The following is a 112,590-nucleotide window of genomic DNA, read 5'->3' as shown; positions in this document are numbered from 1 at the left end:
TTATCTCAGCACCTCTATAATATATATACCAGAGTCAGCCTTATAAAACATCACAACTCATGTCATTAAATCAAACCCAAACTATTCATGACCTTTGTGCCGTCAGTGGCAGCTACAGCGCTCGGTAGAAGATCTACCAGCTCAGTCTTGTCTCATCAGAGAAAAAACGAGTGAAAACAGGAGAGAACATAAAGGACAGGAGAACTCTGTCGAATGCAGATAGAAGACATTTAATTTGACAGCATTCATACTGCAGGAAGTACATCACAGCTGACATCTTTTTAAAGTTTCCCTACACATGAAGAATCTTTGGGTTCTCAGCCTGCGACTCTCAGAACACTGCAAAAAAAAAAAAAAAACACATCCTGCAACTCAAAACTCCCAGCTCTCCATCAGGACATGAAGCATCTCCTACAGTGTTAAATAAAAACTCTAAAATGGCACGCCATCATCATCATCATCATCATCATCATCACCTCACACCGTTAAAAACTTCCAGGCAGAAATCCCCTCGGACCACCTGTAACGCCCGATCACACTGTTAGTAAAACACTGAGCTCTTGACAGATAATCACCGATTAGACGCTGCGTTCGCACGTTGGCGGGAAAAGTCGGACATCTGTGACTTCAAAAAAAAAAAAAAGAAAATCAAACCCTGAAAACATACGACGGACAAACGTGGACGTCCATCGCCTCGCAAAAGCAGGACGCAATGTCATCTGAACGTTTCTTACACCTGATTATTAGACACCAGAGTCGGCTGCAGAACCAGAATTCATTTTGTATCTACAACAAAGAGCTTAAATAAGGTGTTTTACAGAGTTTGAAGGTTTCTAGAGACATAAACATCCCCGCTGTTTACTGAGAGACACAATCTGCCTTTACGAAGCTCAGGCGTCCTGCAGCTTAACAAAAAATTACAAAACAGGAAATAAATATAGAAGTGTTTTCATACTGGGGACAGAAAAAAAACATACAAACAGGTTACAACAGTTTATGAGGTTAATGAAAACATTTTCTCAGTTTTTCCTGACTTTCCGTCTTTGAGTGACGTTTATGCGAGTGATAAAATCTGCAGCAGCAGCTCATCCTGCTCATTAATTCATCCTCTGTGGACGAGCTGCAGCAGCTTAAAAGCCCCCAAAAACAAACAGATCCAGATGTTTCCCCTCTGGATCTGTGTAAGTAGAGGTGAACCGATATGAACCGGAGCATCACAACAAGCTGTTTAAGACTTCAGCTAATGATTCTTTTCACTATTGTTTAATCTCTCGAGTCAATGTATAATGTATAAATGTATAAAATTAGTGGAGAAAAAAAAAAATCACAAGTTCCCAGAAGTCAACGTGACGTCTTCAACTTCTTGTTTTTGTTCAACCAACAGTCCAAAACTCAAAGAGAAAAGCAGCAAATCCTCTCGAACCATAAAAATGTGTCATTAATAAATTAGTTGACAGTAAATTACAATTCTGATAATCAATTCATTGTTCAACACTTCTGTCAGGCACAAAAAAAACTCAAAAGTGAAGATTTGCTGATTTTCTTTGTTCTCCGTCATTTAAAATTGAAGGTTTTTGGACTGTAGGTCGAACTAAACTACAGACATTTAACACTTCGGGCTGTTGGAACTTTTTAAGGACATTTTTCATCATTTTTCTGACATTCTGCAGACTAAATTACTGGCAGATTAATCACTAATTAAATGAAACGTTAGTTTCAATACAGAGAATGTTGTGTGTGAAATATCTGCTTGATTAATGAATTTAGAGCTGCAACAGTTAGTTGATAAATAGAGTAGTCGATCAATTAATCATTTTAATCAGTTTTCAAGCAAAAAGTCAAACATTTAAATTTGAGAATTTGCTTTTTTCATTGTCTTAAAATCTTAATAAACTTTATCTCTTTGTGTCTCAGACGGCTGGTTTGACTGATGATGTCACTTCGGGCTGTAGGAAACTGTAACCGGCGTGTTTCAGTTTTCCGAAAGTTTTATTGATGAATTTAAATAAATTGGCAGATTATCAAGAATGAAAAACAACAAACAAGTTGCAGCTCTTCTCAAATAAAACAATATATAAATAATTTAAATTCCTACAACCAGTTAAAATGATAGAAGACTGACGACGCTGAGCTCCAGATTTAAACACAAATAAAGAACAGCCGCTTCATTTCAGGACTCGGAAGTCAAATCTGTTGTGGAGAAATAATAAAAAAAGGTGTCGGTGCTTCTCTAGTGATGAGAACAGAAGCAGACGCTCGCTCTGCACGTACGGCTCTACAGCGACCTCAACAAACTGCGAACTCACTGAGAACGAAGAGGAAGTCCCGCCCATGCCGACTGACTGACATGTCTTTATATCTTTATATCTTTGAGTTCTGCAGAAAAGAAACCACAGGACAAAGACAGGAAGTTCAGGGCTGCGACTAACAATTATTTTCATTATTGATTAATCTGACGACTGTTTTCTCGATCGTCTGGTCTATAAAATGTCAGTAATGTCAGATGTTTTGTTCAAAACCCCAAAATATTCACTCTGCTACCAGGTATGACGAAGAAAAAACAGCTAATTTTCTGCATTTTTGCATAAAATGACTGAGACGATTATTCACTTCATCAAAATAGTTGTCAATTCATTTCCTGACGACTGACTAATTAATGAATGAATGGACTAATCGTTGCAGCTTTAAAAAATAAATAAATAAAAATAACAACAAGCAGATTCCCGCTGATCTGTTCAAAGCCTCCAGTTCTATGAAGGTGGTTCAAAGTCTCCAAAATCAGGTATCAGACAAACCAGAGACCTTCGGCCACACGACAGGACCATCATTTAACCTTCTTCTTTTTTTATTAATTAAAAAAAAGAAAAAAAATTAAATAAAAATTCAAAGGGGAATTTCCATGAGGGAGAAATTTTATAGTTCATGTACAGACAATCAATTAAAATGTTGGTTGGTACCATCGTCTGGGGCAATATGGTTCATATTTTTAACGAATAAAAAAAAATATACATGGCCAAAAGTATGTGGACAGCCGACCATTACACACAGATGTGTTTGACAGTGACACATTTCATTAAAGCCCTGGTTTTGAACGCCATCATGTTGAAACAGGAAGTTGTTGCCACACAGTAAGAAAACCAGTGTTGTCTAAAACAGATCACCTCCACCTGGAGATTAACGAGACAGACGAAAATTAAAACATTATTTCTTCTACACAGAAGGTTATGTTCATTTATCGGACCGTTCTCTAATAATTTCCTTTTTCTTATAAGAAATATTACCATGTTTTACATTTCAGGCTTCTAAATCTTAATGCTCAGAAAGAAAAAGTCACTTTTTTATGAACCAGTCTTAAATTAAGGGGTCACATGTAGACACAGAAGTACGTGGACAGGGCTGTCTGCATATTTTTGGCCATGTCGTGTCGTTTCAATGAATCAGGCAAAGAAAAAACCCTTTAAAATAAACTCATTTTTTTAAGTTATGAACTAAGTTTCTGTCCAGCAGTTAGATCCTATGTTGTTATCTCATCGTTGTTGTGAAGAGTAAAAACTAAACCCAGTGAAAAACTATTTTTCATCTCTTATAATCGTGTGTGTGTGACGGCTGATGTGTGGGATGAATGCATGGAAATCAGGTGTCTTCTCAACAGGTGTTCATTCATTCATTCATTCATTCATTCATTCATTCATTCATTCATTCAGTCTGTCTCTGGAGCTTTTTTCTGACCAGCTCTCTCCGCCACGTTCGCTCATTCACACAAACTGTTGAATCACAGTAACGTGGCCGCTCCTTGCGTGGAGGTAAGGCAAAAAACAAGAAGCGGTGCGGTGATGTCGTCTCTCTGCTGTCAGCTGCAAGCTTCCTCTGAACACGTCTGCAGCCGTCAGCCGCAGAAACACAGACAGACATGAAGGACTGCCGGCTGCTGGTTCTTAGCAATTAATATTTAAAACTTTTTTTTTCTTATAAAAATGCTCAAAAACTTTTAGTACTGAACACCTTTATCCTCAGCACCGTTTGGATTTGTTAGAAAATTATAAGAAATTCTTTAAAAAGAAATAGTCTGTCCTTGCTGAGTCCGTCTCAGTGAAACTCCACAAACTCCTCCAGCGTTTTGGGGATCTGGTTGCGATACGTGATCTGGTGCCGCCGGACGGCGCGCGCCGCCAGGCACTTGAGACTCATCTTCATCTGCGTCTTCAGCAGGATCTCCGACACGCCGGTGGTGCTCTTATCCAGCGGCGTCTTCTTCTGCTTGTTGGTCATGTCCGTGTGTGCGCCGGCCTCCACCAGGTTGATGATGATGGCGTGCAGCGTGAGGAAGTCGCTTATCGGCCGGTTGTACTGGACGATGACGTGCAGCGGGGTGTTGCCTTCGTGGTCGACGGCGTTGACTTGCGCGCCGCAGTCCAGCAGCAGCTTGGTGACGTGGGCGTTGGGGAAGCTGCAGACGTCGTTGGTGTGGAAGTCGTCGACCGGCGTGGTGGAGCTGATGGCCAGGTGGAGCAGCGAGGAGCCTTCGCGGGACCGCGGGTCCAGCTGGATCAGCTGGTAGATGTGCTTGTTGATGCGTGCGCGTTCCTCGTCGCAGCAGGTGGTCTTGGTGGAGATGCAGGCCAGGTACAGGAAGGTGAAGACGTTGGACTCGTAGTTGTCCATGGCCTGCGGCAGCTCGGATTCAGCCGCCGTCTCTACGCGAGTCATGCTGCGCTGGATCTCCAGCACGCTGCAGCTCAGCACCTGCTCCACGGCCGAGGCCGAGACCTGCTCCTTCAGGTGCACCATCTGGGAGAAGACCTGGGCGAAGCGCAGCAGGTCCTTGTGAGTGTTCCGGTTTCCTTTCTGCCGCAGGCGAAGCGCATGCAGCCACAGCTTGATGCACTGCTCAAACTCCATGTTGTCAGCGTAGACGGCGCCACGATAGATGATGGGGTGTGACACGTCGATATTGTCCGAGCCCAGAATGCGCTCCCGGATCATCAGCCCCTCCATGTGCAGAGCGTCCCGGTCCACCCGGATGGCCTCCAAATCCTGGGGAGCCTGGCACTCGCGGCGCCCCCCGTAGGCCTCGATGGGTGGCAGCAGCTCCTTGGTGATGAGGTTTTCCGGGTCGCGGTATCGCTCCATCATCGCCGTGTGCAGGTACTGATACGTCTTCTGGATGTCGTAGTTCTCCCGATCGTTGGCGAACGAAGCGCCCAGCAGCTCCAGGGCCTCGATGCGGCTGGGCCGGTCGCAGTCGGCGTGCGCCAGCAGCAGCTCCACCACGTCGGCTTTACAGCTCTCGGCAGCGACCTTCAGCGGTGTCATGCCATGTCCGTTCACCACCATGGCCGCCTGACAGCGCACCAGCTCCGTCACAATCTCCAGATGTCCCGCCTCCGCTGCGAAGTGCAGGGCGGTGGCGCCGCAGTGGGCCTTAGCGTTGGGGTCCGCCCCCTGCTCCAGCAGGAACTTCACTACGTCTGCGTGGCCCTTGTAGGCGGCGATCATCAGGCAGGTGTTGTTGTACTTGTTGGTGATGCGGATGTCGGCCTTGTGCTCCACCAGGTAGCGGACGATATCCAGGCGTCCATCGAAGCAGGCGGCCCGCAGCGGGGTGGAGTTGGTGATGGTGGTGTGGTTGACGTTGGCGTTGTGACTCACCAGCAGACGCACCACCTCAAAATGCCCCGCCCCCGCTGCACACCACAGCGCCGTGGCGCCGTCGATGACGTAGCTGCAGGACAGACAGAGACAGCAGGTCAGGACACGACCAGCAGGATCCTGATCTCACAACACATCCAGTCCAGGTCAGACTACTACAACTAAAACCTTCCATTCATAAAATTATTTTGATCCTTACGGTGCCTCCAACAGTTTGTGGCGGCTGAACTCTTTATTCTTTTAATATCTTAACTGCATTTCTGTTTTTTTTAAATCTGTTTGTTGATGTTTTATTATTAATTTCTCATTTATGCTGCAGGGTGAAACCAGTCTAATCTCCTCACTGTTGACAATTAAGTTCCTTAATAACTTAATACTGCAAAACATGAGTCAGCGCTTTGAAAACAAGGCTACACTGCCGAGCATTTTTCAACATGTTTGCACTTAATCGCACTATTACAGCTGACGTTTTAATTTTTTTTCCCAGCAGACACTTAAAAGAAAAACATAAATACAAATAAATATTTCTTTGTTAGGGACACATCTATTCAATAACTTTATAAAGAAAAAGCTGCATTATGACTTCACTAGTCAAAGCAGGATATTAGCTTCACAGACTGAGACAAAACATCTGACGTGACATCACTGAGTGGGCGTGGCCAGCTTGACAAACCAGCTGAGAGCTTCAGCTGGTTGAGCAGAGAGACGGCAGGTTTCTGTTGTCAGACTGAGTCATGTTTCATTATTTTCAATTGCAAGAGCCGAGACGAAATCTGAGTTTCAGTACCGACCAAAACAATACGTTTTTTTTTCGGTTTTCTACTGAACATGTTTTTACATAAAACCCTTTTTTCTTTTCTTTTTTGTAAAAACAGATCCTTCTCTTATTAAAATAAAGCCTAAAATACCAGTTTATTCAGGAACTTTCTGAGAAAAAGAGAAAACGTCAACAGATTTTTGTAGTTCCAGTGAAAACTGTTCTGTGGACGAGGATCTTTTCAATCTAAGCTAAGAAAACTTTCACGTATATTCAACCAACAAGCAATGAGTCTGAAAATGAATCAGCAACTATTTTAATACATAATTAATGATTTCATTCATTTTTTCCAGCAAACATGCCCAAAATTCACTGGTTCCAGCTTCTGAAATGTGAGGATTTTCAGTTTTTCTGTGTCTTATATCCTCATAAACTGAGTATTTTGGTGTTTTGGACTTTTGGTCGGACACAACAAGCAATGTGAAGAAATCAGATTCTGTTGCTTCTGCTGACAAGCAGTTTTCACTGTCTGAACATTTTCATCAGCAGTTTCCAAAAGAACCATTTCTTTAATTAGAAATTTAAGAGCGTTCGTAGAAAGGTTAACAGATTGGTTTCACAATTTTTCAAGTGTGTCTTAAAACATCAGTCAGGTGTCTATATGAACAGTGAAAGAGGTTTTCCTCGCTGTAATCATTCCTCCTGTTCATACTGGATATTAAAAGATCCTTCAAATGTGCTTTCAATGGAAGTGATGGAGGATAAAATCCACAGTGTGTCCACACAGTCATTTAAAAGTAGATGTGAAGCTTATATGAGTCTTCATCAGTCTGAGTTAGTCATATCAAGTGGATATCTGACACATTTACAGTCTTTTTAGCATCAAATTCCCTCTTTGTGTTTCCTCGGACAGTGTTTCCCTGTTGAGCTGCAGGTGGAAGAATAGTAACAAAAAGAGGGACTTTGGCACTAAAAAGACTGTAACGTTGAAAGATATCTACTTGATTTGACTCATTTTGGACGCTGAAGCTTCATATTAGCTTCAGATAAACTTTTCAATACATTTCTGCACAGAAGGAGGACTGTGGATTTTGTCTCCCATCACTTCCATTGCAAGTGTATTATGAAGGGATCTTCTAATGGTCAGTATGAACAGGAGGAATGATTACAGCAACAGGTTTGACTGTTCATTTGGGCTCCTGACTGTTGTTTTAAGACACACTTGAAAAATTATGAAACCGTCCTTTACTGGAATAATCGTTGCAGCTGGAGGTTGGGTACCCCTACAGGTGAGAGAGAAAATACATGTTTGTAACCTGAATGAAGCGACAATTTACACAAAAACGAAACTGCGGATGTGTCGGTTCTTACCCGTCAAACCGAACCGTGCCGGTCTGCTCGGTGTCCACTCTGTAGTGGTCCAGGAGCAGCCGAACCACCTTATCGTGTCCGTTCCGGGCTGCGATTATCAGAGGAGTAGACCTCTGCCCGGCGAGCTGGGTCACATAGTTGAGCAGGTAGCGGGTCTCTCCCTCGCAGTGGTTGAGCAGCAGCGCGGCCAGGGTCAGGACTCGGCCCTCGCTGGCTGCCTTGTACACGTACCCGGCCAGAGACTCCATCTGAGCCCGACAGGGAGCCAGGACCTCCGCTTTCTTCGCAGCTGACGCCCGCAGTGTCCACTCCGAAGCAACCCGCCTCCCATTAAAATGTCGAAACGAGCCCAAGTGCTCACATGAAAAAAATGCCTTCTCCGTTATGGCCACGAGAGAAACGTTACGGAGCACGGCTGGAGGAATGCCACAGGTCCGATACCGGGCGTCCAGCTTCTGGATGTCTGTCTCCGGCTGAGCTAGCCGGTTAGCTGCTCGGCTAGTTAACGTTAGCGCGCTGATCAACGAACCGACAGCTTCTAATTCCACTTTTAATACAAATTAAACGTGTTACTCCCTCGTTATTTACCATAACATTAATCGCCTGGTGGTATTTGTGTCTAAAATTTCAAAAAGCGTCAACATTTTCAAAAATAAACGAAAGCACTTTCACCTTTTGCTATCTAGTCACTTGCCGGAAGTGGTGGTTCAACTTAAAAATACCTCCGACTAGAACTTTCTTCAGCATATATATGTTCCACTTCTCTGACTTCCTCTTCTTGACTTCCGGGGCGCCATGCCTCTGATTGGCTAGTTGCCTTCGTTGGTTGAATTGGTTAGGTTAAGGCTTGCGAGAGGAGTGAGATTGGTCAGGGTTATGGTAAGAATATCAGAGTAAGCCAATCAAAAGCATAGCAGGGCGGGTCATGACTTCGCCATCCTAGAAAAAAAAATTCGCTTGTGGGGCAGGCTGAATGCCTCAAGTGGGTCTATTTGCGGACTTGTAGTATCCACAGGTCATACCCACTTTACTACATGACACAGTGTAGTGAGTCAGCGTGTGCATTATATCTGTATGTGTTTCTGAATGTTTTTGCTTTGTGTTTTTGTTTTTTTTTCCCTCCTATGCCAATGCTGACGCAAAGCACATTGGAACCTGTGTTAAAAAAGGTTATAAATAAAGGTTTACTTGCTCACTTACTTACACCCACTTGGTCAGGTTTAGGCATGAGCAGTAAGATGATTAGGGTTAGGGGTCAGGGGGCGCGTGTCATGTAGTCAAGTGGGTGTGTCGTGTAGATCTGCAAGACCGCAGATAGACCCAATAGACCCTTCTCGAATGTCTTGCTCATATGTTCCGCTTCAATTTATTTGCAACAACTTAATCGACATTTAAAGTGAATTAAAGTACATTTATTGCACGTTTTGTGTTTGAAAGGATGGATCAAATTCTGATAGTGAAAAGAGTCATTTTGCAGGGGTTGTGTGACCCTCAAAACAATTCATCCACCATTTTACAGCCACGACAGTAGTAACGGAGATGGCTACAGCGGAGCCTATGACATAAGCACGTGTCAACAATGTTTTTGAAATTACTCTCACTGCCAGAAGGGGAAGAAAAATGTCCTGCACTCCTGCTTTAATAAACATTGCTGTAAATGCGCCAGAGTTAGCCAAGAGTTTATTTTTCATCTGTATTCTCTGGACAGATATTACAGAGTCACCCTAAAAACAGAATTACAAAGTTATTGAGATCATTTATAAGCATGCAGAACAACAACAAAGAATATATTCTTAACAAAGAATATCAGAGAATAATAAACTTAAAAGTGAACAAAAACAATAAGACATAGTTTTTGGTTCCATCTGCAGGTTCTTAAAATGCTCTGAACCTCACTTGTTAATCATTTCTATCTTCTGTTACGATGCTCTTTAGCTTAAGAAGGTTTGTAAAATGGATTTATCATTATCTTAACCTTAAAATGCTTTTGGGAAACGGGTTACTTACTTCCATCCAGATTATTACAGATCTGTGTTTCCGACCACATTTCGTCTAAGACGGTTCGTTCATCTCTTTCTTTTGCCTCAGTTTTCTCTCGTCCAACGAAAACATGTTTCACAGGTATTACAGATTCTATGGTGAACCCAAAGTGGAGCATAAGCTTCTAACCGTGTTAATCTGAAACCCGTTTAATGCTGTCTAATAAAAAATGGGAGGAGGTTTATACAGATTAGAGGCTTATCTGCTGGCAGATAAACCTGATGGATCACAGTTTAACTCCTGAGCAGAGGCTGCTGCGGGTGTTTTATGATGAAATTATTGGCTTTTCATTCCGAGGAACCATTTTCAAGATACTATGAGGAAGGAAAAGTCAAGAAAACGTCATGAGACCAAAAACAATTCATGTGAGTTTGTTCAATCAACATCAACATCAAGATAATCAACATCAGTGACGAAGGTGTTTTGGAGGCGATAACATCAGGACTTCAGCTACCGTAAACTTAATTGGCTCTAGTGGGACCTTAAATGGGACACAAAATGGGACCGGGCCTGCGATGTTGCAGCTGTTTAAGCTTCATTTTAGTTCAATAGTCAGAACTTTAGTGTTACAAACTGACTGGAAAAGAGAGATGCAGCCATCCATCCGGAGGAGACAGACCTCAGCTCAGCACGCAGCAACTTTCATGTGCAGGTTTGTAAAATTAATTTTTCATAATTAGTCCCACCCTTAGTCTGATATTCCAGTCGCCTCTAATTAAACCCACAGTTCTGTAACGTTTAGAGATGCACTCCCCCAAAACAACATGGTTCCTCCTACAGAAGCTCTGTTGAAAACTCAGCTCACATCACAAACTGAATTTCTGTCCATTTCTTCACTCTGATGAGTTGAAGCTCCTGAGACGATGCTTTACAGATCAAAACCTGCAAAATGCTTTGATTAGATGGATTTCATTCTATTGTGATGGGTTTTATCAATACAATATGATGAGGATTAGCCAGTGTTGGGGGAAAAATTGGAGATTTTGAGAATAATGTTACAATATTTAAAGAAAGAAGCCCTAAAGTTATCAGACAAAAGTCTTATATTGCAAGAAAATCTTTTATTGCACTTTAAATTGAAGTTTTTGTGTTTTGTCTTAATGATTTTACCCAAAAGTTTCCCAGCCTTATGTTCTATAGCTAAACTGACAATAATAAAACTGTAATTTTACAAGAAAAGTTTATTTGAGCAAGAATTTATTTTCATAATATGACTTGTTCTTGAAATTACAACTTTAATCTTGAAATCTCTGATTCTTTAGTTCTTATTTACAAACCGTGTTCATATTATTCTGTCATACAAGTCTCACTGGGTGTGGATGTAACTGGAGTTAGTTAGTTAGAGTTTGAGCTGCATCCCTAAGTATGAAATTAAATTAACTTTTTTGTTGACATATGAATACAACAAATAGAAATCTGTATTTTGTTTTGTGCTGCTTGTCTCCAACTTTAAAGGATACAGCTGACAATTTTCTATATTTTACAAAGATAAACCAACGATGAACTGATCTACTGATGTATCTGACTCCTCTGTGCCGTAGACCTGTAAACACATCAGTGAGTCACACCGCTGCACTGTCAAATTAATGCGACCAAACTCTTCATAATGAAGGAAAATGTCACCCAGTGCAGCAGTGTGACTCACTGATATGTTTTTAATTGTATTTGGACAACAACAGAGGTCTACAGCACAGAGGAATAAGATATATCAGGCTTTGGATACACACACAATACTTGTTAGTATGATCAGCTCATTGTTGGTTTGGCTCCAAACATGAGAAAAATATAGAAAATTGCCAGACTTATCTTTTAAATTTTGTCCTGCTGCTGTATTATTGGCAGGGTCCTCTCTGAAAAGGAGATTCTGAATGACCTGATTACATAATGTATGCTGAATGAAAATGAAAGTGGCAGGACATTAGCCTATCCTTCTGCTGGATGTGTGACAGATGGACAGATGAGATTAGAGCTGGAGAGAATCCAGTTTTGCAGAGTTTGGGGTTTTGGAAGGAGAACATATGTCAGGTCATGAGCTTCACTGGCTTCAGCGCTGCTCTGCTGAGAGCCAGAATGAAGATGAGAGGGTTGTGGGAAGTATAGATAACATATAAAGTACAGACAAAATTATTGGTAGCTCTGCATTTTATTAAAATATTGCACCAGTCGCCCTGAACGGTGTTGAAATTAAAAGATATTTTATGATCATTGCATGTCTGTGTTTGGTTTGCAGTGGAAGAAAAACAAAAAAAGATGTGAAAATAACTGAATTCATGCTTTATTCTACAAAGACTTGCTAAAATAGTCTGGACTAAATTATTGGTGCCCTTTAGAAGTTGTAAGAAATAATTGATTTGTAGTGATACTTAAAGCAGACTATTGTGTTTTAATTAGCATCACAGGTGTTTTCAATCTTATAATCACTCATGCAGCCAGTTTAAAAGGGAGAAAATGACTCACTCTGCTGTTTTGTGCCGCTGTGTGCATCACATTGAACATGGAAAACAGAAGAAAAGCTAGAGAGTCTGAAGACATTAGAAAAAAAGGTAATTGACAAGTATGGTCAATGTAAAGGTTACAAGACCGTCTCCAAAGATCCTGTTCTTGTGACCACTGTTGCCAATATTATTAAGAAGTTTAAGGCTCATTGAACTGTAGCCAACATCTCTGGATGTGGTCGAAAGAGGAAAATTGGCCAGATTGAACAGAAGGATTTCACGGATGGTTGAGAAAGAATCAAGGAGAACTTCAATATCGATCCAAGCTCATTTTCAATTTCAAGGTACAATAGTTTCAGGTCGACCATCTGTCACTGTCTGAATGAAAATGGGCTCCGTGGTAGAAGACCCAGGAAGACCTCACTTCTTAGAGGGAGACTTTGCCAAAATGCATGTTGACAAGCCACAGTCCTGTTAAATTAGAGCTTTTTGTTAAATCACACCAACCCTATGTTTACAGAAGACAACATAAAGCCTTCAAAGAAAAGAACACCATCCCAAACATGGAGGAGGCTTAGTGATGTTTTGGGTTGCTTTGCTGCCTCAGGCACTGGGGGCCTTGAATCTGTGCAGGACACAATGAAATCCAATGACTATCAAGGCATTTTGGAGCAAAACATACAGCCCAGTGTCAGAAAGCTGTGTCTTAGTCGCAGGTCATGGGACTTCCAGCAGGATAATGACCCCAAACATACATCAAAGTTTGACTGTTCTGAAGTGGCCTGCTATGAGTCCTGATCTGAATCCCCTTGAACATCTGTGGAAAGAGCTGAAACTTGCAGTTGGGAGACGGCACCCATCAAACCTGAGAGAACTGGAGCAGTTTGCTCAAGAAGAGTCTGAACTACCAGTGGAGATGTGTAGAAACCTTAATCAGAGTTACAGAAAGAGCTTGACTGCAGTTATTGTCTCTAAAGGCTGAGCTACAAAATATTAAGTTAAGGGTACCAATATTTTTGGCCTTTTTCATATGTTTTATTGTATTAAATAATATGTTAAGTTGTAAATCAAAAGCAAAGTTTCAGTCATATTCAATGTGAAATAAAGAATGATGGATACCATCTACTTCTGTTAGTTTCAACTTAATACAGAGAAAATTTAGTTGAGGATGTTGAAGGTGAAAAGGTACCAGTATTTTTGGTCACATCTGTATATATATTTATTTTAAAGACCTCCTCTGTAAGCCTGTTATCTCTGCTGTGTAAAATAAAAGCCAAGTTAACATCCAAATGGAATTTTAACCAAATTTCAAGAAAATGATCAAAAGAAAATATTGTGAATGTTTGTTTCCGTCCACTGCCGTTGTGTGAATATTAGGCATTGGTTCATTGAGATAAACAGCTGGTGACGCTAATTCTCCAGTCGGTGCCATTAAAGCATTGCAGAAGAAGACTCAACGAGATGATATTATTAAACTCAACTCATTAAACTCAACTCAACTCAATGACTCAAATAATGGAAAATCATGTGGAAAACATGTTGAAAATATGACATTTCTGTTTGTTTCATGTATTAATTTGAGGAACATTACCGTCTCCTCATCGCTCCACACAGATCTGATGTTTTCAGCTCTTCAGTAACGTTTCAGTCACATGCTTCATGTATGTCACCTAAGTCTGTTTACATTTGCTTTTTATCCACACACCAACCTTGGCTGGAAATGTACTTTGTGTTTCCCAAAGTGTGAAGTATCTTGACATGAATAAGAGACGTCTACATTAAGCCGGCTACATTCTAAAACGCCGTTTTCAATTAAAAACGACATGAATCCACAGCAGGAGTTTCAGCTCGTTTCTGCAAATACCTCCATCTTAACTGTAACAAGCTTTGACTCCAGTGTTTTGAATGCATTTCATTCCTCATAAAACATTTACAAAACTGAGTTCCTAAAAGTATAACTTGCAGTCTTCTTCTTCTCTGTCTTTGTTGGCGCATTGCCTTTTTCTTGGCGCGCTACAGCCACCTGTAGATCAGTGGAATAATGTGAAACCATTGACAGGACTGTGTATCGCGTACCGCTCCACAGCTCTACAAGAGGTCAAAAACTCCAAAGGGAACCTTTAATAAAAAGTCAGAAACATTACCAGAATGAGCAAGACTACAGTTGTGTCCCAAATCCACACTACACAATGTAAAAGTGACAGAATAAAGTTTAGTCGAAAACAGCTGGTATTCAAACTAAAAAGCTGTTGGCGGACACTATTCTCCCACAATGCAATTCACAAAGGAATTGGAGGAGTGTCCTAAAGTAGTGAGTAGAGGTATAAAGTAGCATAAAATGGAAATACTCAAGTAGAGAAAAAGTACCTCAAAATACTACTTGTATAAATGTACCTAATTACTCTCCACCACTGTTTCAACCATAATTTAATGTTTACTGAGTTGCTGATGCTTCATGGTGATACAACTGTACATCAGTTAAGTCTGAAAGTGCACTTTTTTATTTGATTCATATTTTCATTTTTCTGATTTTGGTGCTTTAATAAATAATTTTGCTCCAGTTCAGCATCTCTACATTTTGACGTCTCTTCTGAGCCGCTGGTTTCAGACAAATCCTGTCACTGCATTACAGCATTTAAGCCCCGCTTCACCGCCCAATCAGCAGCACAGGCAGAAATCACAGTGTGGGTGGGCACAAGACCAATCATACTTAATAGGCTCTGAAACGCATATGTTAACCAAAATAGCCCATTACAACTATACTTGCCTGAATGCACCACAGTTTAATCATACACGCCTTATGTGTCATCAGAGGTAATGTAACAGGCACTGACCATGCATTAACAGCATCACAAAGCCTGGCATGGCGGCCGCATATTCAGCATCAGCATCATTAATAAAGCGTATGAGATTCTATGAGTATAGACGCCCTCTAAGAGCTGTCGCTATTTGGTTTATCCCTGCACAGTTGCCCCTCTCAGGTCCACATCCACGGTATATCAAGCCAGCATGACCAGAGATCTGCTCCCAAAGAAAACCAGCTTCTTCTTCAGCCGATGGTGATGGAGCAATGGGGCCCGGATCTTAGAGGGCTACACCTGCACTCATAGAATCTGGGGTTACAGTACATAACCAACGCTCTATTTCGTATAGGCTTTGCCCTCTGAGAGATGTAGCTATTGGGATAAGGGCAAAGCAGATGTGGTCAATGCCCCACTGTGCCCCCACAGTCCACAAGCCTTTATCACACACTTCACAAGCCCATAAGTGCAGAACACAATAAGATAACATGACGTAAGCTGTGCCATGGTCCTCCTCTGTTCATTACATGATAATTATGCACTGTAAAATTCAAAGATGCAGGCAGAGTAGGTGATGAAAGGGTGAAACAGCTCACTAATCCACGATGGTGTGGGTAGAAGAGGATACCCCGTGGTATCAGGGTCTCCTCCTCCTAGACGTCTCCTCAAGCAGGTGCAGGTGGTTCTGCCAACACAGGGATGTCCTTCAGGTCAGCTGCCATCAATAATGTTCGGAAGGTCCTGGAAGACAGCTTGTAGCCGGCAGGACGTGGCGAGGTGGTAGATTGCTGCTCCCCTCTGGTCATCAAGCTCCAAGTCTCCCAACAGGGAGAGGGCGAGCCAGGGGGAGTGCCAGCGATGGAGGGGCAGTCGAAAAAATCCAGAACTTCTTCCTTGAAGCTAGCGTGATCAGCCCATCTCCATCACCTTCTATCTGCAGTGCTGCGAAGGCATCCATCCACTCACCGCTGTAGCTCCTTAGTGAGCAGACAAGCACAGAAGGTGCATACGGCCCAGGGGTTGAGTGCAATCCTGGCGTACTCTGCACTGAGGCATGTCTCACAGCAAGGGCGGAGGTCAGAGGGCCAGTCTGACAGACGGGGCACAAACAGACCGCTCCGGCAAGGCGCTGAGTCTTGCTTGAAGACATGACTCATTGATTCTTCTTTACCACCTCAACAGGTGACTGTATATAAACACTGAAGAAAAAATGGGAGCAGATGTCTGATCACACCGGAATGTGGATATACTGTGGATGTGGACTTGAGAGGGTTAAGTGTGCAGGGCACAATGGCGCAAAAGTAAATCTTCACGACTGCACATGCACGCAGGGATAAACGCAATAGTGACAGCTCTTAGAGAGCGAAGCCTACACGAAATAGAGTGTTTAAAAATGACACCTGAGCATAGCCTGGCACAACGGACACATAAACCACTCACATGCACACATGCACACATGCACACACCCAACAAAAACTATAGCCAATAAACAATAATATTGAAATAGGCAAAGGGCTACTACAGTCCAAAATTATAAATTAGCTTACTCTTGATAATTATAGCAGGAGACGACGGGGTTTGGTGTTGAACACTGAAATTATTTAATTATTGTCCAACAAGAGCAGACAAAGAGTTCAGTCTGTATGTCATCATTGATGCTCTGATGCAAGCTTTTATCCGACCGATAGTTGAAAAGTTGATAGTTGTTGAGGAGAAACTAGCGCAGGAGTAGATGTCTGAGTTCAGAATGATGGCTGAACTTGAGCCGAATTCTCTTCCTCCTGCTCCTCACGACGTCTTTTTGTGACAAACTTAAGCAAACTGCTTTGTTTCGCCATGATTTTTTATGTAGCAGCAGCGCGGATTGTGAGGAGCTGCTCACAGTCTGGCTTTTGTGAAGGGCACTGCCACGCAAAAAATCTGACCTATCAACATCATCATGTTGTAAACAAGAAGCAAAATACAAGAATTACTTTATTGTTATTGGTCTCATAGTCAGATAATTGAAACAGTAGTCATTTACTGCTGTTCGCTGGATGTGCCAGCAAAAGAAGGAAGCCTTCTGATTCAGTCACAGCTTCGCACCTGTGCACAGTGTGTCTGGGAGGCAGTCGGTGTGGCTGATTGCACAATGCACTGCTGCTTTAGTAAATCAGATGCCAATTCAAGACAATAAAAAGCCTTTGTGATCGTTCATCCGCCTGCCTCCAGTAACCTGTTCTGGCATGCTTCTGTGTTCTGCAGCAGGTCGGACGGTTCTGCAGAGACGGACGAGGTTCGGTCGAAGCCTCGGTTCCACCTGGACCTCTGGCTGAGCTTCACCGTCCAGAGCTGGGTCCTGGATATGGGCCGTCCTGTTGTTATGGTAACAGGATGATAGTCCCACCAGGACAAATTTCATGTTTCACTCATTAATTGATTTATGGAGGATAAATTCAGCCAGAAAGGACATAAAAAAGAAAGAACATTTTTAGTTTTTATTAAATTCAAGCTAAATAACCTTTCATTTGAGCACTTCATGATTTTAAATTCAGATTTTACTCCTCTACATGTTTTAGATTTTTCATTAGGTTCTGCTTTATCCTTATAGCAGCACATTTATAAAGTCTCTTAAACTTTCTTTCTGGGTTAAAATGTCCTTCAAAGATTGATCTCTGACAATCCTGGACCTGTATTTATCAAACTGCTGAAGGTAAAATCTTGGACTTAAGTGAAAAATAAAGGTAAAAACTTTATTTAAATAAATATTTATTAGATAAACAAGAATAAATCTGCATTAGTTTTATTTTCAATTTAACAAACCTCTGCAGCTCTCTGACATTAACTGCATTTTACACTCAAAATTACCTTAATAAATAGTTTTTATTCTCAAGTTTATGAATAAAAGTGAAGCAATTTTACATTTATCTTTCTATCTTATTAAATTCTGTCCCTGTTGGGTAAATCTTTTTGCAGCTCATCCTCCCGGCAGACTGGTTTCCTCTGAACCGTCCTGATGCTGCAGAATACCTTCATCTCCTGTACAACATCAGCATGCCGCTCATACTGCTCAAGGTAACAGAGACGCAACACGTCGTTCATAAACTCATAAACTCTACAGTCCCTCAGAACAAACTCAAACATCTGTTGTCTCGCCATCAGCTGCTTGAACGCAGCCCCAGGACGCTGCCCTGCCCGGCCATCCACCTGGGCATCATTGCTGTCGTCATGGGAACCAGCCTCCACCTGGTGGCTGACTCCATCACACGACGCCTCCTGCTGATTGGCTACCAGCTACATCTCCCTGTCAGAGAGAATCCGGTCATGAGGAACCTGAAACCCTCCTCCGTGGTAGGAGCTGCGTCAGACATGAGATGTGTTTGCTGCTCTTTAGCGGACGCATTTCTAATGTAGCTCAAAGCTCGTATTTACCCAACGTCTCAGAGCAGGAAATCGCTCCTAAATGGCCAAAAATTCTCAGAGATGCATTTTTGATCCTACTTTTAGGACTAGGAGTAAAAGCATTTTATTACTCTCATCTCAGTAAATATTGAGGAGCCCCAGAGGAGTCCTAACCTGTTAGGAGCTGCAGGATATGGAGATCAAGCAGAGATATTCACTGGGAATAACTTTATTGAAAGACCAATAAATACATAAATAAATAAAGGAGGAGAACACGTGCTGTCCCTACAGACAGCGATGTCCTGTTACACATGTAGCTTTGCAATCAACAACTCTGGCAGACACAAATCAAACTTTGATCGCACTTCTGCGGGTCATAAAGATAAAGACCATGACAAGACTTATATGAATACAGTCATTTCCTCCTGGCTGCATGTCAGCTGCATAATAAAGATATCTGACCTAAATAGCAACACATAAAATATTTTTATAGGGTGTAATATCTTTTTTAGTTGAGATATTTCCTTGTTTTACAACATATTGAATCCATGTTTGCAGCTGGTTTAGATAACAGATGTTTTGTGGTTGTACTTATATGAATATAACAACCCTTTGTGCCTCTGACTCTCTGTGATCACTCATTTTAATGTTAATACAGTCGATCTCACAGCACAGCTGCTGTCATTAATCTGGATTTTTCTTCATTTTGTCAGATGATGTCCTGAGCATAAAATACTGATTTTATCTGCAGAACTGTGAACTGTGTTCACACTTCTGTTATCTGACAACGGAAGCAGAAAAGAACAACTGTATGGTGAATTCAGTTGCATTAAAACACAGTATAGGTGATCACAGAGAGCAGAATAGAGCTTCTTTCTCTTTCTAATCACAAACATAAATGTTTTTACTGTTTACAGCACCAGTCAAAAGTTTGGACATACTTTCTCATTCCAGTGAATGGGAGGGTGTAACAGATGAAGTACATCATTAAAAATGTAAAAGTCAACTGTCAGTAAATACAGACATTTATATACATACACCAGTGAATTTCAAGCACCAGAGATGTGAGTCGGTCCAGCAATAATCACATGATCCCCATCAGCACTTTGAGTATCTTTATATTTTTTTTATTTTAGAGCTGCAATGAAAGAAAATTAATCACCAAATAGTTTGATAATCAGTTAATTATTTAAGTGATTTTTCAAGATGAATCAATAATGATAATATTCATTTGTTGCAGCTTTGTTTCATTTCATTTTTATCTTTTAGCAGCTGTGAGTCTGACTGTTTAAAACTGTTTTCAGCACATTTCCTGCTGACTCACACTGAGACAAACGGAACAAATAAGTGAAAAAGTTAGAAGAAAAATGATGTATAGATACATATATACACGCAGCAGCAAACATATCTCTGAAAGTGAAAAGTAAAAGCGAAAAAGTAGACAGAATTCAGCAGAAAAATAGCAAAAAAAAATGTGTACAGAGAGCAGATGAATGTGAAAACAGCCTTCTAGTATCAAACTCTGCAGCTCAAAAAGCAAAACACATTTCTGAGTGGAGGAGACCTTTAAGTATTTCTAATATAATATGGAGTTTATTTTCTCCAAAATTTAGTTAGAAAAAGGATCTTAAACCATAATAATAAGGATTATTGAAAGCAGGTTTGCTTAATTTGTCTTGATATTATCCTTATTATTTTCCCTCTACATCCACAAGCACAATCACATTACAATTAATTCACAGTAATTTCAATAAGTGAACCTTCTGTGACGACATATGAACAAATAAGAACAATATACAACAAACCATTGATGCTGATGACAATACAGGAAGATAAAAGCTAAGTTGAATATACTTTGGAAACAAATCACCCTGTGAAGTCTTTAAAAGTGATGAATGTTATTTTATTTTGCAGGTCGACCTGTTTGAGCTTCTGTTTTACTTTGCCGACACTCTGGGTCATCTGATGTGGTAAGAAGACAGTGCAGAGTAATAATGTTTAGTACAGTCTCATCAACATATATAAATATATTTTTTAATTTAATTTGTTTATTTAGCAGGGACCATACAGATAAACATTGTTGTCTTCAGTCACTTTCCCAAAGTTTCAGATGAATCTAATGTCAGATGTACCGATGAATGTGGCGGCTGATTTATTTATCAGATTGGAAGTGAAGACATTTCCACTGTCAGGATTTCTGTCATTGTAATCAGAAGAAATGCATCATTTCATACAAATGTGAAACACATGATATTGTAAAAGTGGAATTTTAGCCAGGAAACGTAATGCTAGCACCAAGCTAACAGAGATCAGAGAGGGGGGCAGGTCACCATCGGCCTCATGTAGGCAGATCGCTCTGTCTTTAGCAGTTCCTGGTCGGTTCTTTGTAGGCACAGAATGAAACATGAGGATTTAATGGAGATTTATGGAAGTCAGATAGATTTCATGAAGCAGGGGCTTGTGGTTTTTACTTTGTTTTTTTCGAACTTTGTGTTAGATGTTGGAGCAGCTGATAACTGGAACACATTTAGGTGAAAACATTTAACTTTTGTAGATTATAACCAGTATTTTATTGGAATATGATAACTATATTTTTAACATGTAACCACTTTTATGGGATTGCCTGGAAAAAGTTCTCGGCAAAAGTATCCAAACAGTAAAATCTTTAACATACATTACAGTTTTATATACAGGCGCCACTGCAGTAATGTCTTGTTCACATTCACCTACAACATGGATTCATCTGTTGACAAGAACCACAGACTGTATACAATGATGGACGTGACAAGGTGTGATGACGTCACCTGTTGGTTTGCACTGGACCCGGTTTGAAGCCCAGAGTTGCAGCTTATGGTCATTGCCATCTTTTATGTTTGGAACCAGGAGCTTCCAAATAGTCCCGCTACCTCAGACCCAAGCTAACGTTAACTTACTGGGAGCGCTGCACACTTAATGAAATATTGTGACAATAGTCCGACTCAGTGTGAGTCCTGGAGCCGGGGAGAGTAGCAGGTGAGCCAACTGTCAATCACAGCTGTCAATCAACACCCACATGACAGACATCAAAGCTACTATAAGTCTTCAAATCTTATTAACAGAACAATAATTTCCAAAATGACCACCAGCACACTTACTAGAGGACCTGACTTTAGAGATTGAGACCATAATGACTTGTTGAAACATGAATGACTTATTATTTCTAGAGAGAAGTTGAGGCTTTTTGAATGAGAGTCAGTTGGAGCATCTAGCGGCCGTCGGTGGTACTTTAAGGTACTTCAGCCTCAAGACGTGGTAGTTGCTGCCTGACCAGAAAGAGAAAGGTAGAGCACAGTTTGAAGCATTTGTCTTTCTCAGGTATCAGCAGTGATCATTCCTTCTCTCCTCTCCTCTCCAGGTATGTTCCTCTCTTCCTCGTGCTCTTCCTCTTCTTCAGTGGTTGCTTCTGCCACAGGAAGCAGGAGGAGAAGATGCCGACGGCCGCGTGGATGCTACTTGTCCCCAATGCCGCCTACTACTGGTCAGTAGTAACTGAGCAGTAACTGGTTCGAAACCTGCAAGAGAAACCTTTCATATACATCTCACCAGGAGAAAACTCACCAAACAAACAGTCTTTCTAAACAAACAGACGGAGTCACTGAAGGAAATCTGTGTTTGTTTTGATGATTATGTTAAGATTAGCAGGCTGCAGGTGCATAAATCCTCATTAAGTTTGTCTTGAGAGCTTTTGGCAAACTGGGAGACGAGGAAACACGGGAGTCTCATTTTTCATTATCCACTTGACGTATGCATTCTCACACGCTCTCTTCCTCGGAGAGAGATTAGACCCCTTCATCAACAAATTAACACAATCTGACGAGCTCGGGGGGTCGACGGGCAGCAAAAACAGGAAAACAAACAAGGTCATCAAATAAAAGCACACAGGAGTTCTCATCCATAAGAAGTGAAGCTGGAGGTTAATAATCACATGTATTTTTTTCTCCATAACTGCACGGCTCAAAGCGGATTATCCATCTTATACTACTGACAGTAGCTTTCTTATTAACTTAAAATGCTTTAAAACTGACTGTAACTGTGATGAAGGGATTAAGATTCATTTAGTTTACTAAATTAGAGAAATGTAGTTCATATGCGAGTATGTAATGAGCTGTTTTCTGGCTCTGACTTTTGCTTTTGTGTTGTCAGAGTGGTGACAGCTGAACTGAAACTGTAACTAGTGTGTGATGAACAAACACACCAGCAGCACATTAGGCAGGCGTTAGTAATAATTGATCAGGTAGTTCTCAGGTGTTGCTGACTAATTACTTTACTCATTGAGGACGGCACTTAGGGATGAAAGCAGAATTCAAGAACCGTGCTGGTGGTTTTAAGTTTTTCAGCCCTTTAAATACAAACCATGTATCCCTCACATCACTGCTGACTGTAATTTCCATAAAAAACTCAATTTTTAAAGCTGACTTTTCTCCTTTCTGGCAGCTGCTGGCTCTCATTAACCTCAGTACACAGTGTCACAGTTTTTTGTGTTTCAAATTCTTATGGGATTAAAACCTCTTTCAAAATCCAATTTCAAAATTGGAAATGTTACAGGGTGCTGAGAGCTCAATGAACTGCAACTGAAGAAAACACATGCAAATAGACAAAACAAGCAAATGAAGAAAACTTCACTAAGTTGACAACACATGAGCAGCATTTAGAAAAAAAAAAACTTCATACAGAGAAAATAAACAAATATAGAAATGCAGTGCGACAGACCTTCTCTGTTTCCTCTGGCAGGTACCTGATCACTGAGGGTCAGACCTTCATCCTCTTCATCTTCACCTTCTTCGCCATGACCGCCACGGTAATGCACCAGAGGAGGCGATGCATGGTTCCCAACGGCAACGGCCTCTTCATGCTCTACAGGTACACATGAGGAGAGTGAAATGTTTAAATGCATCTAATTTTTTTTTAAATTTCATGTTAAAACTGTCCCTAAATAGCAATGAAAACTAACTTCATGAACTACATTACCCAGAAACCCTGTAGGGTGACATGTCAGGCTGGAGGAGGTGAAATCAAGCTTTTCCCCTTTTGGATTAAAGTTTGGATCCGTCACTTCCTGTGTTGATGGAATTCTCCGACAGTGAGAAAGAACAGAAACCAGCCTGGTTTCATCAGAGTAGACGTCTTAGTTTAGCATGCTAGCATTTAGCAGCAATTCCTGGAATTGTTAATAAAAACTGTCATCATAAATCTTTCAGTAGTACCTTTCCTAGCACTTCTCCCATTCCTGGAAGCATTTCCTGTATTCATCTTTTATTTCTTCCTTGGTGGTGAATCTTCTCCCTTTCAGTCTCAATTTGAGTTTCTCTAAACTGTAGGCAGACACCACTTAGCGGCAAATCTTATAACTAAACTCTAATCGTGTGCTATCGATGGCTTCCGGGAATGTTTGGGTTCCCTCTCGTATCTCACTCTGAAGTTAGTTGGATTCATCCTGAGGGGAATCATGACGATCTGTGTAAAATTTAACAGCAATCCCTTCAGTCTGGACCCAAACTAACAGACATTACCATCCATACAGCCGTGCATGTACTTCTATAAACATACCAGAAATATGACATTTTTTACAGTGTAAATGTAATTATGGTCAGATGACAGAAATACGATTAGAAGCAGATCAGTAAATTCAGAGCTCTGGTTTGTAGTTTCTCTGCAGCTCTGGTCCTGGTGGCGGTCTGGGTGGCCTGTCTGTGGAACGACGGCGTCCTGAGGAAGAAGCACCCCGGGCTAATCTACATCCCGCAGCCTCGAGCCGTCTACACGCTCCACCTCCACCAGAACGCACAGACATAACAGAGCCGCTCTCCTCCGACTCAGTGGATGTAGGTGGAACCAGAGATTCTGCAGCTATAAGGTTGTTAAGGGATAAACAATCAATTTCTGCAGCTCTGTTAGTGACTTTCAAATGTTATATTGGCAGAAAAGGGGACAATGGCGGCTCAGAATCATCCAGGGAGTGTAATTGAATCCAGGAAAATGTGAAGTGTCGTAGTCACTCTGTACCTCAGGAACACAGTGCTTTCTCAGGTATCATATTGTTAGAAATGTATCTCTGTATGATCTTCCTATTAATAAGGGGGGTTAAGTAAATCCACCCTATCTACCTGCACACAACCTCAGGTCTCACTACAAAACTTAGCTACAAATCCTCAGATCCAGACTTAAAACTAAAGGAGACCCAAAACTCTGGAACAGTCTTCCTGATGAAACTTGTCTTACAACCTCGCTGACTTACTTTAAATCGCTATTAATCGTTTTTATAAACTTGCTTTTCTGCATTAACTTTATCTTTTTTGTTGTGTGTATTTCTTCTGTTATGGTGTTGGTGGGGGGGGGGGGGTATTGTCTGTATTATTTGTGAAGTGTATTGTAACTGTTTTGAAAGGTGCTATATAAATAAAAGTAAAGGGAGGGAGCAGCAGTACTAACAGCATATTCAGTGTAATGTTAATGAACCCAAACAGCTCCTGAAACTAAATGACTTTAGATGAAACTGTTATGATTGACTGTTAACTGTTAACTGTTAACATGATTACATAGAAAGTAATAACTAGGTTATCATTAATCAAAAATAAACAAAATGAATAAAAACTTACAGTCACACCTGATGCAACTAGAACAGCAACAGAAAATTCATCAGTAACTATTTTGATAATCGAAAATCATTTTTTAAGCTAAAATACAAAATATTCTCTGTTTCCAGCTTCACTAATGTGAAGATTTGCTCCTTTGCTCTTTTTTATTTCATTATAAACTGAATATCTTTTAATGTTGGACTGCTGAGCGGACAAAACAAGACATTTGTAGACGTCCCCTGGTGCTCAGGGAAATCATGACACGCATTTTATTTAATTTCCTGACCTTTTATAGACCAAACAATTATCAATATAATCAAGAAAATGATCTCCTAAAACAAAGATTCATTTTTGGGGGATTTTAACCTTTTCTTCTCATGTTCTCGTTAATGTACTTTAAAGCTATAGTATGTAATTATTTCACATTAAAATGTCTAAAAACAACTAGACCTATGTTTATATATATATATATAACAATTTTCAAACCCAGAGAAATCTGTAATTTAATCAAAGTAACGGACCGTTTCATTAGGTCACATGTCAATGGCGTCATACCTCCTCTACCAAAGAGTAAACACGCACAAGATGCATACGGCGGCGCTGTGTTTGTCCGCTACAATGGCGTCTACCAAAGAGTAACTTACACACATACAAGATAATACATCGGTGTTGTGGTTGTTCCACACAAACTGTTATGGATTGACTTTTATTCAGTTTTAAGCCACATTTTCATGATAAATTCTGGTCGTTTTTAACTATATCTTTTAGCCAGAAGAAGGATTTTAGTCATTGGACGTCTGGATCTTAAGTTATCAGAGAAATAAACTAGGCAAACGTTAGCAGCAGCTCGGCTAACAGCCTGTACTGGACGTCCGGTGGTCGCTGAACATTGTCGGAGAAACACTGATTTTTTAGGTGAAACAGCTTTATTCAGTTTTTTTTACCTGTAATCTCCGGGTCCGTTTGTTCTGGAGAGGAGGAGACCTCTGCGGGTAAAAACATCCCGGTGAAGCTGGTTATTTAACAATGAAGACAACAACTCCCATGATCCCTTGCTACTTCACACCGTCATCACACTCCGTCTTTTGTTATTGTTTTGATTGAGACCCCTAGCGGCTGAAATTACATATTGTGCGTTTAAATATGTTTCATATGTTCTGTCACTGACTCTAGAGACTCTAGAGAGTCTGACTCTATATTCTTTAGTTGCAATCGTCGTCCAGATGCTCTCAGACTCCAGAGGCTCTCTGTTTTGTGAAGACTGGACCGAGTGAGAAAAGTGTTACTTCTGTAGTTATTTCATGTATATTTTGTTAAACTATGCCCGTCAGTGTGCAGTGTGTTCTGTTCATTTCAAGTAAATAGACAGAGATCTAATATCAGGATATGTGAACTTACGGATTAAGTTTATTTTTTCTCTTCTGGTTTTGTTGTGTCTTTAAAAGATTCTGGCATTATAATTATTTTAGTTGCCTTTACTAGTTAGTGTGTCTTTGTTTTTATTTCAGTCTGTATCAGAGCTTTCTAAGTTATTAATTCCTGGACTCCACCCCAGCTTGTTTTTCCCTCCACACCTGCCCTGCATCAGGCTCATTATCCTTGTCCTGCTCTCAGTGTTTCCTCTCAGCCTATCAGCTCCTTGCTTGTTCTCAGTTTGGTCCCCATTCCCTCATTAATTCAGACTGTATTTTAGTCCCAGTTTTCAGTTCAGTTGTGTTGTATCCTCTGGCTCTGGGTGTTCAGTCTCATTCTGTATTCAGCTCAGCTCAGCCAGCTTTTGTTTTTTGCCTTCACTACCTCAAATTAAAAAGTTTCTTCAGCCTCAATCAGTCTCTGCATTTGGGTCGACCTGCTCCATCGCTCATAACATGTTCACCCTCATCTCTGAAAATATACAACATAGTTGAAACAAGTTGAACAATACTGTAGATATAAAATATTGATAATGTTCTAACAACAAATCCTCTTGCAGACTTTTACTTGCATCACAACAAGCGTCATTAATACTGCATCAATACTGCAGGTTCAATTTACTTATTAATGTTTCTGGTTTTTATTCAACCTTCAGTAGTCCCACTGCATGCCCACAATGCATCAGTGTTCTGAATAAAATGCAACTAATTAAAATTAAATGAATCCCAGTGTAATGTTCGCTCGTATTTTATTTCCTCTGCGGTTCCTCTCAGCATCACATATTTGTGTTTGCTCTATTTGCCTGTTGAGCTCTTAATGGTTAATACTTCTTTTTTTTTGAGGAGGCGTGTGGCGAATTACAGCTGAGTCATTCACATTTTGGAAGGAAAAACATCCCCCAAGCAGAACATAAAGCTTTATCTAATTCAGCCGTGTGGTGTTTTTTGATTATTTTACTCCCGACACTTCAGCACACGTCAAGAAATCCATCAGAGAGGCGTTTCGACACCCACAGGAGCGGAAAATAGACCAGAATGTAGAAACGGGTAGAGGGTTTCAGGATCTTACTAAAAGGGAGGACTCGCTATTTGTCAGTTAGCCTTCCAAAGGTGCTCCAAAAAGACAGAATAAAGCACATAAATATATAATATATACAAACACACAAGCAGAATTAAGTTGACAGGAGAATGTGCATTCCTGTACACAAACTCTGGCCCAGGTGTGGGAATATTTTGCAGATGCAGATGGAGAGATAGTGACTTTTCACTTCAAACCTTAATTATTGATCCACTTTATCATAAACATTCAAGCCAGCTGTGTTACATGTATTTGTGCTTGTATTAATAGTCACTCTAGGGGGACATATTCTGAACTTTTACAGCTCTATACTTATATTCTGGGGCTCTTCTGAAATATCTTTGCATGAGTTATGTCAAAAATTCCTTATTTATCTTCTACTGGTCCTTTATGCAGCCCCTCAGTTCAGCCTTTGTCTGAAACAGGCCGTTTAGCTCCTGTCTCTGGTCACTGCTTAAAATGAAATGAAATTTGAAAACTCATCATTCAGCTATTAAATTAAAAATTCAGCCATCTTTATGATTATTCTCCAGCCGTCTTCTACAGACAGACTGATACCCTGAAAGAGACAAGTAAAATAAATGAAAACTCTTGTCTGTGTCTCCTGGTGTTTCATCCATTTTACTCATTAATATATAATTTTGGGAAACCACAAATATACACCTCAATCTTTTCACGTGAAATTATATATTTATCACATTAAAGCTGATGTAAGTCAGTTTAATCTACAGTAGTCTAATCTAAAACCATTACAGTAGTTTATTTTATACATTATCAGCTACAGTAGTTTATATTAATTACAGGGATTTAGTCTATATTAATTAGTTTATATTAACCAAGAAATAGACTTGGTTAAAGGGACACATATTCGGCACATTTTCAGGTCTATATTTATATTCTGGGGCTCTACTTTACAGTTAAAAACTGTTAAAAACAGGCAGTTTTAGCTCCTGTCTCTTTAAGACCCACCTCCTGATGAGCCCACTCTGTTCTGATTGGTCAGCCTGAGGAAACTTCCTTCCGCTCCACAGGCTACATAAAAAAACAAATGATAGCAGCAGGGTTTCACTACTTTTTCTTGATTTTTAGTTATTAGTGTAGTTACAAATGTTGATGCTAAAAAGACTGTAAATGTGTCAGATATCCACTTGATATGACTAACTCAGACTGATGAAGCTGAATATAAGCTTCACATCAACTTTTAAATGACTGTGTGGACACACTGTGGATTTTGGCCTCCATCACTTCCATTGAAAGCACATTTGAAGGATCTTTTAATATCCAGTATGAACAGGAGGAATGATTACAGCGAGGAAAACCTCTTTCACTGTTCATATGGACACCTGACTGCTGGTTTAAGACACACTTGAAAAATTGTAACTAACAGGAGAAACAATACCTCAACCTTAAGAAAACACAAAATGAAATGAATAAACATAAAAAACAACAAAATGCTGGCCCATACTAAAGGTCATTTACATCATTCTCTGGGGGTTTGCAACTGGCATTCTGGGAAATGTAGGAAATATAAAAGTAGAAGAATCAGTTGATGAGTTTGACGCATGGAGAATCTTAAATTTTAGATGGAGGGACGTGTCCTGCGCCTGTCCTGCCTCTCAAAAACAGACACCCAGCCAGGATCCTCCATCCACCTCCATTACGTTCCTCATCTTACAGCAGCCTGGATCAGTTTCCCTGAGCTGAGTAACAGCCAGCAGAGTTCAGACCGCAGCCACGATGGTGAGATAATTACAGAGTCCTCTTTGACGCTTCACGCTGATTTCACCTGCTACTGTACTTACTCTCTGCTTCGTCTCCCCCTCACTCGTGCTGTTTTTCTCTTTTCATCACAGGCGAAGTTCCTGACGCAGGATCAGATTAATGGTAAGACTCTTACACATTTTACGTTAGTGCTGGGCGGAGACAGGAGTTACAGGAGAGGGACCAAGCGTGTGCACATCCAGGCAAATTATTCAGGTGCAAGACAATGCAACGAATCGCAGCGGAGACAGGAATTAGTCATGACTGCTGTGTGTGGATGGAACAAAAACAGCCACTTTTCAGATGACTGATACATTTGTTTTTGTATAATAGAGTTTATGGCAACACAGGAAACAAATCTAGTAGTTTTTTTTTTTTATGACATTATTTTTCCAACCAGTGGCAGCAGTGTCGGTATTTAATCAGACAGCAGAGTTTTCCATGTGCCTGCCTCTGCACAAAGCAGCACTTGTTCCTGTTCAAGCTGAGCAGATTCACGCAGTGATCTGTTGGCTGGCTTCCACGACCCGCTAATGTGATTAAACACAATGGCTCGCTATCTGAACACAGTTTTTAGACTAATGAGGAGACACTAAATGGAAATGATTGTCTCTAGTTGAAAGGGGGTGGAAGAGATATTGTGTTCCTCGGCTTTGTGTTTACCTAACAGGACATCCTCGTTTCCCAGAAAACATTGAGACATTGTGTGATGTAACATCCCAGCAAGACGCCTTGTAATGGTTCAAAAATAGTTCCATGATGAGAGTTGTATAAAAAGTTCAATGAAAGTGTCTTCCTGGGTGTTTCTGCAGCGTCAACAGCTATTCTGCTAAAGTTTATATATACAGTGTTTATTCTACAGCTGTATACATCCCATATGTCTAGATTAACAACATACTTTACTATAATATACTTTCTAAAATGGTCCAACAGAACAGATGTCCTGGTCTGACCTGGTGGAAATTGAAATTAACATGCAATTCACAGAGGATGTTGCAAACATATAAAAGGAAAGACAACACAAGGCACCTGTATTATTGTCTAATAACACTGAGACAGAATCAGACTGTAAATGTACCACAAAACAAAAACTTGGAGCTAAAAGAGGCTAAAAATCTCTCATATCTGGTGTAAGTTGTGCTTAACTCATTTAACTTTAATTTAAAATATTTCATGAAGGATTATCTAGAAAGTGGATTAGAACTTCCTTGATGCTTTATTTTTGTTAATACTTTATTTAATGCGATGTCACATTTCACCCTTAAGACTCTCGTCAGGCCAAAACTACACTGTACAGTATGTAATGAAGTATTAAGAAAGAAGCTTTAATCCAGTGTGTGTGTGTGTGTGTGTGTGTGCGTGTGTGTGTGTGTGTTTAATCCTTTCTGAACCTTCATGACTCTTTCATCCAGCATCTCATGTTAATACAGGCTGGATGTGTAAATCTCTGCTGCTCTTTAGTCTAATTTTCTTTACAAAGGTTGGTTGGCCAAACAAATCAGCTGTGTGTGTGTGTGTGTGTGTGTGTGTGTGTGTGTGTGATCATCTCATGTTGTTACAGAGTTTAAGGAGTGTTTCTCTCTGTACGACCGTCAGCGGAAGGGAAAGATCGAAGCCCAGGAGCTGATCATAGTGATGCGATGCCTCGGGTCAAACCCGACCCCCTCCGAGGTCCAACGACACCTGCTGAGCCACGACATAGGTACACCTGTCACTAGTTGTGTGTCCTATCAACCTGTTTTTATGAACGTTTTCAACTAAAAAACAGAGTAGAAATGCAGGAAATTAGAAAAAGAGTCAAGTTCATTTAGGACTAAAAATACTCCAACCTCAGAGTCGGACCTAAGACTCATTTATGAAGCTCTGTTTACTTTCAGTAAGGTGACGTCTCTGTTTTAGGACACAAAGCAGAAACTATGATTCTATTACATAGATATATACACACCATTCAGCCTCCACACACTGTAAACAAAGCCACTCACATGGGTTAAAAAATGAATGTAGGCTATTAAGTAAATTGAAATTGTAGGGAGGCGTAATGTGACCCAGCTGTGTGAAATCAGCCTCATTCAACCACATTGTTTTACAATTCCCATGACATTGCAGCATCTTGCACATATTGCACAGCTACATGTTGCAAACTAAGCGATGTGGTCACAACTGTATCTTCTGATATCTTTTCCTCAACTGTCCAGTTCCTCTTCAACTGCAACTCCTGTTAACTTATGTTAAAATATTTCTTTTCTGTAGTATCACACAGTGTTAGGCTGTTCTCACAGTGCATTTCTCATCTCTAAAACAGCCAAAAAAAAATACGAGACCTTATAAAAAATATTTGACCTGCTGTAATGAAGTTGAGATTCATCAGCTGATTCAACCAGGGAGACATGATGGTGTTCATAAACGTTTTAGTCGCTTTCACATGCGTAATATCTGTATAAACACAGTTAAAGACAAGGAAAGTTTCTTTGTAAAGCACATTTCAACAACAAGGCAATTCAAAGTGCTTTACATAGAGCATAAAAGGCATCAAGACAGAATATAAAAGCAACACAAGGCAATATAAAAAGACATTTAAATACAATTAAAAACTGTTCAATTGGAAATTAAAAAATAAACTAGACTAGAATAAGACAGATAAAACAGGAGAATAAAAGCTACAGTGCAGTGTAAGATATTAACCCTCTAATATGGTTTTAATAAAAGGCAGCAACAAACAGAACAGCCTTCAGCCTCGATTTCAAAGAACTGAGAGTTGCAGCAGACATGCAGTTTTCTCAGAGTTTGTTCCAAATATGTAGAGCATAAAAACTGAACGCTGCCTCAAACACTGTTTGATCCATTACTGTTGTAAAGCTACGTGTTCCCTGTTACAACTATCTGTTCTTTTTTTGGCAAAGAAGTGATTTCCTAAGTTAAGAAAGTTGATAAAATGCTCCTGGTCCTAAAAGGAGGACCAAAAATAATCTCTCTGAGATTTTTTCACCAGTTAGGAATGATTTGATAAATACAGCCCCGGGAATGTGTTTGAATGAGCTGACTTGGCCTTCTCTGATTGGATAGAAGGGTGAGGCTCACTTAAAAACATGAGAAGGGAATATCTCTGTCACAGAAGCATATTCCACATAAAAATATAATGTTCATATTGTAGTTTTAATGTTTAATCAATTGTGAAAATTGTTGAGGTTATTTTCTGTCTATTGATCTGACTGATATGGACATATTGCATGTAATGAAATCTATTCACTCTATGCGTTGTCTCTGTGCACCACCTGTTGGCATCTACTTCCTATCAGACTCAAACTTAGCTTTATGGCACTTATCCGTGTCGTTCTCTCCTGACTAGATCCCTGCTTGTGTTGTATCAACTCTCAGATGTATGTGGCTTTCGATAAAAGCGCCTGCTAAATGAAATTGTAAATTTTGTAAATTGTAATGCAGCCTGTTAATTCAGGCATTCTGCATTTGAATGAATTGCAGCACATTTCATCACCTTGCATGGCATGACATAAACGGACACAAAGGATTCATGTGGGTCACTGCAGGGATGCTTAACGAGGCAGAATTACAAATAAAGCAAATGGTAATCAAACAAAACACAATGTGACCACGAGATAAGGGACACAGCTGGCGCTGTTTACTCCATTTTAATGATTTCCTCCTGCGAATCGAGATCACAGCTCCCCTCTGATCTTATTTCTGCTGTTTTCCATCATCATCAGTGTGTCTGAACACACACTTTCGTCATCCATCCTCATTGTAAGATCACAGGATAAGAATAATCAGTAGAAGCATCAGTCCATAATAATGAGAGCAGAAACGCAACAACAGAGCGTGTACGTCTGACAAAACTGCACAGTTCTCTAAATTTGTCATTAAAGGTGCAGTGTGTAGAATTTAGTGGCATCTAGTGGAAATGGCAGAAATGGATTATAATATTTATAAGTATGTTATAATGAGTATATAATCACCTGAAAATAAGAATTGTTGTGTTTTCGTTACCTTAGAATGAGCCTTTTATATCTACATAGGGAGCGGGTCCTCTTCCATGGAGGCCGCCATGTTGCATCGCCATGTTTCTACAGTAGCCCAGAACAGACAAACCAAACACTGGCTCTAGAGAGGGGCTTTTGCATTTTTCACGTGTTTTGTTGCCACCGTAGGTTCTCCTACATGCTTTGAAGGGGAGGGAGAGGGGAGGGGTATTCAGTTGGTTGCAATCTGCAACCTCACCACTAGATGCCACTAAATCCTCCACACTGGTCCTTGAAGTCATTAAGAATTAACATGTGTACAATTAGCATGTTACCATGCTATAAGAGCGAGTATTTTAGGATAGGATAAGGCTGGTGCTATTCTCTTTTTTGTTCTATTGTCAATAAATCCCATAAAAAGACCAAAACCAGCATTGTGTTAGTTCATCTCTCAATACTTTCCTCCTTCCGCACTCTGAGTATTGTGGGGGCTTTGTTTTTTTTTAGCTGTCATAAAATGACAGACAAAACATGATTTCTGAGGAACAAAAACTGTAGTTTTAAAGGCAGTTTTAAAGCAGTAAGAAACTCAAACATGTTAACATTAGCATGTTAGCATGCTATGTTAAAGGGGACCTATTATACTCATTTACAGCTCTATATTTTTATTTTTGGACTCCACTAGGGTAGCTTTGCATGATTCACAGTTCAAAAAACTCCTTATTTATCTTATACTGACCCTTTATGCAGCCCCTCAGTCCAGCCTCTGTCTCTAACAGGCAGTTTTAGTTCCTGTCTCTTTAAGGCCCCCCTCCCGATGAGCCCACTCTGTTCTGATTGGCCAGTTTTCTGGAAACCTGCCGAGGGGCACCTGAATCAGAGTTGTGTTAAGTTACTGCTGATGAAAACACAACATTTCCTGCTTTACAGCTTTATATTAAAAGCTTTTAAATGACTAAACAGGAGACTTTTATTGTGAAGAATTTACAGGAAATTAAACGTGTGTCTCACTGAATTAGCAGAGCTTGTTAGAAATAATGCAAACAGAAACAGCCACAGTGATGATGACGTTTAATGAAGAGCTGCAGACGACCAGCACACCTCCTAACAGGTAAACAACTAATTTTACTTTGCCCTGACGTGTAATGGAAAAACACTCACAGCGTGCCAGCTCGACTCAAGTCATGGCTCAGTCTGACTACCCACAGAACAATGGAAAAACACCATATAAAGCAGAGCAGATGACCATATAAAGAAATCGTTCATGAGCCAACATTTGGCTCAGGCTGAAAATAGAAAAAAACTGTTGGAAACTGAGCGATCAGTCTGAAGCCAGTGCTTTTCACTCACAGGGATTACTTTTACCTCATTATTTGACACGTTGGCCACGTTTAATATGAACATCCGACATTATAACATTATATATATATATGGCTCAAATAAGGAAAAGCATAATAGGTCCCATATAACAGAAATCTTGGGCCATTAATTTTAGAAGTATCTTGTGTTGGACAAGTGGAAATTCTGACCTTTTGGTGGCACTTGATGAAAAGTTGGAGGATCACCAGAGACTTTAAAGTACCCTCCACTCAAGTGTGTTTTTCTTCTTGTTGCTACCGTTGGATGTTTGAGTGTCATTGCAGAAAGATATATGTGCAGAGTTTGTTTTCACATTCAGCTACTGAAACTGGAAAATTTCTCTGTGCTCACTGAAAGTCTGAAAGTGGGAGACGTCTTGTTCAGGCACATTCATATATTCTGTCATTTTTAATGAGGGAGAAGGAGTAGATGCCATTTTAAGGATTTTAACATGGTAATTTCACTTTTTTTTGTGGAAAAACCATATCAGTATTTTTACGGTATCATTAAGATTCATCCTCCGGGAACCATGAATGTCTGTTAAAAATGTCAATAGCTGTTGAGATATTTCACTCTGGACCAAAGTGTCGAACCAAAGACTACCACTGCTCCTTTGAGCCACACTAACATGACAAAAATTGCATATATCTGACAATGTGTGTTGTTTTTTTTTAACATTACAATGCAGTTCAATGTGCTTAACATCAACATAAAAGCAATTGATCATCATGATAAAATCATTTTAAAGCAGTTTAAAAATACAGAAATACAACAATTAAAAAATGAACATCAGGACACACACATTCACAAAAGTAAAAATAAAAATCAGTAAAAGTAGATGTACAAATATAAATTATATAATAATTCACTTACTGTATCCTCTCTTTTAGATTTCACATATTTCATTTCATACATGTTGTCTCTCCTGTAAAATTTAACTGATGTTTTGGTGATTTCTACACTTTCACCTCAACTTACTGACAGATGTTTGTCTGATGGTTAAAAAAAAATAGATAACCTTTTTGGCTTTTAGAACTTATAAGATAAATCCAAAAAACATTTTTTCCTCTCCTTCCTGAAAAGTTCAAGCTTTCAGTTGACAGCAGCAATAGATACATTTTATTTTTATTACAGTTTTAATATTTCTGTATGTCCACATAAAGGTTACCGATATTTGACTTTCTCTTGTGATGTCTTTGTGTAATATATATATAAGTAAATGAGGGGAAATTCTGTATGAATCAGCTTTAATTAACTGCTCAAAGTTTCCACCTGCACAGTTTATTTAACATGTTTAAACTGCTACCAGCTTATCTAACAGCACAGGTCTTTACATTCTGTTTTATTGCTTTACTGTTTGAACGACTTATTTCACATTCACTGTGTGATGTTATATTTCTTTTTCCACACTGAATCTTCTAACTTCTCCAGCGAACTCATTTCTCCTGCAGCCATCAATAAAAGTCTGAGCTTATCTATTATTCTGGACAGATGAGGACCAGTCCAGTAAAAGTAAAGTTGTTGGTTTCTTCCTTCAGATCGGGCCGGAGAACTGGACTTCTCCACGTTCCTGAGCATCATGCACCGGCAGCTCCAGCAGGAGGCGCCGGAGGAGGAGATCCTGGAGGCCATGAGGATGGCCGACAAGGAGCAGAAAGGCTTCATCCTCGCCTCTGAGCTGCGAGCTAAGCTCACCGGGCTCGGAGAGAAACTGACTGATAAAGAGGGTAAGAGTATGAAGAACATCTGCACATAGATACATTTTAATCTGGCACTTAATTTACAGTAATGTCCTATAATGTTTTAATCCTCTGGATCCCTGTCAGTCTTTTATAACGCACTTTCATTGTGTTGTTTTGTATTGTTGCCACATATTTTACCTTTGTTCTGCTTTTCTCTGTTCCTTCATTTTATTCCTGTTATGTAGCTCTTAGACTCCACAACATTTATATTTTAAATCCAGACCTGATGAAAACTCATATATAGCTTCTATCCAATTTTAAAAAAATAGACAAAGGAAAGAATCATATTATTCCATCATCATCACTAGAGCTGCAATGATTAGTCGATTCACCAATTAGTTGTATTGAAACTATTTTGATAATGAATTAATTGTTTTAAGTCATTTTTTAAGAGAAAAATGTCCAAATTCTCTGATTCCAGCTTGTCAAATGTGAATATTTTCTGGTTTCTATCACAGTAAACTGAATATCTTTTGGGTTGGTGACAAAACAAGATATTTGTGGACGTCACCTTGAGCTTTGGGAAACAGCGATCAACATTTTCTGACTTTTTGTAGACCAAACAATTAATTGAGAACATAATCGACAAATGACTCATCATTAGTTGCAGCCATAATCATCATATTATGATTCTCATTTGTTGTTTTCTATCTCAGTCAGACTTGGAAACACTTCCATCCATGCTTTCGACTAGAACCAAAACATTTAACCATGTAGCTCCACTTCTCCAAAACAGCTCCGCTTTGACTCAAAGGTTTTGCTCCTGATGAAGCACCAGTTAAATCATCAGTAGAAAAGATGAACAACTGCATCAGAGCTGCAACAATCAATCAACTAATTAATCAACCAGCAACTATTTTGAAAATCAAATATTCATTTTAGCAATTTTTTAATCAAACATTTACTGTTTTCAACTCTTCAAATGTGATTTAATGCTTTTCTCCATCATACATGATAGTGAACTGAATATTTTGGGGTTTTGGACTGTTGGTCAATACAAGACATAAGAAGATATCGCCTTTGACTCTGGGAAATTGTAACGGCCATTTTTCACTATATATACACATTTTATAGATGAAACGAATTGTTAGTTGCAGCCCAAAACTGCATTAGAAAACATCTAAAAGTCAAAGGTACAAGACTGTGGACATAAAAACTCCACAGTAGAAGTTAACTAAGACTCCCAAGGTGCGTTTGTGCAAAAAACATTCAATCACTGATCTTAAAATTCGGTCATGTGACACTACAGATTACACTGTTGAGAAAACAATCTGCAATGTAAATTAAGTTCAGTTTCATACTTGAAATAAGCAACTATGTTTACAACCACATTTGTTACAACTTCAACAATGTTTGAAATTCTCTGGATCAATCCTCTGACTGGCTTCTTCTCCATAGAAACGGCAGCCGAGGCTCATGGGTATTGTAGTATTTATAGCGGTCCATGATGCTAAAACGGCAGACAAAACACAGTTTCTCATAAGCAAAGTCAAAATAATTAAAACTGGTGGTCATACCTTGACTGGGACAGTATCTGGGAGAGTCCTGTGTTTCTATGTTCACTAACATTGAGGAGATATTTTAAAGAAAATATTAAAATGGGAATACAGAATGGAGGAAAAACAGCTGATCATAATTACAGAAACTGTGATATTAGTGAATGCAGCATAAGTCTCTTTACATATGGCTTCAATATGAATACTTACATAATGTTCATTGAAACATTTAAATTTAAAGCAACCTTTGATTGACAGGCGTGTCACTCTGTTTCTAGTGGACGAGCTGCTGAAGGAGGCGGGTGTTGGAGCTGACGGGCGGGTCCACTGCGAGCAGTTTGCTAAAGCGGTGACACACTGCTCTATGAAACGCTGACGTCATAACCATCATACCAGCTGCTGCGGAGACAAAGGGACTCAAAACAGATACACTTCAATTTTTATGAACTGAAACGAGTCACTTATGTTTTGCTAGTTTACTAATAATGTAAATAGTTTGAATCTCCACATTGTTCAATCATAGCTTAGCAACAGTCGGTTTGTTGAATCAATACTCAAAACAAAAACAGAAAAATACTGAACATGAAGAGTTTGGAGGGTCTTGTCTCTTTTTAGGGCTTTATAATATCAAAAATGGAAGAGTGAAATAGTAAGGAATGGCTTAAACAGTGTGTCTGAAAATAAAAATCTCATTAATTTTTCCCATAGACAATGTTAGTGACTCACAGTTTGAGCTCTTCTGCGGTTTCAATTGGCATGAATCTCTTGATTAAACCATCAAAAGATACAAAAGATGAACAACTGCATCAGAAAATATCTGAGTCTTTAGTAAAAAGTTGAGTTTTGAATACTGTGCACATAAAAAAATCAGAGTAGACATTAACTACAACTTCCTAGGTGCATTTAAGCAAGAAACAGCCAATCACCAAACTTAACATTCAGTCACATGCACCCTATTAGTGAATTTAGAAAGTCTATTGTTTACAACTTCAGAGACAAAGTGTTTTGAATTCATTATGCTCTGATAGCAACAGCGGCCAAGGCTGATGATATTCTTAGCCGTTCGCCAAAATCACAGACAGAACGTGATTTCTCAGAAACAAAGTGGAAATAATTGATACTGGTGGTCATAATATAAACCTGTAGGATCGCTACATTATCCAGGAGAGTCCTGAGTTTTCATGTTCAGTAATACTGAGGAGATTGTTTATTGTGATCATGTCTGTCCAGGTCAAATTGATTACTATAAGCGGATAATTATTATAATTGATTTATACCCACACCCCGCACCTCCGCACAACCCTGCAGAGGTGCGCCACAACACCTGATAATGGTGCCGCAGCCGCTAAATACATATCATGTGTGTACAATGGTAATAAGGTAAAAAAAAAAAAAAAAAAGTATTACCATAGTTTAAACATTTTTTTCCATATGTTTTCATGTATGAAAAGACCCAAAATGAACACTGTAAGCAGACTATTTGATTACTATAAGCAAATTATTTAAACAGCATTTGGAATGATTCTGTCCCAAGATTTTTAATCCATATAAGCGGTTGATCACTGTACTGAGGAGATTGTTTGGAGAAAATTTGAAAGAATGGAGAAATACACCAATCAGCCACAACATTATAACCACCACCACCAGGTGAAGTACATAATGATTATCTCATTATAGTGGCACCTGTCAAGGGGGGGATATATTAGGCAGCAAATGAAGAGTCAGTTCTTGAAGTTAATGTGTTGAAAGCAGGAAAAATGGACACGCGTAAGGATCTGAGTGACTTTGATAGGGATAAAATTATGATGGCTAGATGACTGGGTCAGAGCATGTCTGAAACAGCAGGTCTTGCGTGGTGCTCCTGGTATGCAGTGGTCAGTACCTACCAAAAGTGGTTCAAGGAAGGACAACCAATGAACTGGCAACAGGGTCATGGGCACCCATGGCTCATTGATGTGCGTGGTGAGCGAAGGCTAACCCATCTGGTCCGATCCCACAGAAGAGCTACTGTAGCACAGACTTCTGAAAAAGTTAATGCTGGCTATGATAGACAGGTGTCAGAACACACTGACCACTGTCCACCGCCGAAAGTGCCTACAATGCATCAGAACTGGACCATGGAGCAACGGAGGAAGGTGGCCTGGTCTGATGAATCACGTTTTCTTTTACATCATGTGGACGACTGGGTGCGTGTGCATCATTTACCTGAGGAAGAGATGGCACCAGGATGCACTATGGGAAAAAGGCAAGCCGGCAGAGGTAGTGTGATGCTCTGGGCAAAATTCTGCTGGGAAACCTGCTGGCATTCATGTGGATGTTACTTTGACACATACCACCTACCTAAACATTGTTTCAGACCAAGTACCACCCTTTCATGGTGACAGTATTCCCTGATGGCAGTGGCCTCTTTCAGCAGGATAATGCGCTCTGCCACACTGCAAAAAATGTTCAGGAATGGTTTGAGGAACATGACAAAGAGTTCAAAGTGTTGCCTTGGCCTCCAAATTCCCCAGATCTCATTCCGATCGAGCATCTGTGGGGTGTGCTGGAAAAACAAGTCCGATCCATGGAGGCCCCATCTCACAACTTACGAGGGGGACCTACACAATGTTAGGCAGGTGATTTTAATGTTGTGGCTGATCGGTGGTTCATTTCCAGTATATATGCTGGTGGGTTTGGTTTGTTGTTGATTAATGGGTCTGAATAATTCCAGACATGATAAATTTCTTTTTAATCTGATATATGTGCCGTCAGGTCACATGACCTCCTCCAATATGTGGACATGTGTTTCCAACTTTGAGAAATGTATAGCAGGCTGTGTGAACCTATCAGGACCCTGACTTGTATTTACTATATCAGCAATAGCAATCAGAGACCAAACAGGAAATGGAACAAATGAAAAGTGCTCAATGGGAGATAATGATGTCACCATCCTCAGGCCTGCTAGTGTTTCCAAGACGCAACATCCCTCCAAAGTTTCAGATGAGTACCACTTTGCAGATGTCTTTTCTGTCTGTGTGATGACATATTTTCTCTGCAAACACAGTCTGGAACATTTTTTGAAGGGGAAGATTAAGCCGTCCTGTCATCAGCTGTTAGCAGAGCTTCGCACATGGAAAACTCATCAGCCGGGTTCTGACTCGGCTGTAGTGAGGAGACAAAACACAGGAACCTTCTTCCAGTACCCTCTTATGGTATATAATCGCTGAAGGAGAACATTGATTTATAAATATATTGCTCTGTCAGATATTTCTGTCCTCTGCAGCTGGGTTGAAGCTCTTCACTCTCCTCTCTACTCTCATGTCTTTTCTCCCTTTGAGCCCTGAGGAGCAGCTGGGTCTGCATCTAGCTGTGAAGAGTGTACTCTGCTGCTGCTTACATTATTATTCACTGTTACATACTTTCTAGGATCAGGCTGAATATCTCTCACTGCTAACAGTCACCTCAGGGCTGCATCAGACTGTTGTCTTTGCCTGCATTAATACTGATTATCAGGCTAAACAGAGTTCATCCAGATGTTACACTCAGCTAGACTGTACACTGCATTTGTCTTTAGGTCACTGGAGGGCACCCTTTTGTAACATTATGTGGATTTACTCACTGAGTCCCACAAATATTATTAGACTGCAGATTATAGAGTTAAAGTAATAATCCACAACTGTTTAATTGCAAACGCTCTGTTTTATATGAAGCCGCCAGGTGGTCACAAAGAAATACAGGTGTGGAAATTAGTACACACAAATTGCTATTTGTTCAATCTATATTTTAACAGAAATTGTTTTAAGAACAGGTGATGCAAGATGACTTCTCACTGCTCCTGTCCAAGAAAGTTCCAGCACATAAGTCTCTGCAAAACCAAAACTTGTTTTTTTCACATTTCTGTTTTGCTACACATAGAAAAATGACATATAACTTAATTAATGGCGATCTTTAGAGGTGTTGCTAGGTTTATTTGTCAGGAGACCAGTCTGAAGTTTGCAGATGACAAAACAGTCATCGGTCTCATCCGAGACGGCCCCCCTCCCACCATACTCATCCGGTCTGTGTCGATTGTGGAATCTTTCAGATTTCTGGGATCTACGATCTCCCAGGACCTGAACTGGGAGTCCAACATCAACACAGTCATCAAAAAGGTCCAGCAGAGGATGTACTTCCTGCACCAGCTCAGGAAATACAACCTTAACACTTATGAACAGTTAAATCAGGCACTGTGCAATAACCCTGGAACACTATAATACCCACTGTACCTACAAATTATACATATTTATTTAGTTTAACACACAAAATGTTCAATACATTTCAGTCGTTACTGTCTATCTGAACAGGCTGTTTATACTGTATATAACCACCCACTATATGTATATAAAGTTCTGATACACAAACCTGTTTTCAGTTTTTGGACTTCTTCTCTAATCTTTGATTTTTGCTGAAATATTGGATCATTTGAACATTTATTGAAATGAAAGCATGTGAGAAGTTTAGAGGGAAAAATCACTGTTTGGTGGAGCTGTTAACAACTAATAGACATGTGAAATGTGACCCCGACTACACACTGCTTTTTGTAAGACGTCAAAAGCCAAAAAGGTTGGAAACCACTGGTTTCATCTTTAACAATGTGTTGTATTTTAAAAGCTTGTTATATTATCCATTGTGTCAAATCTTCATCTGAAAAGTAACTAAAGCTGTCAAATGAATGTAGTGGAGTAGAAAGTACAATATTTATAAAGTAGCATATAATGGAAATACTCAAATAAAGTACAAGTACCTCAAAATTTTACTTGAGTAAATGTACTTTCCATGTCTATCTATACTGAAGATCTCTTGTTGACGTGCTGCTGTTTCTCAAGTACAAACACAATAGTGATGATTTATAAGGAACACTTGGGGCACACGCGCGCGCGCACACACACACACGCAGGGCTCAGCGACTCATCTCTTGAAGTTAAGTGATAAAATCTCACAGCCGTTTTAAACCCTGAGCCGCCTGCTGCTAGAAACACTTAAGAATGAGAGAATGAGCTCAAGTGTGACCAATTTATTTTAGTGATAAATGAGAGCTGCGGGCTTCATACGTCACGTCAGTGTGAGTGATCACTGGTGTTTGTGGATCAAAAAAAAACAGATGGAGGAGCCTCTCCGTGCCACAAGGGTGCGTGAGGTCTTTTTTTTTTTTTTTTTTTACATCATCTTATGAATGTAAAAAAATGCCTCCCGTTGGGTTTTGGATATGTTACAGTTGACGGAGAGTGTTAACAGGCTCGTTGTTCCACCCACAGCGTTTCATATCACATCATTACTTTCAGACGAAACGAGCGCTCATCCAGCCTGCCCACACAACACATTCAGTCATTCCTCTCGCTGTATGAAATCTTGTTAGACAGCTGATATTATGAAATGATGCCCTGGAGGCGTGACCCGATGCCGGCTGTGTTTTTCACTTCCACTTTGAGGCAGAAACAGCAAAGTACAGACATCAAGGGTGGGACGTCTGTTTGTCTTCTGCTCCCACAGGAAATAAACACTGACTGTTAAAAGTACAGGGAGAGAAAAACATGATGGCAAATTCATGATTCTGGCACAAATAGTGCGAATACTGAGGAAAAACATGCACCACCCTCTGGTTTCAGATGTCCATCTTGATTTCAGATGATATTTTTGAGGGTTTTTTTGTCTTTACATTTTGAGTTTTATGTATTTATCACAAGAAAACAAACAGCACTAGTTTTTAATGTCCATTATCCAAAGATAAAATGCAATTAGGAGGTTATATAATTTGTTAATTATCATGATTTAAGATATTAAACACTGCTGTTTCAAGATGGAAACTAATGTCTCATTATCTCGAGGTAACAAGCTTCATGGTCTCTCCAAGTCTGTTTCATCATCCCAGAAGAGAGCAGAAAAACAATAATGAGCTGATTTATATCATCACACGTAATGTTTGTTATGACCACCATTTGTTATCTGAAGATAATGAGATGAATAAATCATAATCACAAGTTTGATACGTTGAGATAACGAGATAACTGTTATCTCAATCGTTATCTTGGATATAAAAGTTAAAATCAGCACCGCACAAATTTGAAATTTAATTACTTTTCTTAGAATAATGAGGAAAATTAAATGATGATGATGATGATCACAATCATGATGATAATTAAGTCACGATTAATATATCTTGAGACAAGAGGATAATAAAGTCGTTACGTTGGGATAAGAGTTTGAAAAGAAGAGATATAAGTAAGACAAAACATAACAGAAATGAACACTTTGTAACTCAAAGTCATCATGAAAAGGTTTTGTTCACATGTGATGAGATAATCAAATTATGATTAATAAGTCTGGAGATAATTAGGTAAATGTATATAGTAAATACAAAAACATAACAGTTAAATTATTTTTAAAAGTGCTTTGTTAACGCAACAAAGTCAGAATTAATATATCTCATATCTCAGTTTGTTACCTTGTGATTTAATTAGAATAGGCACAAAAACACAACAAAATATCATGATTTTGCTGAATTTCATAATTAAATTGAGATGAGTTGCTGTGATGAGATTATCAAGTCAGGATTTATGTATAAAATAAGATTATTATCTTGGGGTAGCAAAATAACAAAAATTAATATATGTAACACAAAAACATAACAGAAAATGCACATTTTTTGGCCCTATAACCCCAAATATCTGTCACTGATTGACTGAGTGATAAAGTTACAAGCCTGCTATTATTATTATTATTAGTCATATTTCTATTGTTATTATTTTTGTTAGTGTTATTATTGTTGTTGTTGTTGTGCTTCTCTGTGTCTCTCTCTCCTCTTTCCCCCTCCCTCCTTCTTTCTCTCTCAACCAAACCAGTCAAGGCAGATGGACCTGGAGTGCACCTGGAGCACTGTTCTGCTTGAGGTTTCTTCCCATTAACGAAGAGTTTTTCCTCGCCGCTGTCGCTAAGTGCTGCTCATGGGGGAATGTTGGGTCTCTCTAAAATAAAGAGTCCGGTCTTGACCTGCTCTCTGTGAAAAGTGCCCTGAGATAACTTCTGTTATGATTTGGGGATATATTAATAAAACTGACTTGAATTGGTCGGCCGGTCCAGTGTTGGAGTTTCCCCATTGGCCGTTGCTCTTTCAAAATGAATCAGCACAAACAGTTTCTATGACGTCCTCGGGGGGGCGTTTACAGCGGAGCCCTGAGCGCAGCTCATTCTCAGCGGGACTAAGAGTGAGCTCAGTCCTCAAATAAGTTTTAAAAACACACATTTACCAACCAAAGTGTCTCACATGGAGGCTCCAAGACTGACAGACGCACCATACAAAGAGACATGACTGATCCATTTTATCAGCCTAGGGGTGGGCGGATCAATCCCAAAATATTGACACTAAAGATACTACGTCTGGTTTTTAAAGATCAATTCTAGCGTTAATAGGATCGATACCAGTTTCTCTCTTCTACGTTGTACCTGTTGTATCATCTGGCCCCAGTCCAACACATGCCTGCAGTGGTGGCTGAACGAAGGAGGAGCATCGTGTGGAGCTATTTTACAGCTGCCACTGAAAACGTTGCAGACTACGATATATCTGGGAAGGCTGTTCACTACTGTGGCAACAACACTGATTTGTTTAAACACATGAAAAACCACGAGAAGAGCTCTGAGCTGCAACAGAAAAGAAGGGAGGAGGGAAATGCCTCAGACAGAGTTCACTGGCAGAGTCTTTTCATAGAGGCAAGAAATATCCAGGTATATATAGCAGCAAAATTAATATTTTATTCAAATCGGATCTTCAGCATTGGTTAATGTTACATTTTCAAACTGTAATTGGTCATTATTAGCTGTTACTTTAGCAGACTGATTAAATATAGACTATATTCAGACATTCAAATGCTTCAGTTGGGAATCAAAGCTGCGTCTCACTGGTGGCAGAAATTCTACCAATCACCTTAAAATGACTGCTAACCTTTGGTTAATCATTTAGTGGTCATGAGACTGTATCCAGATTTAGCCTGTTGATGATGCATTCACCTCATAAATTATAACACACTGCTCTCCCCTACATTAAAGTACATAAGCCGCTTTTAATAATAAAAAGTATCAGTATTGATATCAGCGACTCTGGCTCTCTGTTAATTGGTATCAGATTGAAACCAAATTTAAAATATGAACATAAGGTGTAGCTGCAGTGTTTCTGGTTAAACAGCACCGTGCTGGGCAGTTGACAGTGTTTGTGTGCTCTGAAAGATGTCACAGCGTAGATATGAAGTCACACAGCTGATGGACTGTTAGCCTAGCATGCTAATCCTAAGTAAACATATGGATTAGACCATATGTTTACAGACATCCACAGATAGAAACAAATGAAAGAGCAGGTGGAGTTAACAGATAATTAGAATAGTTATAATTAAAATTTGTTCTCTTTCAAATCAAACATCCCAAGAATTGAGTGGAAAGTATTGTTCTTGCAACTGCATTTATACCCTTTTTTTTAAACTAAAATGCAGCTTAACCGTGTCATGTGATGCTACTTTAGCACATTTTAACAACAAGTATATATTATAGAAAATACAACTGACTGTCCCTGTAACACATAGGCCACAATTTCACACACTGACTATACACGATCCAGACATATACCAGGTTTTGACCTAATTTTATTATTATGAAAAAGTGCTTTATTATGGAGATCTGATGAGATAATCAAGTCAGGATTAATACATTTCAAGATAAAAAAGTAATTAAATTGTTACTTTGCAATAACATTTTCAAAAATTAACATACAGTATATGTAATGAATGTCAAAACTACGTTATTATAAGGAAAATGTGATTGTTATTGAAATGTGATAATTATAATCAAGTCAGGGTTAATAAATCCCCGAGTTAATGAGATCTTAAAAGATAGTGAGGGAATTAAATTGTCACCTCAGCAGAAGACTTTCAAAAATGATATATATTGTACAGTAAAGCAAAAACGGAACAGAAAACAATATTTTATCTGAATTAAATGATAATTAAATTATTTTTAAAAAACTGGATTATCAGGAGATAATCAAGTCAGGATTAATATATCATCTTCAAGTTTTAAATAGTTGATATAAGCACCATAGAAACAACAAAATATGGTTTTGCTAAATTAGATAATTAAATCAAATTATAGCAAAGAGAAGAAGCACTTTGTTATTGATAATACGGGATAATCATGTCAGGATTAATAAATCTCAAGGAAACAAGAAAATTACCTTGGTATAATATTGAATTTAATGAAATTATCACAAAAGAAGGTAATATTTTGTCATCTTGAATGAGTGAGATAGTCAAGTCATTATAATAAAAGTGTTTTGTTATCTAAATTACGTCTGGTGTCTAAAAAAAAAGTCAGTAACAACAAACCACAAAAACACAAACATATTGATTGACATTTTGTCGCAGTTCTCCGGTGTAACCAGAGTCTTCCTCAAGGACCCTTCAGAGGGTCTGAATCTGTTTTTCAGCCTTGATGCCTTTTCGTAAAAGTGTTTATTTTTCCACTGTGAGCTCTGAGGCCGCGATGTCTGAACGCTGCTGCTTTCATTATTATTCACAGTGAGTCACATACTCACATTTTGAGGGTGGGGATGAATAACTCTTACTGCTACTAGACTATACCAGCACTTCAGCAGCCTGTTGGTTTTTACCCTCATTAATGTTGATTATTGACTGAAGTCCACGAGACCACTTCACCCCCTAAAAACAGAGTTAATCCAAGCACTTAACTCTGCCCGAGACCGTGCGACACATTTGGCTTCACAGTCAAATCGGTCTGTTAAAATCTGTCCCTGGAGGGCCTTATCACATTATCTTTTCTGAGTGAGTGATTAATTATTAATCTGTGTTTCCCCGATAATTTAAGTGGCAATTCCCAAAGTGCTTCATAGAAATAAATGGTATTTTTCCTGCTCAGCTTCATAGTTTCATTCAATCCAGAAAAACATTTACTGACATTTACCCAATACCCATGGATCAAAATATACTGTACATGTGTTATTCAAACCTATATGTACACTTTTAAAAAAATCCAGTCATATTTTTATTCTGGGGTTTAACTGGAATACCTTTGCATGATTTACAGTAAAAAAAAACCTCCTTACTTATCTGATACTGGTCCTTCATGCAGCCCCTCAGTTCAGCCTCTGTCTGAAACAGGCTGTTTCATTTCCTGTCTCTTTAAGGCCCCGCCTCCTGATGAGCCCACTCTGTTCTGATTGGTCAGCTTCAGGAAACTGATGACTTCCAGCAGAAACAAACTATAGTCGTAGATTTTTTTTTTCTTGCTCTTCAACATGTTTGAGCTGAAATCTGATAAGAAATATGAGTGGAAACGTAAACAACACATGGAAAAACCATAGCAACAACCTTAGCAACCAAGGCTACGGAATGGACAGCGCAACGAGCTGACGTCAGCTCGTCGGCAGGGTAGACCAGGCTGTAAACATGTTTATTTCTGCTGCTTCTGGGCATTTTAACATGGAGGTCTATGGGGATTGACTCGCTTTTGAAGCTTCAAGTGGTCATTTGAAGGAACTGCAGTTTTTGGCTTCACGTTTCAGCCCTGGAGGTTGCTGCTTGGTTAAAGCCCTGCAAAAGCAAACCCTACATATGTGAAAAGCTACATATGTTCACGTCAAGTTTTGGAACTTTGGCATGTTTAGCATAGATATCCGACATCATAACAGGATGTAAATAAAAGAAAATCACAAAAAGCATAATATGGCCCCTTTCAATGACAACAGCAGTACTGTCACCTTACAGAGAGGCACGTCAGATCAGAAATCACATCTATGTGTTGTTCTCAAGGACGATTACATAGCCATGATGTATTTTGGTGCTTAATTTGAACTTGTTGGATTTTTAATGCGTACAAAAAGTTGTGGAATCCAACGACACCAGGGTGTTTTTAAAAAATAAAATCAGTGAAACCTTGACCAAAACTTACTCGAGACTTTACCCAAGACATGGAAACTTAAACAGACTCAGAGTCAGAACAGAATACGTGTGGTACAGTAGATATTTCATTACTTGACCAAAATAGAAAATGTCAGTCTTGTTGCAGTGTAGGATATAATGCAACCCTTTATGGTTGTTGTTAGATACTGTATATACAAACCAGAGTCAGCTGTTCTTGGGAAAATTCCCATTTATGCTGTTTGTTCTGTTCACTATTTTTATGAAGTACAATGAGCATTACAGCCTTGAGGGGTGATACTGGAGCTCTGAGACCTTCAGCCTTGTTTGAGGATTCATCAGTCTAGACAGCAACTTCAAAAGTGTAAAGTTTAGGATTTAAAATGTGAAGAAAAAGTGAAATATCTCCTTACACCTGGTTGGATTTTGTTGTGAGCTGTAATGTAGACACGACAGAAGTAAATGGACTTTAACTCCATCTAAGACTTCCTGTCTGCCTCTTTAAGGCTCCTGTTCAGACTCTGTGTGTTAAAGCTCAACAGATTTACGACGAAACCACCACAGGCTGCCAGAGAAGCTCTGTTGACCTCATTAAACCGACGGCACTTCACTCTGTGTGTGTGTTTGGGTGTGTGTGTGTGTGTGTGTGTGTGTGTGAGATAAAGGGCAGCTGTATTTTCACACACCACTAGTTTCTGGGCTGTTTGTGGCTTGCGGCGTGACATGTGATAAAAGATTCATCGAGCCACTTCTCCGGGTTCGTAAGTGAAGGAGCAAAGTCCACTTCAGTGCTTATAGGCTGAACTGTCTTTAAACAACCTGCAGTGTGCTGCTCTTTGCTTTATTCCTGTATTTCTGTTCTATGTGAAGCCCTTTGCAACACTGCATTTGATAAGTGATAATTAAATAAACAGTATGTATGTTTCTGCTGATATGATCCAAAAATGTTTCTCAGTTTTTAAAAATCTGATTAAAATTCAGTTATGGCAGAAGAGGTCATTCAGAGGTCATTCAGAGGTCAAGTCTCAGCCTGGAGTCAAACAGTCATATCAGTTACTTTCTCTTCATTTCCTGATTTTTTTGGGACATGAAGGCCAAGTCTTTTTATTGTACTGATCTTTGATTGGCTGACGGTAGCAGCTCCTCTGATTCAAATGAGCTAAACCTGCAGATTCAAACTGGCCAGACTGGGAAATAAACTGGGTTTGAAAAGAATCATACCAGCTACATAAAAAAGGAAGAAAATGACTCTCTGAAACCTATTATTGCATATATTCTACCATAAATTGAAGAAAACCACAGATTTCTGATTGGACTTTTTGGATATTATGAATCATGATAAGAAATTTTTTTTTTGCAAAGTGATGTAATTTAGTTAAAAGTGATTTTTTGGGACATGAAGACCAAGTTTATTTATCATACTGAACCCTGATTGGCTGACAGTAGCAGCTCCTGTCATTCAAATGAGGTGAACCTGCAGACTGGGAAAAAATAGGCCTGGAAAAATCATAACAGTATAAATAAATAAGAAATCAACTCACTATTTTATCTTCATTTGCTGCAAAAGATGTGAAGAAAATACTCTGCAGCCTATTACTCCTTATATTTTTACCATTCAGTTAGATCTCAAGAGAAACTTAACCTTCACCTCCCAAACATGAACTCAACTTAAAACAATGTGGCAGCAGTTTTTTTGCACTAAAACTACAAATCTGATGTAATTAAAACTAGAACCATAATCATACAACTTAAGAGAACCACAGTTGAGTTATTTTATGTTAATTTCCTTTCAAACATGTGGAGAAAATGACTCTGCAGCCTGTTGCTGCATTTCAACCTTTAAGCTTGGTCTCAAGAGGAAATTCGTACTTGTTTGTACAAATTGTACTTTGTTCAGTACAGAAAGTGAAATCATGACCTTTGCATAAGCTTCATCTCAACCAAACATGAACTAAAACTGCAAACAACACACTCACATTTTTGATAAATATAGAAATAGTCATTTTAAACAGGTACAATGGTTTTTGTAGTGTGTTTTAATAGAAAACCAGACATTTCTGATAGAAGATATAACTTTTCATTTGCTTGATAGCAACAATTCAAACAATCTGTTTTTTTAAAGTAATTTTTTAAGCAAAAACAGCAAACATTTCTTAGTTTCAGCTTCAGCATTGCGAAAATTTTCTGATTTTCTTCATCATCTGAGACAGTAAACTGAATACATTTGTGTTTTAGACAAACGGTCAAACATCAACTTAGCTTTAAGAATATCACCGTCGTCTTTAATCACTTTTAATCAACCAAAAGATTAACTGAGGAAATATATTAAAGCTCATGATATGAACAATAAACAACAACAATGTTTTCTTGTAACTTTATGACATGAATTCAAAGACTGAGTCTTTTTACAGCACTGAGCCCTGATTGGCTGACAGGTCCGCCTGCTGATTGGATGGTTTCCACTTCAAATGCTGACTGGATGAAGCTCAGCTGTGATGCATTTATAGAAACTAAGTGCATGAAAAAAAAGAGTATGTTTGTGTAAAAGTACTTTAAAATTCAAACAGAACAGAACATTAAAATGTCTCATTTAAACATCTTTGACCTGTAAAGAAACAGAGGATTTACATTTCCAAAAATAGGCCCCTTTAAGCGCTCTGCTGTGTGTTTCATAAGTGTCTTTAACCGTTTAAAAATAAACATTTACATTCATCTTCTCCAATAAAAGTCTTCTCTGTTAGTATTATCCTTACAGCAGGACTGCAGCCCTGAGACCGCTGGCATGTAAACACCTGACTTCACAACAACCCCTGAACAGCTTCACAGCTTGCTGACACGTTACAGAATCTGCACAAAAAACCTAAAACAGCACTAACACTTGATTTCATGTCAACACAGATGAAATAGTTTATTCTCCAAACAGTCTTTAAGGTTGATTTGGCTTTTTTTTTTACATTCATTTACTTAAGCTTGTACATTTTACACACCAGCCACAACAAACGTCAATAATACTCCACAGAATGATGTTTGAAGCAGCAGCAGCAGTAACAGCTGGCTCCTCTCCTGCAGCGCGATGACTGACTCCACACAAGTCTGCACAGAGAGCACTTTAGAGAACGAAGCAGCATTGGATGTGACGCTGAGCCTGCACTCAGTTGATATTCAAGAAAACAAAAAATCAAAGAGTCAGCTTTCCAAAAACATCAGCATGACTTATCATTTGAGATCCGAGCCGGACTCAGCGCAGTGAGGTGAAGCAGCTGGACGGTTTGTCTCACCGCGCGTCCTGCGAGGCGCGCAATTTACGCACAAGTGTTATGTCCTTTCCTTTCATGTTACACGCCTTTAAATTGTGATAAAGTGTTAAAAAATCCCTTTGATGCAAAGAAAAAACATATTATGGGCCACGTGTGAATGTTTTGTCCTCTCCTTTATTTTATACGCTGGTTGGATTTGGCACAGTCTTTATAGTGTTTCTATATGTTTTAAAAGCTGAAACAAATCACCAACATTCACGAGGAAATCATTTAAAATACCGATTATCAGTCAGAAAAAAGATTTTCTCTCCACATACAGAGACTTTCAGTCTTTTAGGTGACAGTCTGTTTATCTCTGAAGCGCCTCCGTGTCGCAGTGGTCCGTTAGAACAGACAGGCGGCAGTTTTCCGTCTCCACGGTATTCAGCGGGATGACAATCTGCGTGTCGTCCGGCTCCGCTCTCACCGTCCCGGAGAACGGCCTCAGGTGGCAGGTGTTCGTCCCGGTGGGTGAGGAAATCCTCCAGAACAGATCCTTCATCTTCTTCCTGAACTCCCGGCGCATCAGGCAGTACAGCACCGGGTTCAGGCAGCTGTTGGTGTGCGCCAGGCACACGGTCACCGGGTGGACGTAAGTGTGCACCATGTAGTACATTTTATCCCAGTTGACCAGGTTGAACTTCACCAGGACGCCCCAGAAGGTGATGGCGTGGTTGGGCATCCAGCAGATGAAGAAGGAGAGGACGACGATGGTGACCGACCGGGTCACTCTGGACCTCCGCTTTACCTGGTTGTTGTTCATGCTCCGCAGGCGCACGAAGCGCAGCAGCAGCAGGTAGCAGACGGTGACGATCAGCATGGGGAACACGAAAGCCACCATGATCTTCTGGAGGTGATACAGCGCCAACCAAGACTGACCGTCCGGGAAACCCAGCAGGCACAGCCTCTCACCGGCCACGCTCTTCACCGTGGAGAAGATCGCGGTGGGCAGAGAGGCCACCGTGGCGGAGACCCAGAGACCAGCGATCACCCAGCGCACCGGGCACATCCGCCGCCTGGTCCGGTCTTTCAGCGCCGAAGCCACAGACCAGTACCGGGTGACGCTCATAGCAGTGAGGAAAAACACGCTGGCGTACATGTTCATAACCGTCACGGAGAGTATGATCTTGCACATGGCGTTCCCAAACGGCCAGCTGAAGTCCAGAGCCGTGTCCACCGCCCAGAACGGCAGCGTCAGGACGAACTGGAAGTCCGTCACGGCAAGGTTGAGGATGAACAGGTTGATGCTGGAGCGTTTCTTCCTGCCCCGGCGCACTTTCATCAGGAAGAACACCAGCAGGTTCCCGACCAGCCCGGCAGCGCACACCACGGAGTACACGATGGAGATGAGGATGCGCAGGGTCGGGGAACCGTCCGCCGGTATGTCGATGTCATCCAGGCTGCTGAACCGGTCCTGACCCGTAGCGGACCGGTTCCAAGAGGACGTGGTGTTGTGGCTCCACTGCTCCGCCATCCTCTCCAGTAACAGACCCGACCCGAGTCCCGCAGGGCGCATCACCTCCTGCGCTCCCGGAGAAAAGAGACTTCCAGCGCGGGTAAGTGCGCACAGTTCCCGCAGATCATGTTACACCCGCTGCATGTTTTCTCTTCTCCCCCTCACCGGACGCTCACAACACACCTCTCACCAGCCGCTGGATGGTTCACTGCTGAGCCCGGTGCGCGCGCGGCTCACTTTATGTTCTGCTGGTGCCCGAGGAGGCGCGTGGCCGGCAGGGGACTGGCGTGTCATTTCAAGACAAACTACAGCAAGAGGACAAGAGTCTACTCACTGACAGACAGCAGGGCAACTACGGAGAGTGAAATTCCTGGAGGAGAGCTTCATGTCCTCCACCTGCCCCCCCCCCCCCCCACAAGCACCCTCCCTCCACCCTCCACCTGCCCCCCCACCCCTCCACCCGCCACCTGCCCCCATGTGTCCCAGAAAACTTATCTGAAAATCACCTTAATAGAGATGTAAAATAAACCTGTAAATCACAACTGTACAGAAGCAGAGAGCGACCGTGCCTGCAATTTTTTTAATGCAGTTATCTCCAGATTACCGGTTAATTATTTCGTTATCTTGAGAAAACAAATCGTTATTTCCTCTTATTACTTATAATGTTTATCAGAGGTCAGCAGAGTCACGCCAGCGTGCACAGGTGGCGTCTTGACAACTGCAGCAACTGATTTAACCTGAAAATGTCAGATCAAGCAGTATCCATTATTATTATTAACAACACCTCTATAAACGACATCTAGGTCACAGGCAAACGGCAGGTTGATTAAATCCTGGTCATAATATGATGGGATGTTTCATGTAGGAGAAATACAAAACAATACGGTAGAGAGAGGGACAGAGGGAGATTTGAACCTTAAGGGCCACCTGAGGGCTTCTTGGTATAAATAGTTGAGCTGTCCATGTGAGGGAGACATGGTGAGGAGAAGACAGGAATGAACCAATGAGAATGAGCTCCACCTGCGATAAATCTCATAATAAATTAACTTGTTATCTGGAGAAATGGACTTTTTGTTTTCTTGAGATAAATTAACTTGTGATCTCAAGATAACAGCATTAAAAAAAATAATTACAAGCAATGTTCTCTGCTTCCATACAGTGTTTGAATATCACAATAAATGACTGAACTTGCCTGGGAATATGTGTTAAATATGACTTAAAGTAGCATAAAATGCACTTAAGATAACAGCAACAACATTTACAGTCTTTTTAGCATCAAATTCCCTCTTTGTGTTTCCTCGGACAGTGTTTCCCTGTTGAGCTGCGGTGGAAGTATAGTAACAAAAAGAGGGACTTTGGCACTAAAAAGACTGTGGATTTTGTCCTCCATCACTTACATTGTAAGGTCATTATGAAGGGATCTTCTAATGGTCAGCATGAACAGGAGGAATCAATGTAGCAAGAAACACCTGTTGTTAAAAAGGTCTCACCTGGTATACCCGAGACACACTCCACCCAAACCTACCTCTAAAACAGTTTTCTGTAAAGACTCAATGAAAATTGACAATAAACTAAAACACATGATGGAAAAGATTACCAGTTGAGCTGCAAGTCCAAGTTAAGACTCCTTAGATCAGCAGGAAGCCGATGGTGTGCAAAGCGAGCTGTGGTTTCTGCACCTGACACAGACACTCTACATCCTTGTTAATTAATGTTAAAAAATATCTTACACTGTTAGAGTTCAAAGAGTTGTGTTGTGCAACGCAAACAAAAATGATGTTGTGGTTGGTGACCATATATGGGTTTTAAGATGTAGATGCCTCAAGACGAATGATATAAAAGTGGAGGCCAGAGAGGTCTCGGGGCTTTTTCTGCCTTTTTTGCTTTTTGGCCTTTTTTGTGCTTTTGGAGGCTTGCTGCTTTAAGGCCTTTTTGACTTTTTGCCTTGACTTCTTTAAATCCCAGAGAGGGTTTTCTGCTTTTTATCTTTTACACTCAAGTTCTTGTAGTTTACTTTTTATATTTTGTATTTTTATACACTCCAACCAAAGTTCCTGACGTGTGCTCATCCCTGAGGTCTTCTTGTAGCCCGAAGGTAAGCAAAGACGCCGAGTGCCCTTGACCTTCAGAGTGGTCCTCCTCCAGTGATGACCTGTTAGAAGGCCATCTTGGAGTACTGTCAAACCTCCAACACCTATTTGAACCCACACATTTTCGTTGTGACCTGGCTGTCAGGCATTCTAGACTAAATAGACCAATTAGAGCGGTTCAACGACAGCTGGTGATTACAGAAGCCAGGCTGAACTCTGGTTCCCTAGGCAGACTAAGGCAGTCTTGCGTGTAGATTTTGGGAACCTGTTCGATACCTCGGTCAGAGGTACAGGACAGCCGTCTGCCAGTGTTTTATCCACACTGGCAGGGGGTATCGGCTGTCTGTCAGGCAGAAATCATTACACTATTTAAATGTTCATTTGGGTTCCTGACTGTTGTTTTAAGACAGATTTGATAAAAAATTTGAACCCGTCCTTTAAGAGCGAGTGCTTGGCTGTCTGTCTTTACATCAAACGTCCATTATTAACATTAATGTTCATGAAAAGTATAGACCTGAAAACGTACAAAAACAATGAAAACTTAAATAAAACATTTAAGAAAGTGTTTGGTTCCTCCTGCAAGTAGCAAAGCTTCTTAAGATGCTTTCAGCCTCCTACAGTTATGATGCTTTTGGGACATCAGACATTACAGCATCTGCATTAAACCCCTACATATTAAAACATCTGGATACTCTTCTGCTTGCAGATGTGATTCACTCATGGATTTCTGATAATCCTCTGAGCCTGGTTTCAAAGTTTAGGATCCCAAAAGATCAGATTTTATTTGCACTTTTTCATCAGTTGTGTCTAATCTGTATTGTCTGCTGTACCTGCCGGCAGTTTATGTCCACTGACGTGTTTTGACATCAGTGTATTGCTGAAGAGTTTGTTGGGGACACGTTTGTTTTCTTCTCTGTGCCCGGAGGCATCACTACATCTTAGTCAGCTCCCAGAGCTGTGAGCTGCATTCTGGTCAGCTGAAATGACTTCTCAGTGGAGGCCGTCACTCGACACTTTCTGTCTTTGGTTCGGTTCCCAGATGGAGAAACTATTCTCTTTCCTGATAGAAGCCTCTGTCTACAGTTTTGACCTAGATGGATCCCCACGATGAAATAAATTTCGCCAGAGAAACATCACAGATGGCATGCTGTGCACCATCCTCCTCAGGTCCTCTCCTCTCTGCCAGCAGCGACCTTTAACTGGTGGAGTGTGTGACAAACAGACTTGAGCCTTTCTGGAGTCATTCATTCAAAACTGAAGACACTTGTAAAATTTAAACTTTAGACCTGAAACAGATATTAACAACAAAATCTGTTGCCTTTACAGATGTTTTTATTTCTAGCTGCTCTGTGAGGCTTTACTTTGGCACAGCGGTGCTTTGAGCTAAATGCTAACATCAGCATGCTAATATTGGCACATTGACGATGTTAGCATGCTAATGCTAAGCTGGTACAATGTTAGCAGGGTTTCTGCAGGTTCACCAGGTTAAATTCACAACTTTTAAAGACCTTTTTAGTATCACATTGAATGCAATTTAATACCTGTTTCATGATCACACTGACATGGCTGACAATTATTTATTGTTCAGTTCTTCCCGGCTGCATATACCAATAATTCTTAATGATATAATTAATTAAATGAACACAACCTGGACTAAGATAAGTGGCATAAAATGGTTGAATAGATGAACCTATTAAAAATAAATAACTCATGTAAGTTTTATCTAAAGTCTTGACTTGTCCATAGTGAGTGGATGAGCTCTGCAATATTTTAGTCTGAATGAAAATGGTGAACCATGACGCTAGCATGGCTAAAAATATCAGAATTAGCCTTAAAAATTCACACAAAAGATACTCTCGAATATGTGATGGTGCATCTCAAAGGGTTTATCCTCAAATTTAAAGATCCCCTCCAGACATGTACATAGACATACAAATACTCTGCTTGGAACAATAATGTGTGTGTGATACGGGTAATAACCACTTTAAAATTCTTAAAAGAGCATCTACTCCTTCACCGCCAATAAAAAGTCCAGATCTAGGAATATGCAAATTGTTATGGCCCTCAGCCATAGTGTGTGTGTGTGTGTTTGTGTGTGTGTGTGTGTGTGTGTGCGTTATACTGAACTGTGCAACGCTGTTCATAAAAGAGTGAGGGCTCTCTCTTTCCTGTGAGGGATCTGTGTTTTCTGTGATCTGTTAATGTTTTGGTGAGATAGTTGTTTATTGTTTTGGCCTTGATTCACCCTGAGGTCCTGTTTTGTTAATTGAAAATTATTTCATGTAATATAATTCATATAATTATTTCATTGCAGAAGTTTAACTGCAGGACACAAGATGTCTCCTACTTCCAACCCCAGTGTTTGTACACTAGTGGCTTCAGGTTTCAACATCACACTTCAATATACAAGTTGAATAATAAACCAGGATTAGCTCCAAACTAGTTGTTATGTCATAAATCATCCTCATAGTCCCACGAATGTGAAAACAAACTCTGCACAGAGAAGCTAAAACATGCAAACGTAGGAACAAGAAGAAAGGTGGACTATAATATAAGAGCATGACCTCAAAGTGCTCACCAACAACATGTCAGTCGTTGGGAAGCCAGTGAGGGATCACTGTCTGAAAGAAACTGACTTTCTATTACCAGACCACTAGTAGAATAAGGATCAGAGTTTTTGTTTTCCACCCTCACAAAAGTCTGGTTATGCTGCTGCTCCACGTCCACTTAATTAATAGTGAGATTGTCTTTTAATGAGGCCGACACCGCTTATTAACTTAGTTTGTCCTCTTTTTTCTGGGTCAAATATGATGCTGCACAATCTGTGAAATCTGGGTGAAAGATAACATTTTACTACGCTCGTTACTATAGATGCAACAAAACTGTTGTGAATAAAAAGCCAATTAGTAACATGTAGAATAGTTATGTTTTACACAACTACAGCGCGCTGGTTACGCTAATAACATGAAAGCTGTCTGTATGTAGCATAACTGTTTATCTGCCACATCTTACTTTGTGGCAAATTCTTGTAAACTCAGCTGCTGGCTGAGACAAACCAGCCTCTCCTCTCTACCAGCGGTACCTGCAGCAGTGAGTCACATCAGCAGCAGAGGACAGGAAGAGGAGGAAAGACTTCCTGCTGTGAGAGCAGCTGTGCACACGCTAACACAATCGAGTTGTGGTGACAGACGGGTTGAAATTGTGTGTCATGTGTAGATAGTGTTTCATAGATGATCTTGGTTGACGTCAGGCAAACATACAAAACTTATCGATCGACTTAAAAATAAAGGTCGAGGGCCGTGCAAATTACAGGAGCTGCTCGGGGAGAAACGGGAGCGTTGGCAGGTCTGGTGAAATCACTCAGGGGAAACCTTCCTGTTTATCTCTCAGGTCAGATCAGGAGTCTTTATCAGATGACTTTGATCAAATAATAAAGTGATAAAACAATAAAACGGCCGCCTGTGTCTGATGATTATACGAGCATAAAGAGGTGATTGGATTATAGGTCACGAACTGGCAACATGCGTTCATCCTTTTTTTGTTTTTTGTTTGTACGTGACCTGAGATATGAGACTTATGATTACAAACAGGAAGTAAGAAAGATAATACCGGCTCCAACATGAGCAGAGCGCCAGATGAGCGAGCAGCAGGTGCAGGGACAGAGTGAAACAGACGGCAGAAATGACATGTAATACTAAGAAAAAATCAAACATGTAACAACCAGGAACATGAAGTAGTGCACAGATGGGACTGCAGTCCGTCCAAAGAGAGTAAACAAGAAACCTCATCTACTGAGAGAAAGAGAGGAAAGACACACAGATGCTCGTTCCATCACTGAGAGAAAGAGAGGAAAGGTCATCATGAAGCTGAATTCACAAAAACATCTTATATCATCACCAGAAGTTCACCTACATGACACAACACACGCCGCTGTGAGTTACTTTTACTTGTTAGCTCGAGTTGGGCACCAACAGAGAGACATAATGAAAAATGATTTTGCAGCTTCTGTTCTAAAAGTAAATAAAACCTCATTTAAAATCCTTCTGACATTTACAAGAATGTAAATAATTAAAAATCCAACCTTTCTCAACTATGTGTCTGTTGTTGACTCCATATCTCAATCTCTTTTTTTGCTTTTCCTGCATCTACCACACCCAATGTGCAATATAATATGCATTTATATTTTTATTCTCTCTCTCTCTTATCTTTTTTTTACAATTGCAAATATTTATTTTGTACTGTAATTGGAACTAGAGCCAAATTTCACTGCCTTCAGCGATGCCAGCCGCTGTGTTGCCGTGCATGTGACAATAAAAAGCTCTTGAATCTTGAACTTAAGTACAATACTTGAGTAAATGTCCTCAAGCAGCAGATATATTTACTTGCCTCAAGACTGGATCATTGAAAGTCTTACTGTCATCTTGGCCCCTTTCAAAGGAAAACCTCACAAACTATGTGGTAACACATTTGTATTAAAGCTGCGTCATAACATCAGAAGCTGTTTGAACTTTTTCTTTCAGCTACAGGGAACACCGGAGAGCTCTCCAACTTCACCCTCCTGTCAAGTTTTCTACTTCCTCTGTCTTTGTATGCAGGTTTTAGTTTTCATGGATGCAGAGGTTTTTCTGGGGGGGATGAGGGGGGGGGTTCCAGGGTTCATATCTTGCTCTTTGCAGGGTGCCATAAATTTCTCACCTTCATGTGGCAGCTCATTTTCTCATCAAACACCAGAACACAGCGGAGGAAACCATCCAGAGAGGTGTTTGAATGATGAGTGAGCCTGAAAAAACACACCTGACCTCCCTGAAAGTAGAACAAGCTTCAAGCTCGGAGGTCATAAAAGTTAATTAATTATTCATTTGTATTAATAAGGACATTGGTTGGTATTTCTCTGAAAGCTTGTTCAAATCTCCTCATTAGTTTTGGTTCAACAAATACGTCCAGATATTCATTCATGTTAATTAAGTGATAACTGATCAGTTTTTTTTCCCCAAGTACCAAATATTCTCTAGTTCAAGTTTCAAGACAGTGTGTGTGTGTGTGTGTGTGTGTGTGTGTGTGTGTGTGTGTGTGTGTGACTGATGGACGAGATACACAAATGTGGGATTTACGTCCTGCTTTAATGGAAGTATTAAGTAATATTTCACTTTTACAACAGGAAAGGCTTCAAGGATGAGGACTCTCTTCTCCTTGGATTAATAATATCTCAGGAAAACTTATATTCGGGCTAATTGAAAAAATTAGTCAACAGATTTCTGTTAATCAATACTGATAATGATCTGTTTTAGCTCTAATTGTGCTTGTTCACAGGGCGTTCTGTGTTGTATCTTCACTAAGCTTTGTCCCCATGATCATATACTCAGCTATACAGACAGCTAAACACTCCTAATCAACCTCAGAGGAACAGACCGATGTGTCAAATTTGGCAGTTGAATCAGGTTTAAGTGTGCAAGTATGAAAATGTTGCATCACTACGCAATATCACTCAAAGCTTAGCTTAATGGCTATCTGACATCTTACACCACCACATATAATAAGGTATGTTATAGGCTGAGTTCAAGGTAAGTCTGTAAATCCAAAGCAAGACAAACTATCTGATTTAACTGTACTAAATAACAAAGAATATGTCAACATGTAGACAAGGCATGACTAGCTTAACACCATACATTTCAAACAAATAATGATGCACCTATGTGACCTTACAGATTATGCTTTGTATAAACAATGAAGCAGAGGATGGGATTGGACTGTAGCCAACAGTAACATGTGGCTGCATCTGGCAAGATCCTGAGAGGAAGTGAAGCACTTCCTGTTTCTGGAGTTAACAAGAGAAACTAACAAGGAAACAGATCTGGCTCCATCACATTCTGAGCAGACCTCAATAACAAGTGTAGTGGTGACAAACTGCGTAGAGAACTTTATCATTTAGACACCTTTGGGGGCAGCTGTGGCTCAGTAGGTACAACAGGTCGTTCACTAATCAGAAGGTCGGTGGTTCGAGCCCCGGCTCCTCCAATCTGCATGTCGAAGTGTCCTTGGGCAAGATGCTAAACCCCAAATTGTTCCCCAAATTATGAGCGCGTGTGTTTGAATGCATAGAAATGCACAGAAACAATGTGGGGCGCTTTGGATACAAAGCACTGTATCCTGATGAGCAGGTTGACACCATGCATGGCAGTGAATGTGTGTGTGAATGTTGGCATTTATTGAAAAGCACTTTAAGTGGTCGATAAGACTAGAGAGGCACTTTATAAATGCAGCCCGTTGACCTCTACGTTTCACTCAATAAGAAAAGGGGTTTGGAAGTTTAATTCCTTCACGGTGAAACCTTCTGACCTTCTCTGAGCTGCACGTGATTCTGCTTGTACATCGTTCTGTTCTGGATTATGACTTTTTAAAATGTCAGCTTCAGCTGGGAAATAAGTAGTGTGTTTACCAGCGATGCTCATCTGCAGGAAAAGGTGAAGTACTGGACGAACAGCAGAGGCAGATGCTTTATTACTATGAGATGCTCAGCTACATGTGCTGGTGTTTGGCTGCAGTGATATTACAACAAAACAGGAAGGTAATATAGTGTGACAAATAACAGGTTGCTGCATTCCTGCTCTGCTGTCTTGTGTTGTGTTGCTGGGCAGAGAAATCACTCTGCAGTCTGTCTTTTAAACCGTCCTAAGTGATGGTTATCCATCATGGCATGCTACGGTATCCTGAGAAAAGTGACTTATTGACTTTTCTAAACTCTTTTGGGGATAATTTAGTAAGGATTCACAGCCCCTTTTAAAGAGCAGCCGAACTGTGTTTCTCCTTATTTACTAAAAACCACACTGAGGTTTTGTGCCGCTAATACACAAGAAAAGCAAATGTAATAGCTTATTTTTTTTTCAGAATGAATTCTCAAGCTGATACTTAAAGTTTGTATAGTTTTATTTTTTTAGTACTTCTTTCATAACTTTCAGGGCCAAAAAATTACATCTTGAACATGAACCAAACTGTTTTATTAAAATAAACAATATAAAAACAACTACATAATCTAAGTAAACCAGTGTTTTATCAAATTAATGTCAAAGATGGAAGAAACAAAAGAAAGAGTTCAGACACATTCTATACATTACTGAATGACTACAGTTTTGCATTTTTCCAAATAATTTGAAACTGAACCAAACATGTTTATGTTATAACTCATATGCTGTGAAAAAAGTGCATAAAATCCTGTAGTGACAACATGTGGTTTGTCGGAGTGGTGTTTCTGTATCTAGCTATCCAACCACTCGTGCATGTGTGACTCACATCCCTGTGTGACTCAGATTGTGTAGTGACAGTGATGGCAGAGCCAGGCTCAATGCTTTTGAAATTTTAGCTGTAGGACTGTTAACATGTCACTTTATTAAGTTTTAATATTTTTTCAGGAAAGTAACCATGTAGACTCTCAATATGTGGTCAGTTTATCCAAATAATGCCTATTTGCTATGTGTAAGCGCCTCGATCTGCTCATTGTATCCTGTTGATGAACACTGAAGCATAAAGCCCTAACCACAGAGTTGTTTTCTGGCAGCTGTGTGGTTTAGCTACCTGAGACTCATGCTAATGCTAAACTAGCATCTTGAATGGCAGCAGCTGCTCGGTTAATGCAGGACTCCAATTACACACACTTCCAACAAAATCAACACAAAAGTGACTGTAATAACCATAATAGCGACACTCCTCTGCTTTGAGTGTAAATGCATTTTAGCGTCGGCAGTAAATTGATTGTTAAAGGTTTGAGTGACAGCAGCGTCTGTTGGAGCTGAGCAGCTGTTTCCAGCAGCTGGACTAACGTTAGCTACAGTGAACACACACATCACTCCATCATGTGGATCAGGTCTGCAGATTATTTTATATTAAACCAGCCAGACTGGAGTTTTACAGCAGTGCAGTGTGTGGCATGTTTGCAGCACTGTCTGTTCTCACAGAAATCTAAATGGAAAAGAGAAGGATGTCTAAGGAGCACTGAGGTCAACTGCTTGTGCCCACTCTACTCTAAATCAAAAAGAAATCTCTCAGGAGACCAGATATCGCACAGGAGCTGCCTCTGATTCCTCAGGGACGATAAAACACTCCAACGGTCAGTAATAACCAACAGGCGTGATTGTAAGGCACAGCTCTGCCTGGAGAAAACACATTAACCACCGCCGCCGTGACTTAATGGCGGCTTGCAGAAGTCAGACTTGAGTGGCTGTTGCGTTAAGTGCTTCACTCTGCAGTAAGCCGCGGCTCCATCGCTGACAACCGAGGATGGTGTTGTGTACGTCAGAGGGACACTTAACTCACAGCCGTCATCCAGCGACAGAGAAGACACGCTGGACAACAGACCAGCTCATAGGAGACCTATTTCTATACGTGTTATTTTCTTACATGCAACATATGATGGACGTTCAAAACAACAAGCATTAAGGAGCCATTAACCTATAAAACCTCCATCACACATGATAATATATATGATTCTGTACTGTCTTTTTATCTATTGATGTTTGATTACTGTATTTAACATATATATTTTATGATTCTTGCTATTAAGGTGTGTTTTAAAGGGGACAGAAGTTATGATATTATCAGTTAAAGCAGATTTAAGCTTAAGGAAAGACTGTGGTTACAGTTAGTATAAATGTAAACATTAACTGCAGGTCTGTGAGGTCTGGTTTCCTGCATAGAGCACACTCACCTCCCCCAGCCTCCACATCCATACTCTCTGCCTCATGACATAAAGAGCAAAACCTTTTCCTGTGTTCGCACTGGATGTAATTTGAGCGGCTGAACCGTCCAATAGGAATATAACTCCTGTGTTTGGCTTGATAAGAAGATGATGAGTCTCGCTGACTTGCAGCATGTTTGAGGACGGATCGTAATGTTTTTATTTCTTTATAGGGTCATTAAATCTTTGTTAAATAGAAGCGAAAGGACGACTCTTTCCCTTGTTGTGACGGTGACCTCGGCCTGTGCTGATGACTCAGATCATTCACTAAATGAAATGTGGTTTGAAAAACAATCACAGAGTCACACTATGGACCTGGACCTCGTGATCTCGCTCTCAAGTCATAATTACAGCAGGCTGTAAAGTAGTGTTTTTACTGTCCTCTGTACTTTTACTGTCTGTTTCACCTCTAACTGTATACTGGAGATCAACCAAAACATATTTTTCAGTTTCAGTTATAGTAAATTACTCCTTAGACAGATTTTATTGGTTGAATGTGCATTTTTGAGCTAAATTTTGGAAGAAACAACACAAATCTGAAAGTTTTATCATTGCACAAAATGATGACTTTGGTGTGCAGGAAGTATTAGAAACAAGGGTTTAACTACCTGCTTGGTTTGGTAAATTCAGACGTGTTGTGCCTTAATCCATAATGTGCATCCTTATCATTTCAATCAGGAGAGACTCAATTTCATGGAGTAAAAGATGTTTATTTGAACAGCATGAAAAGTGAAGTGGAAAAGTCTTTGGCGATTAGACCCCATCGTGATTTCACCGGATATGAAGGGGGGGAGAATGCGAGAGTAGAATAGGATAACCCCCCCCCAGTTGTGTTTGGAGCCAGTTGTGATCCATTATGCAACTTCTACAAGTGTGATGTGGAAACTTGAAGCCTCCAGAGCTCAAAACACTGAGCAGACTTTCCAATGAAGTAGGAGACGTCTTGTGTCCAGCAGGAAAACTTTAGAGATGAACGATATTTACATATTCAGAGATTTTTAAATGAAAGAGAAGGAGATGTGGTGATTTTTTTTTTCTTTTTTTTTTTAAAATCACATAATTGGACAGCAGTCTGTTTTTAAAAACTTTTCTTTTTGATGACTCAAAGCAGTTTGCAAAACTGATCTTACAAATATATCTGCAAAAATGAAACGAAAGAAGATTAAAAAGAAGTAAAAAAGAGAAAATTATTTATTAAAACAAATAAAAAGGTAAGTGAATAACACAACTGAATGTATTCTAATATTTCTTTTCAAATGTCTTCACTCTGAAGGTCATTTTTTTCCTTTTCATACACTTATCTTTACCTTTTTTCATAACCAACATAATATTTAACATTTTTTATATATTTGGTGTTTATTTACAATAGACACAAGGTATCAATTATGAAAAAAAGACTTTGGACACGACTGAAAAACAAGGAATTAGTTTTCAGATTGTTCACACGTCAGCGGCGTATTTTTTTTTACAGTGTAAATGTTAAAATGTGTCTGGAGGGGATCTTTAAAGTTGAGTCTTTTACTACCTTTAGACTCTGCACAGCACTTTGCATGTTTTCTGGAAAGTGCTGTGCACAGAAATCCTCTCCATGTTATCCTAATTATTATGTAGTCCACAAATTCTGAGTAATTCTGAATGTGCTGAAGGAGGCCTGGGGGGGAGATAAGAATATGTTTCAGGGATAAAAGGACATTTTGTGCATCAGAAATTGTAGCGAGAAGCATGTCCGAGGTTAATTCTGTGCTTCATAAGCAGCGGAGCAGCTCAGTGGACATAATGTGCCACATCAGAAATGGCAGGACGGCCCTTTAGTGTCTCCGAGTTCTGGAGTTTGATGGTTTGGAAGGAATAAGTAATAAGCAAAATATGTTTCTGTAGTCGGAAGATATTCTTACAGCTAAAAACCCAGAGGGAGCTGATATGAGTGCGAGCAACATGGCAGAGCAGCCGGTTCTGTTGTAAGATGAATGCATTTAATAAAATTCCAGAGATACAGAGAGACCCTCAGGAGGTAAACAAAGAGTGAGGAGGAGAAATAATTCAACAAATTACAGGCACAGAAAGTGTGAGAGCCTCGCGCTCATTTACAAACAGTTACTAAAGATCCAGGATGACTATCTGATCCAGTTTGTATCCATGCAAACACAACAGTGATGGTGAAGAGACGACAAAAAGGCATTGTTTGTTTATTTTAGCACCTGCACCCTCACTTGTTTCACCACATTTTGGTTGCGGAGGACGCCACAGAGGCGTCTCTCTCTACAGGAAACAGTCAAGTCAGCTGTTTGTAGTCCTTTGTCAGTGTTGTGTGTTTTTGCTCCTCATGCTGACGCTGCCTCACTCAGGCTCTTCGTGTCATTTTCCGTCTCACACAGCAGATCTACTGTACATACTGGTGATTCCACTGAGATTTAAATCTCCCCTCCAGACATATTTTAAGACACATAAAAATACTTTGAAGAATAAAATGTGTCTGATATAGTCTTTCCACAGAAAAAAAGGTTCAATTATGTCGTTAAAATCCTTAAAAAGGACATCTCCTCCTCCTACGTCATTGAAAAATCAAGAACCTATGAATATGTGAACACTTTTCATCATAAAAGTTGAACTGCTGGACACAAGACATCTCTTAAAAGTCTCTACTAAACTAGTTGTGATGTCACAAATCCCGCTTGTAGGCCTTTAAGTCCTCCTCCGCTCAGAAATGTTGGATGTTGTCTTCTTCTCTGTGCAGATTTTTTTTCAGATTCATCTGCTGCTTGTGGTCTGACCCGGACGCTTAAACAACGTGTCAGATGGTGACGTCATGTGTCTCCAGCCAAAAGTGGCCCGGGTCAGATGACAAAAACTACAACATGCACATGAATATCATAAAAATCAAGTCAAATTGCTTTTAAGTGAACATTTGCACATATTTGGAATACAGATATCCATGTGTAAGTGTTCATTTCTCTTTCTAATGAATATTAGATTTGGTTGTGAGCAGAAGTCCCGCCTAGACCTGACTTCAAAAACCCTGAAAATACTTCTCAAAGTTTCGCTGGGCAACAAATTTCGGCACGTTTTGTTTATTTTTCATATTTCACATTCATACAAAACATTTAATTTATTGTTTAACCGGATGAGAGCAGACGTCCTAAAGAGACGTTCTCTCCACACAGAACAAACATCTGAGCATTACAGGTTTAGCAATGATGTGAGCTTTATCTATGTGAATAGGAATTATGAAAGATTTATTGAGTCACGTCTTCATTCATGTTTAATACGAGTGAAGCATCGATCTGTCTCAAGAGAATACACGAGAGCTGAGAGCTGTAAATGTGTAGAGGTGCAGTAATAATACTGTTGTATACGTTGTTTTGTTAGTGTGTGTTCTTGTAATGCTGCTGTTGATGAAAAGTTCACTGATTTAAAGTCTCTGTTTACCTCACAGAGATCAGACGGGGCATGCGTTAGCATTAGCGTTAGCATTAGCCTGCAGCAGCAGCTCAATGGAAACTGGAGCAAAGTGCATCAGATGGAATTAAAAAAGAATTAAGAATTCAAATTGTTAGATAATCTACAAGAAGCTGTATTACTGATGATCATCTTTTTCTGCTTTGTTTAATAAAATATAATTACAGGTGAGTATTGACTGTGTTTTCTGTAAAATAGTTCAGAGTTTTGTATAAACTAAGATACTGTGCTACTTGCTGTGTCTTTGGACACTTCAGCATCAGCGTTTAAAGAAAATGAGGGCGTATATCAGGCTCTGTTGGCTCGACAAGCTCTGAAATCTTTTTTAGACAGATATTATTTTAAGACTGTGACTAATGATTCCAGTCTGACAGGTCCTGGTCCTGCAGTCACATGCGGTGCCCTCACACATCATTATACCATACAGACACCATACAGAGGTGTCTGACCAGTTCTGTAAGATGTGCTGTCATTTATTTGTTATAACACAAGAGGTGCTGGCTGCACAATGCTGTGAGTGAGGAGACGAAATGGTAAAAGATTTTAATGATGTCTTCTTGTGCAGCGGTGGTGGAAACATCTGTGTAGAGGTATGCTGGGGGGGCTGGAGGGACTGGAAACAAAATTCATACAGAAATGGGAGGATGGTGACAAGATCCAAAATAAACAAATCAAACAAACACCTAGTGATCATTAAACCAAACTTTATGGGAATTTACTTGCCGCTGCATTACCAAACATAAGGAGGCAACTGCCCCGGGACCCCAGACGTACAGGCGCCCCAGAGGCCCCCTGGGTCACTGTGCAGTAACTGAGTTAAGTGCACCTATGTTTGGTTACATGCAAACTGATAAAACAAGGCATATAAAATGACAAAACAACTGAACCCACAGCAGTTCTGAGCTAAAATATTAATAGCTAGTGTTACATGGACTGAGTGACTAACAACATGTAAGGGTCCCACATTGGCAGGATTGACAACTGTAGCCATGACAACAGGCAGTTAGTGAGTTACCCAACATGTGAACATGTCCCACTAACGTTACGATCCACATCATCTTCACACACGTGGAAAATGCAGTTTGATGGCTGTTAGTATTAAACTTTCCCTGTCAATAACGATGTAAGTTACATATTGGTGAGCTAACAAGCTAACGTTATTCATTGACGTGCTGATAAATACAGGAAAACAACTACTAACAGTAAATATGGTCACTATTAGTGGTAATGTTATGACAAAAATAAGCCTGGTTATAACAAACGCCAATGTTAGCTTACTTAGCAGTTGCACTGCTAATGATAGCGTTAGGCTATTGAATCACAGCAACAAACAGTGGTAACAGAAAATACTGGCTCATCTGCCACTTCAACATAGTAACCGTTAATGGTTTCATATTGATGGGAAAATTAATCTAAAAACACACAAAAAATATTTTCCCCTACCAGGAGTGCAACCTATATAGTTTTGATGTGATTCTGAGATCCTCACTGTAATGAATATATTTCAAATAACAAACATTTAAGTTAAATTCACTCAAGTTTTCATTACACATTACTAAGTATTTCAAGCAAAAGTTTTATTATCCTAAGACACTTATTTCTTCTTCTTTCAGAGTGTGTTATATATTAGTTTTGGACATTATTAGTTAATGTAATTTTTCAATGTGTTGCCAATTTTGGGTACTTTATACACTACTGTTAGTTCAATAGCCTAGTAAAGCACTGCATCATATTTTATAAGATCATCATACAGTATGTTTTGTCAATTTAATCTTAATTTGAGAAGTAATCAATAACTAAAACTGTCAGATAAACATGATGCTGTAAAAAGTATATTTCCCTGTGAAATATCAATGTTTTCACTGTGAAATGTAAAGTAGCAGAAAATGAAAATACTCCAGTAAAATAAATGTATCTCAAAATTATACTTAAGTACTGAGTAAATGTAGGCCTACATAGATACATTCCTTCACTACCGAGTAGCTTTAAAAGACAGAACAAATAGGCACTAAAATGAATCTCACCACTTGAAATTTGGGCCTGTTTTGTGGAACATAGAATATTTGATCTGATTTTCATTTCTCAGACAAGCATTAGGCTACGATGCTGTTTAGGCCTACTGCTGTATAAAACAATGGTTGAATGTGTTCAGTAAGTTTTCATTTTAACATCTTAACAGGATTTATTTGTTGGTTTTAACATGCAAAAAAAACTTTAATTCAAATGAAAATGTATTCAATTAAAGTCATGCAACTAAAATAATTATTAATATGTCATCAATTTAAAAATGAACCTATTCAACAAAGTGCTAATACATACAATTAATTACTTCTGGTTTATTATTTCTATTTAATTCAGACAAATTTGTAGATATCAATTTTCAAATGATGACAAGAAAGTTTTTTTGGCTCATCACTTCCAAATAACTTAATGAAAGAGAATATTTCTCAGACATAAAAAGGGAGGAGGATTGAATGTCCTTGTTCTAATCTATTTTTTAAAGACTGGAGAACAATCTGAGCAGCAAAACTGAGAACTGTAATAATAAAACTGACGAGACAGAAAAGTCTGACAACCACTGCTTTATTTCAAGCAATTTGATTATATAACCTCAGAATCTGTGTTTAACAGCAGACTTGCTTGATGTGTAGAAAAACACAGAAGACTAATTACTGTTAGATGATGAATGACACAAGCTGTGTCTTAATTCAGAGACCGCATCCCACGCAGGCTGCATTTGAAGACTGAATGCGTCACAGCGGCACGACCAAGGCTGTCTTATTTTGAAGGCTCCTTCAAATGCGGCCGACAAATGCAGCCTTCTTCTCCTGAATTTGGAGGATCCAATGGCTGGGTCCTTCATGGCCCAACATATCCCAGAATGCATTTTGGTCTGGTTGGATTGTTTTCCAGAGAAAATGGTGTTGACAACCGCAGATGACTACAGGTTTAAATGTTTAAATGATTTCAACTCACTTGAATAGCTAATGTGAATGTAAAAAATAAGGACTTAAAACCTTAAATTGTCCTTAAAATAGTGATGTTAACTGATGTTATCTACTTGGAGCTGCTGCTGCACTTACTGCAGCTCAGCTACCTGCATCTGACCCAAGTTACAAACTTTGAAAGTAAAGACTTCAAGGTTCAAGGATCACTTATATCTTACTGAGATTGTGGCGTTTTCATACATAATTTATGCTTCATATTACGTACATAAATGAACCAAAGTTAACACATTTAGACAGGTTTTGAACCCTGCTTGGTTTTCAGACAGTTGAATATCACTTTCAAAGTCCAGCACAAACGTAGGGATTGATTACATGGCTAACATTAACCCGAAGTTGGTTATTATTGCTACTTAAGCTGCTGTTTGGTGGTGTGAAGTAAAACATACTGTAACATTTCATTTAGTTTAGGTCATGAGGAGCAAGGAAGATACTGCTGAATTCATCAAACTGAGGGCAGGAAAAGACGACCTCTTTACTGGGGCCAAAAACTCGGCCAGTGTAGCTAGGAGGTAAGGCAACAATATCCATTTGTAATATCTCCATTTTATCTTGTACGGATGGTTATTGTTAAATTAGCCCTCGTCCCATACAAAGCCCATAATAATAAGACAACCAGTAGATGGGGCAACATCCTTTTCTTTATTATATTTTTTGTAGCGCCGTCACAGGGATGCAAGCTCTGACCTTTTTTTCTGTAACCCAGAACAGGGCTTCCGAGTAAATGATTTCTGGGGGATTTTATGTTTGTCCCGCTGTGTCACCTTTTCCAGTCTTCCTAAGCTTGCATCCCTGTGTTAATATGACTGATGTGTTTCCCTTTTCTCTTGTATTCTCTCTGTGATTAGGACAATTCTGGAGGAAATGGGCCTGCAGGACAAAGTCACTACCTTGCAAGCAAAAAAAAAAGAAAAAAAAAGGGATAATTTAATGATTTCCTCTGCCTTAGGACAAGCGTCCAGGGTCAGGAGAGGGTGTAAGTGGGAAACCCACTGCTGCAACTTGCCTGTGGTTTGTCCTCATGGATGAGGTGTTGGGACAGAGGTATTCCACCACACCTTCTGTCCTAACTGCCTCCATCCCTGAGAACAGACCAGGGCCAAGTTCAGCAGTGGATGCCCAGGAGGAAGAGGAGGACAAGGAAAGTCAACCAGAGCCAGTCAACAGAAAGAGAGAGAGAGAGAGAGATGAGCATGTTGAGCTCATTAAAGAAGACATGAAGTTGCAGAGAGAAGATGGACAGGCTGTTCTTTCTACTTGAGTTTAGTTAAAAAATAACATTGAATGACAGAATATATCATTTGAATGAAACAAAAGAAAGTAATTGTTGAATACATTGTACATTTAATCTTTACAACTATTTACAACATATAATTTTTCATCTTGCCAACTATTTATAACCTAACTCAAGTACATAAGTCAAAATCATAAAAAAGAGGAAGCACAGTATATTGAATAATTCAATTGCTGAAACAGGAAATTGAATTGAGCAGGAAGTCCCTGATGGTGCTGCTGGACCTGGATGGGCAGTCACAATAAAGACCCTGATGTCTTCTGTCAGTGGGACATCATCTGGTCTCCAGAGTGTGTTTAGGGATGCATCGTCCATCGGTTGGGTTTGCAGGGCTGGCTCAATCGACGGCTGCCATGTTACTAAGATGTTTTCAGAAAGAGACGAGAATAAACGACAGTGCATACAAAACACTACTTCACAAACTTATTTTGACAAAAGAAATCTCACCACAAAATATTTCAACATGTAGGGGAGCACCACTGACTGCCTCCAACCCATGATGTCACCAGCCTCAGGGCAGATGTTGCAGAGGATGGCACATGCTGTTATGACCTGAAATGTTAAAAAAAAAAAAAAGAAAAAGAAAAGAGTTATACCTCCGGAAAAAAAAAATCTTCAGGATTCTATCAGGGCTCTACGCTAATGTTTTACCCAATGAGTACATGTGCTCTTAAATGAAGAAATTCAGGAGCACAGTGAAAATATTATACTATAAACTCCTCCAATCTAGCGACCCCCAGTCGTACCAGTACAAAGCCCTTCAGTGCCACGAGTTGAACAAAGATCAGAGTCCCCTCCACCAGCTGCTGCTGAAGCTCTGCCCACACACACACCAAAAACAATCTGGCCCAACCAAATCATCTTAAAACAAAAAGAAAATTATATGAAATATTGGAACGAAACCACAAAATCACAAAGTAAATTAGAATTGTATTTGACCCTAAATAGAGAGTACATGGTGGCTGAGTACCTGACCACCGTGACTGAAAGAAAACTGAGAAAAACGGTGACAACGTACAGACTGAGTGGACACAGCCGGGCCATAGAAACAGGCCGTCACAGGCAGAGCAGGTTCCCCAGGGACGCCAGGCTGTGTTCACTTTGTCATAAAGGAGAAGTCGAGACAGAATCTCACTTCCTATTGTATTGTGACAAATGTAAAGATTTGAGAGAAGTTTTTTTTTTAAAAACTAAATCATATATATCCTGAATTTATGCTCCATCCTCCCTGATCTTCAGAAATTGTCTCTATCTATGTGGGGAGAAAAGTCAATGTGCAGTAAAAGCTGCAAAATATATGAAGTCTTGTCATAACCTGAGAGAAATAAGCTCTGTAGTGAATGTTTCTGTGTGATTACGCCTTTTATTATATTGTATTTAACATTATTGTTTATATTTACATGTTATTGTAAAATTATTAATGATCTGTCAATATTTATAATTTTCTGTACTGCTTTGGCAATGTAGATTTCTGATCTGCCATGCCAATAAAGCTCATTTGAATTTGAATTTGAACAGACGGTGAGACGGACTGCAACTGTAGGTGACAACGAAGAAGCCATGAGCTGCTGCTGTCAGTCTCTGGCTGCAGTCAAATAGTCTTTTTTGCTTACGAAGCTTCCTAATTGAGTGAAATCACCCAAAAATATCGAAGTGGCAGCCATGATCAAACAAGTTGGACACAGCTGTGGACGGAGGATACACGGACCCGTAACATAAGCTCAGTTTGCATCAGTCATTTCTTCATTTGAGCGTTGTTTTATTGCCAGTCTTTAGCAATATCATTAATTAATTTTACGACTTAGGTTAGCAAACTCTTTTAAATCAATCCTCAAAACTTACTTTTACAGAAAGGCGCCTCTACAGTGAATCTGTCGCTTATCTATATTACCTGTTACTTTTATACTCTGTTTTTTCAGGTTTCATATTTCTATTTATGTCTGTTTTTATTTATGTTATTGATTTTATTGTGACTGTGTATTTTATCTTATTCTGCAAAGCATTTTGTAACTATGTTTTGTTTTATATGCTATACAAATAAAGTTATTACTTCAGTCACAGCCTTAATAAAGGCAAGGATAAAGCTGGATCATCTCTTCAGTGGGAAGAGGAATGCAGCCGAATCAGGCTGGGAGTAAGTAGTCTATATATGTCGGTCAAAATGTTGATATTATAAATGGTGATGGCAAATAAAGCTAATTCTGACCTACAGGCAGGTGGTGAAGGAAATGGGGCTAGAGGGTCTGGAGGGCACTGTGGTGGGCTACACTGTCTACCCCAGCATTCTATATGGAACTGTAATGTGCCTATTAATTAGTTATCTACACAGTTGATGAACTTTTAAACATTTGAGGTGAAAGCAATTATCATTCAAAGGATGCAGCCTCAGAATTGGAGACACAGCTACCGTTTGCAAGTTGTGGGGTTCACATAATTAATGTAGTTAATGATGCTATCAGTCAGTCAGTGCAAATTTTCTCTCCAATGTGCTTTGAGCGACCAATAAAATCAAGTTGCATTTACCTGACCTGGTCGACTGAGGTCATACTGTATGAAAAAGAAGAAAAGAAAATAGGTCTATGATTTTTTAAGAGGAAGCGCTACTAAGATCTGACAACAATAGAGGGAAGAAATAAATAGAAAAAAAAATGTAGAAATGAAAAAAACATTTTAAACATTAAAAACAAGGATTTAAATAAACAAATGAACACAAATATTAAATGAAATCAATGAATGAATGATTCAAGGTTATGCTGAATTCATTTGTCTGAATTTGTAATGTTGGTTTAACAAAGCAGGGAAGGAATTAATTCCCTCTCTTGTGGACTTTATATTTGTAATACAAGTTTACCTTTTTAGATTAGTTTTTAATAGATTAATTTTTGATGTTTAAGATTGTTCAAATAAAATGTGATGTAAAAATCTCTGTTTAAACCCCAGACATGAGTTGTGGCTGCCCGACTCTTTACCAGATGGTGAATGTATTACACGAATCTGTGGCTTTATAGATCCTGTTTTAACTAATGTTAATTTCCTCTCTACAGGAGATAACCATGACGGAAATTATGAGCGCTCTGGGAGCAGTCGTAGATAACGGGAGGCCAGGAATAATGAGGCTACTTATCGAAGGAGATAAGGTCTACGTGATTGCACAGGTCCCTCGGCTTCCACTGGGAAAAAAGTTAACAAAACTGCTGTTATATATTAAAAACATGGTTTCAGCCCATAAGATCATCAAGGCACAGGTATTTGAGGGAGAGATGCCAGAAATTTAAAAATTAAAGAAAATAATAAAAAAAAATAACTTCACTGATCAACTAGGTTATATTTTTGTAAGTTTTATTTCCATATGTAGGCTAATTGATGTATATAATTCTGTTAATTTGTGTAAGAATATTTTATGTTCTGTCAATAGAGTTTTGCATAGTGATATTTGTACTTCGTTTGTACTAAGTTTATTTATTTATTTATTGACTTGTTTACTGTTCAAGAGTTTTACATAATTTTGTTCTTCAAATTATTATTTTTTTGAGCAAACATACACATACTTTTGCTTCATAGTATAGTTAAAGTTTTTCTATATTTTGATGTGTAAATCTTACTACTCAACAAGCCAGAGCGCCGCCATTTTGCTCTGAGGTCTTTAGTGGTTAAGTAGCAGAGTCCGTCTGTCCCAACTCATAACTTTTTCAACAGTACAAATACAGGTTTCGCTTGTTACAATGAAATTACAATTGGTTTCTAACTCAAACAGAATTCAAACTCAATAAGGGAAAAACATTTCCTCAGGTGCCTGATTGGCACTTGATTGGCAGCACCTGTGAGCATGGGCCCTGCTACAGTGGTCAGTAGGTGTCTGCTCCAAAAATTGGCATGCCACGTTTGACTGATCTGGATAGGGCCCGTGCAATGGGGCAACTTCAAGCTGGTGTTCCGCAAAACCAAGTTGCGGCATTATTTGGAGTGAGCCCTAGTACCATCTCCAAAGTGAAGGCCAAGTTCCATATGACAGGGGGTGTCAGACAGGCCGTGAAGTGAGCGTCCCAAGAAGATGACACCCCAAGAAGACCGTTTCCTTACCCTGTCAGCACTTCAGTACTGTAGGCTGTTTTCTACAGATTTGCAGTCAAGGTTTGCAGGACGATATGGCCAACGGCTCCCTGCCCAGCCAATCTTTGGTCTCATAGGGCTGCCAGGAGGCCTGCCATGACTGCCCTTCATCATCAGACCCGTTGCACTGGTGTTGGCAACACGTGCACTGGAACCTGAACATGTGGAGGAACATTATGTTCAGCGATGAGTCCAGATTCTGCCTACGGCAGTTGGATCGTAGAGTAAAAGTGTGGAGAAGACGCAGAGAACGCTATGCTTATTGCTGCACTGATAGAGTAACATCTTTTGGTGGAGGCAGTGTGATGGTGTGGGGCGGCATCTCCCTCACTGGAAAAATGAGGCTTGTCATGATTGGAGGCAATCTCAATGCAGAGATATCGAGATGAGATTCTGCAACCAGTGGCAATCATATATCTCCACGGTCTGGGACCAAACTCTACTGGTTGAGGAATAGGATGCCATCCCACAGCAGTGTGTGACCAGGCTGGTGACCAGCATGATGAGGAGGTGCCAGGCTGTTGTAGCTGTGTATGGTTCTTCCACACACTACTGAGGCTCCTGTTTGTTAAATGAATAAATTGTTAAATTGCCAATATGTCTTGTTTCTTCAAACTTCAAGCATCCAATCCACCAAACAAGAATCAATGGCAGAATAAGCTGTTTGGCATTGGCAGAGAAGATTTGGCATATTTTTCATGGGTGCAACCCACATACTCAGCTCTACTGCTCATCCCATAAATGCATGCTCCTTACAAATATGGCACCATTTAAAAAGGGAAATACACAGGCTTTCCAACAGTATAAGATTTATTGCCAAGAAGCATTGCTACAACAAGGAAATAATCTACCAAACACAAATTTCCTTACTTTTTGTGCTATGTTTAGATAGATACATATATGGTGAATGCCTACCTGTTGCTCATGGGAAGGAGAACGGGGGCAGGCATTATTGATGCCTACACCATGACTGCGGTCTGGCAGGGCTCACAGAAAGATTTTAGAGGGTGAGTAGGATGTTTTACCTTTCCAATATAATGGAATCTCATAAATTAGGATGTGTGTATTTTATTTATATATTTATGTAATTTTATTTTAATAAGTTGGACCTTTCTAAATATGTGGCAGCAGTTTATCACAGACAAGTGTTAACAGATATAGATGCAACAATGGGACCATCTGGTGTATGAGGGGTTGGCTATCATTTTTACAGCAGATAAAACAGCAGAGATAAAAAGAATTGTTACATACTCCTCCCCTCCCCCCCCCCCCCCCCCCCCCCCCCCCCCGGTGGATGGGATAAGTATAGCCTGCTATTCTATTGACCATTTGTTTGTGCTCTCTCCCAGGTGGCCCTGATCAGATGATTGAGGGGAGGGACTATAAAGAGGGAAGGAACGTGGCTTGCACTCTCTCTCTTCCATTTTCCAGCCTGAGCAGCAGCAGTTTTGTTCTTGTGTTTGTTCTGTTCTGTTTTAGCTTTGCCTTCGTTATTCCTTGGTTTGGGTTGGTGAGTCTGGTAGTCCTCTTTTCGCGGCTTTATTTCTGTTAGGTTTAGTTCTTATGTGGATTTAGGTTAGAGAGGAGAGCCCAGATCCTACGGTCCTTTGTGGGCTGGTCTGGGTGTCTCCTCTTTTTTTGTTCTTTTTGGCCAGTTCACCAGCTTTTGTTGTTTTTTGTGAATAAATTTGCTTAATCATTGTGAAATCCTGACTTTTTAATTATGTGCACTTCTGTGGGCAAGCTGTTTTTCAGAGGGTCATAACAACAACAGATAAAGAAAACCAAATAAAAACAATGTGGGGATCATAAAACATTGGGGGATAAAATACAGCGCAAGAGGAAACGATCTCCTCAGATCAAAAAACAGAGGGAGCTGCACGCCTCTTTTGAAGGGGCCGTAAAATATATCTGTCAAAATTCCCCATAAGTTAACCTATTAAACAATTAGAAATTATGAATCCCAAAATATTAAACTTAATATAAAATAATCTAATTAGCCAACAGTTGATTGTCATTCATTCTGTTATCGTTTCTGCGGCACCTTGCTCAAACACACTTTGCGTAAACATTCAGCACCTTGGCTGTGCATTTCCACACTTCATGCATTATTCTGTTTGCAGTGAGCCTTCACCATGCAGGTCATTCTCCTGCGCTCTTCTGAAGCTGTGAAGGGGACGGCCACATGAGGTAGCGATTTTGCTGCCATCCACTCGGGACGCCCACACAGTCCTGAGAAATGGTTTGAGCAGCCAAATAAGCTCTTTGATATCATACATGCATTTTTATGATTTAAAGCCATGTTTCCAGAGGCTTTAAGACCTGTCATGTGTGCAAAGTTTTGAGTTTTCAAGCATGTCTAGCCCCTTTTTAAAAACAGCTTTGTATTTTGTATTTATATTTGTATTTTATTTTTACATTAAAGCAGCTCAGTTAGATTCCAACAGCAATGCTGTGGCAGTGGTGGCTAAGAATAGCAGAGGAATTAGGCTAGTAAAGGTTGTTAGGGGGTCATTTCACCAGGGAGATGAGCGGTTTATATACAGAGGATCGCAGTGTGTTCTCGTGGGAGAGGCGTGATCTGGATTGCGCGTTAGTTGTAGGTGATAAGTTGTGTGACCGTGGCATCTTTACGCATCAGTCAGATCTGCTGTCTGTTCCAGATTTGCCACAGCAGTTAGTGATTTATGGACAGGTACGTGGGTTTAGTGTTGGCGATGTGGTGTTAGGTGAAGTAGGCATGACTGAAGGTGAACTAGTTGACTTTGGTGTGTTCATCAGTCTGCGTAATGGACTGGAGAGGATCTTCAGTCAGTACAGCACGTCTTTAGACACTGTGTGGTAACACTTCTGCCATCATCTGTGAGGATGGACAGTTTGCTGTGGTCGACAGCCACTCACGCAGCAACATTGGCTTGTTACACTGCAACGGTACAAGTGTGGTTCTGCATTTTGCATGTCTTGATGACCTGCACCATTACATCTGTCATTTAGCTGACAGTGTCAGTTCAAGGCAGAAGCTATACGAACTGTGTGGTGTAAGTCCAGTGCCTTCTGGTGTTTCTGTGGAGAGTTGTATCACTGAGATGAATACAGCTCCAGCACCGGAGTCTAGTGTTGTTACTGAGCGCAGGAGAAATGAGGTTTCTGCAGACGTGTCTGAGTGTGTAGTTAGTGTAGTTGCGAGTCCGGCACTGTTCAGATTTTAGCCAGTGAGGTGTTAGCGGTTCTCATCCTGGGCTGCTGCATGTACTCTAACACTTGGGCCACAGAGGTGGAAATACAGGTCACAGCAGAAGGTTAGGAGTTAGTGTGTTTTTTTTTTTTTTTTTGGTGGACATTGGCTGAAGCACAGCAGTGGCAGTGAGCGTTTGTCAGCAGAGTGCATTTACTTGGAGATCATCATGGACAGGCATTTTGAGAATGTTGTTTGTGTTTGTAAGCCTGGACTGCAGAGTTGTTACGGTTACTGTGAAGTGACAGCATTAGGTCTAGAATGAAGGATGTTGTAGACGGTGACAAGGCAGCAGTAGGATGTAACTTAGAATTTGTAGTTTCTGATAAAGGTGTTGACAGTGATGAGGTTGTGGAGGATGCTACTGAGATAAAATCAAGTAGTAAGTCTCTGAGGTCAAAGTATTTGAGGCAGAAGAAAAGGACACAGGAGAAATTGAATATGTTGATTGGGGAGAAATGTCAGTTGAGGATTAGAAAGATGTATTATGACAATGTGCTATTTAGGGAAAGGGCAAATTTATGGAGTGTAGAAAACTATCATGAAAATATACCACATAGAGAGAGCGTTAAAGCCAAGAGTAAAGTAAAGAGTATGGTGAAATATAGAGACAGCTTCCAGCATAGAGAGACAGTTAGAGAAAGGAGTAGGGAAGAGAGGAGAAGAAAGTATCATGATAGTTCAGAGTTTAAGCAGCAAGTTATTGTCAGTGTTGGGTTGAGCAGGAAGCAGATGACAGAGAAGTCAAAAGATTTTGGTTTTGTTATGGATCAGTTTTTGGAGAAGGACCAAATTTTGTGTGTTGTGTTTGTCATAGGTTGATGTTCAGATATCAGGTGCTCAGTTGTGATAGGGAAGTGTATAGTACAAGTTCAGCGACAGCTGGTATTGCAGACGTGCATTAGTGAGAAGTTTTTGCATAGATGTTCTGATGACTGTGTTGTGCCCTGTCAGCTTTGGATTTGTTATACGTGTCACAGTAAGATTAGTAAAAGGTGAGATACCAGCTGAATGTTGGGTTAATACCTTAATGCTCAATCCCATTCCACCTGAACTGGGATGTTTGAATAGTTTAGAGCAGCACTTGATAGCTCTGCACATTCCGTTCATGAAAATGTTGGCATTGCCTAAAGGACAGAATGGAGTACATGGTCCGGTAACGTGTTCCAGCCAATGTAGTGCAAATGACTAATGTGTTGCCACGTTCTAGCATGGAAGGGTCTTTGCTGCAGGTGAAGTTAAAGGATAAATTGACATATAAAAGGTCATTACAAGTATCAGTTTGTGGATACTTTACGTGTAAGACAGGCGCTAGAGTATTTAAAGAGGACTAATGTGTATTACAAGGATATTGAGTTTAATGAAGAGTGGGTAAATGAGTTTTGTAGGCAGGAAGATGGGGGGATAAGGAGGATTAGTCAGCCAGTGAGAATGAAGCTGTTGTACAACAGGTAGAATCATGTCATGATGAACAGGTTGTTAGAGAGGGTGAGGTGACATCTCAGGAAGGTGGTCAGGTTACAGAACAGGCTGTAGTTGATGGTGTGGAGGAATCATTAGAGATAAAACAAGATGAAGTGTTACATGACAGACAGCAGCACTGCATGTTTCAGGACATTTGTCTTATGCCTGTTATTGGTCAGGAAGCATTAGACCAGTATTTTGATGATATTGTAAACATTGCGCCTGCAGAGGGGAATAGTCCAGTTAGGTTGCTTTCTGACCACACAAATGAGGCTAAATGTTTCCCGTGTTATTTCCTCTTGGTAGTAAGACTTTCCATGACAGTCGGTCATATCGCTTAACATTGTCACGTTACTTTAACAATAGGATTATGCATGTGGATGGTCGTTTTGCACGTAATGTAGAGTACATTTTCTTTTCTCAGTACATGTCGGAGATAGATCGGGTGTCGTCGAGTGTTTCTGTGGTGTTGCGTAAGGGTAAAGGAGGTCAGAAGTCTCAAAGGATTAGTCAGAAAATGTTGATGGACGAGGAGTCTTTGAAGCAGCTGTTACAGTTCGATGAGGGGTCTAGGTTTCTCAGACCAATTAGAGGAGCTCTGGCTTTTTGGCAGTCGGTTCAGAAGGACATCTTGGCCTGCATACGTCAGTTAGGGATCCCGACGTGGTTTTGTTCGTTTTCGTCTGCAGATCTGTGCTGGCAGAATCTCCTGACCAGCATCCTGAAACAGGAAGGCAGAACACAGACGGTAGAGGATTTGGAGTGGGCAGACAGGTGTGAGTTGTTGCGTCGTAACCCGGTCACAGCTGCAAGGATGTTTGACTACAGATGGCATTGTTTCTTGAAAGAGGTTGTCATGTCTCCTTCTCTACCCTATAAAAGTGATCAATGATTTTGCCAATTGGTTGAGTTTCAGCAGTGCAGTTCTCCTCATGTTCACTGTCTGTTTTGGATTGAGGGTGCTCCCCAAATTGATAACACAGATGAGGAGGTGTGGTTGAATATATTGATAAATACATTACATCATGTGAGTAACCCTCAGATGATGAGACATTATTGGACATTGTGTCATCACTCCAAACGACATTCAAAATCATGCAGGAAAAACAAAACGTCATTTTAATTTCCCAAAACCTGTTTCTGCAAGGACGTTTATTTGTAAATTAGAAATGAAAGAATGCAAATGTGATCAGAAGGCGAAGGAGACTGAGAATGATCCTGGTTCCAAAAACAAGCCAGTCTGTAAGTGTTTCGATGATGATGATTTGATGCCAAAAGAGAAGGCACAGTATATTCTGAAAGATGTTAAGAGAGCAGAGGAAGATGAAGTGAGTTATGTGAATGTAGGGCATTTGTTTCAGACTCTGGGCATCAATCAGGAGATCTTTGAAGAGGCTTATAGGAGAATGGAAAGAAAGACCAAGGTGGTTTATAGGAGAGGGTTGACAAGGTTTGGGTGAATCAGTATAGTAAGCAGTTGTTAAAGTGCTGGACATGGACATACCCTTTGTCACTGACACCTATGCAGTAGTAATTTACATCACATCGTACATTACGAAAGCAGAGAGAGAAATTGGCCTATTATTGAGTAACACTGAAAAAGAAGCAACAAAACAAGGAAATCTCTCTGCTAAAGAAGCGTTAATGAAGATAGGCAGTGTATATTTACACAACAGGGACGTTTATGCCTAGGAGACGGTGTATAGGCTAACGAACATGCATCTGAGTGTTCCAGAAGAGTTGTGTTTGTGCCGACAGGGAACAACATAGTGAAGATGAGTTTACTTCTCAGTGTTTTGAAGCAGAGAGTGGCTTGTAGTGAGCTTAGGACAGAAGATATGTGGATGACTGGCATAGTGGACAGGTATAGGAACAGGCCTGACGATGATGTATTTGACATGTGCATGGCTACGTTTGCATCTGAGTATCGTGTTCTCTCCAAGAACGAAAAGTCTAATGACATGATTGAATTGAAAAATGGTTTGGGATTCATCTTGAGGAGAACATGTTCTCAGTTCACAGTCGTTCGTTATGTGTTGTGATTTAGAAAAACAAGAGGAGGCCCATTTTCAGAGTCTGCTGCAGTTGTTCCTTCCCTATAGAGCTGACTCAGACCTGAAGGCTTTGAGTTGTGTAGTCAGTTCTATAAAGATGGTGAGGTGATGTTTAGTGATGGCTCTGTGCATTCAGTTGAGAGCGTGGTCGACGAGAACAGGGCAGTTTGAAGTAGACTGTCCTAATTTGGCACGAGTTCAGGAGATTGCCGAGCAGAACAACGGGGTTGATGAAGATGTTTGGGGGGAGCTGTGTCCTGAACAGGAAGTGGAACGCCTTAAATGTGTAGAGGAAATAAGGCAACAACAGGAAGGTGAGGTAGGGGATGAGTAGTTTGTGGAAGTGATGGAGAATGTTCCAGATTTGGCTGTTGATAGCAGACAGGTTGCACATTTAGAGAGAAACAGGAACATCATGCCTAGAAGTGAGGGTTTAGCTTTGGTTGGGTCTCTGAATGAGACACAGATGGCTGTTTTTTTTATAAAGGTGAGACAGTGGTGTTTGCAGAAGGTGATGGGTAAAAACCCAGAGCCTCTGCATGTGTTTGTGACAGGGAAAAGTCATTTAATTAGAGCTATTCAGTACGAGACAGGGAGGCTGTTGTCAACTAGATGATATTTGTGTTTTGTTAACTGCATACACTTTAAACGCAGCAACAATTCATCACACTATGAGTATTGGCACATACTCTAGTTTACCTTACACCCCCTTGGGTGAAGATAAACTAAACTCTCTGTGAGCTAAATTTAGTTACCACCAAATTTTAATCATTGATATCAGTATGGTTGATCACAATCTGTTGGCCTATGTTCATGGCAGATTAAGCAGACGGGTGACTTTTCCCCATTTGGTAATGTTGGTGTGATAGCTGTTGACTTCTATCAGTTGCCTCCTGTTAAAGGCCTCTGCATAAGAGTCAGGTTGGTGTGGACCTGTGGTGCCACTTTATTGTAGTGGAGCTGAAAACAGTAGTTAGGCAGAAGAATAGCTCGTTTGCAGAGTTGTTGAACAGGTTACGAGTGCGTTCCAAGAACACCCCCATGTTAGAGAGCGACGTCGAGTTGTTAAAATCACGTGAGACAGGGGAAGAGAGCTCAGCCTTGCATATTTTCCCGACAAATATGCAAGTAAGTGACAACAATTTAAATAAGTTGTTTGACATGTGTCCTGATTATATCAAAATTGAAGCTAAAGATTTCACAATCAATAAGAAAACAGGGATATTGGAACAGGGGACTCATAGTAATGCACTGGTTGTGTGCGTCTTGAGTTTCCTCTAAGGTTAGCGTGGGCGTGTACTGTTCAAAGTTCAGGGCTTAACTGTAGATGAGGCTGTAGTGTCATTGAAGAAGGTGTTTGCACCTGGGCAGGCGTATGTAGCTCTGAGTCGTGTTAGGGCTTTGTCTGGACTGATCATCAGGGATTTTAAAGAGAAGGCCATTTACTTCAAGGACACCATAAAGGAGGCCATGGATAGTATGCCTCCATTTTTAATTGAGCAGCCAAAGCCTTCAATAAATGCACAAAGTTTCTCTGTGTATTTAATGAACGTCCAAAGTTTAAGTTGCCACCTGTTAGATATGGTGTCTTGCATACAGCATTTACAGCTTAACTGCACTGCTGTCACAGAAACATGGCTCACTGCACAATCCTCATTAAACAGTGTGCAAATTGATGATTACACTTTCCACAGTCATCCTCGAGGTTTGTGTTACAGCAGCAGTGACCCCAAATTGTCAGAACTACAGGATCTAGAACATGGTGGAGTTGGTTTGTACAGTGCAGACGATTTGGACTGTGACATTCTGCAAGTACCTGGTATGAATCTGGAGTGTTTGGTGTTCTTGTGTAACAGATTAAAGATATTGATGGGAGTAATTTATCATCCACCATGTTATCCAAATTCCTCATTCAAACATAATCTAGAGAAGTTACATGACTGGTTAAATCCAATCAGTAACACAATTGTAGTAATGGGAGATTTTAATGAAAACATTTTAAAAGGATCATCAATTTGTAAATTCATGGCCAAATTTAAACATTGTGTAACAAGAGACTACAGAGAAGAGGACATTGATTGATCACGTTTATGTTAAAACAACACAGTATGATGTGGAATGTGCAGTGATGCCTGCGTACTTTAGTGATCATGAAGGTATTCTGTGTAGTTTTAGTGTTAAAGATGATCAGGGGCAGTTAGACGACAAAGTTTGTATTTGACTGAGCATGTGGAGGCAGCTTTTGATGTGGAGTTCAATTTAGATCAGGATTAGGTTGGTTTGTCTTGCTCTTTTATTTAATAACTGAGCTGTAAATACATTTGAGACATTTGTATTTTTTTTTCATTAGCATGTACTACTTGAAGTTCACCTTCAGTAGTTTAAATAAGAATTGTTCATGTTTGTGTGCATGAAGTAAAAGCAAATCTGTTCTGGCACCACAAAGCACAGACTCTTCATTCTGCATGCCTGAGCTGCCAAACAGGACAGTAAAAAAAACTGCTGTTGTTGTTTTTCCATGCTCTCTGCTCCCCTTTGTGTCCCCCCAATCTTATGTTTTCTCTCTCTATCCATTTAAACCTCTACAGTTTCAAGTAAGATTGCAGCAGGGGACATAGATCTGACCCCTTGTTTGCATATGTGTTGCCATTTGGCCTGTAGCCACAGCCAATCTATCCCCACCCCACCTCTGGGTATCATAAAAAATGAACTGCAATTCATTTCGAAGTTCCTTTGGTACCATTTCTATCATTGCCTCAGAAGCAATCTGGAAGGAAACGAGACACACCAACTCATTGCTCATATTTTTACCTGCTTGATACAGGTTGGTGATCTGTAAATAAACCATAGCCATCTACTTTATAAGGCCAGGCTTTATTAACATGACTGCTAAAAGTTTAGAGTATTTGTAGTGATTTTGACATGCAATAAAAGACTGAAAAAGTAGGTATATCCTGTAAGTTTTCCTGAGGTAACACCATTTTGTGCTACTAACCTGGCCTGACGATTCAGTTAACAGTGGTAGAGTGTTTCAGAAGGCTCCTGTACACTGTGAATTGAGATGTTTGTTTACTGAGGTGTGTATAATTAATGTGCTTTGTTAAAATTAACGACTGAAGGTTGTGAACTGAATATTTGTTGTTAATGACACCGAAGTCTGTTTTCTGCTAAACATATGGTTAAAAAAAAAAAAAAAAAAAAAGCATTTTCTAGTTAATACATTTCTTAATTTTACTGGTTATATTTTAAGGCAAATCTGCTTTATTGAACCGTGAAGTATAGAGAATAACAGGAAACACGGAGGAGAGAGGAGCAGACATGCCACAAAGGTCCTGAGCTGGATTTGAACACAGGACTTTGTGATGACATGCACACATTTTCTCAACGAGCCACCAAGAAACTTACTTGCTTTTTAATTTCTCCACTATAATATTAGAATCGACAGATTTCACATTAATTCCATACTTTCCAGTTACCACATTATGCATTACATTTCCCTGCCATTGTGATAATGTTGCAGTGCTTATAACCCATATCACATAATGGTCTATTGTTTGTGTAGTGATTTGATTGCATTTCTGTCCATGTCTGGGTTGCCTTATTTTATGGTATCAAAATATTAAGTTCTCATTTTAAATTGTTTCATATCATTTTGTTTGTCACTTCACAGCTGGAGAATAGTCAAACCTAGGGGGATTGATGGCTTCAGTCAGAAGATTATGTACCTGTAGGCCAGCAGCATTAACAGCGCATCAACTGCCCTTGAATTCTTCCTTGGAGCTGTGCTTATTTATGGGCAAAAAAGGAGGAGAGAATGTTCATGTGGCAAGGTACCTGCTGGAACATCCAGAACATGGACCTGATAAGAATCCCTCCCCCCTCATTTTTATGTCTTTCACCTTCATATGCTGATAATCGCTACAAATATCATGGTTTCTTAATGAATATTCATTATAGAGAATGATCTTGAAAATTCAAAGCATCAATATCAAGACACTGACAGATTTGAAATGCCATATATCTCCACATTGGCTTCAATTTTCGTACGCAGAAGCTCAGTGCCTTTAGTATACACACTTTACATGACGTGAAAATATGAGAAGCACTAAGATCAGTGATGATTGAGCACCTGGCTCTAAGCCTTCTGCTTTTAATAACTTACAACTTCAGTGTATGTTGGAGTTAAGAAAAGAGGTTCATTTTGGCTCTTCTGAAGATGTCCTCTGCCTGTCCAGTAATTCTATCTTTAACTCGTCTTTTCATTGATGTCTATACAATGTCCGAAAAAAGGACATAAAAACCTTTCATTGTGGCTCCCCTGAGGACGTCTTCGGGATGTCCAGAAATCCTGTATTTATGACATCTTTTGGATGACTTGCTCACTGGGTTGTGTTTTAGTGTGTTTGCAAAGACCACCAAGCATTATAGTTTCTCTTGCTGCTTTGGATCCTATTAAAAAGAGATTTTTTTTTTCTCCCTCATTTAATTTAAAAAAAGCTTTAATGTCAGTGAGACAGTCAATGAGAGCATTTCCTATGGTACAGTGAGACACATTAGTAATAAATACATTTTTTGATAAGTTTCATAAATTATAAGCAGTTCAGTTAAGTTAGGTAAGGTGTGTGTAACGTAGTGTCCTTTCTTAGACATAGAGGAAAGTGATCAACATCTGCACTTTGGCTGTTAAGTATGGACATACTGTAACTGAAATTGGCAAAAGACCAGGCAACTTGACTGTTTATAACGGTTTAGTATCTTAAACCTTTTCATTTTATTAGAGTCGCACATGATTTTTATTTCATGTTTGTGATTTATCGTTCATATCTTAAGCAACTTTAAGACATTTAAGACTAACTTAATTTTGTGGAAAATTCAGAATCTTGAATGAGACTTTGATAATAAATAAGAAGACTGTCTAACGATGTAAGTTACATATTGGCAAACTAACGTGATTCACTGAAGGGCTGATAAATACAGGAAAACTACCACTACAAGTAAATGTGATTACTATTAGCGACAAAAATAAAAACTTGCTATAACTAATTCTAACGTTAGCTTACTTAGCAGTCACCCTGCTAGCGTCATGGTATTGAATCGCAGCAGCAAACTGAGAAAATGCAAGTTCATCTGCCACTTCATCATAGTAACCAAGAGCAGGAGCTAATGTTGGAAGTTCGTCAGTTACTGGTGGAGTAAAGCAGACGGCATCTCAGAGTCAGCTGTTGCTTTGCTTCATCCGTTTAGCTAACGCGGCTCTTCACTTCCCTCCCTCACATCTCATTAATGTAGTTCACGAAATGGGACATCCTTGCTTACGTCATTTTGAGGAGATGGCAATTACTCAAGCGCACCATATCGACTGACGAAATAAATAAAATAATCACACGACCATAACTGTTTAAAAGGAAAACCTCTTTGGTTAATACTGATAATTCATTTTATTTATATGCACAATGTCAAGAGAAACAAAAAACAAAACATTTACAATTCTTTAGTGAACATCTAGATTAAGATTTACACGATTGACTGCTGACATTAATCCTGGAACTGGCTCATTCCTTCTGATAACGTTACTTTCAGTTACTATCCATTTATTCATAATGTTACGTTAGCTTATCTTCATAAATATGGCTGTGCTGCCTGCATGTTTTCCGATTTTGACTAGTTGTTGTTGCTGCTTCTTGTTTAATTCAATGGAAATTAACTCTACCGTAGGTTATGCAAAACCTACCTTTGATTCTTGCAACATCAACATATGTAATTATAACATTTCAATATTTATCTCATGTAATCAGGGGCGGATTAATCTGCTTGGGGGCCCCAGAGCAAAAAAGTAGGTTTAGACCCCTTTTTGATTCCCCCTCCTCACACTAATTTGTGTTTGATCTTTTATCAAAAATCACAGATTTTACTTATTATGTTTCTGTTCACACTGTCAGTAAAAAGTGTTAACATATGCGGGGAAATATAAGTCCTGTTTTTTTTCCTGCAGTTTTAAAAAGGTAATTCATGCCTCATATTCCCAGTTGGTGTTGAAGAACTGCTTTGCATTCAGCTATTGCCCCTTGTCTTGACAGGCCAGGGCGGTGGTGAGTAATGATACTACCATAGGAAGCTAATAGGGTAAAACAGTACAGATAACAGAATATACTGGAGTGGGGACTTAACGGGCCAACACAGCAGAGATAACGGCAGTTCACCTGGTCCCAAAAGACAGAAATGCCTGAAAGACACAATTATAGTTTCTACTCTGTTCCGAAACTTTTCAATTAAAAACACACTTCAATTAAATCTGCTTTATACCACCAATCCTCCAGGATCTGTTCAATTTGTTTTATTGAAGTGAGGAAATATGAGCTACAAGAAAGCAGTGTTCAATCAACTCTTAGATTGTCTCCGTACGTTCATCTATTTGAGAAATAAAACCTTTAGAATAAACTGTTCACATTAAAACATCTTCAATTCTTCTCTTGCTGGGGTGAGTTAGGGGCTATTTACATGAATAAACACAGCTAAGCATGAACATGTAACATTTGAAAGTCAATTTCTAGTACATAAATATTTATTATTCATATGTATCATACATGAATGGTTTTCCTGTTTTCCAATTATTAAAATATTCAACACTTTGATGATAAGTAGTCTCTATGTTAACTAATTTTACTGAGCAGGAATGACTTGCTAGTTTATGATTTAAATCATTTTAATCAGAATAAAATAGTTTAAGATGATAAGATATTGGAAACACATGATACTGTGAATCTTCATTTATACTCCCTAGCGGATGGTTGCAGTTTATTGTGTCCGTGTGGACCCGTCCGCACAGAGCCTACGTGCACACACTCTGATGATGAAATTCACGTCACGCAGACCTTCACGGACTAGTAGACACGGAAACTATCATTTCAGTTTAAAAGTGGAATTTTGGCCAGGAAAAAAGTAATTAAAGTCAACAACCTAACAAGAGGTCAGTGGGGTATCAGCCCTGTGTAGGCATATCACTCCGTAATGGAGATTTATGAAAGAAAACTGATATAGTGTAGAGACTTGTGGCTTTTATTTTCCGTATCTTCCAAAGTGTCAGGACGGGATCTCTTGGACATATATTTTTGGCAAAAGTGTCCAAACACTGAGATACTTTTACATAAATTACAGTGTTTTACAATATGTAGGTTTATAAGTGCTGTGCTATAACAGTAATGGTGACTGGGCTTCAACACAGATATGTCTACAACCCCACCCTGGCACTGCCTATGGTCTTCACCTCACTTCATGTGGTCATTTACGAGTGAGTCACCCACACCTGCGATTTTCAGTTAACTTTATACGACACCTTCCAAACAAAGTTACAGAGTGCCTTACAGTAAAAACAAAATAAAAAGGAAATGAAAGCCAACACATAAAAGTCAAGATTAAGTTTAAAGTTGACTCTAACAGCACAGCCTCCAATATTTGCTTTTCATTCAGTCTGAACATATCTTTAAAGACCCCATTTTTGTCATGATATGCGGAGCAGGTGGACCCAAATGCAGAGTCTCAGCAGGCACAAGGAACTCAAGTATACATTTATTGACTAACACAGGAACAGCAAACAGGAGTGCATGCAACTAAACTGAACAAATGATGCAACAAGAATGAACTGAAAACCAGACCTTAAATTCAAACTCAACTAATCAGACAACAAGGAACAGGTGGTACAACACAAGGGCAGGCTGGGAGCTGATAGGCTGGGAAGACACCGGGAGCAGGGCAGGGCTGACGAGACTGACGTAGGGCAGGTGTGAGAGTGATAGCAGACTGGGGAAGAACACCGAAACAAGGGCAGGGCTAACGAAGATGAATGCAGGGCAGGTGTAAGGAGGAGTACATGAACACAGGAGGAGAAACACAGGGCAAACAGAAAACCAAAAAACACAATGAGCACAGTCCAACCAATAAAGGCAATCCAAATGACATAAAGCTGGAAGTCTTAGAGTCCCTCAAAAAGTCCAACTCAAAACAAACCCTCTCCCACACAGTCCAATCTTCACAAAACAGAGAAGTCAGAGGGCATCTGGTAGACAACTGCAACTAATGAATACAGAGCCTGACTCTCAAGAGTCTCAAGAGTCAGTGACAGAACCATGACAGTTTTGAGCTCAGCACTTTCGGAGACTGCCCATGGACCGGAAGGCCCGTTATTCCGAAACCCCAATAGTTCAAAAAATGTCCCATTGGACCAAAAGCCTGTTAGCCCGATGGCCCGTTATCCCGAAAACAAAATCCCACTGCTCCAAAAATATACAGTCTGGGGTTAGAGTTAAGTGACTGCTGGCCTTACTACTACTTTCTAAATAATAAAATAAATAAAATATAATATAGAGCAAAAAATCTGAAGATGAAGCTTCTTTGTGACTACTTTCTGCCAAACTTGACAAGAGCCACAGAGCTGTGTAGTTTGTAATTAGCCAAGTTAATGAAAATGCTCTTGTAACATGTATTAAATGTGGACTGAAGTACACTAAATATAATGTAGGTTCACCATGGAACATTTTCCTTTCTTCATCTAAAAAGTAAGAACTTTTATGACATGATATGAATTTTCATTATGTAAGTTAAATTCATTTTTATAAGGAAATAAATAATCAGCCGTATCGGATGTGTTTAAAGTTAGTTTGCACTCACAACATCATTAGGCTTTCATATACAAATTCTTTAAGGCTGCATTGTGAGACCCTTAGTTATAAAACAGTTAAATACTTATATTTCCACATCACTGCAGGATTTCAATGTCCACAAATGCAAAATCCGTGTATTTTCATGAAATACGTGAATGTCCCAGACATCTGAGAAATGAAAATAAATCAAAAGGATTTTAAAAACGATTTAATGTAGATAATGAATGCCATTGAACGTATAAGCTGTATATGTACACACAATAATGAAAGGGGACAGCTATGCTGACGTGGAGAGACCAGGTTGGGGTGTGAGGGGGCAAAAACTGCCAGCTCCAATTGGATCAAACAAAAAAATATTGATTACAACAACAAAGTTTTGAGCTTTACCACCCCTGATCGTGGCTTTCAAGGGTCTCAAATATACTATTTTAAAAAATGTCATTTCCCAAAGTGGTGAAATGAACTCCATCGCCCAAAAATAGACCAGAGCTGTCAAACTTTATGTGAGAATGACTTAAGATGCATCCACCTAAATCCCTTATAAATGTTCATCACACTGTTCACTTGATTCTTTTTAGCCATCCCAGCTTAGCAGCCCTTCACCGGCACCTGTGGGTGATAGAAGACAAGATGATCTTCATCCCTGGGAACCTGCGGTGGAGGTATTGCAGGTCCCGCTTTATCGCTGCGATGAGCTCCAAACCCTTGATCTTCCCCAGGTTGTTGCTGCCGCAGATGATGATGAAGACGTCCGGAACAGTTCTTCCCCTCAAGGACTGGTGGAAGAAGGGGAGCAGGTTGCCCCATCTGAGGCCTCCCCAGCTGGACCAGTGGATGACGGCATCCAGGCCAAAGTTGGAGCCCATGGTTTCCCATCTCTCTTCTCCTCACGTTGGACATAGCTGTTCCCTATTATCCAGATATTTTCCTGTCGGTAACAAAAGCTTGCAATCACTATAGAAGAAGATATTAAAGGCTTAGTGATAATTGGACAACGACTTGGTAAGTCTGCAGTTTCAGGTCACATTTACCATTGACATAGTTATTTTAGCCCTTTTTTAGGGACTCAGCACATCTCCAGTGCTGGACTGGATTGTGTCAGAGTTTTTTGGTTCATCATTTTACCTTATGATAAAGGTCATGCCATCTTTTTTGCTTAAGAGCAGGCCTGCTGCCTGCACTTGTTGGCCAGGCACCTGTGGAGGCAAACGACCTCAGCTGTGACAGCCACTCTGTCTCGTCCATGGCCTTGTGAGTCTTCTTAGATGCCACTTTCTGGAAAGTATGGAGATTTCTGCAAAATTAGTACTTTTCTTTTGTACTTTAAGTAAATTTTTAGCTGGTAAGACTTCTATACTTTTACTTACATGGGATTTTAAATGCAGGGTTTATACTTGTGAAGTATTTTTACATTGTGGTACTGATACTTTTATTTAAGTGAGCTGAGTACCCCTTCTGGCACTGCAGGTCACAGTATATGATGGGTCACCAAATACGATGTAACAGGTGTATTGTTTTGGCGTTTTTAAGTGTACGCATCAGCGGGCGTTACATATGTAATTGGCACCTATTTACATAATTTTTTTAATGATATGGACACCTGGACAAACTAGTAAAACCGGGATTGTCCTGATTTAAACACCAAATTAGGTAGCTACTTTTAGATGTTTTTTAAATGGCTAATGCCACAGATGCGACGTTGGCCATGCAAATTTAGCGATAGTATTGCATGGTGACATTTTCGTGAGTGGTAGCGATTAAAATGAACACAGACCATTTCATAAGAATCAAAATCTATTCAATTCAGTCAAGAGCATATTAGATTTAACTTACCTGCCGAAAACCACAACGAAAAATTGTGGCAGGGCAATGTTGTAGTGCGCTTGACGTCATTGGTCGTTCAAAGATGGAGCTCGCCATTTGATTGGCGTTTAAAAAGATGGACCACGCATGATGGACTTCGACCTTTGATATGCTCGCAAAAGATGGACCAGACCACATGATTAGTTCTCAAATGATGGAATTCGTGATGTGATTGGCCCTATCTGTACGGACTAGCGGCTGTCAGGTACCATTGGGAAAGTATTTTGGGTTCTCTTATGCTTAAAACTCAATTCAAATGATTGTTACTGACTTTCGTGGCTGTTGTCTGCTCTGGTTCTGGCACAATCCTTGCTCTTCTGTTGCCATTGTAACTTAGTTAATACTGAAAGGCCATGTTATGTGTCTGTGCTTTTCATTTTGTTGTATGAAACAGCAAGCTTATATCATTTTCACTTTTTGTCACTTAACATTAAGAGATCAGATGAAAATATTTTTCAATCATAATCCAAGTTATTGTCATTTTAAATTAATCTGATTTAAAATGAAAAACAAACCCTTCAAGAGATCCTCGTTTTTGTCTCGACTGCTCCGTACAGTAAGTTAATGTTATAGTGAGTACAGTTGGGTGGGGGATGGGCTTTTGATTGACAGCAGAGTGAAATTTTAAAAGATGCATAAACTTGACACGTTCCTTTTCCACTTTTGGCCTGCTTGCGACTGACCTACACAATGAGAAAATGACATCTTGTGCTGCCGTCAACGGCATCAACTGATCAGATGGACGACAATTTCAGTTGTTTTGGTAGGATAATATAAAATACCATAATACATACATGCATCCGACAGATTGACATTAGCTGGCATTGATTGGATGTTTGTATAACCGCTGTAACCGATCCAACAGAGTCGATTAATTGATTATGTATTTGATTGCTGTGTAATATCACACACACAGCTTGACTATTTCAAAATTGCCACAAGTTCACTAAGCACTCTGTGTTTTTTTTTTTTTTTTGCAATGGCAGAATTCAGATACAAAACTCCAAAGTAGAGGTCTTGCTGTCAAACGTTAAAGAATAGATAATAACTATAAACAATGATAGAAAAGTACAGAAGTTTTACAATTGTAATGAACTTATATAGAAAATATTAAGAATATTTATAATAATTCTCACCCTTTTATAGGCTTATTTTCAACTTGATGTTGCAGTGCATTAAAATATTGCTTTATATCCTTCATGATAACTTAAAAACTGTACTAAAGCTTTGCCACTCATTTTAAAAGCAGTTGTTACTGTTTCACACCAATAGATTATAATATACGTAAATACACAATGTACAATCATAAAAAAATAATAATTTAAAGATATAGTAATACAATACTGTATACTAGTGGTTCCCAACCTTTTTTCCATAAAGAACTCCTTTTCTATCACTGAGTAAGCTGACGACCTCTGACTAAGTGACATATTTTATGGATATTTCATATTATATTCAATGCATAACAACAACAACACAACCACATAATAACAGCAGGCTATAGAACGATTGAATAACTGTGCAATGAGCCCAAACAGCGAACACAATGACTGCAGGAAGTTTGTGTAAAACAAGCTTTTTGGATGAATTTTGAGCAGATTATTTCCTGTGAATATTGCATCATAGACGAGTTTTCCTGATATTTTTAGGATCTTTTATACAATCCTCTGTCTGAATTGGGGAAGAAGTCCAAAGTGTCAAGGGTTATGTTTATGTGCTCAAAAGTTTTGACCTTGCTTTGCCCCATCCAGATACTATCTGGACCTGGTACAGCAACATCGCTGCAGATCCAGGATTCACAAAACCATTATTTTCTGTAATACAGACTCATGCAGAGGATAGGAAAACACAACAAAACACAAACAACCAATCAATTAATAAAAGGCCAATCAAACTGTAAGTGATACACCTATGAACAAGATGAGGAATATGAAACAAACCCTCAAACTGAGTTGGAAAATACATCCAGTATCATGGAAAATGTGTAAATATTGTACCATTCATACTTTTCTCTGCTGTGGGCACAAAAGACCCATCATCAATCACTTGACTCTCTTTTTAAACGACTAAAAACACCAAACAAAGGATGACCTTCAAACTGTGGATCAAGTATAACCAATTGTAGAACCAGGCTTTTGTAAATAAACATTAATCCTGTTGCTATTATTTGCAGTCATATTGTTGCCTCAGCACACAATGGCATAGAAGTGCTTTATGTACTGTATTGGAATTGATGCGTTTGTACTGAATGCTGAGACACTGCAGATGTCCTTGGAAAAGTGTGGAGCTGTGTAGAGGATCAGTGTACTGCAAGTAAAGCATTTTGTTGGCCTTATAAAATACCTTTCTTTTCATCTTTAATATAAAAAAACAGTGGGATTAAGAAAATGCTTTGGGGGATGTAGCTGTGGGCTACAAGTTGAGCCCCATTTTTTTTTAACCTGTAATTATTTACATTTTGACAAATTGGCGCCATTAAAAGTACGCAATCACCAGTTCCTGTTTGCAGTGTACCAATGGATGTAAATGGTAAACGGACTGTACTTGTATAGTGCCTTTCTAGTCTTCCGACCACTTAAAGCGCTTTTACACTACAAATCACACTCATGCATTCACACACAGTCATACGCTGAATGGGTACAGGGGCTACCATGCAAGGTCCCAACCTGCCCATCAGAGGAAACTAACCATTCACACACATTCATACACTGATGGCACAGCCATCAGGAGCAATTTGGGGTTAAGTATCTTGCCCAAGGACACATTAGCATGTGGACTGGAGGAGCTGGGAATCGAACCGCCGATCTCCTGATTAGTTCCGAGCCACAGCCACCAACTATCACTGGATTACTTTGATACTGAAGAAAACTTTAAAATGTGACAATTCTTTGGTAAGTTCTGCAGCTTTAGGGAGTGTCTCTGTTTCTCTGACTTCTAAGCAGATTTATGGATGTTTGTTTGTGATGCACATCAGAGATGATGATTATCTTCAGGAAGTTTAAGTCACACTGAATCTGAAAATATGTGTATCATGTATGCGTGATCCTGGCTGAGTTTGTGCCTTTCATGGAGAAGCACAAACTGGGTCTAGACTGAGTTATGACTCACAGGAGGAGTATGAGTTTTGATGCAAATTGTGGCTCAAGTCATAACTCACAGTATAAGTCTTTTTTTGTAGATTGCAGCAGGTGTAGTTTAAAGGATGGAGGGTCTGACTGTTAATTAACCACTGATGTGACAGACCTGAAATGCCAACATGAAAAACTGTCATATTTTGGAAAAGGCGACCAGGAGAATTCAGTGTGAGGGCTGATAATGCACAACTTACCACCACAGAGCTGCTTTTCCAAGCTTCTGTGTCATTTTTGGGGATTAAGCTTTTCCGCTGCTGTTAAATCTGCAGCGACTCTCAGCAGCTGAGCATTTTCAATGACTGAGCATTATTGAATGTCTCTGACCTGCTGCCTGTGTGTTCCAGGCAATGTAAAAATAACAGAAAACATATTTGAACATTTAAAAAAAAACAAGTTTATGATTGTGATTACTAACTGAATTTCCTTTCTAAGCCATCCATTCATTAAGAAACTGCCCTTGTATCATTAAGACATAACTGTTTCATCATGATACTGTATTATTATTTGTTTCTGTTTTGCTATTGGTATTTTTTGTTTGTTGTTTTGCCTATAAAGTACCACAGAAGTTAAGAAATTAATGTTATCTGCAAAGATTTTAAGTAGAAATGTGGAGAAAATAATAAAGAAGTCAAAAAATCACAGTAAAGAAATAAATCCTCCAGAGTGTCAGATAAAGTCACATAAAAACTGACTTCTAAGAAAACAGAAGTGTCTTTACAGTCCCTGTACAGATGGCATCAGTTGTCCTCAACAGTGTGAATTAACTTCTTCACATATTTCTTCCACCACAGATGGTGGGATTTTTCATTTCCCTGGATTTTGACGTGCCAGCCTGAGCTCAAGGCTGCAGACAGTGCCAGATCGAGTGGTCTGGTACTTTTGATTTAATTGGGTGGGTAAAAATGGTTTTGGGCAAGTTGTAATAATTTTGGCTACTTTTTGTACCATTTTGAAGGTTTTCTCTGACAAAACGCTAAGCATACATACACACATTTGCACTACTTGTATCCTGTTTACAATAAAAAAAAGAACAGCTCTTTTTAGTCTTAGCTTTTCAGTTTTTCATGTATGTATCTATTTTTTTTACCTACTTGCTCGTACATAATAGTCAAATGTTATTGTTTACTTTGTTGTTTTGGCTATTTCTAATTAGGAGTCACAAGAAACTGTCAAATTCCTACTTTGCCAATAAAGTTGATTCTGATTCTGAACAACCTCAAATATAAATATATAAACCATCTACTCTCTAACCCACGTAAATATTTTCCTTGCACAGTAGAATAAAACAGACAGAGACAGATGGGATAAAACATGGTCAGGAGGAAAGGGAATAATAGACGCCAAGGCTTTTGAGTGAATCGGATCCTCTTGTGTTTTGAGTTCTGGCTCGTTCTGCTGCGCTGTGGGTGACAAACAGTGGCAGGTCTGTGGTTTATCACAGTCCCTCTGGAAATTACTTCTATTGGTCTGGATGACTCACTGAAATTACCAGTGTGCTGGAGGGAAATCATCTGGCTGTACTCTCCTGCTAATACTAATGCCATCCAGAGAGAGAGGTTAAAGAAATTTGGCCACTTGCACTTTAGCTGCCCAGGTAACGTTGCTGATGAGTTGCCATGGCAATTTGACGGTTTTATTTTTCTTGGCATTTCAGCAACTCACCTCGTCTTTGAGAACATCCTCTGATTGGTCGATATCCAAGTCCTCAGTTGAGGCGAAAGCCACCAGAGCTTGAAGTGAATGATGGCGAGATGTTCAGGACCAGATCACACCGGTGTCACCCTGGCAGTGAGGAGGAACCTGAAGACAGGACCTAATATTTCCTGATACCTTGAACACAACTTGTATTCATACTCTATTATACTTTTAGCTACAGTATTTTCATCCTGAGCAAATTAACATCCATTTGCTGCATGCTAAATATTTCCACACATCTTTTACTTAAATGAAAATCTGGGTTAATCTCCATAGTTTGGTTGTCACCGTCAAACCAGTGTACAGTGATAGAAGCAAAATTGCGGTTTGGCTAAAGCTTTGGTAAATTTTCTTGAGCTAGAGGCCACTTTACAGAATATTCATCTCCTTTTGAACAATCTGGAAATCATAAAATAACAACATATAAAATCCTGCAGATGGACGATCAAATTAAAAGAACTTGGAACAAAAGTAACATGAAGAATGGAAACATGTTTAATTAGGTTGATAAAACGAGAGAATTTGCCTGGAAAGTAAATATGAGATATGTCTTGACCCCAGAAGTTATTTCAGAATATAAAAGAAGACAAAACTCTCAGAGTTGCAGGAACTGTAGTGAAAGTAAGGCCAACAGTTTATATATTAAAAGAGCGGAGCATATTCTTCTGGGAAAGTCTCCAGTTGGAATGAGTGAAGGATTTATTAAAATCCTGGAATCACAGGAGGATGGAAAGAGACCACAGCTGTTTTTAGGTTCAGTGCAAGTATATTACTATCTTGGATGTCCAAAACAAATACATCCATAAATCTTATAAATCATAGAAAAAAATCCTTGTAACTGCAGAACTTGAATTTTAACATCTTTAACTTTTCTTACTATATTTCTGTATTTCTTTTAGTCTAAACCCAGTGGACCTGCGTTTGTTTTCTGACTTGTGAAAAACAGTAAAAATATTAACTCATGTCGCTGCATTATCCAAATAATTAACTAATATAAAACAAAGGAATTTGTAGTTCTGAGTTTATCATGTGAGTCAGATTTAAGATGAAAACAGATTAACAGAGAATTCATTTCCACTTCTGAGTTTCTTTGTTCAGGAAAGAGGAAAGTTAAATGCATCTAAATGGTGAATAAGAATAAAATATTAAGAATATAAAACACTGTTTTGTCTCTTTGCTTTACTGAGTGTAAGTTTTACTGAACTACCTTAAAAATAAAACTGTACAGATGCTAACTTTCATTTCTGCCCTGAACCTCACATATGTTTCTTTTATTAAAGTCTAAACTGTTTTAACTTTTCTTAAAAATAAAACCGTGCAGATGCTTCATAGTTTCAGATGTTATATTTTTATTTCAGAAGACAGCAGGAAAAGATTGATGTACATGTGTTGTAAACTTAACACCCATCCATCTATTATCTACACCTGTTTATTCAGTGTCTCATTAACCTGGATGCAGCTTCATGTTCAGTGTTGAGCTCTTCTTCTTCTGGTCGCTCCTCCTCTGAGACGACATGAAAAGCTGCTGCTGCTGCCTCAGGAAGTCTTAGTCGTTGCAGACGACCTCATTCTACGGCGATCTCTTTTGAGGAACCTCCAGAACCTTGATAGTCTTGAGTTCATAGTTTTCTGTCTGGACCCTCAAAACGGTTTCTGTATCAAGCACGTGAGTGAGCTTCACAATGTCTTGACCCTGAGCTTCTCTGTGAGCATTCAGGCCTCCTCTAGTTTCTGGAACAACATCTCCCCAATTTCAATGGCCTCCAGTTTGCAGCTCTTTGCCTCCTCTATCAGTTTCCTCTCTCTCCGGAGCTGATGGTCCAACTCTTCACAGACCGCCTCCACCAGCTCAAAGTCCTTGAGGGTGTCTGTGTCCACCTGGTTCCTCAGGGCCCTGTTCTACCTGGAGCATTTACTGCACCTCCAGGATTTCACAGTGAAGTTGGTCCTGTATAGTTATTGAGATCAGCTGACAGCAGCTGAACACTCCTCTGAGAAGTTCTGTAGCTCTTCCACTTTGTGGAAAGAGCCTCGGTGATCTCCACAGCCAAGACAACGGCCTGCATCTTCCACTTCACAGCTTTGCTCTCTGCTTCTTGCAGGGTGTTAAAGTCTGCAATGCTTAGAAAGTACTGTGAACTACTAAAAGAGGGTTTATGTTTCCAGAGGTTTGAGGTTTCATTTTTTTGTCCTCCTTCAGCCTACATGCTGTACCTGGTCTAAAATCAGTTAAAAGGCGCTCCATCTGCGCAGATACATCCGATAAGTTTATCACTAGATATATTAATTCTGCTAGGAGTACCTGGTCTGGTTTTAATTCTGATTTTACTTCTGTTTTTAATTTGTCCTCATTGTCCTTGTGTGACAGTTTAGTTCTTCCCGCCTCCCATCCTCCCTTCTTCCTATCCACTTCCTAACTTCCCTGGCAACCTGTAGTAGCTAATTGTAGTAGTGATGTTTGCATTTTCTTTTTTCCAGTTTTGCCTTTTTCTCTAACTCAGAAGTGTCAAACCTTTCTACTCTTTTGTTAAGGATAGTTGAGATCCACATTGAAAGTGAGAGGCTGAGATGACAAGCAAGGAAAGGACCAGGAAGTATAGGGAGAGGCTGAATGAAGATCATCAGAGGAGAGAGAACATCCTGAGAGAGAGATGCAGAATGTAAATTTAACAAGCACCAAAAGTTACTTAAGCCTAAGAATTGAAAGGTTTCATGACATGATGTATGTTTCTCTGTATCACAATAGTCATGGTTGGTTTCATCATTCCCCCCACAGATATCAGGAGAAGAAAGCATGTGGGAAAATTGTTCAGATCAGTGTCAAGTCTGTGTCGCCAGCAACAAGGAAGAAGCTACAAGAAAAATGGAAAGCATCAAAGAGGAGATGTAGGGCTAGGGCATGTTACTAGTCTGGCTATCGTCAGACCAATGGCATCATAGATTCCTCATTGGTCTGGGGATACCCAGACTAAAATGCTACAATAGCTCCCAAGTTTTTTATGGGAATGTTGGTTTCTTCTTCTGACTTAATTGTACAAAAAACATTTGAACTTGAAGTTATAACTTTATTTTAATGAATTGTAAATGATTTTGAAGGTAATACATTTTTAAATAAATTTGAACAAGAAATAATAAATGTGACTTTGTAACAAAACATGGGCATACGGTACTTTTTGTCCAATGGTGTGACGGAATGTCCTGTGGTGTGACAATCTGAATTATGAGTGGAAAAGGCATTTTAATGCACAAATTCATGTAAAAAGTGTTGAATAGCATAATAATGATATCATCACTATGCACATATAAGGATGAATTGAAGCTTAATTAGGTTTTGTACCAAAAATAATGATTATAACCCAACTGTTTGGGTGAAGTCCCTCTGTGTAATGACATGATTGTGAATTTTTATTGGTTACTTTTGATGTGGAAATATGATTAGTACAAATTGATAAGGATTATGCATATTTGTCTTATCTGGCAAACAATCTCTGAATTAAATATTAATATTAAAAATGTTGTCACACCGGTGGACAATTTTTAGGACTACCACACAAAAAAGTGTAAAAAATCTAAAATAAATGAGGAATTGGTAATGAAGACATTCAATTTTGAGTTACTTACATATAAAGCAATACAATTATGTGTCATTTGACACACATTTAAAAAAAAAAAAATTTTCCACTTTGGATTTGAGTTCACGTCAACCACCCATATGTAACATCTTCTGATTTTATGTTTTATATATGTAATTTTAATGTAATATATCCGTTATGTATGATCTTTACTCGTTTTTAAGCACATTGAGTTTACGTTTGCCGTATGAAATGTGCTATATAAATAAATTTGACTTGACTTTTTGACTTGTGTGCCTGACAGCACAGTCGTTTTCACTGCAGCGATTTTACACACAAAAACTACATGAAAACTAAAATCATACCTGGTGATATATGCTCAGTGTTAGAAGATATTAAAAATCTTTTTTTGATGTCATCTTGGATTTCTACAACCGACACATGAAGACGCCCACACAGTCCGTGCGCCTAAGACCTACCATCTTGCGCTTGTCGTTGCACCTGCGTGGTTAAAAGAGGGCCCCATGTGAGAATCTGTATAATGAGAATACATTTTGTGTAATATTTTAGAGATAGAGATTATATTTAAATCTTGGATAGAAATAAAGCTCTTTTGAGCTGATTTTCCGGCTCAGAGTATACTATAATATTATATATTAATTAATTAATTATTAATGTAACTGTCTGTCACTCAAAAGAAAGAATCGAAAGAGGCTCTTTCAGGTCAAAATTGGCACGATGGGGTTGAAACTAATCTAAGTTTTGGAAGCAGTGGCTGTTTATGAGATATTGGAGCTGTGATTCGGTCTGTTTGAACAGGCTGCTGGTCAATCCAACTCTGCCTCTTTTCATCCCCGGATTGCTCTGCTGTGACTTCCTGACAGCTTCTTTCGCCCCCACATGATCAACCTTTTTATCTGCCTCCAGGGATCTGCAGGCCAATCATTATCATTCTGAGGAAAATAGAGGAGATAATAAGGTAAACGATGGATATTGGAGTCTCTGTACTAATATTTGGCTATAAAACAGTTTGATTATGGAATTAAATTTGGCAGCCACACTAAATAGCAGCAGCTCCCTTCACTTTTCATCAACTACTGTCCAGACTTCCATTAAAAATTCTGTGGATTTTACTAAAGCACCATCAGAGCAAAATGTCCTTTTCTACACAAAATACACAATTTAAATGTAATAAGCACCCATGAGAATGAACCCTTTCTACTTTGGACGCCCTGTGACCTTTCCTCTAGCACCATCATCGGGACGAAATGTCAAACTTGGAGGTGGTCTGTGCTTGATTGACAGCAGTTGGAGGTGCATGTCGATATCTGTGTTTGATTGACGGTAGCTGAAGAGCAACGACCAACCAGCATCTAATGGGTCCACAGTGACATTTGCAGGTATTTTTAAATGCTGTTTAATGTGCTGCATTTGAGCAGCTAATTACTATTCTAACGGTGAATGTTTGTTTGGTGGCTTGTTCAACAAGCCGAGGTGCAGGACTTGACGTGTGTTCATGTTTGTAAGTTAGATAAGAAGGAGACTTTAGCAGGAGAGCTCATGTGAGTTGTTCAGCGTCTGTGGCTCTTGTAGCAGGATGCAATCAGGCTCAGTGTGACCATCTGCTCTGTCAATGATAGAATGCCAAGTTATTGTGTTAATGTTATCTTTTGCAAGATTTGACTGGCTGTAATAAGGACTCCAGCTATGTAAGCAGGTGAGGGAACGGTATTTCATTGAAATAATGTAAAACCAGAGGGTGCCATCATGAAACTAAAGAATATGAAATATAAATTCGTCCCTTTTGGTTTCTGATTTTTTTCCTCAAAAGGGAACACAGGACAAGTTATATACAGAGCAGCTATGTTGCTGTAGTAGACAAAAAAGTGCAGTTTAATTTCATATGGACTTAAACAGAAATATTTCTTTCTTTCTTATCTGTTTAGTGATGTTGTGACCCTTTAGCCCCCCAGGTTGCTTAGACTCTGGCTGGACTGCTCCTTCAACAGGAAACACAAGAAGCATCACTCTTCAGGTAATTCAAATCGACTTTTCATCTCTTACATGTCACCTAGTATATTGTTCCAAAGCCACTGTATTATGAATTTTTCTTATGATTGTTATGTTTCTATCTGGCACACCTGGGCCCTGCTCTGCATACATCCATCCAGGTTAAAATGATGTGTTCCAATTTAAATGGTCCTCATCCAGCTGTGTTCGCTGAACGCAGGTGGTGGACAATTCATCCAGCTGACAAGTGTAGTTATTTCAGATAACAGCACATTGAGTTTAATAGAACAAGAGGACAGAAACTGTCTAAAGACTCACAGACAGGTTAGTCATAATGAACTGAGAATGTTTTTTAAATTGAATTTCAAGGATAAGAGGTAAACAAACACAAATATTTAATTGAAACCACCCAACTTATTTATGTATTCAAGGCTTAATAGCCTTAATAATACAGTATATAAACAAAAGTATGTTTGTTTTTATTTGTATTTAACTCTTCTAGCTACACACAGAACTCACCTCTGTTTAGGCTACTTGGCTTCTTCCGGCTGAAAAGCTCTATGTAATATCAGGGGAGCCTGAGAGCTGCTCAGCTGCAGCTGGAAGTCGTAGCATCGTTGTTAACCGCAGTCTGAGGTATGAATAACAAATCTCAGCTCACAATAAAACAGTTTAACTTGAATGAATTTATAAATTACTTGGAGCTTCAGCAGCAGTGACTTCAGCATCAGTTGATTTAATTATAACCCACAAGTCAAACATTATGTGTTAGCTTGTTGTCCTGTTATTAGCAGCTAAATTATTGTTTCTGTCAAAACAAATTAGCAGCACTGAAATGTGTTCTACAAAACAGGATGTACACAGATTTTTTTTCACAGAGAGAGTCAAGAGCTAAATAGTGTCAGTAAAAACAGTAGTTACATATTTGTGAGCTTTCTTTGCTTCACCTTAAATACTCAACAGTGCTGCTAGCTAACAAGCTAACGTTAGCCCTGAGTTTAAAGCCTTTTCACTAACATTTTCTTGTTCAATATTGCTATTAAATGCAACATGGTGTTAAAAAAGTGTCAATTACTGTTGTAGATAGTAACTGATGCTGGGGGGGGGGGGGTGTAAACATAGAGGCCACTGAAGCAGCTCGCATCAAGTTCAAAACTTTAGTGCTTGCCTTTAAGACAACAAATGGAATGGCACCCTCCTACATTGAGTCTATTTATCAGGCCGTATGTCCACTCCCGTCTGCTTCGGTCTGCAAATGAACGACATCTGGTAATATCATCACTACCTAAAACTTAGCTGTTCAATTAACACCTCAACATTTGAGCCCTTTAACCTTTTTAGCACTTTGTTGATTGTTGCACTTCTTTCTTGTTGCTTATGCACTCTTGTACTTCCTGTTGTTTCTCACTTTATTGTACCTGGTCAGCTACCACGGCTCTTTGTACCACGGCTCTTTCAGAGTCACTGTCCTCTAACGCTCCATTGTCATGACTCACTTGTAAGTTGCTTTGGATAAAAACATCTGCCAAATGAAAAAATGTAAATGTAAAATCTAACAGGAGCAAACAATATAAACAAAAAGATATTCACCCTGCATCTCCCAGAGAAGCTGTAAAGTCGAGTGCAATGGTTCTTTTAAAGAGCGTGTTGCATAGACTGACTCCCAGCAGACTCACAGAAACTGTTTACACAATCATGCCCATTTGGTTCTTAAGGGGCATTAATTGGTATTTGGAACACTTCACTGCTCTGTTGATACTTCTGAGAGTGGTGCAATTTGGAGAAGCCAGGAAAGTATTTATGAAACTATTATTAAAAGAGAAGTGAAAGTTATGGTTCAGTATTTTAAAGGATTTTCATGCCTGTAGTTGGTATAAATCTTCTCTTTTTAACAGTGAGTAATGCTGCATGGCCAGAAAAACACATTTAAAAACCTTTTTATCAGAGTTCATTCCACTTCCTGTTGGCACACACCTGTTCTGCAGTGATGGCAACTTACATGACTGATGTGTAAACCTGAAGGGCCCTATTATCTTGACTCCAGTGCACATGAAACAGATCGCAGTCAAGTGCGCCCTGCGAAGCACACTGGAGGCGTGCTCAACACACTTTTTGTATTTTCGTGGCCACATTTGGATACCGGGTGGGATTGGAAAGAATTATCAGACATTATAGGTCGGAGTGTTAGAGGCTGTGACAGTCATGGCCAATCACATTTACTGCTTTCATTTCCTTTAAACACATGGCTTTCCCCGTCATGATGCACTGACAGTTTGGGAATTCTGAAGATGATTTTCCTCAGAGGAAACTTGTTGCTGTCAGGGACATAAAAAGTTTTAAATATGATTACAGGTGATTACAGCAGCTAAAATATGCCGCCAAGAGCAGATGATGATCCAGTAACCACCATGTTTTCTGTGCATAATAGTTTGGGATTTTACTCAGCATCACAATAATCCATACAATAACCATCTGCAGTTTTATACCTTCCTAGTGCCATAAATAAAATGAAGATAGAATTTAAAATGTGGTCTATTAGTTTGCATGTCTATATTTTTTTTGTTTAAATCCATTTGATTTGAACATTTTTCATGCAAAAATAACTGCTGACAGTTTGGGATGGAAATAGTTGCTTGATTAATCTTAATGTTGCGACATGCATGTGATCCTAGTGATGATTGAGGTTTTTAAAACCTCTATCACATGTTGCTCATCACAGCCACACATCTACTTGTATTGCAAATAAAAATGTGGAGCTCCAGTTCCGACTAGTTTAAATAATCTGATCACCAAATACAACATTGGGCCTATTTTTCATGATAGTGCAATGACCAGTGACAGCAGCACACAGACAGTTTGGTATTTTCCTGACCTTAAGATGTGCCTGCCCGTCTGTGTGGTGTTGTGGTGCCCAGCTGCATGGTGAACTGCCAGGAGGAGATGTGTAAATGAGCAGTGCAAGGCGAGTTGTTGGTGTTTTTGTGGAAAATGGTTCTTAGACGTCTCAGAACCACATTTGTTTCTGGAGCAAAGTCACTTCGCTGCCACTTAGTGATTTTATCAACAAGAGCAAACTGAATACTTTCTGTAATTGTGCTGCAATAACGGATTAATGCTTCAAATATAAATAAGTTATTTCAATTAAACATGATCTATAAATGATCTATAAATGAATGTGAGTGATTCTTACAGTATCTGCTGTCCACAGCTGTTTATACTGTATGAAACGTCATTCTTAGTTCTTCAGTTCATTAAATTGGTTTGAGTTTTCCGTTAGAAATAGAGGAACGGTGGGCAAAACTGTAACATATAGTGTTATAATGGGCTATACGTTTTTCAGTAGAGAAGTGGTCCCTCTTTGTTTTAGATTTAACAGTTAACTTAGCCAAATAACTAACTTAGCTATTGTTAACATTAGATAAACACAAACGACCTTCAAGAAAATACGAGTAAATTAAACGCTTGAAAAATATTGAAATCTAAAACAAACTCAATTGGCCCACAATGGACTCTGAATACATTTTGAACTGTCCGCTGCATGTCTGAGTGCTCATTAGCACCTGTTGCTGTAGACAGGAGGACTTCAGAAGGTGCTGGTGTGTCGGTTTGACTGGTGGTTGAATTAACTGGTGATATCCCCCTGCATTAAGCTGTGGTAGGTGACTGTTCAAAATACTGCAAACATCAGTAGCATTAAGTTGTTCACAAAATGTTCTTGTTGTGAGTCTCATATTCCATCATGAATCTGACGTCAAGTCGACTTGAGAACTGTTTCTACTTTCATACAGCCTGTAAGTGAAACATACAGTCTGAGGTATGTATGTGTTCAGCCAATAGTTAAACCAACACAGGTTGTGATAGCATAACACAATGTTTAACTTGTGACACAACATCTGCAATCAATAGGGTACAATAGTCTATATAAGTTCAGTTAACATGTCACAACTTTGTGGGTTTTTGAAAGCCCATCTGTGGATGTAACACTGACTAATGTTGTGCAGCTGTTCTGGGCGATTTCATCTGACAATACCTGCTGATACTGTTTGCTCAGAGGCCTACTATTAGTTCTCAGTGTAGAGATTAATTTGCACTAACCTATCCATCATAATTTGAAAGGATGTTTGTGTGTTTAGAGTGCTCAGTGCCAGTCCAAGAGAGCCAATATTAAAGAAAAGAGGAAGCAACTGCAAATGTCAACAAATCATTTACAAAATGTTTTTGTTGTCAGTCTCATATTTGTATCAAATACTGTTATATATCTGATGTCAAGTCAATGTGAGAACTGTTTATACTTTCATACAGCCTGTAACATACAGAGTATGTTCACACCCAGTTTGAACACAGCTGTGTGTGAGTCAGCTGTGGAAAAACGTAATACGTCCCGATTAACTTGTGATTATACACAGGTGTAGAAAATAAAAATGATGAGGGAGGGCGGGTGGAAGCTATATACAGTCAATTAACATGCCACAACCTTGTGGGTTTGTTTGTGAGGCGTTTGGTTAGAGATTATACAGCAATTAGATAGAGATTAGACAGTGAAGAGATAGTGATAGTGACTGATGGTGCGTGACTGAGTGCCTTTGTGAGTGATGAGTGGGTGAGTTAGTGAGGTGTGTTTGTGTGTTTCTGAGAGAGGCTGGCATTGTAGGTGTGTTGTGTCTGTGCGTATTTGTCATTTTGCTTGTGTATTTTCATTGTAACTGTTTCTGTGTGAAGAGGTGAAGGTTAGTAGATAGAGGTAGGAGTAGGTAGGTGAGACAGGTGAAGGTAGGTGCAGACAGAGGGACAGATAAGGTGAGTAAACATGGATCCAAATATTGTTAAACAGGTACTGGATGTAAAACTCCATAACCAGTATCCAGCAGGGTTAACCAGCAAGCAGCAATACGTCATAAAGAGAAGAGCTGATCAATTCAGGATAAAGGATGAGGATGCATGCCACTTAAAACCCATTTCTACAGACTTGCTTTTATGTAATGTTGTCTTTCGATCATCTTTCCATTGTCTTTTAATCTTTTTATCATCTCTCTATTGTTTTTCTTTGTCTTCTTAAGGTCAAACTTGTTATTGCTTTCTGTGTCGTGTCCTTGCTTTGCATTGTACTGCCTTTGCTTTGTCTGTCAAAGCACTTTGTAGACTCTGTTTTTAAAAAGGTGCTATATAAATAAAGATATTATTATGTGGTCCTAACAATACAATGATCAACTGCTATGGTACAACTCCCAATAAATCTAATATCCTGACGTGGAAACACCAGTGGAGACCTGTACTACATGTGCAGGCGCAAAAGAAATAAGACAGAGCACCTGGCAAAGGTAGTGTCAAGTGCAGAGGAAGCAAACTCCATCTTTGAGGAGTTTTACTGTAGTGCTGTTGGTGGACATTGTGGGGTGGAAAAAACCCACGGTGCAATAATAACACGGTACTATTTACCTGGCACGGAGGACATTCACAAGTAGGTGAGTTGGTATCTTCACAATATTGAGGTGTGTGGTGGAAAACTGTCCTTCCATGAATAGGCCAGTAATTGTGCAAAGAAAACATTTAGCAGATAGTTTCTATGGGAATACGGAAGGGGAGAATCAGCAATGTCATATTTTAATCTTCTGTGTGTGATGAGCTAAGGCCGCTAGGCCATGTGCATTATGAGAAATGTGGAAGAGGCTAAATACAACTGATACATGTTAGAGAAGTGTGAGACACCATTGTTTTCTGAGATGAGTCATGTGTGGATTATTACCAAAGTGTTAAGATCAAGCAAGGTGGGGTTTAGCAAATAAGTGCCACGTTAAGAGGGGTTTTGAGAGGTATATAATTTAATGTTTTATGATTTTTCATTAGGTTCTTTATCCCTGGATCAAGGGATAGCCTCGGTTTGCTTTGTATTGCTCTTTATGAGAGAGTAAACCTATTCACATTGAACTCTACCAGCTTCCAGTGTATTTCTTTGAGTCTTTCTTTTATAAGTTTTGTGTTTAATACTAAGTTGTGGGTGACCTGAAGATTTATTGGCCCATCTGAAGATTTCCCACGACAGGTGGAGTACAAATTTACTGTACTGTTGTGGCAGAAAAGAGGTGGATAAGAGGAATCAGTTGATCGAGACACAGGTGCCAGATGGGGAATCTCTTTATTTACGGCAAACCTACTAACAACGTAGTCAGAGATATCTTCCGTTACAGAACGTGACATACCTTTTTATACTGAAGACAGGCTGTGTGTGTGTGTGTATGTGTTCGTATTGTGTGATAGGTTTCATCCTGTTTACCAGACTTTTTGGCTATCCCAAATTCTAAAGAAGAATGGGACATTTCTCAATTTCACTTATCTTGGACTTTGACCAAATGTGAGTGGGCATTTCTGCACTGTGTGTGTGTGTGTGTGTGTGTGTATGTGGCACTTCGCCATTCCAGATGTGTCCTGTTTTGGTTTGGTGGGCTGACATGTTTGGCATCAGTACAGGTCACAGTGACCTGGCTCTCACTCCAGGTCACAGTGACCTGGCTCTCATCCCACTACAGCACAGAGGACATTACAGATAATTCCAAAAAGTGTGCTGATAATACCTGCTGATACTGTATGCTCAAGAGCCTACCACTAGTTCTCAACATGGGGATTGATTTGCACATTTGTAATAAGTTTGAAATGATGTTTGTTCAGATTGTTCAGTGTCCACAGTGCCAGGCCAAGAGAGCCAATATCAAAGAAAAGAGAGAGTATGAGCCAATACAGGTAAAGTAAACAGTGATAGGCTACTGTAATGCTCATGTCTCGCTCTCTTTTTTTCTTCTCCCAGGTAACAGAACCTCTCAAACTGGTGGGAATGGATCTGGTAGGTAAAGTCACGCAAACACATGGTGGCAACCAGTACATGTGTGTCATGGTTGACTGTTTCACCAAATGGGCAGAAGCCTACCCACTAAAGAGCAAAACAGCAGACGAGGTGACCAATTGTATTCTTGATTTCTTTGCAGATTTGGTGCACCTAAAAGACTGCTAACAGACCAGGGCTCACAGTTCTGCAACAAGGTACAGTAATGATTATGAATCCCCAATATGTAACTGTTGCTGTGCTGACTTCTTTCATTCTTGTCCAACTAATTATTTCAAGGTCAACTATGGCCTGTGTGAGAGGCTGGGCATCAAGAGAAGCCTGTGCTCCCCAAACCATCCACAGACCAGTGGCCTTGTGGAGAAACTGAACGGAACAATACAGAGGTATATTTTGTCTTTCACATTTGAATTAATTCTAGCTCTTATTACATAACACGTACAGATATTCTGTTGCTATCTGAACATGTAATCAGTAATAATAAATTCTGAAAATGGGTTGTTATATTGTACCAGAGAGCCCAAATTCTCTCCTTCCTCCTCATGCCTGTACCTGAATTCTGTGTTTTGAGGTTCCTGAACTAAGTGGTTGCCGATAACCCCAAACGGTGAGACCACTAACTCCAGTCCACCATGTTTGGCCTTCAGACTAAAAAGCAGTTGACTACAAAATACAGCTCCTCCTACCTCATGTTTGGGAGGAAGGTGAGGTATCTCTGAGGTGCCAGAAAAGTACTACGTAAGATTCTTTAATCTTCTCATCCTTTCTTAGAAATTTAGATTTGAATAAACAGGCAGATATTCCACCTATATTCTATATATTCTATATATTCTAACTGTGGTTTGTGGCAGGTAGACAGAGTAAGAGATCTGGTTAATAATGAGGAGATCCCTGAGGGACTGAAGAGGCAGAGTGCGACATACACAGAGGTCAAGCAAAACATAAAGAAAAGCCAGGAGAAAGTCCGCAAACTGAGAGACGAGAAGGACCAGGAGGACAACTTCACAGTGGGGGATCTTTTCTTGCACAAGAATGTAAGACAGTAGCAGAGGAAAGGGGGAAAGTTGGACTCTGACATGCTGGGACCCTTCACAATCACCAGACTGGAAGGGAAAGTGCCGATCTGGTGTCAGACAAGTTCTCTACAAACATAGAAACCTGCAGGCAGAAAAACTTTGTGACCTCTGGAGACATTTAAAATTAAAATGAATTAATGCTTAATTTAACTGAGCTTTGTTTATATATTTCAAGATTTTATTTAAACATTGGACACCTTGATTTTATTTGTGTGTCGTCCCCCCCCCCCCCCCACACACACACACACACACACTTTTTTGGCTGATCCGAAAAATGATCCAATCCGTGTCTCAAATCTGTGATCCGATCCGAACCGTGAGTTTTGTGATCCATTGCACTCCTACTGTAAACTATGTAAACCATGTCAGAAAATCAAAGTTACTTAGTTAGTACCCAGTTCTAGTTTAGTTAATATTACCCAGTTTCAGAGCAATTCACTCAATTCAGAGCACCTGTTTCCTTTTGTGTCTTTTCTTGTTTTCCTCAGCCTGTTCTTCCCTCCACACCTGCCCTGCATCAGTCTCATTAGCTCTGCTCCCTCTGTCATCCCCAGCCAATCAGCTCCCAGCCTGCCCTTGTGTTGTGCCACCTGTTCCTTGTCGTTTCATTAGTTCAGTTTGTAAGTTCTGGTTTTCAGTTCAGTCTTGTTGGATCCTTTGTTCAGTGGAGCTCAGTTTGTTTCTGTCCTGTTTTGCTTTGCCTTCACGTAACGTCCATTAAAGAGTTCTTCAGTTCCTGTGTTTGGGTTCAGC

General features: G+C 39.6%; 4 protein-coding genes and 1 long non-coding RNA gene across 9 annotated transcripts; 3 read left to right on the top strand and 2 right to left on the bottom strand.

Annotated features, from left to right (window-relative positions):
- Nucleotides 1–209: 209 nt before the first annotated feature.
- On the bottom strand, nucleotides 210–8,665 carry fem1b (fem-1 homolog b). Its single transcript, XM_067590706.1, has 2 exons — nucleotides 7,778–8,665; nucleotides 210–5,722 (listed from the first exon to the last, which is right to left on the bottom strand). Exons 1-2 carry the CDS (start codon nucleotides 8,023–8,025, stop codon nucleotides 4,087–4,089), a joined length of 1,884 nt encoding a protein of 627 aa, XP_067446807.1. The 5' UTR covers nucleotides 8,026–8,665; the 3' UTR covers nucleotides 210–4,086.
- A 9,236-nt stretch (nucleotides 8,666–17,901) lies between these two features.
- On the top strand, nucleotides 17,902–25,334 carry cln6b (CLN6 transmembrane ER protein b). The gene is made up of 6 exons (XM_067590705.1): nucleotides 17,902–18,107; nucleotides 18,195–18,383; nucleotides 20,349–20,404; nucleotides 21,829–21,951; nucleotides 23,205–23,333; nucleotides 24,119–25,334. Exons 1-6 carry the CDS (start codon nucleotides 18,087–18,089, stop codon nucleotides 24,264–24,266), a joined length of 666 nt encoding a protein of 221 aa, XP_067446806.1. The 5' UTR covers nucleotides 17,902–18,086; the 3' UTR covers nucleotides 24,267–25,334.
- A 3,352-nt stretch (nucleotides 25,335–28,686) lies between these two features.
- calml4b (calmodulin-like 4b) lies at nucleotides 28,687–39,618 on the top strand. The gene is made up of 5 exons (XM_067590704.1): nucleotides 28,687–29,278; nucleotides 29,392–29,422; nucleotides 30,861–31,001; nucleotides 36,171–36,359; nucleotides 38,149–39,618. Exons 1-5 carry the CDS (start codon nucleotides 29,276–29,278, stop codon nucleotides 38,244–38,246), a joined length of 462 nt encoding a protein of 153 aa, XP_067446805.1. The 5' UTR covers nucleotides 28,687–29,275; the 3' UTR covers nucleotides 38,247–39,618.
- An 11,207-nt stretch (nucleotides 39,619–50,825) lies between these two features.
- Nucleotides 50,826–53,936, bottom strand: rxfp3.3b (relaxin family peptide receptor 3.3b). The gene has a single exon (XM_067590702.1). It carries the CDS (start codon nucleotides 53,617–53,619, stop codon nucleotides 52,414–52,416), a length of 1,206 nt encoding a protein of 401 aa, XP_067446803.1. The 5' UTR covers nucleotides 53,620–53,936; the 3' UTR covers nucleotides 50,826–52,413.
- A 48,434-nt stretch (nucleotides 53,937–102,370) lies between these two features.
- On the top strand, nucleotides 102,371–111,987 carry LOC137183558 (uncharacterized). 5 transcript variants are annotated; one of them, XR_010928496.1, is made up of 4 exons: nucleotides 102,371–110,275; nucleotides 110,726–110,761; nucleotides 110,904–111,147; nucleotides 111,333–111,987. It is a non-coding gene; the product is annotated as an uncharacterized lncRNA (long non-coding RNA). The 5 variants fall into 5 exon arrangements; XR_010928495.1 differs by having other exon boundaries at nucleotides 102,371–110,761; nucleotides 110,904–110,958; nucleotides 111,041–111,147; XR_010928497.1 differs by having other exon boundaries at nucleotides 102,371–110,761; nucleotides 111,333–111,499; nucleotides 111,617–111,987.
- Nucleotides 111,988–112,590: the final 603 nt, after the last annotated feature.

Source organism: Thunnus thynnus, chromosome 5 (assembly GCF_963924715.1).
Source record: "Thunnus thynnus chromosome 5, fThuThy2.1, whole genome shotgun sequence".
In the NCBI taxonomy this organism is placed as follows: Eukaryota; Metazoa; Chordata; class Actinopteri; order Scombriformes; family Scombridae; genus Thunnus; species Thunnus thynnus.
The sequence above is the reverse complement of the archived record's forward strand: the minus strand, read 5'-3'. Positions and strand labels throughout refer to the sequence as shown.

What these genes read in the sequence shown, in the direction of transcription:
- fem1b (XM_067590706.1), bottom strand. Translation starts at nt 8,025, where the DNA reads ATGGAGTCTCTGGCCGGGTACGTGTACAAGGCAGCCAGCGAGGGCCGA. An exon ending in GGCACGGTTCGGTTTGACGG is followed by an intron (nt 5,723 to 7,777) that starts GTAAGAACCGAC and finishes TCTGTCCTGCAG; the next exon opens with CTACGTCATCGACGGCGCCA.
- calml4b (XM_067590704.1), top strand. An exon ending in GACGCAGGATCAGATTAATG is followed by an intron (nt 29,423 to 30,860) that starts GTAAGACTCTTA and finishes ATGTTGTTACAG; the next exon opens with AGTTTAAGGAGTGTTTCTCT. An exon ending in CCTGCTGAGCCACGACATAG is followed by an intron (nt 31,002 to 36,170) that starts GTACACCTGTCA and finishes TTCTTCCTTCAG; the next exon opens with ATCGGGCCGGAGAACTGGAC.
- rxfp3.3b (XM_067590702.1), bottom strand. Translation starts at nt 53,619, where the DNA reads ATGCGCCCTGCGGGACTCGGGTCGGGTCTGTTACTGGAGAGGATGGCG.
- cln6b (XM_067590705.1), top strand. Translation starts at nt 18,087, where the DNA reads ATGCCGCTCATACTGCTCAAG. An exon ending in ACCTGAAACCCTCCTCCGTG is followed by an intron (nt 18,384 to 20,348) that starts GTAGGAGCTGCG and finishes TTTATTTTGCAG; the next exon opens with GTCGACCTGTTTGAGCTTCT. An exon ending in ACTCTGGGTCATCTGATGTG is followed by an intron (nt 20,405 to 21,828) that starts GTAAGAAGACAG and finishes TCTCCTCTCCAG; the next exon opens with GTATGTTCCTCTCTTCCTCG.